This window comes from Mercenaria mercenaria, chromosome 11, assembly GCF_021730395.1.
Source record: "Mercenaria mercenaria strain notata chromosome 11, MADL_Memer_1, whole genome shotgun sequence".
NCBI classification, from domain to species: Eukaryota; Metazoa; Mollusca; class Bivalvia; order Venerida; family Veneridae; genus Mercenaria; species Mercenaria mercenaria.
Window position 1 is genome coordinate 70,866,374 of NC_069371.1, and position 121,896 is coordinate 70,988,269.

The 121,896-nt window shown below is 34.7% G+C and overlaps 2 protein-coding genes across 3 annotated transcripts; both read left to right on the forward strand.

Annotated features, from left to right (window-relative positions):
* The first annotated feature begins 62,861 nt into the window (after positions 1 to 62,861).
* Positions 62,862 to 106,116, forward strand: LOC123531458 (coiled-coil domain-containing protein 177-like). 2 transcript variants are annotated; one of them, XM_045312447.2, is made up of 16 exons: positions 62,862 to 62,928; positions 67,896 to 68,101; positions 68,745 to 68,859; positions 70,043 to 70,222; positions 72,629 to 72,725; positions 73,179 to 73,253; positions 74,990 to 75,200; positions 75,707 to 75,892; positions 78,418 to 78,591; positions 87,897 to 88,022; positions 88,720 to 88,793; positions 95,253 to 95,360; positions 95,990 to 96,092; positions 97,058 to 97,167; positions 97,723 to 97,831; positions 102,905 to 106,116. In XM_045312447.2, the coding sequence occupies exons 2-16, from the start codon at positions 67,961 to 67,963 to the stop codon at positions 103,073 to 103,075; spliced, it is 1,980 nt and encodes a 659-aa protein (XP_045168382.2). In that variant the 5' UTR covers positions 62,862 to 62,928; positions 67,896 to 67,960; the 3' UTR covers positions 103,076 to 106,116. The 2 variants fall into 2 exon arrangements, with proteins under 2 accessions (XP_045168382.2, XP_045168381.2); XM_045312446.2 differs by having other exon boundaries at positions 62,870 to 62,991.
* A 2,572-nt stretch (positions 106,117 to 108,688) lies between these two features.
* On the forward strand, positions 108,689 to 121,621 carry LOC123532746 (golgin subfamily A member 6-like protein 6). Its single transcript, XM_053517682.1, has 12 exons — positions 108,689 to 108,785; positions 109,680 to 109,867; positions 111,680 to 111,877; positions 112,277 to 112,384; positions 112,742 to 112,795; positions 113,918 to 114,043; positions 114,839 to 114,912; positions 115,595 to 115,702; positions 116,258 to 116,360; positions 116,744 to 116,853; positions 118,890 to 118,998; positions 119,417 to 121,621. The coding sequence occupies exons 2-12, from the start codon at positions 109,721 to 109,723 to the stop codon at positions 119,579 to 119,581; spliced, it is 1,302 nt and encodes a 433-aa protein (XP_053373657.1). The 5' UTR covers positions 108,689 to 108,785; positions 109,680 to 109,720; the 3' UTR covers positions 119,582 to 121,621.
* Positions 121,622 to 121,896: the final 275 nt, after the last annotated feature.

The window sequence follows — 121,896 nt, forward strand, 5'->3', positions numbered from 1 at the left end:
TATGTATCTTTTTATTGAAAAGGGACTGAGAGGAGGAATAAGTTATATTTCAAACAGATTCAGTAAAGCAAACAATAAATATATGAAAGATTATGATTCTAAACTTGACAGCAAATACATTATGTACCTCGACGCCAATAACCTTTACGGTTGGGCCATGTGTCAACCTTTACGCTCTGGAAACTTTAAATTTATATCTGAAAAACAATTCAAGAAATTAATTGCAAAAGGTAAAACTAACTTTATAGTTGAATGTGATCTTGAATATCCAAAAGAATTACATAAAACCCACAACGATTATCCTTTAGCTCCTGAAAAAATTAAAATACCAGACGAATGGCTTTCTGACTATAGTAAAAATATTAAAACAAAATTTGAAATAGGAAAAAGTAATGTAAAAAAATTAGTTCCAACTTTAATGAAAAAACAAAATTATGTAGTTCATTATAAAAATCTTGAACTATATACACAATTAGGGTTAAAAGTAACAAAAATACACAAAATATTAACTTTTGATTCATCTCCTTGGTTAAAAAAGTATATTGATTTTAATACTCAAAAAAGATCTAAAGCAAAAAATTCATTTGAAAAGGACTTTTTTAAGTTAATGAACAACTCTGTATTCGGTAAGACGATGGAGAATTTACGCAAGAGGATTAATATTAAATTAACTCATGATGAAAACCTTTTATTAAAATATATAGCAAAACCTTCATTTGTTAGTTCAACGATGTTTAACAAGAATTTGTTTGGAATTCATAGAATAAAAGAAAGTTTGTTATTAAACAGACCTTGTTATGTTGGAATGTGCATTTTAGATTTATCAAAATATTTAATGTATGATTTTCATTATAATTACATTAAGGAAAAGTACGAGGGTAATTGTAAATTACTATTCACTGACACTGATTCATTATGTTATGAAATAAAAACCAAAGATGCATATGAGGATTTTTATAAGGACAAAGATTTATTTGATAATAGTGATTATGATAGTAATTCAAAATTTTATTTTGATAATAATAAAAAAGTAATTGGAAAATTTAAAGATGAAGCTGCCGGCATTCCCATTGTTGAATTTGTCGGATTAAGAAGTAAAATGTATTCATATTTATTAGAAAATGAAGTAAATGTTAAAAAATGTAAAGGAATTAAAAAACTTGTTGTTAAGAAAACAATAGTTCATAAAAATTATAAAGATACTTTGTTTAATTCAACCCAAACTAATCACACCTTTAAAGTTATTCGTTCTAATAAACACAATCTTTCCAGTTATGTTATAAATAAAACATCTTTCTCATGTTATGACGATAAAAGATATATTCTTGATAATGGTATTGATACATTAGCTTATTCTTAAATTAATTCTTAAATTAGCTCTTAAATTAACTCTTAAATTACAGAACCATAAATTGTTAACTGAATATTCTTAACATTTAAAGAATTAATAGAAATAACATCATTTATTTTAAATTTATTAGCATAATTAATAGAAATAGATTCATTTTTTCTGTTATTTTTTACATTGTAACTTTGAAGAATTACATTTTCTTTATTTTTTAGTTGTAATTTAGCTTCTCCTTTATCTATTTTAATTGCATCAACAAGAATAATTAAAATGCAATTAAAACTAATTCTTACATTATTACCATTTTGAACTAAACCAGGACTAGCATTTACAGTTTTCCATTGAAATAATCCACTATCGGTATCTTGGGTATAACATGTTAAAAACAATGGAGGTTTTCTTATTAATTGTCTTTCTATTTTATTTACTTTTTCATTTATATTATTGAATATTCCCATTATATTAATTATTCCAGTTAAATAAAAACACAGTTTTAATAAGTTTTAATTAAAACTATTGTTTTAACCTTTTTTATTAAAATAATTTATAATAGTTTGTTCATTTACTCTTTGATTGTTAACTTTTAGTATTTTTAACATAAATCATACAACGGTACTTTATCTTGTAACATTTTAATGAAAAATAAACAATAATAACCACAAAGTGTACTTGGTTTGTCTTGATATTGAACATTGTTGTATTTTACATTTGGTATATACTTAATTACTTCTTTTGGCGGAGGAAGTCCAAATGGATCGAAATACATATTATTTAAGTAACAGACCCAATGTGTTCCAGGACCAATAGAGTCGTCCAAATTTATAATTCCACACTCGTCCTTTACTTTTAATTTTAATAAATTATTTCTACTAAACACTCACCTAAAGTTTTTAATTTTTAATTGGTTTACCCATTGTTCAATTTCAAAGTTAGATATTGGTTTGTTTATAAATTTTATTTTTTTTTACTATAGGAATTCGTCTGTAAGGTCTCCGTTGAGAATCAATCTGTAGACCAAAACCTTTGGTTCCTGGGGAATTTATAATTCCACCCTGGCCATGTCCCTTACCACTTAACAAAGATGTAATCAAAGGTATCCCTAGACTAGCAGCCAACATACCTAAAAAGTCGCCATTTTGTTTTTGTTTTTGTGTTAATTTAATCACTACAGATCCTACTAGTTGCTTTCTTTGATTAGGTGTAAGATATGGTGATATCATATTTCTCTTATCATTAGCTACTGAAATTCTTCCCCCTGGGAGAAGAGAGGACCCATTGGGTCCGATCATACCATTCCCAAGTAACTTACTGACACCAGTACTGGCCAGTCCAGAAAGGGCTCCAATGCCTAGAGGGGCTAATATTTTTGGATCTATTTTTGCTGCCATTGGAAGAATTGTTTTTCCTAACAAACCAGCCAAAGCTCCTAAAAATCCACCATTTTGACCTTGACTGGACATTTGTTTTTTTGAAATTTTAATTTCTAATCCCTTCTTATTTGCAACAGCTTTTTTAATTTGATTAATTTGTGTTTTTGTTAATAGTAAAGGGAAGTTTCCATGTAATTGTTCATGTTTTAATCTAAAAGTATGTGGAATTTTATTATTATAAGCTTGTGCTAAATTTTTCTTTTGTCCATCTGTTAGGTTAACTTTATATTCAATATAATTTGATGTCATTATATATAATTTATATTTATTTTATTTAAACAATAACAAGTTCATTTCCAATAGTATTTATTTCAACTGTTTCCTCATATAATACAATTGCGTAAACACGAATATTAGCTGCTGGTGGAATATTTAATTTAGCTGTTAATGTAATATGCTTAGGATCTTCTGCTATTACTTCCTTTTTATATTTCAAGTTAAAATGAATAAATCCAAATAATCTAGAAAAATTTGATCTATTTAGCAGGCTTCCAGTAGTCTTATTATTTTGTTTATAATAATAATTAATTACATCATCATATATTCTTGATATACTTGTGTATTCTGTTTCTGGATAAAAAACACCATTACCAACTTCAAGACGACAAGATTCCAATGTACAATTATAATTATTAGCATTTACCTTAAATGTATCCAACAGGTGTGGGTTATGTTGTTGTGAATTACTTTTGTCAGGTCGTTGTAAATAAACAAATACATGTTGTGGTTTTGTTACACCAGCAGTTATTCTAAAGGTTATATTATTTTGTTGTGTATCAGTTGATTGCGTCACCATTTCCCTAAGGTATGACCATCTTGTTTTTGTAAATCTTTCAGAAATTAAATTAAGTCCAAATTCATTAAAAACCAAACGTGGAACCCATAGAATTAATTTTGTTACAATTACCCTACCTGGATCAGCAGCATTAGCTCTAAAAATTAATTCATCATCATCTGTCAGCTAAAGTGTTATCTGAATTTGACTTGGAGGTAAAATATTAGTTTCTAAACCCTGAAAAAATGAATAATTATTTAATGGAATTTTAGCATTTACCTCATTACCACCTTGGATTAATAACTTCCTAGTAGCAAAACCTTTATTATATTCAGCTTGGTCATCCCTACTTTCAGCAACAGCAGTAGTATCTAAAGAGATAAATTCATTTGTTCCAGTTGATTCTGCATAATCATTAGATAATTCAACAAAATTTTTTACATTTATTACTTTGTATAAATTATTACAATCATATACAATTTTTCCATTTTGTTTAACCACTAACTGATCAATTAATGAAGCTGCATTATTAATTAGAGCAATTTGGTCTCCATCAGCATAATTATTACCGTTAGCAAGCTTATTTACTTTAAAACTTACTTCAAAATAACCATTAAACCAATCAAAATATGAACTTCTATCATTAATTATAAAGTGATATCCGTTTTTTTGTTGCTTAACATTATTTCCCAAGACAGATATTAAAGATGTATCTAATTGAATAGGAGTTAATTCATATCTTTCACAATATTGTTTTGTTCTAAACATGTATATATTATATATTATTTTATTTTTCATTTTATTTTTTATTAAAGTTAAAACTTTAGTTTTTATTATAGTTAAAACTTTAGTTTTTATAAATTAATCTGTTAATACATTTACGTTGAGTTGAAGTTCCAGATCCTGACAATATTCTATTTATTCTCATATGAATATCCTTCTCCTCCTTATTATTTTTATTATTATTTTTACTGTTATTCTTTTCTTGTAATTCCTTAGCAATTAAATTACCAACTGCTGGAACAGGTTTCTTTTTAAATTTTTCAACAATTTTATTAGTATCTCCAGTGAAGCTTCCAATAAGCTTCGCTGCAGCTAAATTTCCAACTTCTGTTCCAACCTTTTTTGTTCCACCTTCTAGTGCTGCTTTTCCTGCTGTTTCCAAAGCTTTTTTTCCAGCTGTGCTAATTGAAGATGCAACTCTTGAAAACAATTTCGTTAAAGTGTCAAAGATACCTGTTCCGTGTATGATTTCTTCTTCAGTCTGAGCATCAACATAAATAAATATTCCTTTATTTTTGTCATAAACCTTTTTGTACATTATATAAAACTAAAATTTATAATTTCATATTTCTTTTAAAATTAGTGTAAAACTTGTTTCAACCCCATTAAAATTAATTATTCAACCAAATACATCTGTAATATATATTCTAATTGAATTTATAATATATTTATTAATTTGCAGAATATCCAACTCTTTGTGGTTCTTTTGTAAATGGATAAGCTCTTGTTAAATCTGCAGTACTTAAAGCATAAATAATATCACTGAAATTACCATCAACAAGTGAATTATCAATAAGATCACAATGAATGTAAATTGTATCCACAGAGTTAGTTATATTTGGTGTTGTAGTTCCCCATTCAGTATTGTTTAATTTTTTTTTCTCAAATCCAAGCAATGTATGAAAATTTGATATTTCCAAATCCAACTTAAAATTATCTGTAATTGAAATCAAAATCTTAAAACTACTTAAATCAAATTCCAAACTTATTGGAGCAATGTCTGATTTATCAAATTCATAATCACCATTACTTATTAATGTTTCCCTAATATAATTATTAATATCTGTGTAACTGTAAGAACCATTCGTAAATATGATATCTTTCCAGTCCCTACCATTATTATAACGAATTCTTTTATTATCATATTCATCACTAATATTATGCCAAGAGTAGGTCATAGTGTTAATACTATCCAAACCAACAACATAAGATTTATTTTTATCTAAAATTAAAGAACGACTAAATCTGATTGTAAAATCACTCGGAGTATTTTTATTATATTTAACTGTTTCAGAACTTAATACTATTTTTTGTTTCATTTATATATTCAAGAAAAATATTTTTTATATAACATTTCATGTTGTTCTGGTAAAAGTGAATTCATTTTTAATAATTGATCTACTACCCTAATACCTTCATTTTTTAGTTCTTCATTATTATTTCCTGCATCAATCGAACCACAAATTAACTCCAACTCATTAACCAATTCTTTTGGATTACATGGACAAACGTCATAACCTTGTCCTCTAATTACTTTTTTAAATTTCATAGATCTTTTATTGATAGGTAATCCTGACTTTTCTGTTAATTCTTTGAATATTTTTCTAGAATGAATTGAATGTTTTATATTATTATTATATCTTTTATTAATCAAATCAATCAAATCATTATCTACTTTAGTGTTAATTACTTCTTTTCCAGTTCTTTGATCCTTAGCAATTAATTTGTTGTGACCATAAAGTTTATTTAAGTTAATAATTAAATTACCATAATGTCCATTTGGTGAAACTTTATACGGATTATGATATCTTATTCCTTTTCCCATATATTTTCCTTGTTTTAGAATATCATTGATTACTTCTCTATATTTTTTATAATTATCCGACTTAGCTATAATTGCTTCCTGTTGCTTTAAATCAAGATCTGTGGGATTTTTCATTCTGGTTATTGCACCAGATTCATTACCCAATTTTTTTATTTTCTTTGTTACCTTTTCTATGATATCCTCTACTTCTTCCCTAGTCATTTTTTCATCAGGATTTTCAGATTCAGTGTGAAAAAATTCAAACACTTCTTGCGGCGTCCAATATTGTTTTACATCTAAAAGATCTAAATCAATTTCTTTATTTAATACCTCCGGATCAAATTCTTTTGGTCTTGCTCCCAACTCTTCTTCTTCTGATTCTTCAGTTGTATCATCAGTTGTTTCAGTTATTCCCATCTTTTTTCTTCCATAATCTTCTAATCTCTTAAGTTCATCTTGAGGAACCCATCCAGCAGATTCATCTCCCCAATCTATCGATGTGGAAGTTGGTTTTAAAGCTTGTTGTTTTCTTATTTCTCTTTCATAATCTTCCAGTGTTTTTTCAACTTCTTCTCCAGTAGGTTCTTTGTTTATTTCCCTGTATTTTTATATTCCCTTGCCAGTTCTTCAGGAGACCATGTAATTGATGGTTCTTGGAATAGCTGTGGTAAACCCTGGTATGTTTGTATATCTTTTATTTCATCACCTAATAACGCTAACTGTTGTTTTATTCCAGGTAATGCTTTTAACTGACTTGATAATTTTTCTTTTTGACTTTCTATTCCTTCAGTAATTGGCTTATAAATTTCAGTGTACATATCCCGATTTGTAGCTTTTTTGATTTTTTCTCTCATTATTTCTTCTCTAAGAGCTCTCATCTTTTGCCCGACCAAGTTTTTTCTTATTCTTATTTCATTAAGTTTTGATTGCATTTATATAATAATGTAAGATAATGTAAGATAATGTAAAATAATGTAAGATAATGTAAGATAATGTATTATTATATATAAATGGAAATTCCAAATTATGATACAAAAAGTGATAAATCCAATAACTTTAAACAACGTTATCCTTTTATGCCGGATTCATGTTTTAGAATGTTAATATGTGGATCTTCGGATCTGGAAAAACAAATACATTAATGCATATACTCCGAAAACCTCTTATATATTATGATAAATTATACTTATATGCTAAAAACCTAGAACAATCTAAATATCAAGATTTAATTAGCCAATTTAGTCAAATTGCAAAAAAAATTAAAGTAGATCCAAATGAAATACTTGAATATTCGGCTGATCCTAACCAAATTGAACCTTGTGAGAATCTTGAATCAGAAAAACAAAAAGTAGTAATATTTGATGATTTTGTATGTGAAGATAAAAAAGTTCAAAATGAAATAACAAAATACTTTATTCAAGGACGTCACAAAAACTGTTGTGTTATTTATTTAAGTCAGTCTTACTATAAAACACCAAAAGATATCCGTATTAACTGTTCACATTATATTTTATTTGAAAGTCCAGGTAAACGAGAAAATAATATGATTTGTAATGAACAAAATATTAACCCTAAATCTTTTGCTAATGCAACAAATCAAAAATATGATTTCTTATATATTGACAAACCAAGGAAGTTTTTAAGAAAAAACTTTACTGGTAATATGTAATAATTATATAATGGGAGTTTTTAATAATATAGAACAAATAAGTGAACCTGACAGTATAAGTAAAGTTAAATTTGATATTGATTTAAGTGATTATGCTACTAAAAAACAATTCAAAAAATTTAAGAAGGAAACGGAATCGTATCTTCACAAAAATAAGGAACTTGATAACACAATGAACAGAGCATTAGATATGGGAGGTAATGAAATAATCAACCTAGGAGATCCAGATAAACCAAACGATGCAGTTTCAAGACGATTTATGTTTAAAAAAGTTCAAAGTGTAATAGATAACTATAATCTTGAAGACATCAATTCTATAAAACAGACATTAGAAGAAGAAGTAAAAAAAGATTTTAAAAAGAATTCATTACTAATAGTTCAATTACAAGGTAAAATTGAAGAAGAAATGAAAGCTATGGTTGATTCTATTAAAGAACTTGAAGAGAAATCTGATTTGACAGACGAAAACATAAAAGAAGTATTTCGAGTTAATTTAAACATTTTATTCACTCAAATTCAAGAATTAAAAGATAGTATGATTAAACATGAAGAACTAAAAGACAAGATTATTGAAGCTGAGAAAAAGTTACAAAATATGTATCAGTTAGAAATCAGAACAGAAATAAATAAACTAAATACTGAAACTGAAAATAAGCATAAAGATTTATTAGAATTAATTTCAAATAAACTTGCAGAATATAAATCTGAACTGGAAAAGGCAGCTTCACAAAGAGGTGATGATCATGACACAGCATTAGATAACCTTAAAAAAGAGCTCAATTCTAAAATAGATGACTTTAAAAACCAAATTCGAGTTTGGATTAGTACTGTTAACAACCGTCATAATTTAAAGTATGCAGACTTAAGTAATATTACGAAAAAATTACAAGAAGATATTAATGAATTTAATGCTAAAGTTGAAAAACATAAAAATGAACTGGACTTTGTAGTTGAAAAATCAGTTAAACAAGGAGAATCAATCACTGCTAATGCTAAAGCAATTAACACAATTAATGATCAGCTAGAAAATTTTAAGAAACAACTTCGGAACTTGATTAGTACTGTTGACACACGCCACAATTTAAAGTACGCGGAATTAAGTACACTTACAGGTTTATTACAAAAAGATATTAATGAATTTAAAGATAAATTTAATGATAAAATTAAAAAAATAATAAATGATCTGGACTCTGTAGTTGAAATATCAACTAAACAAGGAGAATCAATTACTGCTAATACTCAAGAAATTTCTACTAATACCAAAGAAATTACAAAAGTAAAAAATGTTTTTCTAAAACAAGAAACACAATTAGCTAGAACAAAAGGTGTTGTTGACAATTTATCTGCTTCTGAAGTTGCTGCAACAAAACGACTTGATGATTTAGCTGAAATAATTTATATTTAGGTGGTGGAATAATGATGATGATCTAATTTTTAGTACAATTATCAATACTGTAAATATAGCAGCTGAGGACTATGACACTGATCAGTTAATATCTATGTATAAGAAAAAAATTAAAATTTATTTAACACAAGGGACAATGTTTGACATTCATCCTTATAACGATTCAACATCTACAGAAGTAACATTTACGCTTATGAAGGACAGTTACATTAGATTCTACATATCGGATGAACATATATTTAATGAACCTGAATTTGTAAACAAACTTTTAAGTTAAAAACTTTAATTAAAACTTTAATTACTACGTGTACCCTAATAATATACTTACTAATTGAAAATAAGATCAAATACCTTACATTTTATTAATAAAAATAATCTGCCAAATTTCTGCCAAAGTTTTGCCAAAGATTCGGCCAAAGTAAAAGCAAATGATAGTTTGCTGCCAACTTGGCAGAAAAATGGCAGGCTTTTGATTGGTTGAATTTGTGGTTTCCCACATAACCATTTTCAGAAAATATGTCAGTTATTTATAACCGGGTTTTTCGAAAGTACAAAAAAACAAAAGTAAGGTTACAAATCTGTGTTTTTAATTGTGTGAGTGGATATTTAATAAAACACTTATATTAAATCAGCTGTAAAACGTAAATCGATCACAAGGAAGTTTAAACGAATTATACTACAAATGTAAACATATCGGTTTTATGAATGAAAATAAATCCAATAAAATGTGACACCTGTAAATTTTTTCTTCCGGGTTTTAAACTTTGTGCACTTACAAAATAAAAACAAGAGGTTAAGTGAGGTTAAACTGACTATGTTTTCGTGGTAGGATTTTGACAAATATTTGGTGGAAGTATTTAATTATATTTTACTACAGGTTTTCATATAGTACTATGAAAACTTGTTTATTTTTTTGTTTTTAATTGCTTGACTTTGGGTTTTTTTAGAAGTGGTCAAAAGGTCAAGTGGGGTCAAAATGCCAAAAACGCTATATTTAATACTACTGCTTTCGGTATAATAAAATAAATATTGCATTCCTGAGGGGGTGATATGAAAAATGTTCACCCCTCGAAATATGAATACAGACCTCGGCTGGCGCCTCGGTCAATATTCATATATCTCGCGGTGAACATTTTTCATATCACCCTCGCAGGAATGCAATATTTATATAATGTCAGTCAAAAAAACAAAACAAAAGAAAACGACGTGTCTGTGACAGATGTTTCCGCTTTATTGGATTTGTAATTATTTGGATAAACATATTTTTACAGTAGTTGGAAAGAGACCATTGATCATTTAATATATCCACCCTATGACGGCTTTTCAATTAAATCGCAGACACTGAGAATGAAAGAATTAATCAATTTTGTAGACGTCCGATTATAGTTAATTGTTTCAGACGTATCTTTTCTTTTTCGAAAAAATAAGAAGTTATTTTCATATCAAACATAAATTGTACAAATTGTATAATTGGGATTATTGAGGCCCAACACACGTGAGCAGCACAAACCTTAAAGTACAATAATATACAATTTGATATCCGTCTTCAAATTGTCGCTACAAAATGCATATTTCCAAGGATTAAGGATATGCGATCCACAATTGACAGTATTTAGAATAATTACAATCTAAATATATACGGATAGCACATGTACGACTCATATATATTATCACAATACAAGTGATTTTTTACCATCAATCATCCACTCCCCTCTAAGTTCGAAAATCAGAAATCACAAAACACGTGACTGATGTATTACAACGATTTCTTTTTCTATATTAAAGTAAATATCTATAGATGCTTTAGCTCGTGATCTATTAAAAAAACAATCATGCTGTCCTTATCAGAATAGTCAGAAAACAAACAATCTCTTCATTGAGCCAATTTATACAACCGAAATCTTTCGTCAGAATGAAATTACTATATATAGGAAAACTAGCGTAAAGACCATTACATGCATGCTTTAAATATAACGTGTGATAGGTTATTCGCTACATTTTTTAATAAAAACAATGAGCGTGTTAAGACGTTGTTTCGTTTTCTTCATTTACAAAAAGCACCGAACTCCTTAATATCACGTTGATACTTACAGGAAAGTTGCGTACAAGCCTGTTGTTTCTGCTCATTTGCACAGTCTCCAGGAAATGTTCTGCTGAACATAATTCGTCCATTTTATCACGGTTACCAGATATGCTACAGCGTTTGTGTCCAGGTGCAAAAGTGTGCCGTGAGAAGCAAACAATGCAAGCCAAGAAAGGGAATTTTGGCCGCCCGGATATACGAGCTGTTGTACGGTGAGTACTGGGAAGAAAGGTTTGTAAACTCATCGGGGTTATCGTTTTAGTATCAGACTATGTTAAGTTTGTTCATATGGTTTTGCAAAACCCTTTTTATGGGCCGCTAGAGCTAAACCTATCTTATTAACCGCTTGATGGGTTATCATTTAACTTGATCTGTAGCATATTGCTAAAGATCTCTTTCGACATTGTTCAAAAAGTGTCACATGAACCCTTTCTGAAATGACATGAGCTACCTACAAGATCATATTATCTGGAAATCCACTTACAGATCAGACAACTGTTACTGTCTCTTCATTGAGCAATGATGCCACGACCGTGGTAACACATTTCATTTTAGCCTATAAGAAAATGCGTGTATGAGATAATTTTGCAAGAAAAGTAACATAAATAAATTATCGATAGCTTCGACGAGAGTACTACAGTTATATTAATTAATTGCTGTGACATAATAATGCCCGCCCATCAGTAACAATTAATAAAACATAAAAGACATGCATTACACCAAAACGTAAGAGCAGAATTCTGTTAAGTGAGTTGGCAAGAGCTGCAACCTCATTGGCCAATCAGCATTTTTGAATTTGCAAACTTGTAACTACAGAAGAACGCCTAAAGACCGACCTCCTCCAAATGGATCCCTCTTCAAAACCGTATACGTATTATCCGGTCCCGGATATTCTCTTATTTATTTGCCCCTTGCTTAATTCCGGATACCGGAAGACTCTTCCAAATACCAGACGATGCTATAAGTCTCAATTCAAATACCCGTGCACACCGGTCATTAAAACTAGGACAGGAAAATTTTGCTCAACTGCAGGCTTCCGATTTCACGCCCGGTAAACTACAGAGCTACCTTTATAAGACGTATACGGTAAACTGCTCTGTCGCAACTTCCGAGGAAGTGCACGTCGCGATAAAAGAACATCAACAAAGGTGTGTCATCATATTTTATGCATTTTTACAAGCAGTGTATCGAATATCAAAATCGGGGAATAATAGACGATGTAGAAATGATTTAACTTTACAGAGAATTTTAACTTTGCTGATTCATTCTTAATTTTTGGCCGTGGTGATGTTTACTAACAGGCTGATTTAGCAGTAAATTTGACCATTTCGTCAATATTTACATTTTAACTAATATTAAGAAGCAAACCAAGCAGGCGTGAATAAGCTGTAAAATATACAATGCATTTGGAAGTAAAATATTTACTGAAAATGGTTGGAGAGTAAAATGATTCAGTTTTTATTTTGAGAGATAGCTCTGTCGTGAAGGAGATAGTCATGTCGCTAAGGAGATAGCTCTGTGTTGCATGAACAGAACTATATATATATTTATATGTATAAATTTTCCAAGTATTGTTTTGATAAAGGTTTTACATGGGGTTATAATTGTAAATTTTGAATAGTTGTACATTCTATTAACCTTTTTGCTCAGGTGAGTTATTGTGATCGCTCGATGTCCGGCGTCAGTCGTCTGTCTGCCTTTCCGTCAACATTTAGCTTGTGTATGCAATAGAGGCTGTATTTTTCAATTGGTCATGAAATTAAGTCAAAACGATTGTCTTGTTTAATCTATGTCAACTAAGAAAATAAATTATCTGGGGTCAAAAACTAGGTCACTAGGTCAAATTAAAGAAATACCATATCTATGCAATAGGAACAGCATTTTACACTCTATCTTTATTATATTTGATGAGAATGTTTGTCTGGATAAAATCTATAATAAATTTGAATAGGTTAACTGGAACAAAAAATCATAATCAAAAGGAAGCAAAGGCTGAAGTTTTTCAATTGATTTTTATGAAATATGGTCAGAATGATTGCCTTGATGAAATCTAGCTAGGTCAACTTTTAATATGGGTTATCTTGGATCAAAAACTATGCCACTCGGAAGTAAAAGAAACGAATTGTTTTTGCAATTGGAACTGTATTTTATACCGGATCTTCATGAATTTTGATCAGAATGTTTGTCTGGATGAAATCTAGGTAAAATTAAAATATGGTTTATTTTGGATAAAAAACTACGTCACTTGGTCATTTGAAAGAAAAACCTTGTGTACGCAGTAGGGGCTGCATGTTACACTGGATATTCATAAAATTTAGATTGATGGCCTCTAGACAGTTACAAGCTTATCCTTTGATCTGGCCTTCTGACTAGTTTTTGATTTTGACCCCATATAATCCAGTTTCAAAACTGATCTTGAGATCATCAAGACTAACATTCTGACCAAGTTTCATAAAGATTGGGTCACAAATGTTAAAACGGCACTAAGTAAAAAAAGCAGAATAAATATAAGAAAAAATATTCAATATAAATTATATAAACATGACGTACAAATATAAAAATGAGATAATTGAATTGTATCTCGTAAGTGGACATAGCTACTATCCTACTATCCGGATACATTTAACACTGCTCAAAACTGTTAATGCAACACAGAACTATCTCCTTAGCGACATGACTATCTCCTTCACGACAGAGCTATTCCTAAAAAAATAAAAAGCGAATAATTTTACTCCCAAACCCTTTTCGGTACATATTTTATTTCCGAATGCATTGTATACTTTACAGCTATCTCACACCTGCTTGGTTTTGTTTTAATATTAGTTAAAATGTAAATATTTGACAATGAAAGTGCTTTCATTATGAAATGGCCAAATTTACTGCTTAATCAGCCTGTTAGTAAACATCACCACAAATTAAGAATGAATTAGCAAACTTAAAGTTCTCTGTAAAGTTAAATCATTTCTACATCGCTTACCATTCCCCGATTTTCGATATTCGAAAGACTGCTTGTAAAAATGCAAAACATATGATGACACTCACCTTTGTTGATGTTCTTTTATCGCGACGTGCACTGCTTCGGAAGTTGCGACAGAGCAGTTTACCGTATACGTCTTAAAGAGGTAGTTCTGTAGTTTACCAGGCGTGGATTTTAGGAGAGAGTGGCAAGTAATGACACTTACCTGTTTAAACGAAGCCGCTTTGAATAACCAGTGTCAATATAACAGCTGAAATTTGCTAAATAAATGTACATGTAATTGCCATTATTTATCTATCAGCAGAAAATATACATTTACAGTTTTACAGGTTTGTTTATTGTTTTTCTAGTTCACTTTGTTCATCGTAAAGTTATCGAAAGCCGAAATATCTTTTTATATACAAAAAATGTACCCCTAGTCACAAAAGAACTGAGCTGGTAACTGAACTGTATACACGTCTCCCTGGGTCATGTCACTGGGCTATAAAAAGCTACGGACATTTATTGCTTGAACTGTTTATTTGTAATTGTCCGTATTTAAAAGAAATAAAACGATTGTAAATGATAGTTTATGAATTCGCTTTGGTCACAGATGCATCAAATTAGAAATAACGTGATATTTAAAGAAATACCATAAAGAAAGGCAACGATGAAATGTTACAGCTTATAGTAGTGATAGAATATTTTGCACTTTAGACAAAATGACGAACCCCTCTATACCGGAAACATCTCTAAATCAGACATAATCTCGACCCTAAGTCCGTCCGGTTCAGAGTGAAGTTTTTGTCCTGTTTATAAGGATACTTCTATACATTCGTACGGTAAAAAGGTAAATATGTAACAATAAAATAATATAAAAATAAAATCATTTGACACTTGATAAAATCTTAAGTATGAAGTACACGTACAATGTACAGGTCTATCCTGACTAAACTGTCGAAATATTCCATTAAAAAGATCATATCTAATCATCACCAGACGACAATAGATATTCTGTTCGTCTGATTTGGAAATGTATGTCAAGCGTCGTTTCGGTCACACGTTTACGCTGAAATTTGTGTATGCAACATGAATGTTCCGAATTAATTTAAATAAATATATCAAATGTGTACCACTGTATGATTACTCATTCAGAATTATTCTTTCATTCTTCATTTCGACTCCGATTTTGACCGTTAAACAGTCAGTACTTTTGCATCCGTGTGAACACGGTCGTGTCGTCTTCGAAGGAAAGGTAATAGGGCAGGTTATTATTTTTCTATAAACGTTAACGAAAACCTTAAAGACGCGGAGAGTCCCAGCGATAAAAAAATCTTGAGAAAATGTTCCCGCGTTTTAGGTAAGAATTTTTTTACCCAGATTGACTAGAATATTTTCTAATTGGGTACCAATATTCTCATTGTATCAGTAACGAGTAGGGTAAAACATCTAAAATGGCATTTCCATGTTCATGTGCTAGTGATATCACGACGTAGAAATGTAGAGACCGTACCAAAGCTCTTCGCATTCTTCGATTTTTCAAAAAAAAGTGTTTTTTACAAGAGCACCGGTTACGATTAAAAATGTAAACAACGGACTTATTTGAATGAATGAATGATCGCCGATCTTAGTCATAATACTGATTGACAGTGAACGCTAATGTCTCCATGTGTTGCAGAAAGGGAATTTAGTTTATAACTGTACTTTCCTTTCAGCTGATGTCCTCTCGAAACTGGTAAAGTAACTGCTTATATTTTGACAAAACTCACCGTCTTTGCCATTCGCCAACTGCTATAAAGGCAAATATATAACATTCAGTGTAAGTTATATTTCACTGGTACTACCAGTTAGTAAGTTCATACGCTAAAAAACACGTCAGAGAAAGCAGTTTTCATCGATTAAAACGTTTGCAGCATTAGATTATATTTTTTCTTTTCACGAAAATTGCCGTTAGGTAACAAAGTGAATACGCCGATAATCCGGAGTAGGCCGGTTATGTGTTATTATCACAAAACTGTTTCAGTTCACGTAATGTAATCGGTGCACTTAAACTGCCTAGCTATAGCTACTGCTGTTATAGGGAAGTGGTAGAGTGTCTGCCTTAGGTGTGAGAGGTCCTGGGTTCCAGTCCCAGTTAGAGCTTAACAATTTTCATTTTGCTACAGCATCTTTTTGATGTCAAAGGACTGTTCCAGTTGTTCTATATTTTTAGCACACAGTATCATGGATCAGTATTTAGAAATCCAAATTACAGTTGAATGTTGAATCAAATGCACCCAAGTAGAAAATATTCGCTATATTATGTCCCTTTGATGTTTATGCTCTTCAGGCCCAAGAAGAGTTACATTTCCTTGATCACAAAATTTTCTTTTACATGAAAATATCAAATGCTCATAACTATGCTTCTGCTTAAACTATTGTTAATTGATCTATTTTTGAGAAATATATGTACATTTGTCTTCATTTCAAAGCTTTTTAACTTCATACCTATGATTTGAAAAACTTAGGTACTATCTCTAAGAAATGTGTATTATTCAACTTAACACTGCAATTTATATTTCTAACTGACAAGCAAAACTTTCGTGTACTATATAAAATATAGATATTCTAAACATAGTTCCTTCAAGAACAGCATAAGTAACAAATATAAATAGAAGAAGAAAGGAAAATAGTTTATCTCCATTATTGATATTACATTTATTTGCGTGTTCCAGTGGTATAGTTCGACCGCGTGTTTTGAGTCGTGACGGAATGAAACACTTTTTCAATTGGGTTATATCGATACACATGCATGCGGTCCATACCTGGCTGACAAATCGTTCTGGACTAAGTCAATACGTGTGTTTTGTTTACCATGAACTTAATTATATCGCTGGCGCAATTGGTAGAATGTAATGATTATAAACCGTACTTGTTTAATCCAAGGTTACGACCATATTTTTTCTCTGCTATACATTGTTAGCAATTTTATTTTTGTCAGATTTTTTTGAAGACTCTTTTTAAAAACACTTTACATAAATTATAAAGTTTGATTTATTGACTTTTATTGTTTCTATATATATATATATACATTTTATTTTTTTTGGGGGTATATTTTGCTACTTTTATTTCAATTTCATGTCATATTATTTTAACTTCACTTGCTGTGTTTGTTGACGACCCTTCAGCCGTGTCAAGTGTCTCAGTCAGAAGATGTATCGAAATCAGGGTTAAGCTTGATGATCACCGGTGCTGAAAGATCATTAAGATCATCGATTCAATGAACTGCACAGTTTTCTCGAGCAATGGCTATTGAAACAAATGCTTAAAATATGTAAAAAAGGAGAATGTGAAATTATCAAAGTTTGAACATTGAAAAGCAAAATTGTTAAGCCAATGCCGTATCCTTTGGACCATGCATTCGTTTACATTCGTCCCTGTAACTTATAGCGTACTAGTACTTATTACATATACGTTCCCGCCCATTTTGGGGAAATCAACTATCCTGCATAAATGAGTCACGGCTCAAAACACGTGGCCGACTTATACTGATTGTTAGAGCAAAGGTATATGTACATACTTCTTACAAACGTTCATATACTTTTGTACAAAGAACGTACTTCTTTCATTCATTATTGTATCAAAACATATGTTATGTAAACGTTTAGATTTAATCTTATTACAAGATTTAATTGCTTTATTCTCCGTGAAATATTGAAGCATCGAATAAATGATTATTTCTGGAGCTTGACGTATTCTGCTAAAGGGCTCACAGTAATACAGCTATACATAAGAAGTGAAGATTCTTCTATTGGTTAAGGTGGTGTCACTTTTTGAATTTCCGGGGAATAACAAAAAACACCAAAGAATATTCAGTTCTTTCCAAAAGCCGTTAAATTATGATTCAACCAAATAGTTTCCTTTGTCTACCAGAAAGGAACAATTCTTATATCTTAATATTGAGATTTGGTACCTTTATAACAGACAATAAACTAAAACAATAGACATTCATATGTGACGTCGGTGAGCTCAACAAAGCAATTTCAAGCACAAATATAAATGTGAAATGTAATGTAAGACACACTTAAATATCCGTCCAAGATACTTTCAAAAACAATGCATTTGCAGAATAGATAGATAAAAATAATTTTGACAGCTTGTGAAAACTAATGACAAATTTTGACAGGTATATGATGACTCATGACCCAATTAACTTTGTTTTCTGTAACTTACAACTCATACATTAAAACAATAAAGAATATATTGTTACCTCTCTGTCGTTTTGTCTATCCATCTCTCGTACGAATTCCTATTGTTTCAGTCATTTATCAGTAATTAGAGCAACTCACAGTATTGCAATCATATAAAACACATCCCTTATTTTCACATAGATGGACAAGGAAAGCCTGACAATAAATTAATTTCATATAAATGCCATATAAATGCCATTCTTAAAGGTCCAATACTAAGGAAAGTGAACATTTTAATTTCTTTTAAAAAGTACAGAAACTATTTCATTTTATTGGAAAATGAAAGTTGGTATGTAGAAATTCGAAATAAATCGCAGTATATGTACAATTATTTTTCTATGAAGTATGAAGAAAGTTAAAAAGACCTGGGGGTCATTCTGTTGATTCATTGAAATTTCAACATAATACACATACATTTCTTTGAGTTCCAAAGACCTTCTGTAAATTTTGACCTGCCAATCTTCATTATTTAGTGTCTTGAAGAAGTCTATGCACTGGCTATGAAAAAAATTGCCAACTCACTTTCCCTTAGTAATGGACCTTTAAGCCTTTCATAATGCTGAAAGAATTTGGCAGAAATTGTTGGTCATGGAGGCATGCATTTTGTGTGTTTATGACGTCATTTACACACTGCTGAATTCTTTATTTATCAAATAACCCATTAAAATAGATTATTTTATATGTCTCTTGCATGTAAGATGTAAAACATGGTAATTTCTTTAATTATATGTGGAAGAAATAGAGACATTATTTTTCAGACGTAAGTAAATACAGTTCAAATATGTGTGCAAAAGTTTAATAAATCCGCCATTTTGATTTTTGTTGCCATGGAAACAAAATGGCCGCCGCTTATAATCAAATATCTAAATGCTCATAACTTTCCCATTTTTAAGTAGATTTTGAAATTTCTTTCACCTCTTTAAATGATTAAAAATATTGTAGCAGATGGAATTAACATAAAAACAACATGGCTGGTTGGGTTTAACGTCGCACCGACACAGTTTAAGGTCATATTACGACTTTCCAGCTTTGATTGTGGAGGAAGACCCCGGATGCGCCTCTGTCCATTACTTGATCACGAGCTGGCACCTGGGTAGAACCACCTACCTTCCGTAATGGCCTTTCCCTTTAATTAATGCATGTTTTAGTTACAGTTGTAGTCGTACTTATCAACACAACAGTTATCCCGTCAGAAACACAATTCTCATGAAAGTATTGAATTAATTACCGGGTTTTTCTAAATTATCAGCAGAAAGATTTTCAAATTTTTGCCTAAAATCAATCATCTCTTTTTCGCATATCCTTAAATGTCACTCAATCTTACACGTTACAAGAAATAATTCTGCAAGAAGTGAATTTAAGGTTTGTATTTCCTAAAATAAGATTATCTGAGTAGAGCTTTTATTCTACTATAAATTTTAAATAACCCCTAGTATTTATTGAGTTGATGCAAAAATACATATATACATATAAGCATAGTTGAAACTACTATTAATAATAATCAGTAGTACTCATTTTAAGTATTGTTTTCAAAACGTCCAGATAGAAAGTCAAAACCAGTTCAATATTCGGTTGATGTAAATTGCCAAATAATGCACCTATTTGATCTTGGAAATCAATTTGCTCTTGAGAGAGCATTGTCACCTGTTGATATCATATTTGGTCATACTGACGGAACTTTACAGGCATTCTCCATCCTCTTATTGATATATTTGGTCATACGAACTGTCTAGGATTTTAACGGTTTGCTATCAAATGTGACAATATATCAGGATATCTTCACAACAATGTACTACTGTTATAATTGTCGTTCCTGGATTTACTGTGGTATCTCGACTTGCTGCACTTATAATACTTGCTGCACTCACTAAAGTCTCTGCCCAACCTAGACTTGCTACACTCCCTTGATATGCTATGCAACTTCGACTTGCTTTGCTACTTGGACTTGCTGCGCAACTTAGTCTTGCTGCGGTTACTGGACTTGCTGCTCTTACTGGACTTGCTGCACAACTTGGTTTGGCTGCGCAACTTGGACATGCTGCGCTACTTGGACTCGAAGCGATTACTGGACTTGCTCCTCAGCTTTGAATTGCTGCACAACCTAGAATTACTGCGACTTATTCCCCTTACATGACTTACAGCGCAACCTGGACTTGCTGCGCTTACTGGACTTACTTCTCTTACTGGACTTGATGTGCAACCTAGACTTGCTGCGCTCACTGGACTGCTTGTCTTATTGGACTTGCTGCACAACACGGGCTAGCTTACTGCACTCTTCTTATTGGACTTGCCGCGCAACCTGGACTTGCTGCGCTTGCTGGATTTACTCCTCTTACTGGACTTGCCGCACAACCTGGACTTGCTGCACTTACTGGATTTACTCCTCGTACTGAATTTGCTGTGAAACCTTGAATTTGCTGTGCTAACTGAACTTACTCTTCTAAATGGAATCGCTGCGCAACCTGGACTAGCTGCACCTATTGGATCTGATTTCTTACTAGACTTGCTCTTCTAATTTGACTCGCTACACAACCTGGACTTGCTGCGCCTATTTAATCTTCCCTCTTACTGGACTTGCCTTCTAACCGGACTTGCTGCGCAACATTGACTTGCTGCTCAATCTGGATTTGTTGGATTTGCTGCATTTACTGCTTCTCCTGAAGTATTGCGCAGTTTAGACTTTCTGTGCCTGCTGGAATTACTGAAACTCTTACGTTTCGTAAATAAATACTGCAGGTTTCCTTATTTTTGCACACCAGACAGGCGTTTCCGGTGATTTTACCCGTGCCGGCAAAAAACCTATCTGGCACCCCCATGCCAGATGACTCTCGTGCTGTTAATGACAACTAGTGGTTCATGCACTGATAATATATTGTTTATGTAAAATACGAAAAAAGCAGGTACCTTGATATTTCTCTCCGTTCCTTATAGTATATTTCTCGATTCAAAATACGTTAGTTAACCATAAGAACTTAACGTTACGCTACAAACGATAAAACTTAAGTGGAACTTTGTTATTGTGCGAAACGCAAAACATCATGACGTCACTTCTGCTTACGGACTTTAATTTCCCTCCCTCTACTATACTTTTTCTTGCATATCGTCTATATGTTAGCATTTTTGATTGACGGATATTATTATTCTGGACCTAAATTTATTAAAGAAAAAATATATCTCATTTAGTGATTTGTCGCTGAATAAATCAATGTTTGGAGTTCAGATGCGAAGGAATTATATCACGAGGGCGCAGAATGACAAACAATGATTCTATTCAAGAGCAAATCACTAAATGAGATATATTGTTTCGATTTTAACACATTACCGAGGACTTTAAGTACATCCTTGACGGCATTTATTGAATATTTGCCCGTTTTACAATCTGTTTCTTTTTCAACGCGCCATTTTGCCGATTGACATTATGACGTAATAATTGCGACGTCAGAATGGTGGTAAAATAATTCACTATTTTCAGCCTCCTTTGTTTAATAGGAAAATGAATCGGATCGTGTTAGAACTTTTTTTTTTCATTTCTTATCCATTTCAGGTATAAATACAGAACACACGAACCGAATAGAGACGCCATTGTGACGTCACGCAAGTAGAAATAACAATCACAAAATGGCGGCAAATTGTATTTGTTTTAACAATTTAATTGATTATTTTTATCTTCCAAGCAATGTACTACTGTTATAATAGTCGTTCCTGGATTTACTGTGGTATCTCGACTTGCTGCGCTTATAATACTTGCTGTACTCACTAACGTCACTGTCCAACCTTGACTTGCTACACTCCCTAGGTATGCTATGCAACTTGGCCTTGCTGCGCAACTTGGACTTGCAGCGCAACTTGGTCTTGCTACGCTTACTGGACTTGCTGCACAACTTGGTTTTGCTGCACAACTTAGACAAGCTGCGCTACTTGGACTTGTTGCGCAACTAGGACTTGCTGCGCTTACTGTGACGTCAGAACAGTGAATTGTTGTATAATAATTCACAGTTTCCAGCCTTCTTTGTTTATTAGGAAAATGAATCGGATAGTGTTAGAATTACTTTATTTATTACTAATCCATTTCAGGTATAAATACAAAACGCGCGAACCGGATAGAGAGACATCATTGTGACGTCACGCGAATAGAAATAGCAATCACAAAATGGCGGCAAATTCTGTTTGTTTTAACAATTTTAAAATTGATTATTTTTGACACTAACAGAGCTCTACAGAGCATTCTCCTCTCTTGGTGTCATTTTTGGTCAAACTACAATGCACTCTACAGAGCATTCTCTCTTCCTAATACCATATTTGGTCATACTAACAGAACTAGAAGGAAATTACTATCAAAAGTTAATAACATTTGACTGCCATGAAGGTATAACCAATTTGTCTCTACTGCGTATCTTTCATATCATAAAGATGTATTTATTACTCAAAAAGGTTGGATAGTTGTAATAAAAAGCTACAAAACAATTTGGTGCCGTAATCACAACAACGTTTGAAATGAACTCTCCAGAGACTTCCAGCTATCAAGTTTCTATCTTCAAAAACTCAACGCATGATTAAAAGTACAGGCAATGTTAAAAGATAAACACAAAAGAAAAACAATTCGACTTTTGGCCCATTAATGCAAAAAAATTGTTTCTATTTTTAGAATGTTCTTGTGGATCTGACTGTGAAGAAAACGGAAATTGTTGTTTCCCAACAATGCAACCCTACACCAGTGAAAATGAGGATTACGATCATGTGTTACAAAACAAGCGTGCTTGTCTTTACCCTACTACCCTTGATCTGCAAGGAAGGAAAGAGTTGTCGTATCAACCTTACTATATGATTACGTCTGTTTCAAGTGACAGAAAAAGCAATTCGTCTTGTGGGGATACACGTGTAGCATTATGGGGTAGCCTTTTCCCTGTTTACTCTGCAGAACGAAATCAAATATACAAGAACAGTGCTTGTGCAACTGCAGATGGTGTCACAGACGGTCAGTCATGGGAGGTTCGTCTTACATGCGGGGCTGACTTTGATAATTTGTACTCTGATAACAGACAAATGCTTTTAGAGCCAAATGATTATGTTAATCGTGTAGTAAATTCTGATTTCAAGTACAAGAATTGTCACATAGATTTTATTTTCCAAGGAAGTATGGAAGAGATAAGACACCTACAATGTTACAGAGACGTTATTGATGATTGTCCCGACTTTGAATTGCTTCAAACAACTGACGATATTGGGTTTTATGGGGATGAAATAATTGAGGCCTGCACAAGCGGGCTGGTTTCGCCATACAGAAGGAATAAAATGTATGCGAATGTTTTTTGCCATATATGTAATTATGAGCAATTTAAAAACGATAGTATATGTCCAGCGATGTCGACGTCGACGCTCCTCGGACCATTTAGCAGAAGTTTCTCTGGAATAATTGATGCTCAGGTTTTCCTTAAGGAAGGCCGTACTAACTCAGGTGTGACTAAACCGAATACTCCAGTAGCGTGCAGAAAACAGAAAGTAAGTCGAGAGTTTGTTTATGTCACAATAAAAATAATTATATGTAAGGATAAAAAAGGAAGAGTTAGTCTGTAAGCAAAACAGTATAAAATTGGCACGATTTCTGCTTGTCACCTCTGTTGCTACTAAGCTTGTTTTACCTCCGATAAAATTCTAGCATTTTCATTGGGTAAAATGTGGTCACGATGTGGCTCCCGTATATTTCAGTGAAAGTTCTGTAGACTTTCATATCAATCTATTTTATGAATAAGTGGTCGATAAAAAAATAATTATAGGAATTGTTATTGACTCTAAACGGAGACATGTGAGGTCAGTATGATAAATATGGGGACCGATAACGCCTCGAACACTCCCGCAATTCCCCCATTTATGATATTGATCTAACATAAATGTATTTTTGTGCAGGTTCACTAACAAACCCAAAATTTAGTATGGCGGAGTAAGTTCCTAGGTGTTTGTGGGTATTGTTTCAAGTACAATCGCCATCCTTACTAAAGTCAGCTGGAAGGGGATCCGCGGCCGAGTTGTTAAAATTGCTAACTTCCGATCACTTGAATCTCAGCGATTTGGGCTCTTGCCTCTGGTTTGTGGGTGGTTCTGCCCAGGTTCCCACGCATGATCAAATAGTGCCTAGAGGGGTGCTTGGGGTCTTTCTCAAACACCAAAGCTGGAAAGTTCCTATATGACCTGTTATTGTGTCCGTGCGATGATAAAACCAACAAAACGAAACAAATAAACAATTTAAATTCAAACTGTATTATAATTTCAGATTGAAACTCATTGGTAACGGTACTCTTTCTTCCTTCCGTTTTCGAAACATTCTTAAAGTTACAACAAGAAGGGAAGGGGCTTCCGTGGCCGAGTGGTTAAGGTCGCTGACTTCAAATCACTTGCCCCTCATCGATGTGGGTTCAAGCCTCACTCGGGGCGTTGAATTCTTCATGTGAGGAAGCCATCCAGCTGGCTTACGGAAGGTCGGTGGTTCTACCCAGGTGCCCGCTTCCTCCACCATTAGAAAGCTGGAAATCGCCATATGACTTATCATGTGTCGGTGCGACGTTAAATCCAACAAAATAAAAATAAAATAAAACAACAAGAAGGGAATGTTTGTTTATATCAGTGAATAATATCATTCCTGACGGGGGAACTAGGAATTACAGAATGTGCTTTCGCCCTAAGACATTTATAACATTCATGTTTGTTCTTTTTAGGAAGGAAGTTGTCGGCCAGTTTACTGTCCATCCGGACAATACGACAGATCCGGAAAATGCAAATTTTCGATCCAGCTGTTGTATGACCAGACATGTTTTGTATATCTGAACCTGACATTGGATACATATGTCAATATTACAGAAGTGCTACTGAGGAATACCATAAGTGCTTTTAAGTCGCCATGGCCAAGTAACTGGAGGATACGTTCGATATTTTTTGACATAACAAATGAGAAAAAGACACGTCTGATGGTCATTATGTTCATGAACATACATGCGGTACGTGTGCCTCTTCTCATAAAATTTGTCCAACAAATGGCGAAGCGGGACTGGACTTTGGAAGACAACGCAGCAACGTTTGTTCTGAAGTCCGACTTGAATATCTTCATACACCCAGTTGATTCGCCGGTTTTTTTTTAGCTTCGAAAACCGTATTGAAGGACTATCATTTCCTGAATATATAAATGTTTTCCGTACTGTAAATTTTATCACGGCCGTGACCTACATTCCACAAACAATCACTCGTCTGTATTTTTGTAACCAAGTGGAGTTAAGTCATACTGAATTCATACTGAGTGACAACAAAGCGGTGGTTTTCAATATTCTTACTCAAAGACACTTATTTGATGGCGAGTTTATATTGATAAACGGCAATAAGTTCGGGAATTTTCTCGTCAGAATATGTATTGAAGATTCGGGTTTGAATAAGGTCAATGAAGCACCCGTTTCTAGTACAAACACATTTCTAACGATTTTCTGTGTTCTAGTTAGCGTTGAGTGTGTTATTACGCTTTAAGCCTAGATTATAAGAATCTTTCACTGGTTGCGGGCAAAGATGGGAATATCCGGCACGAGGGTAGGCTGTAACGAAGCTCCTGCCGGGTTACTGCCAAAACAGTTACCAGAGTGCCGGATATTCCCATCTTTACCTGCTTGCCAGTGGTTGAAGCCTTATTTTTCAATTTGTAGAAGGTAAAAAGAAAAACGAAGTTATTTTTTCTTTAACTAAAAGGCGCTATTTTGTTATAGTAGCGTATGAATTTACGCATTCATTCATAAATCATAGCACGTGAGTCACCTTACACCCCTTTTCTAGCACCGGAAAAGCACGGGAAAATCCTGTCCGGCATGCAAGAAAAGTTGTAATGTCTTTTAAGAGCTTTGGCGTTTTGACCTCATTTTGACCTTAACCTTTGACCTAAAGTGACCAATGCTGACCCAGTACCCTTTGTACTGTTATAACATCCGGCTTGATGGATGTAAATCCCTAGGAGTTGGAAGCTGAGGCGTCAGGGGATCAAGGTCTACTCACACAATTAAAGAAGCCCACAGGTTTTAAATACATATAATATAAATGAGTTTACATAACAATATATGGTGTTTAAATGAAAGAAATTTACTGATAATATAAATCCTCATTATGTTACAGCAAAAAAATAAAGAACGGGAAAAATAATGACTACCATTTCACTTTGTGGAAGAATGAAATCAAAGTTTGTTAAAAGTACAGGGTGTAATTTAGAAATTCATAAAGCAATGTTACCTTTATTACCTAAGAAAGGTTTAACACTTCCAGAATATAACTATTGTGGACCAGGAAATCCGTTAGATAATGGGCCTCCTGTTAATGAACGGGCCATGTATGTATGGACCATGACTTTTGCTACGACAGTGGTGTAAAAAAAGGTGTATGTGCAAAAGCAAATGCTTTCCAACTTAAATAACACTCAATCAAAAACATTTAGTTGTAAAACTAACAATTAAAACAAAATGCAAACTTTGACTCGGCCAAAAACAGAAGTCAGAAAACAGAAAAATGGGGTAGAGTATTTACTTGGACGTAAGTAGCTGAAAGCTCACTCAAAAAGAGTGAAATATCATAGAGTGATGGATTAGCCGAAAAATTACATAAACCAATTAAACGACATTTTATGAAACAAAGAGTGGTTGTTAGTGATATTGATGATACTTGGTCTGCTGATTTAGTTGATGTGCAAGCTTTTTCAAAATATAATAAAGGTGTGAAGTACTTGTTAATTGTTATAGACGTGTATAGCAAATATGCTTGGGTTATTTTATTAAAAAATAAAACTGGAGAATCTGTTACTAAAACATTGGAAAAAATAATTTCAAAAGGTAGAACACCTACAAATTGATGGGTAGATGAAGGAAAAGAATTTTATAATAAAAAGTTTGTATCATTTTTGAATAAAAATAAGATTAACATGTATCATACATTTAATGAATGAAAGGCTGTAGTAACTGAAAGAATTAATAGAACACTTAAGGATGTACGAGCGTTTTTTTTTTCAGGATATCCGCCATTTTGAAAAATGTTTCTCCGAATAGTGCTTTCTAACAAAAGTTCTGCCAAAAATTAATGATAGATAATTAAAACATGGCTAATAATGTACCATTTAAGCAAATAAATTCTACTTTTTGCGAAAAAAAAAAATTTTCACCCTTATTTTTGGCTGGTATTTGCCTAAAATTGACGTAAGATTTACAATGGGGTAGGGGTAGGTAATGTCAAATATCTATTAAAGTAGATTAGGTTTGGTTTTGAAATTTTCCTGACTGATACATATAATAATGAGCTATAACTGAAATAAAAGTTTTCAAGATAGCACATTATATTATCTAGAAAACATATATTAAAACAAAAAGAACAAAAAATATCAAAATTCACCAATTTTTAACAGTTTTTTCTTAATAGATCTCTTAGATGCACGGTGACCCCAACTTTTTTTCTTTCCATTTTGAAGCATTTTTGTGGGTCATTAAAGCTGCAAAATATTTTGAAAATCTTAACGTCAGAAATTTTTTTGTAGATCTAAATACGTTTTTTCCATTGACAATAAAGTGGGTGGGGTAATTATGTCAATATGTGAAAATGAAAGAGAATTGTTAGTGACATTTATGCTTATATAATACTGGCATCACCTTGTATTCATATTAACCTGTAACACCTGAAATCCCTATAACATTAAGTGGGATATTATATGTTTCATAAAGTATCACCATTTTTCTAATTTTACAAAATTTCAGAAATGCTTAAGCAGTGGGTGAAGAAAATGCCCAATAAAATGAAAACGAGTTCGGTGGCCTATGTTTTCTCTTCTCTTGTTTGTCTTGGAAACAAATGTTCTTCAAGCTCACAGAGTATGAAAAAATTCTTTACGTTAGAAAAAATTCGCTCCTACATCCTTAAACGAATAATGTGGAAATATTTTACAGCAAATAATACTTAGACTTATTTAGACAATTTACAGGAAATGGTTGATAAATATAACGAAACAAAACATTTTAGTATAAAAATGACACCAACTGAAGCCAGTAAAAACTTAAATAAAGGTACATTTTTTTGTATTTACTTTAATTCATATGGCAATTTAAAGATACCAAAGAGTAAACCAGAATTTTAAATTGGTGATCGGGTTCGCTTAAGCAAACTTAAACGACATTTTGAAAAAGGATATACACCAAACTGGACAGAGGAAATACTTATAATTGATAAAATTCATAACAGAATGCCCAGAACATACATGTACACTATAAAAGATTTGAATGATGAAATAATTCAGGGTTCATTTTATGAGCAAGAACTTTTACTTACTAAACAAGATGTTTAAAGAATAGAAAAAGTTATTAGACGAGACTATAAGAAAAAAAGCTTTAGTACAGTGGAATGGTTATAGTGGAAAATTTAATAGTTGGATTCCGTTCAGTGAACTGGAAGAAATTTAAATTTAAAAAATAAATTATATAAATGAGTAATAAAAATCTAATTTCTAATGGAATAGAAACAATAGATCAAGTAATTATTCACTTGATTAAACTTGCTGCTGCTTACAGAAAAAGTTATAAGTTTTGTGGAAGAGTAAAAACAGGATTACCTCTTACTAATTCCATACAGTAAACTGAATTCATCAAGGTAAATCCAGCAGGTCACCGCCTAAGACTACATAAATTTTACACCAAGGACTACACCAACGTGTGACAGTATCTATACCATAACCTATGCATCCCAAAAAGTTCTTTTGATTAAACACGTTATTGGTTCTATTAATATAATTTCTCATTTTATTGTAGAGTTATTGTGGAGTTTTCTCTTTATAAGTAACAAGGCCTTACTTTTCACTTGAACTCTGTAGCATGGTTTCAAAAAAAAAACAACCCCTTTCGCCCTGTTCAGAAGCTTTTTCGTAATGGTATGTCTACTGTCTAGCTGGTTAAATGTAATTGGACTGTATCTTGTCTTAAATTGCTTTTCCTTATACCGAGATAAACGTCCTTGACCTCCAGTACTTATTGATGAACCGTTAAAGTCTAAAACATCACACATATGTAACCTAAGTTTAAACAACCTAGGGAAAATCTTATTGAAAAACTTTGTACATCAAAAACGCCAAATAAATTCCTGTATGAGAAGCAGACTAAAGATAAATCAAACCGAGACTAATGTCTAAAGAAAAGTGGGAAAATGTTTTGAACAGAAGCAATATTGAGTGGAAAAAAGTATTTACTCAACCTTTTCAAAGCCGCAATAGATGCAAAAATAAGAAACTTATCAAAATAAATACATCAAGAGAATCTTGACACCAAATACAAGACTATATAAGAATGGATATATCCCCTACAAATCTTTGTGATTTTTGTAATATGCAACCTGAAAATTTAGAGCATTTATTCTGGGAATGTTGCCAGGTACAGGTCTCGTGGAACAACTGAACTCAATTTCTTAAACAAAAGAAAGTTGAAGTGAAGTTTGATATAGAAAGTGTAAGTTTCGGCTTTTTTGCAAAATAATGAGGTGTGTGAAGTTATCACTAGCACATGAGCATGGAAATGCATGTTATACCCCACCACTTAGTGATTCAATGAGAATATTGGTACCCCATTGGAAAATATTCTAGTCAATTTGAGTCGCAAATTTCTTATCTAAAACGTGGTGAGAAAGGATGGGAAATGGATGTTATGTGTATATGCTTCCATGATGCACCACTAACATTTTCTCAAGATTTTTTTATTGCTGGGACTCTTCGCATCTTTAAGGTTTTTGTTTACGTTTATAGAAAAAATAACCTGCCCTATTAACTTTCCTACAAAGACGACGTGACCGTGTTCACACGGATGCAAAAGTACCGATTGTATAACGGTCAAAATCGAAGTCGAAATGAAGAATGAAAGTATAATTCTGAATGAGTAATCATACATTGGTACACATTTAATATATTTATCTAAATTAATTCAAAACATTCATGTTGCATGCACAAATTTCAGCGGATACGTGTGGCCGAAATGACGCTTGATATACATTTCCAAATCAGACGAACAGAATATCTATTGTCGTCTGGTGATGATTTGATATGATATTTTTAATGGAATATTTCGACAGTTTAGTCAACATAGACCTGTACGTTGTACGTGTACTTAATACTTAAGATTTTATCCAGTGTCGAATGATTCCTTTTTATATTATTTTATTGTTACATATTTACTTTTTTACCCTAAAAATCTATATAAGTACCCTTATAAACCGGACAAAAACTTAACTCTGAACCAGACTGACTTGGGTCGAGATTTTGTCTAGTTTAGAGGGGTTTTCGGTATATATGGGTTCGTCAATTTGGCTAAAATGCAAACTATTCTGTCGATCCTATAAGCTGTAATATTTCATCGTGGTCTTTCTTTATGGTATTTCTTTAAATATCACGTTATTTCTAATTTGATGTATCTCTGACAAAAGCGAACTCATAAACTATCATTTACAATCGTTTTATTTGTTTACATACATTACGGACAAAAACAAACTAACAGATCAAGCAATAAATGTCCATGTTTTTAAACCAAGACAAGATCCATGGAGATGAAATGTACAGCTCAGTTACCAGCTCAGTTCTTTTGTGAGTGGGGGCATATAATTAAAAAAAAATATTTTGGCTTTCTATAACTTACCGATGAACAATGCGAGAAAGAAAACACAATAAACAAACCTGTAAAACACGTGCTTATTTTCTGCTGATTTATAACTAATGGCAATTACATGTACATTTATTTAGCAAATTTAATAGTTTTTACAAGTTTCAGCTGTCATATTGACAATGGTTATTCAAAGCGGCATCGTTTAAAGCAGCTAAGTGTCATTACTTGCCACTCTCTCCTACAGTTGAGCAGTTGTCCTGTCCTATTTTAATGACCGGTTTGCATGGGTATTTGAATTCAGACTTATAGCATCGTCCGGTATCCGGGAGAGTCGTCCGGTATCCGGTATTAAGCAAGGGACAAATAAATAAGAGAATATCCGAGACCGGACAAAACGTCCGGTTTGAAGAGGAATCCAGTTAGGAGGAGGTTGATTTTAGGCGTTCTTCTGTAATTACAATTTTGCAATTCAAAAATGCTGATTGGCCAATGACGTTGCAACTCTTGTCAATTTACTTAACAAATTCTGCTTTTACGTTTTGATGTAATTCATGTCTCTTATGTTTTATTAATTGTTACTGATGGGCAGTAATTATTCTGTCACGGGAATTAATTAATATAACTTTAGTACTCCCGTCAAAGCTATCGATGAATTATTTATGTTACTTTTTATGCAAAATTATCTCATACTCGCATTTTCTTATACGCTCAAATGAAAAGTGTTACCACGGTCGTGGCATTATTGCTCAAAGAAGAGACAGTAACCATTGTCTGATCTGTAAGTGAATGTCCAGATAACTTGATCTGGTAGGTAGCTCACAACAATTCAGAAAGGGTTCATGTGACACTTTTTGAATAATGTCGAAAGAGATCTTTAGCAAGATGCTACAGGTCAAGTTAAATGATAACCCATCAAGCGGTTTAGCTCTATCGGTCCATAAAAAGGGTTTTGCAAAACCATATGAACAACCTTGACATAGTCTGATACTAATACGATACAATCCAATGAGTTTACAAACCTTTCTTCCCAGTACTCACCGGTACAACAGCTGGTATATCCGGGCGGCCAAAATTCCCTTTCTTGGGCTTGCATTGTTTTGCTTCTCACGGCACACTTTTGCACCTGGACACAAACGCTGTAGCATATCTGTTAACCGTGATAAAATGGAAGAATTATGTTCAGCAGAACATTTCCTGGAGACCGTGCAAATGAGCAGAAACAACAGGCTTGTATACAACTTTCCTGTAAGAATCAACATATCGATATTAAGGAGTTGTGTGCTTTTTTGTAAATGGAGAAAACAAAACAGCATCTGTACATTACAAAAATAAATCCTTGAATAAACTCTTATTATTTTCTTTATTAAAAACCTCGCGAATAACTTACAAAAGCTTTCCGATACACATTATATTTGATGCAGGCATGTGATAGTCTTTGCGCTAGTATTTCTATACATACTAATTTCATTCTGACGAAAGATTTCGGTTGTATATATTGGCTCAATGAAGAGATTGTTATGCTTTTTTTTACTACAGTCGAGACTGCCTTAACGACCCCTTGAATTTAGCGACTCCCTGTCATATAAGACCCTATTTTATGCTCCGGACGCAATTTACTATTAAAAGAGTCTGAATTAAGCAACTCCCTGCCTTACGCGACAAGCGACTGTGAAATCAGACTCCCGAATCGATATTTAGACCGTTTTCAGCGACTTTGAGACGCTCCCTCGCAAGATTTTACACGATAGAGTTACCGTTCTTCATCTCGCGTGAAGTTGTATAAGACGAGAACTTATTTGTTTACAAAAAATGGCTGAAGAAAAACATAAAAATAGAACTGTTTTGACATTAGAACAGCGTGTTAAGGCACTTATATTGCTCGATTAGGGAAAACCAGCGTATAAAGTCGCTGAAGAATTCGGAGTAGTTGCATAAATTAACTTTATTCCTGGTGAAACAAAAATATGGCGATATTTAACAGGAAAAGCCGAAATAAACACAGATTAAAGATGCAGTCAATAATCGAGTTAATGTCAATGAACAATTAGTACACAAAAATATAAATATCATAAACGCCAGTGTGTAAATAGTTCAAATGGAACATTCATATTTTACTACTCCCTTTTATTTTCTTGCCAGATCATGAGCTTAAATTTGTTTTATCAACATCATACGAATGATGCAAATTATTTGAAATTTATATTTTATCAATATGCAATTAAAGAAATAGTATTTAATCATTTTCCACTCCTACCTTAAAAGAGGCCAATATATAAGTTTTCGATATTCATGTACTTTAATTGGAAAAATATATGAAACCAGCGTCATCCTGTTAAGTGAGACTGTTTTAAGAGACTCCCTGTCATATGTGACCTTTTTCGCTGCTTCCCAAAGTCGGTCTCTTAAAACAGTTTTGACTGTATTCTGAAAAGAACAACATCATTGTTTTTAATAGGTCACGTGCTAAAGCATCTATAGACATTTACTTTAATATAAAAAAGGAAATCGTTGTAATATATCAGTCACGTGTTTTGTGATTGCTGATTTCCGAACTTGAGTGGGGAGTGAATGATTGATGTACTAAATATTTAATTTCACGCGGTAAAAGATCACTTAAATTGTGATAATGCATATGAGTCTACATATTCTTTACGTATATAATTAGACATAGATTATTCTAAATACTGTCAATTATGGATGTCATATCCCTAATCCCTAGAAATATGCTTTTTAGTGACAATTTGACGACGGATATCAAATTGTATATAATTGTACTTTAAGGTGTGTGCCGCTCACGTGTTGTGCCTCTATAATCTTAATAACACATTTTGAACAATTTATGTTTGATATGAAAATAACTTCTTATTTTTCGGAATAGAAAAGATGATACGTGTGAAAAAATTACCTGCAGTTGGACGTCAACAAAATTGATTTATTCTTTTATTTTCAGTGTCTACGACATATTTGAAATGCCGTCATAGGGTGAATATATTAAACGATCAATATTTCTTTCCAACTACTGTTTGGTACATTTGTATTATTTCCTCTGTATTTGTACAAAATGTGTACATATAGACTCCCTGACAACATGTTATGTAGTATTCGCCCCGTGTGATGGGGGTAAATACAGAAGTTAATGGACGAAAGCCGTTCGTATTAAGTTTACATTAACAGACTATTCCTATTAGATTATAATATTCAATGTTGAGACAAACAGTTTCACACAATATGTGGGGTACATTTCCATGGAGACTAAACAACGTAGATATACAATATTATATACGTTGGATGGTGATTTTCGGGTTAGTATCCCACAATCTAACAGACATAATTTTATTCATTTCGCATATTTTTTATGAGTTTTATATGAAAGACGATACCAGTGTGAGGCAAATATAACTATAAACTTACGCTAACTAAAAGGAAACAATAAAACGATGATACATGCAACTATTCAATAAAATCTGTTAAAAGATCCTTTGGAAGCAAAGAATGGAACCAAGAAGACTAATAGTAGACAACTTACTATTTGTCTGTATTACCGCATCAAATAATTTTTGAAAAACAGTTTCAAGACTATAACCCCAAAAAACTTGGGTCTAGGATCTCTAAATTTGATACGACGGTTGGCCATCACCAATTAATGATGACCCTCAATAGGGCACAGTGATCTGCATCGGGGAAACTGTTTTAGTATATAGCACATCCAATCATATAACCAGTGAATATGTCCCTAATATAACTTTAAAAGGAGCAACACTTGACCTCTCCTAGGTTTCTTTTTTATAAGAAGTCTACTTGAATGTTATTTATTTGTGCTACTTCAAGTGGGATTACGTACAAGTAAAATACATAAAAGGGTTCATTTTGATCTGAATTTATTGCATCAAGGGCCTTCTGTAACAATTATTGGATAATGATCAATTTCGGACATTGCACATGAATGAGTAAATTGAACTTAATATTTCGTATACTAACGGAAAATACCCCGACGATTTTCGAAAAGGATTTAAGTGTGGTTGTGCACCAAGAAGCAACAGCGTTTGATACACAACAAAGGCCAGGAACCCTTTAAACCACTTGGATTTCTCAAATGTAACAGTTATTAAATAAAACGTTATTTTCAGTCTTAAACATTTTACCTTGATTTGGTGATGAGTATATTAAACTCTCAGAGTTAGCATAAAATTGTATGCTACGTTTCAATTGTAATTAAATTTTAATAGGGGCATCCGTGGCCGAATGGTTACGTTAACTGACTTTGAATTTCTAGCCCTTCATGGATATGGGCTCGACCCTCACTCGGGACAAAGCTGAAAAGTCGCCATATGGCCTATAACTGTCTCGGTGCGACGTTAAATCTAACAAAACAAAACGAATAAAATTTCAATTAATTCTGAAGAAACTCAAAGTATTAAAAATATTTTCAATATTGCTTAAAAATGTTTGAATTGGTAGAAATTAAATACATGAATATCACATTTAGATTAAATTTTTGCTTTTAATATTCAAACGTGTTTTAAAATGTCACTAATAATTTTAACAATATTGAAACTTTAATACATTTTTATCATAACTTTAGCATCAGCTTTCCGTAATAACAGAAGAAAATAACTCTTAATTACGTTCTAATAAATACCAAAATCACGAATAAATATTTTTTAACGTTTTTATTCTTCTGTAAGCAAACTTTATTAATGTTATTTTTTCCGAATTTGAAGATTCACCATTGACATTAATTAATCTTTATTTGATTAATTAAATGAAACGAAAGGATCATGCCTAATAACCTATACAAATTTAAGATTTTTATTAATTCCTTTTTAGATACTAATAAAGTCACATTTACAGATGATTTTATAAAATCTGAAAACTAGATCCCTTGGAATCACCGAGAATAAGAAAAACAGTAATGAAAAATGCAACACTGCCCACTTCCCTAGCACTGGCTTAAGCTGTATTCAATTTTCAAATCCAAACGAGTTGAATTCAACGATCCCGAAGGAACAGAAAATATAACAATATAAGTCATACTTAGTTATAGTTTAATATATTAACACATGCAATGAAATCGAAGATCCTTCTGAAGCATGAGATACAACCAAGTAAAATAATAGCAGACCCGGCTCGATTGACTGTTCGTCAAAAGTATTGAAATGTGCGCGATAATCAGCTGATATTGCATTAAGGTCATAGTCTAAGAGAAGACGGCGAAAAACTCAATATTAGATAATGTTACTTAACAATGGGAGAAATGCTTTACAGCGGAAACACCATTCCCGCCATATTCACATAAATAAATGGGTACTGTGTTTTTTTTTCTGACAGCCAGTTAGTTAAAAACAGAATATATTATAACTAGTTATGTATATTTTTGTAAAATATTTTACCTGTAATCTAGCCGTCAGCTAAATCATATAGTTCCAAATGTAAAGTACAATCATAGATATTTTGATTGATGCTGAATAGATTTAAACCTACTTTTCGTCAAAACAAAAATAACTGATATCGCGGCGTTTTGGCCGGGTTTTCCGAATTAGGTGATAGTGAGTTAATGTTCTAATAATGGCATACAATAAATAACCCATGACTTATAATAAGCAATATTGAAGAAAAAGGGAAAAAAGAAATGGACAGGTAGAAAATGAAATTAAAGAAATAAATTGATGTAAAAATGTAAAAAAGTAAAAGTAAAAAAAAATATTTTCAATGTTTAGGTCCCTGTGACCTTGAACTTTGGTCTTGAAATCTATGGGTCAGGTACACAACATACCTATAAGAAGTTTCAAGGTCTATGTGAAAAACATGTCCAGATATTGAGCTAATTCACTTTTAAATGTTCAAATTCCTATGACCTTGACCTTTGACCCAGTAACCCCAAAATATATAGGGTCATATATACATGAAAACCAACATATCTATGCAGCTTCAAAGTCCTAGATGAAAAAAAAATGTTCAGATATCATGCACAAACCATTTTTTAATGTTTAGGTCACTGTGACCTTGACCATTGACCCAGTAAACCCGAAATCAGTTGAGGTCATGTACGCAACAAGACTAATATGTCTATGAAGTTTCAAGGTACCGGGAGAAATACTTGTCCAGATATTGAGCAGAAACCATTTTCAGTTTTCAGGTCCCTGTGACTTTGATCTTTGACCAAGTGATCCTGAAATCAAGAGGTATCATGTACACATCAAGGCCAACATACATATGAATATTCAAGTTTCTAGGTGAAATACTTGTCCAGATATTGAATAAACAAAAGGGTAAAATGTTCATGTCCCTGTGACCTTGACCTTCGACCCTCTGACCTTAAAATCTACAGGGATTAAGGTATGTATCAAGACAACATACTTATGAGACCAAAGTTTCAGGTCTTAAATGAAGTACTTGTCCAGATATCAGGCAAATAAAATCTTCAAATGTTTAGATTCCTGTTACCTTGACCTTTGACCCAGTGACCTCGAAATCTACAGGGCCATGTACACATTAATTTTAATATACCTGTGAAGTTTCAAGGTCCCAAATGAGATACTTGTCCAGATATTGAGCGGAAACCATTTTCAATTTTCAGGTCCCTGGGACTTTGACCTTTGACCTAGTGGCCCTGAAATCAACTGGGGTTATGTACACATCAAGACCAACATACATATGTAGATTCTAGGTCCTAGGTGAAATACTTATCCAGATAAGTTAACATGGTCAGGTCCCTATGACCTTGACCTTTGAGTCATTGACCCTGAATTTTATACATACCCTGAATTCTATACATTGGTTAAGGTACTTATCAAGACCAACACACATATGAAGTTTTAAAATCTAAGGTAAATACTTGTCCAGACATCATGCAGAAACCATTTTCAGGCCACTGTGACCTTTACCTTTGACAATGTGACCCTGAAATCTATAGGGGTCATATACACATCAAGACCAATATATTTGTAAAGTTTCAAGGTCCTAGGTGAAAAACTTGTGCAGATATTGAATGAACAAAAAAGTTAATGTAGTTCTGAACGTTTGGATCGAATTTTTATCTACAAAAATGTAGAATTTGATTAAACTCTGCTTTTTTTCAAAACTTCTAGAAATTTCAGCAAATAAAAAGGATATGGTCGTGTGCTTGAAACTTCTCAAAGTCGTAAATAAACATATGACATATAATATAGTGAAATAAAATGTATATGTCCGTGTGCTTATTTCTGAGATATTTGGCCATGATTAAAGTGAACCGCCTATTTGAAGCTAATTTAAACATATTATGTTGAATTATTTAACGTGTGAGATGTTTTAATATCATATTTTAACTTTAGAAAGATAGAAACTGTTACAATTTTATCAATTTATTCACGGGTTGCCTTTAATTCATAAACTGATTTTCATTTCCGTACGCCGAATCCAGGCTTTATTCTACGTAATACTTTTAACATTACAGGTATGGGAAATCTCTAGCTCTTGGCCAGGTCTGAAATTTTCAATACGAGCGCAGTTGACGACGTTAAAATATTTTTTCGCTCCTTCACTGTGCTCACTACTAAAAACACTACTATTTTACCTAAATATAGCATAAAATGTTGTTGTTGTTTTTTTCAAAAATCTGTTATTTCAGCAGTATTCAGTGACATGTTTTGAACAAGTAAAAATAAACACCTGTTACAAAAAAGTTACATTCACTATTGAAGTTAAAACATTCTAGAATCGAATAATGTATATTTTCCAGTTATTATCAATTAGAAAATTGTCCAACTTGTACAGGCTATATAAGGCTTATTTTTAAGAGTCTTGTCCTTTGCTACAATAAAAGCCTTTGAAATCCCAGTGACCAGGTACTACATCCTTAAAATAAAGACGATCTAAAGCAACTACATCAATGCATTTCTAAAGTCTGAAGGTGTTCCTGGCCAAAAATTAGAAATTAGATACAAAGGAAAAATCAGAAATTGTAGTAGTACTAGCATAATATTCGAAGTAAATAGCACTCTTATTAGAACTTGCGAACTGTCGTTTTTTAAGGAACATCATAAGTACAAATAAATGATAAACAGGGAACCAAAGTGTTTCTAAAGAAAGGAGAAAAATCTAACAACTATAATTATTTTATTTTCCTCGCATCAGCAGACTGAATCAAACCTAGTCTGCTATTATTTGAATTGGCTACATTTCATTCTTCCAAAGAAACTACATTTCATTATCTACACGGCCAGTGATCAGTGCCGAGTTTCTTTCCTTTTATAGTCTCGGGGCTTCCGTGACTGAGTAGTTAATGTCGCTGACTTCAAATCACTTGCCTCTCATCGATGTGGGTTCGAGCTTTACTCGAAGCATTGGATATTTCATGATAGGAAGCAATCCAGCTGGTGCACGGAAGGCCTGTGGTTCTATCCAGGTGCCCGTTCATGATAAAATAATGCGCGGAGTTCTTTCTCCATCATCAAAGCTGAAAAGTTGCCAAATGACCAATTGTTTTTATTTCTTTATTGTTTTCAGCACATTCTTTTCTACTATATATGTGAAATTGAAGAAAAAAGTCAATGAAAGGAAAAAATGAAAAAAAAAACTATAGGAATTCTCTTTCAAACAGCTGATTTTGTTTGTTTGTTTTGCGTTTAATGCAGTTTTCTGTTTTTCAACAGTATTCCAGTCATGTAACGGCGGGCAGTTAACCTAACCAGTGTTCCTGGATTCTGTACCAGTACAAACCGTTCTCCGCAAGTAACTGCCAACTTCTCGACATGAATTATCAGAGGAGGAGGACAAATGATTTCAGACACAATGTCGTTTATCAAATCGTAACGGAGAATAAACGCCACGCCCAGGGATCGAACTCGCGACCCCGAGATCCGTAGACCAACGCTCTCCCTACTGAGGTAAGCAGGCGTGATACTAAAACTGCTGAGATAACAGTATACTGTCGTCCTATACATCAGAGGTATAAAAGACAAAAACTCAATCTGTCGTTTATACGCAATTACAAAAATACTTTAACACTATCTATCTCCTATACGTAGTTACAAAGTGACCTAAACGCTATCCATCGCTCATTTGTACTTACAAGGTGACTTTAACTCTATCAATCACTCCGACTAGAGTGAATTTGGTAGAGACGCGCAGGAGCCTAGTGTGATCCAACCTTGCAAAATCCGTAAGAGCCAGATACAAAATTCTAGATCTATTTACTGTTAAAACGACCCTTTTATTATATACCTAAGCCTTTTTAGAGCCGTATCAGATCATCCATATTAAACGAATGTAGTCTGGCAACATACAATACAGGAGATACATATGTATCTCTCTGCCTGTTAATTTTCATTTGTAAAATACATGCCGTATGTTTGACAGAATTGATATACGTATATTATAAATAATTATTATTTACAGAATCAGTGTGTACAATTTCAGTGCAAGGTTGACATATTAATTGAAACAAAATACTTGTATCAAATTTCCATTTCTCTAAACAATAATGAAAAACTGTTGGAGATTCCCTATTTCTTAGAATCACTTTAAATAATATTATATCATTACCAGCCAGCACATCCATACAGTCTGATCAATATCTGTACTGTTCGTCATTAAATCAATATCCTTTTGGTAAGAACCCCTTTTATCAGTTAATGGTACTGTCCAAATTGAAAAATGGACAAGTTCATTGTAAAATTTCAGCAGGGTAAGAGTTAAAGCTGACTGGTCCCAGCTTTTTCAATGTTTCCGGCACTCATAACAATTCAAATTACAATTACTGAATGTCTCATTTAGATTTCTGTAGCTCACATTTGAGTTGCTTACGTGCTGGAATAAACCCATTTTAAGCCATACTCTAGTTTCCAGTCAATACATTCGAACCAATTTATTTATTGTTGAAAGATTCTTTAACCTCTTCGGTTTACAATATCTTTTTTTTTATTTGAGGTACAGAGTTGAACAGTTTGAGAAGGTGCTCAGCTGTATATATTACCCTCATACATTGTGTCATGTTCATCCGTCCATCCATCGTTCGTACATCCACACATTTTCTTCTAACAACAATTCTTATGAATCCATGCGGCAGCAGCTGATTAAATTTGGTCTGAATGTTACTTGGATGGTCCATGTCACTTAAAAAAGCTTCTCCAAAACTGCATAATCAAGAGATGAGATACTTGTAGTGCAGCATTGTCCGATACCAAATTTGATCAAATCATGCCCTTCGGTCAATATTGGTACTACTCCAGGGTATACATGTTTTGCATAGACATACAAAGGAATAATTTTATAAAAATCATTCTAGCACTAAACTGTAATGCCCTCAGCTTAGGTACAGCTGTACTCGACATACAGCACAGTGTACTAGTGATCCTCAACTTAGTAACAACAATGAGTAAAGTAATGGTTAAATTTCATAGCCGCAAGACACATAAAGACCGCTGTTTGTTATAAAATGTGTGACAATGTTCTGATCGAGGAATCATAAAAAACGCAACAAAGCAACAATATCAGACTCGGTTTCATTTAGCCATTTCATGGCAATAAGCAGCATTTGAGTGATGTAAGGCCATTATTGTCCCCTTCTTGTAATACTTTTCAGTCTATGTGATCGAATGCATTCAATTGACTCCAAGAGCATGGTTTTTAAACATCGGCATGAAATGCATGTTCTTTGTCTGTTTGAGTGACATTTGATTTTATATCAGCCATTCTTGGGCTTATTACTAAAAACATAAAATATGACGAGAATATGTATATATAACGCGACATGGATCTTTAAATTTGCATGTTCGTTACAGAATGAGCTACGTGTTTGTTTATACAAAATTCAGCAAATAAAGTCAAAAATTCTTATCTTAAATCAATACAAATTAATACATTATATAAATCTCCTTTTTATCATTTTAGACATTCTCATACATGAAAGATGCTTAAACTGGTCCTAGCCATTTGTGGGACTGTTAAAAGACGTACTCCAGGGCTGCCTTAATTAGTAATAAAATGTGGGTGAATTGGGACGTAACTCCCAGGAGATCAGGAACAATATACCACGGGGATACCTACAACGTTACATAATATGAAAACGAAGGAAATATTCCGACCTGTAATAGAAAATAACAATTGATTACAGGCCATTAGATTCCTTCAACGATGATATTTTTAAGATTACATGTACATATTTTGTAACTTTTGATTTTAATTGCTTTGATTTAGTAACATTTTTTACTTGAAATTTAGTTTTAAATTAATGCCCTATGAGATGCCAAATATATTGGTTCCCGGTTTTGAAAGAGTTTTGAAAATATGTGAAAAATCTAACAGACCGATCTTATCTTTAGTGTACATTTCAAACTTTATTGAAAAGTCTTCATTACTTTTATTTTTATCCGTCAAAGGCAGAAGAAAAATAAACAAGCATAAACGTGCAAATATGAAATTGTGAAAGTGCAAGTCATTCATGGAACTGAGATCCTTTGAGTTATAACATGACTGCAATTTAACAGTTCTGTAACAAAAAGTATATCAGTATGTAATCTATTAGATAGTACAAAAATATGTATTGTTTCCTTATTGTCCAGTGTTCCCTAAAACTAATGCAGTGCCTAAACAATTAAATAGTGAGACGGAGACGTCATTTTCGGTACTTTAGACCATTTCTAAACATCATACACAAAGAGACAACATTCTTACTAAAACTGTAACAAGAAATTGAGATGTTATATTACATATAAAAAGTAATAATAAATAAAAATAAGCTGTTTTAAACAAGAGGGCTATAAAGGCCATGTTTCGCTCACCATTCCTAATTCTTACTCCAGATAATTTAGTATTTAATATTGCCTATATTTCATAGACAAAAATAATCTAATCATGTTGTATGCAAATAGGGTAAATCATTATCTAAGTTTTTCAATGATTTAACATAGAGACATAGTTTTTTGCCTTACGTACCCCACTTTTGAAATTGACCATAATTTCATAGTGACAACATTCTGAAAACTATTTATGATGATAAAGTTGATAAAGTTGCCTCTAAAGTGTTAACAAACATTTTCAATCTATGAATTTTCCATGTGACCCTGTTACAAATTAATTTTACATTTCATTTCAAACAGACAAACATCCCGAAATACTTTAACGAAGATCAAGTAGAAATTGTGGCTATTTTAGTGTTAAAATGTATTTCCATGATTGACCAAGTGACATAGTAGTTCACCCAGCTTCGAACCTAATCAATATTTCATAGAGACAAAAATTCTGACAAAGTTTATGAAGATCATGTAGAAAATGTAGCCTGTAGAGTGTTAATAAAGTTTTCCATAATTTGACCTAATTACCTACTTTAAGATCTGAAGCACCGAGTTTTGATAAACATTCTGACAATTTTTATCAAGATCCAATGAAAATGTAGTCCCTAGAGTGTCAATAAAGTTTTTCTTTGATGTGAAGTAGTAACCGAGTTTTTGGTCTCAGATGACCCAATTTCAAATACAACAATTTTAAGTTTAGTCCAGAATTATTACAGTCAAAGATTCTGACAAAGTTTCAGGTCAAATATCTTATCTCTAATCTAAACAAGCTTTTTCATTGATTTTAGCTAGCGACCTAGTTTAAGATATCAGCAAATCTATTTTAATTTTAACTTTGTTTTCATGAATAATAAAATCTGTAAAAAGACCCTTTGGAAGCAAAGAATGCAACCATAAAGAAAAAGACAAACATTTTGACAAAGTTTTATAAAGCTCAAGATGATTTTGACACCAGATGACCCAATAAGGAACTCCTCCGGGTTTTTATTGAAGGTAATATTCTTAACAAGCTTCATTAAGATTTGGCCAAAATTGTGACACCAGATGTGTAAACAGTCAAATTGTTGACGACGCAAGACAAACGCCGTACGACGGACGACCACGGACACAAGCTGATTACAATAGCTCACATTGAGCGCTTTGTGTTCAGATGAGCTAAAAGCACCATTCAATGAAAATCCTCGCTGTTGAGCAATTACACATATGAAGACATTTTCTAAAACTGAAACCAATAAAAATACGCAATAATGTTTTTGTAATTCAAATGTCTTCATTTCGAACTCTGATTCATTCCTTCTTCTTTCTTGTTCCAGTTCCAACTCCTCTTTTTTTTCTTTTCTGGTCAAGTTCATGTGCTGCAAAATATTAATAAAGTGCGTTTATCTTAGATAATTGTGTATGTACAAATGAAAATGAAATAGTATACAATATATAATCAGTTTATATAATATGTACTTTCCCTACAAAATCTGGCAAAAATTTAATCGAACTGAAACAACTTTTTTTTTAATATATGTCACCAGCATGTTAAGATTGGGTATCATCTTAATCTAAGAACATTAACTATTCAGAACGTCTCAAATGATTATATTAATGTACCCAAAAAGAAAACAAAATAATTACAGCGCCATTTTTCTGGTGGAGTTGATAATTTGTAAGCACACACAGTTAAACATAACTAGAATAATTTCGAAAATGTTTGTCAAAGGATCGTCAGACCTTCGAATTCTGTCGGTTGCGTCAAAGTAAAGCATGCTCTCTTCTTACAGTACTCTCGGGCACACCATTTTGGACAAAATCGGCAGTCATCGGGTCCAGCAGATTCCAAGATATTTTCTAGATACAGTCTGGGCTCCACCACTTTACCATTGACTTTAACTCTGGCAACATCTCGTAGAAGTAAAATGAACTCTGAAAATGATTCTTGTGCTTCTCTTTGTTGTAGTTTCTTTGAAATCATTGCGATAAAAAAACATATGAAGGAAATCATATTTGCAGGCAAAATGTTGATAACCAAGTAAGATACAAAATTACTGAGATATAAATATTTTATTATGGATAAAGGTAATATCGCATAATACAGCCGTTAAGGTTGGGTTCAATTCCAGCAGAGAGGTGACTTGCCCTTTATCGTTCACCAGAGTTCCACAAGGTTCAGTGTAGCAATATCCAAAGTTTCCCATACAGCCATATAGGGAGAAACAGAGCAATCATGTCAAATGACAAATCAAGGCTTTTAGTACTGTATAAGGCGGTCACCTAGAGAACATTTGCTGCGGAATCATTTAAAAATATAACAAGTGATTTTTTGAAGATTTTTCCATTTTAACTCTGGCTGTCATATTTTTGACAAACTGGTATAACATGGTCACTCTTGGTAGATGGCATTCAAGGAATATTTCTTTGAAATTATTCAAAAATAACGCCAACTATTTAGCTAAGGTTTATATGAGATTATTCTTAGCACTGGTGGCAATATTCCGAAAAGAAAATTTTGATGTTACCACTACAAACATGTACAGGAAAGTAACCTCGCCCTGAAATCATATCTTAGAGTAATTTGAACAAATTTGTAAGGTGCCATCTAACTACCACTAATTAAAAATAATTAGAAAATTTGGCAAACATTTTTTGGAAAGAATATTTTGAAAATTTCCACTATATAAATGACAATGTTCCTTGGAGGCCAAATATTTTGCGAATCAGAATAATAAAAAAAAAAAATAGACTGTCATCCACGGAACATTTGTGGGGAATTATCTTAAAATCAAACCAGCGTTTTAGGAAGAGATGCGTTTGAAGACATTTTGAATAATTTTAAACTTTAGCAGTCTTATTTTTTGACAAAAAATAAATGAAACAGTCTTTGTGAAGGGTTATTCAAGGAACATTGGTGTAAAGTAATTTTAAAGTCAGACTAGCTTTTTCTGAAAAGAAGATTGTTAAAAATTTTAACTATATCATGCACAATGGACAAAATGACCTAGCCCCCTGTTGATCATGGTTTTTTACCAATCTGTATAATTTGGATGATTGATTCAAAATTATTTTAAGATTTGGACGACCATTTATTCACAAGAATATATATTTTTATGTTTCCATTATAAACATATGCGAGGAAGCTTCTATAAACCATGACGGTCATGTCTGGTATTTGGCAAATGGAATTAACGGAACAACATTTGTAGAGTGCCGTACAAGAGACATTTGAGTGAACTCATTTGAAATAGGACAAGCAATTTTGGAGTAGATGTCGTTTGAAACTTTCTAGCTCTGGACGCCCCTATATGCAAACAAGCAAAATTGTTTGAATAAATTTGGTAAAGGACCATCCAAGAACCAATCGGGCCTAGTTTCCTTAGCATCCACGGAACAGATTCACAGAAGACGTCGTTTGAAGAAACGTGTGGACGGAAGAACGACAGACGGACCACATACGCCGGAAGGTGAGTGATCACAATGTTTCATAAAACGAGGGATCTATACTTTCAGTCTATATAAAAGGATACCATATTTGTCCTAAATCGTTGTTGTCAAACTATTCTTTGGCGTTAAAGATGAACTTATCTGACAGTAAGAAAGACAAAGTAGCGATTGTCTTCTTGCTCTGTATTGGCCTGAAATGCATATAAAAACACAACAACTGCTTATATATTCATGGAGGAATGAAGTTTATATAAATATTTATTAAGAAGCTTTGTCGGTGTATTATGACAATAATATTTCATTACAAACATGAAACAGTCCTATATTTTATTTTAAACGGTCAAAATTGTCATGACACGAAACCGTTCCCTTTTTTAATCGTTTGGGCAGATGTTGTTTTTAAATTTCTGACCACTTCCATTACCACAAAATTTGAATTGGTCTCTAGACGAAATACGACGCCACACATGTGGGGTGGGTAAATTGTTTAATTATGATAATTGATGGTGTATTTATATAACACCTGTTTGTTAAGATTGCCAGGATAGATTTTAGTCATACCCTTCCTAGTTTTTCATGGCACATTGTGACAATCGCTTGATCAGATGAACTTTCTTCTGCCAAGATGGTCAAGGTGAATCCGGCCTAATCATGATTTCAACATTATACTTCCATTTCGAAATCAAATTATGAAATCCCCCTCCTAAACCCAACATCCCCCCCCCCCCCCCCCCCCCCTCCCCCACGCAAAAAAGGTATACTCAAGAATTTTAAATTTTTACCTTTAATTTAAAAAGTCTTGATCTCATGTGGCATAGTAAACCAATTAATATTCTGTTTACCTTACATCCCCGTCGGTGACTAAGCAGACAATAGTCACAAATATTTGTACGAGATCCATTAAAGAGGGCCAGTAATTTTAACTAATATTGACTGGCAAGCCATGAGATGAGGCACCTAGGGTACTTCAAATCACTTGCTCCTTATCTATGTGGGTGGGTTCGAGCCTCACTCGGGGCGTTGAATTCTTCATGTGAGGAAGACATCCAGCTGGCTTACGGAAGGTCAAAGGTTCTACCCAAGTGCCCGCTCGTGATGAGATAATGCACGAAGAGGCACCTAGGGTACTCCTCCACCATCAAAGCTGGAAAGTCGCTATATGACCTATAATTGTATCGGTGCGACGTTAAATAACAAAATGAATTACATGACATTAGAATTTCTTTCTCATTTTATACTTTTGATCAACAAACCTGTGTTGGCCTTTGAACTCGTCAACTATAGTCCGGAGATTTTTATAAGGAGTCATAATAATGATATACCTTAAACGGATCATTCAAGCCTTCTGTATCTAAGAACACCACCACACAGTTCAAGTTGGGATGCTCCCTGCACAATATCCAAATACCACTTGTAATCGCTGTCTGTCCATCTTCCACGAAACCTACATTGGATTGGAAAACAAAATGATTGTCTTTTGAACTTTTGGTACGCTAATGGCAAGATTGTAAATGGTACCGGAGGTAAACTGCCTTAATTATGAAGCTTTATATTTAGCCATCGGTAAGCACGTGTTCATCTGTGTTTATTGGTCAGGAAGGTAGTAAAATATTTAGCGCCGCGGCGGACCGGGTTCGATTTCCGACTCGGGCGTGATTTTTTTTTTTTTTTTGAATTCATATTATTTTGAAGATAGTTTAGGAACAAAAATCTCATATTCTTATGTTTATCATATAATGAAACTTATTCTAAAGAAAAAATTATTTTATAAAAAATCTGAACCAGGTCCTTTAAGCCAATATTAAACGCTTGTTGAAACGAGTCGTCTGACTGGTTCAAATAAAAATAGATTTGTTTTGAAGACCATCTGCCATTTCTTTTGCCTACTCACATGCATTAAAAGTGTTATCTTACAGCACGTTCTCATCTTCAATATCATCATTAACTGAGTATAGTTTTGTATCATCAGCAAACAGCTTCACCGTACAAGTCATTGCCTCAGGAAGATCATTGATGTGGATTAGAAAAAGGACAGGACCAAGCACAGTACCTTGTGGTACCCCACTATGTACTGGTTTCCACGGCGAAATTTCCAATCCATTTGTATATTTTACCTCTTATACCACAGTTCAAAACTTTTAAAAGAAGTCTTTTGTGAGGCACTTTATCAAATGCAGCTCTACAATCTAAGTATATTATATTTACATTCCTTTTTTCATCGATGGCTCTATTCAGTCTTCAATGCATTCCAAGAGTTGTGTGGTACATGAACGATTTTTTTTCTAAAACCATACTGCCGTTTGGTAAGGATCCCATTGTTTTCCAAATGCTCCACAACAGCGTTTCGGATTATCCTTTCAATAGCTCAACAGCAGATAGAAGTGACGCCAACAGGACGATAATTTTCTGGTTTGTTCCTTGACCCAGATTTGAATATGACAGAGACATTGGCTGTCAACCACGAAGTTGGTAATTTACCTTCCTGTAGCGATAAATTAAATATCATTTTTAGTGGTTTAATTACAGTCATCATACATTCATTTATTATTGTGGGGTGAATTCCATCAGGCCCCTGGGCTTTTGTTGGATTTATTTCCTTTAAGGACTTGAGCACCATATCTTCTGTTTAAAATATATCAGAAAGTGTATTTTCAATATTTTTTGTTCCATAACTGGCATATCATTTGTATTTTCAGCGGTAAAGACACTAATAAAGTGGTCATTTAATGTATTTGCTATTTCCTGGTCGTCTGTTGATAAGTTATTATCTTCCTTTATGATACTATTTACTTGGGCACTGGTTTTAGTATTGGATCTTACATATTTCCAGAACATCTAAGTATTATTGCCTACGTTTTGTGCTATGTTTTTCTCATATTCGTACTTAGACCTCATTAACTCATACACCACTTTATTTCTTGCTAATTTATATTCATTATATCTATTCTGGTTTTTACAGTTCATATATTTTGTCCATTTCTTTCTTTTTACTTTTATTGCTTCAGCTGCACCTCTGTCTACATATGGGTTGCGATGATCTGAGTTTGAAATGCGTCTTGGTATATGTTTTTCAATTAATTAGGATATGTTTTCAGCAATTTTCCTCTTCACAACATCTCAACCCCCGTGTCTGCAGTTGCAGTCCAGTCAATATTTTTTAGATCTTCATTCATAGCGATATAATCCCCGTTGTAATATAAATATCTTGGTAAATTATTTACTTTGGTTTGGTAGTAACATACAAAGTTGAAGGACAGTTGCACGTGATCGCTTTTGCCTAGACTAGGCAAATAATCTACATTTCCAGCCATATTTTCTTCGTTTGTGAATATGAGATCTAATAATGATGGTTCATTACCGTCTCTGTATCTTGTTGGCTTTATATAGCGTGATGGAATAAAAACAAGTCCTTGATACCTTCAAGGAAAATACTGTCAATATGGTTTTCACTCCTTGAAGACGTTTCCTCCTCCCATTCAATACTGTTAAAATTAAAGTACCAATGGGAGTGGTATCTTTGTACAGTTTCATTGAGTAATGATAAGAGTTCAAATGTATTTCTGCACCGCTGTTAGGACTTCTATATACACAACCGAATAGCAATCTGTTATTAGTCAATAATTACATTTCACACCACAGCGATTCGTTAAAGCTACATATAATATTTATATTGGTAATTTTTAATTCCTTTTTATAATATATTATTATTCCACGACCATTTAACTCATGGTAACTATCATATCCTTCTATTTGATATAATTCTTGTAGATTTTTGCCGTAGCTTGTAGATTTCGGCAACACTTCTGTTATAGCAACTATATGTGGCTTTGATGCTAAGATATGAGATTTCAGTTCCATTATTTTACTTTACTAAGACAGTCAGCATTAATACTAGTATACATTTAAATACTAATAATTTGTTGTATTTGCAGTTATGCAGCTACCATCCCCATTTACTGAGTTTTTGCTCCTACCATTAAAATTTGCTGTACATTTAAAATATTTTCCCTTACATGCAGGGTTAAAACACTTATTGGTCACGCTCCATCACCGTAGAAGTTGGTTGATCATTCAGTCCAACTGGTAGGCCTCATGATATCATGAAGATGTAGCTTATATATTGTTGTTGTTGTTGTTGCTGTTGTTGTTGTGTACCTTCTGTATTGAGATAATGTGGTGTTTAGAAAGATCTATACCTCCCAGTATAGTGTTGTTACCAGCAGGTAGATTTTGAGTATTAGGCAATAGATGCTGTAGGCCTACCGATGCCGCAACGCGACGTTGTTGTTGTTGTTGTGTACTTCCCGTATTGTGATTTTTGTGTCGAGTAGGATTTATACCTCTCAGGATAGTTCCATTGCCAGCAGGATGATTTTTAACACTAGGTACAAGCTGTACCGATGCCTCAACGAGACGTTGTTGCTTTTTGGAGTCTAACTAATACCCTCCATGTAGCTGATGTGTTGAGATGGATGTATTCCACCTGGTTTCATCACCATCAGACATAAAAAAAAGTAACCTCCATTCGTAACCGAAGTTATTCCCTATATATCTTTGAAAACCTTAAGTATGAAAACCATTTAAGGATATTTTCAGCAGACAGCCATTAAAGATTTCTTTTAAACAATTTGCACATTTCTGGCCGTATCTAGAACACTTGACTTCATCAAAATCATTTAACATCCAAACTACAAATAGGTCTGAATGTAGAATATTTCCCCCAGTTTTGACTCATTTTGTAACGCTCAACTAAATATTGATCAGTTTATTCAATTATAATTTTGCAAGGCGTTTGTTTCATTATTTATAATGTTTAACTGACAAAAGTTCTGTTTAAATAAATGTATTTCTTGCACTGACTGTCCGTCTAGCGTCTGTTCTAAGTTCGAAAAAAAAAACAAAGACAAATATCAACGACGACAGTCTGCGTTATGGCCTAATTATAGTAATGGGGGCAAGGAAAATTCCACAAATCTGCACTGATACAATGTACCAGTGCGAACAAAATCAAGTATTGTAGTGTGACCTATAATGTGAAATAGTAATACTAATTAGAACGAATCTTATCTCAAATTATATCATTTTTTGTATGGGGGCATGTATTGTTATAGTCTTTAAGAAAGTTAAAGAAAAATATCTAAAAAATAAACTGATATAAAAGAAATAGCTTATTTTCGCATTTATTTCGGTTACTATCGTAAGTAAAATCAGCGCTGTTGGCATATAAATGATGATTATTTCTTTATTATTGTATAAAAATCACTCATTTTTCGTATGGAGGAATGTGCTAATATAGTCTTTAAGAAACTAAAAAAAGAATTTAGAAAAAAGAACTGATATAAAATATATGCCTTATTTTCGCATTTATTACGGTTATTTTCGTAAGTAAAATCAGCGCGGTTTGCATACAAATGATGATTATTTCTTTATTATTATAAAAAAATCGCTCATTTTTCGTATGGAAGCATATACTAATATAGCCTTTAAGAAACCAAAGAAAGAATTTAAAAAAAAAATAAAGAAATAAAAAATATATGGCTTATTTTCGTAAAAAAATCTTATTTTCGCGAAAATAACCTTATTTTCGTACTTTAGGCCTACCGAAATAAAGTACGATAATTCTCGCGAGACTTTGGTGATTGTTGTGTTATGGCGTAGACATACGAAGACGCACTCTACAGTCAGGAAATCGGACGCATCATACAGTTATAGGCGGTCCGTAGTAAGTAGGTGGAGCGATGATATTATGATAAAGCTGTCAGCGTTTGCGCGGTGGCAAGCAACAGCTAGAAACGAAAAAGATGTTTAAATCATTAAGTAGCCTACATTGAAAGCACTAATCATTGATATTTAAAATGTTACAAATGTTTATTGTGTAAATTAATATGAACCCGGGCGATAAATTAATTAATTACCGTAATAAATCTACCAAAAGTTAGAAATATAGATCTAACTAAACTGAAATATATAAACTAGATACTACAATGTATATAAATCTATAAAGCTTTAATATAATTTTTTTGGGTGGGGGGGGGGGGGGATAATTTTTAAATGGAGCCAAAAACGATACCTTGGCGGTCCATATTATTACAGTAAAATGTATCATACAGCTATTGGACATAGGCATTTATGAGAGCATGGAGCAGAATGCGAGAAGGTTTGCCTTCTCATTTTATGATAGTGTGGGGGACAGCCCGTGTTACACCCACACTTTAATTTAGCGCAAAAAGAAAAAGAAAAGAAAAGAAAACAAAAACGCTCCTGATTTTCTCAGTAGATAAAGGGGAAAACCAACTTTATAGATCATTTAAATATAAGTTGTAGTACAGCTAAGGATTTAATGAAAATTAGCGGAAGAAGATTGTTTTTGTGTTTCTGTTGTTTCTTTTTATTTTATTTTTTTTTTCCTTTCATTATTACTCTTTATTTGAGGTGGGTGTCAACAAAAGTAATGGTCGTATTTAACTGATTAAGCCTGCTCTAAAGACGAGTCTTGTAACATGATTCTGGAAAGCGTCTTTATTTCCATTTAAATAGTGGTGTTGTTTATAATCTGGCCCTGAGGTGCGTCCTCAACTTTCATAAGATATGCTTAATGTGTCATAGTATAGAAATTAAGGAAACAACACAGAGTCTGCCTGTATTCGACCCTACTACTGGAAAAGCTGTGGATCCGACGCTCTTCAGAGTCAGGTAATACATTAAGCTTCTATTGACAGGCTTGGAAATGAATTTATAACTAACTTGTTCTCTAATCCAAGTATTTATTAATTAGTATTTAGGATGCTCTTCAGAGTCAGGTTTTATACGAAGCATCTATTAATGAGAACTTATACTGTAACAGCTGTGTACGCACCTCAGTGTAAAGTTATACATTACACCTGTATAAAAATGGAATATACGCTATACACCTTAAAATATGATTATTCATTATGTCAAAATTAACGACGGTATATTAGAACAGTTGAGGATTTTCCTCAGAGTAATGTTGAAAATTAACCATGTATTAGAAATTGAGGATGCGCTTCAGAGTAAGGTTATACATTTTATGTCTTTATAAATGAGGGCTAACACGTTGAGAGTTGAAGACATCGTAGTGTGATTATACATAACGCCCCAATATAATACAACGTTAAACGTATACTATGCACACTGAGGATGCATGTCCGAGTAAATTATACATCAATTCATTTTTCAAGAGGACTTTATACGTTAAAGCTTTGGGCGACCGTCAGATTGTTTTTAGTATTACTTTTGATATGAGATTCTGGTAGAATTTTGCAGACAGTTTCTACATTTCCTTAGCTGAGTGATGTTTTGATGAGCATGTACATGTACTCTTCAATATTTAAGGGTGTTTGCTTAGCAGATGTTTGTAAATCGTTTATATCAGTCATTATAGCTATTAAATGAACTGAAAACACCACACTGGTGGTGTTATATTTCTTATAAGATACAGAAAAAATAAATCAAATTACACCCGTATACCCCACAGTCATACTTTTTGACAGACTTTGATAAAGGATTTTTTTCAGCTCAATTTTTATTTATTGTATTCCTCTTTAATAATGACTTAAAATGTATTACCTTACTCTGAGGTGATTCCTCGATTTATATAATGTACATTTCTCATTAATATCGTTTTTTAAACTATTTAACCTGACTCTGAAAGGCACCCACAACTGTTATATAAGTAATGCCTCAGTTTAGCTTTTGTGATATGTAGTCTTTCTAAATACAGGCTATAAATATGTAAACTGACTCTGAGGTTCGTCCTCAACTTTAACAGTATGAACCTCTCTCAAATAAATCTAGTGAATCTGAGATACGTCCACGATTTCTATTCTGTATAAGCTGACTACAAGATCGGTATATGCAACTTATATAATATGTATAGTATTCTTAAATAGAGGCGAAATGCATAAACCGACTCTGAGACATGTATTCTGTTTCTTTCTATATTTAATATTCCTTCCTCTTAATTAATACAAGCTTAATGTATAATCTGACTCTAAGGTGCGTCCGCAGCTTTTTTAGTAGAAAGTCTTTTTTAACAAGAAGCAAAAGGTATATAAATAAATATATATACTGACTCTGATCTGCACTCATAGATTTTATAGAATGTAGTCAGTTTATACATAAGGCATCCTTTAAGAAGACTGCTTACTGTAACAGCTGAGGACGCACCACACAGTCAGTTTATACATAAGGCATCCTTTAACGAGACTACTTACTGTAACAGCTGCGGACGCACCCCACAGTCAGTTAATACATAAGGCATCCTTTAAAGACACTGTTTACTGTAACAGCTGCGGACGCATCCCACAGTCAGTTAATACATAAGGCATCCTTTAAAGAAACTGTTTACTGTAACAGCTGCGGACGCATCCCACAGTCAGTAAATACATAAGGCATCCTTTAAAGAAACTGTTTACTGTAACAGCTGCGGACGCACCCCACAGTCAGTTAATACATAAGGCATTCTTTAAGAAGACTAAATACTATTATAGCAGCAGCGGACGTACCCCATAGTAAGTTTACACATAAGGCATCCTGTAAGAAGACTAAATACTATTATAGCAGGAGATGACGCACCCCACAGTCAGTTTATACATAAGGCATCCTTTAAGAAGACTAAATACTATTATAGCAGCTGCGGACGCACCCCACAGTCAGTTTATACATAAGGCATCCTGTAAGAAGACTAAATACTATTATAGCAGCAGATGACGCACTCCACAGTCAGTTTATACATAAGGCATCCTTTAAAAAGACTGAATACTATTATAGCAGCTGCGGACGCACCCCACAGTAAGTTTATACATAAGGCATCCTTTAACAATACTAAGTACTATTATTGTAGCTGCGGACGCACCTTACAGTCAGTTTATACATAAGAATCCTTTAAGAAGACTAAATACTATTATAGCAGCAGCGGACGCACCCCACAGTCAGTTTATACATAAGGCATCTTTTAAGAAGACTAAATACTATTATAGCAGCAGCGGACGCACCCCACAGTCAGTTTATACATAAGGCATCCTTTAAGAAGACTAAATACTATTATAGCAGCAGCGGACGTACCCCATAGTAAGTTTACACATAAGGCATCCTGTAAGAAGACTAAATACTATTATAGCAGATGCGGACGCACCCCACAGTCAGTTTATACATAAGGCATCCTTTAAGAAGACTAAATACTATTATAGCAGCTGCGGACGCACCCCACAGTCAGTTTATACATAAGGCATCCTTTAACAAGACTAAATACTATTATAGAAGCTGCGGACGCACCCCACAGTCAGTTTATACATAAGGCATTCTTTAAGAAGACTAAATATTATTATAGCAGCAGCGGACGCACCCCACAGTCAGTTTATACACAAGGCATCCTTTAAGAAGACTGAATACTATTATAGCAGCTGCGAACGCACCCCACAGTCAGTTTGTACATAAGGCATCCTTTAACAAGACTAAATACTATTATAGAAGCTGCGAACGCACCCCACAGTCAGTTTATACATAAGGCATCCTTTAACAAGACTAAATACTATTATAGAAGCTGCGAACGCACCCCACAGTCAGTTTATACACAAGGCATCCTTTAAGAAGACTAAATACTATTATAGCAGCTGCGGACGCACTCCACAGTCAGTTTATAAATAAGGCATCCTTTAACAAGACTAAGTACTATTATTGTAGCTGCGGACGCACCCCACAGTCAGGTTATACATAAGAATCATTTAAGAAGACTTAATACAATTATAGCAACTGCGGACGCCCCCCACAGTCAGTTTATACATAAGGCATCCTTTAAGAAGACTAAATACTATTATAGCAGCCGCGGACGCACCCCACAGTCAGTTTATACATAAAGCATCTTTTAAGAAGACTAAATACTATAATAGAAGCTGCGGATGCACCCAACAGTCAGTTTATACATAAGGCATCCTTTAACTAGACTAAGTACTATTATTGTAGCTGCGGACGCACCTTACAGTCAGTTTATACATAAGGCATCCTTTAAGAAGACTAAATACTATTATTGTAGCTGCGGACGCACCCCACAGTCAGTTTATACATAAGGCATCCTTTAAGAAGACTTAATACTATTATAGCAGCTGCGGACGCACCCCACAGTCAGTTTATACATAACGTATCCTTTAACAATACTAAGTACTATTATTGTAGCTGCGGACGCACCCCACAGTCAGTTTATACATAAGGCATCCTTTAAGAAGACTAAATACTATTTTAGAAGCTGCGGGCGCACCTTGCAGTCAGTTTATAGATAGGGCATCCTTTAAGAAGACTTAATACTATTATAGCAGCAGCGGACGCACCCCACAGTCAGTTTATACATAAGGCATCCTTTAAGAAGACTAAATACTATTATAGCAGCTGCGGATGCACCCAACAGTCAGTTTATACATAAGGCATCCTTTAACTAGACTAAGTACTATTATTGTAGCTGCGGACGCACCTTACAGTCAGTTTATACATAAGGCATCCTTTAAGAAGACTAAATACTATTATAGCAGCTGCGGACGCACCCCACAGTCAGTTTATACATAAGGCATCCTTTAAGAAGACTAAATACTATTATAGCAGCTGCGGACGCACCCCACAGTCAGTTTATACATAAGGCATCCTTTAACTAGACTAAGTACTATTATTGTAGCTGCGGACGCACCTTACAGTCAGTTTATACATAAGGCATCCTTTATGAAGACTAAATACTGTAATAGCTGCGGACGCACCCCACAGTCAGTTTATACATTAATTAATCCTAATTTGAACAGGAATATACAGTATAAAGGTCGCGGACGAATTTCACTGAGTTGATATATTAGTCCTTCATTGAAGAGCAGTGTATACCTAGTCACAATAATAGTTGTGGGCGTACCCTAGAGTAGGCTTATATATTAAGAATGTGTTACAGATGAAAGTTCGTCGTAGTAGCCGAGGACACATTCTTGAGTCAGTTAATACATGATCCCAACATATTGCAATACAGCATACTATAAAAGCTGCAGACACACTTCCTAATCAGTTGATACATTAAGCCTCTCCTTAAAGAATGTCTTATGTATAAACTGACTGTGGGCAGTTAACAGCCTATACAGCCGTTATCGTAAGCAGTCTCCTGAAAGCATGCCTTATGTATAAATTGACTGTGGGGTGCGCCCGCTGCTGCTATAATAGTATTTAGTCTTCTTAAAGGATGCCTTATGTATAAACTGGCTGTGGGGTGCGTCCGCTGCCGCTATAATAGTATTTAGTCTTCTTAACGGATGCCTTATGTATAAGCTGACTGTAAGGTGCGTCCGCAGCTACAATAATAGTACTTAGTCTTGTTAAAGGATGCCTTATGTATAAACTGACTGTGGGGTGCGTCCGCAGCTGTTATAATAGTATTTAGTCTTCTTAAAGGGTGCCTTATGTATAAACTGACTGTGGGTTGCGTCCGCAGCTACAATAATAGTACTTAGTCTTGTTAAATGATGCCTTATTTATAAACTGACTGTGGGGTGCGTCCGCAGCTGCTATAATAGTATTTAGCCTTCTTAAAGGATGCCCTATCTATAAACTGACTGCAAGGTGCATCCGCAGCTGCTATAATAGTATTTAGTCTTCTTAAAGGATGCCTTATGTATAAACTGACTGTGGGGTGCGTCCGCAGCTGCTATAATAGTATTTAGTCTTCTTAAAGGATGCCTTATGTATAAACTGACTGTGGGGTGCGTCCGCAGCTGCTATAATAGTATTTAGTCTTCTTAAAGGATGCCTTATGTATAAACTGACTGTGGGGTGCGTCCGCAGCTGCTATAATAGTATTTAGTCTTCTTAAAGGATGCCTTATGTATAAACTGACTGTGGGGTGCGTCCGCAGCTGCTATAATAGTATTTAGTCTTCTTAAAGGATGCCTTATGTATAAACTGACTGTGGGGTGCGTCCGCTGCTGCTATAATAGTATTAAGTCTTCTTAAAGGATGCCCTATCTATAAACTGACTGCAAGGTGCGCCCGCAGCTTCTAAAATAGTATTTAGTCTTGTTAAAGGATGCCTTATGTATAAACTGACTGTGGGGTGCGTCCGCTGCTGCTATAATAGTATTAAGTCTTCTTAAAGGATGCCTTATGTATAAACTGACTGTGGGGTGCGTCCGCAGCTGCTATAATAGTATTAAGTCTTCTTAAAGGATGCCTTATGTATAAACTGACTGTGGGGTGCGTCCGCAGCTACAATAATAGTACTTAGTATTGTTAAAGGATGCCTTATGTATAAACTGACTGTGGGGTGCGTCCGCAGCTGCTATAATAGTATTAAGTCTTCTTAAAGGATGCCTTATGTATAAACTGACTGTGGGGTGCGTCCGCAGCTACAATAATAGTACTTAGTATTGTTAAAGGATGCCTTATGTATAAACTGACTGTGGGGTGCGTCCGCAGCTGCTATAATAGTATTAAGTCTTCTTAAAGGATGCCTTATGTATAAACTGACTGTGGGGTGCGTTCGCAGCTTCTATAATAGTATTAAGTCTTCTTAAAGGATGCCTTATGTATAAACTGACTGTGGGGTGCGTCCGCAGCTGCTATAATAGTATTAAGTCTTCTTAAAGGATGCCTTATGTATAAACTGACTGTGGGGTGCGTTCGCAGCTTCTATAATAGTATTAAGTCTTCTTAAAGGATGCCTTATGTATAAACTGATTGTGGGGTGCGTCCGCAGCTGCTATAATAGTATTTAGTCTTCTTAAAGGATGCCCTATGTATAAACTGACTGTGGGGTACGTCCGCAGCTACAATAATAGTACTTAGTATTGTTAAAGGATGCCTTATGTATAAACTGATTGTGGGGTGCGTCCGCAGCTGCTATAATAGTATTAAGTCTTCTTAAAGGATGCCTTATGTATAAACTGACTGTGGGGTACGTCCGCAGCTACAATAATAGTACTTAGTATTGTTAAAGGATGCCTTATGTATAAACTGACTGTGGGGTGCGTCCGCAGCTGCTATAATAGTATTAAGTCTTCTTAAAGGATGCCTTATGTATAAACTGACTGTGGGGTGCGTCCGCAGCTGCTATAATAGTATTAAGTCTTCTTAAAGGATGCCTTATGTATAAACTGACTGTGGGGTACGTCCGCAGCTACAATAATAGTACTTAGTATTGTTAAAGGATGCCTTATGTATAAACTGACTGTGGGGTGCGTCCGCAGCTGCTATAATAGTATTAAGTCTTCTTAAAGGATGCCTTATGTATAAACTGACTGTGGGGTACGTCCGCAGCTACAATAATAGTATTAAGTCTTCTTAAAGGATGCCTTATGTATAAACTGACTGTGGGGTACGTCCGCAGCTACAATAATAGTACTAAGTATTGTTAAAGGATGCCTTATGTATAAACTGACTGTGGGGTGCGTCCGCAGCTGCTATAATAGTATTAAGTCTTCTTAAAGGATGCCTTATGTATAAACTGACTGTGGGGTGCGTCCGCAGCTGCTATAATAGTATTAAGTCTTCTTAAAGGATGCCTTATGTATAAACTGACTGTGGGGTACGTCCGCAGCTACAATAATAGTACTTTAGTATTGTTAAAGGATGCCTTATGTATAAACTGACTGTGGGGTGCGTCCGCAGCTGCTATAATAGTATTAAGTCTTCTTAAAGGATGCCTTATGTATAAACTGACTGTGGGGTGCGTCCGCAGCTGCTATAATAGTACATTTTTGTATTTAGTCTTCTTAAAGGATGCCTTATGTATAAACTGACTGTGGGGTGCGTCATCTGCTGCTATAATAGTATTTAGTCTTCTTACAGGATGCCTTATGTGTAAACTTACTATGGGGTACGTCCGCTGCTACTATAATAGTATTTAGTCTTCTTAAAGGATGCCTTATGTATAAACTGACTATGGGGTGCGTCCGCAGCTGCTATAATAGTATTAAGTCTTCTTAAAGGATGCCTTATGTATAAACTGACTGTGGGGTGCGTCCGCAGCTGCTATAATAGTACTTAGTATTGTTAAAGGATACCTTATTTATAAACTGACTGTGGGGTGCGTCCGCAGCTGCTATAATAGTATTTAGTCTTCTTAAAGTATGCCTTATGTATAAACTGACTGTGGGGGGGCGTCCGCAGCTACAATAATAGTACTTAGTATTGTTAAAGGATACCTTATTTATAAACTGACTGTGGGGTGCGTCCGCAGCTGCTATAATAGTATTCAGTCTTCTTAAAGGATGCCTTATGTATAAACTGACTGCAAGGTGCGTCCGCAGCTTCTATAATAGTATTTAGTCTTCTTAAAGGATGCCTTATGTATAAACTGATTGTGGGGTGCGTCCGCAGCTTCTATAATAGTATTTAGTCTTCTTAAAGGATGCCTTATGTATAAACTGACTGTGGGGTGCGTTCGCAGCTTCTATAATAGTATTAAGTCTTCTTAAAGGATGCCTTATGTATAAACTGACTGTGGGGTGCGTTCGCAGCTTCTATAATAGTATTAAGTCTTCTTAAAGGATGCCTTATGTATAAACTGACTGTGGGGTGCGTTCGCAGCTTCTATAATAGTATTTAGTCTTCTTAAAGGATGCCTTATGTATAAACTGACTGTGGGGTGCGTCCGCAGCTGCTATAATAGTATTAAGTCTTCTTAAAGGATGCCTTATGTATAAACTGATTGTGGGGTGCGTTCGCAGCTTCTATAATAGTATTAAGTCTTCTTTAAGGATGCCTTATGTATAAACTGATTGTGGGGTGCGTCCGCAGCTGCTATAATAGTATTTAGTCTTCTTAAAGGATGCCCTATGTATAAACTGACTGTGGGGTACGTCCGCAGCTACAATAATAGTACTTAGTATTGTTAAAGGATGCCTTATGTATAAACTGATTGTGGGGTGCGTCCGCAGCTGCTATAATAGTATTTAGTCTTCTTAAAGGATGCCTTATGTGTATATTTACTCAGGGATCCGTCCTCCATTTCTACAATGTATATTTCTTTTTAATATATGCTTAATGTATAAGCAGACTCTGAGGTGCGTCCGCAGCTGTTATAGTATGCAGTCTTCTTGACTGACTCTGATCCGTCATGAATATTCCTCTTTGATATATGCTTAATATATAAGCTGAATCTAGGGTGCGTCCGCAGTTGTTATGTTATGCTTTTTTTTTTTAAAAGGAGGCCTAATATATCAAGTGGCTCTGAGACGCGTCCTCAGTTTCTAGACTGTATATTATTCTCCAATATAGGCTTAATGTATCAACTGACAAGGAGGTGCGTCTGCAGCTGTTATAGTATGCAGTATTGCAATATGTTGGGATCACGATTGTATTAACTGACTCAAGAATGCGTCCTCGGCTTCTACGACGAACTTTCATCTGTTATACATACTAGGTATACAGTGCTCTTCGAGACCTAATATATCAACTGACTGAAATTCGTCCTCGATTTTTATACTGTATATTCCTGTTCAAAATAGGATTAATTAATATATTAACTGACTGTGAGGTGCGTCCGCAACTGTTATGGTATGCAGTTTCTTATTTAATAGATGTCTTATGTATAAACTGACTCAGGGATGCGTCCTCCATTTCTACAATGAATATTCCTCTTTGAAAATTTAAGGAATTATCTGACTCTGGTCTGCGTCCGCAGCTTTTATATTGAGTGAGTTGCGAATCGACACAAAATGCATGCGCGGATCCAGAGGGGAGGGGTGCGGGGGTCCGGACACCCTCTGACAAATCCTTAAAGAGAAAATAGGACCGCATTCAAAGTATATGTGGCTGCTGCTTCGTACGACCAGACATAATTCATATTTATATTAATTTTCTAAAAGAAACTAAGAATTCTACCTTGAAGAAAACTTTATTCATTTTCCCCAAATTTTCCCCAAAACAAGGGGTAAATTCATTTATGTATATAAAATTGCAGTGGAAAGGTGTTCTTAAATGCCCTAGAATGCAGAAAATGAAGCGCAAAATTTTTTAATTTTTGGGGGGTGGCGGGGAGAGGAGTCGGACCCCTTCTGAGAAAATAATCTGTATCCGCACATGAAATTGTCATATATCGCCGAGAATTTTTATGGAACTATGCAGTCCTCATCAATGGAGGCTTAATGTGTAACCTTACTCCGGCCAGATGCGTCCACATGTAACTATTAAAGTACAACGTAATCTGAAGTATAATGACTTAATAAATATGCTGAATTGCGCCCGTAGCTGAATTTTATGGTATATATTCCTCTTTAGTTTTGACCAATTATAATAGGCCCTACTGGATTACGAGGTCCGTAACTCTTCATAAGCCCTCTTTATAGTGTGTAGTCCGCTTCTATTGTGTAACGTATAGTGTACATTCCTTTCTCTAAAAGCTAAAATGTATTTCCTGACTCTAAAGTGCGCCCATAATTTCTCTTTTTAACTTAATCGAGTACCTGTCAATCATTCATCCAACTCCGCCCTATAAATTCACCGCCCCTTACTGTAAGGTGCGTCCGCAGAATCCTAACTGCAAGGTGCGTCTTCGTATGCCTACCTGTGTTATGGCGGACGATTTGCAAAACTTGCAGATATTATGCTAGAAAATCGTGATTTATTTACTAAGTATGTCAAGCATTTACGATGAGCAAAGGCTAAAGGATGCCCAAAGCTTTTTTAATGTAACTGGTATGAAAAAAATCGCGCATGGTTCTTCAGTTTCAAACAGTTGATCAATTTGTTCGAAAAATCATGTTGCAGCATGATTATCATATCTGCTTTTAACAGTCCAGGGCTCTCGTTTGCTTTTTGGGACTGAGGCCAGGATCCATGCAAGGGGGGAATTTCGGAGCACTTTTAGAATCTGTCCGTAGGTAAAATCTGCATAATTTGCAATATCAAGTACCTGTATGGTTTAAATAAAGGTAAGGCTTTTTTAGTTTGTATATTTCATAATTGGGGGGCTGCTGCCCCCCACACCCCCCGCATTTTCTAAACCTGGCGAGGAAAATATATCCATGCTACCATATCGATAAATAAAAGAATGCCCAAATAATGAGAATAGCTACGGACAGATTCTTAAGTCTAGCCCAAACATTCTTTCAAACAGTTGATCAATTTGTTAAAAAGCTCATCAGAGCTTATGTTTCATATGTTTGTGTCTTGCCGACTTGAAATAAAACTTATTGTATTGTATTGTATTCTTTTCAACTTTACTGACCCAAGAGGCCAAATTTATCTAAAAAATTTCTGTTAATACTGCAGTACATGATACAAGATACAAATTTTATTTAAAGTCGGTGTTAAATATACAGACAACATTAGCTATGTATAGCTATTGACCGACATAAATAACAAATAGTATATTTAATAACATAATAAAAATGTACCTATTAAAAGAGTCACAACATTAATTCTGCCAATTATAAACAACATTATTTTTACGGATCCGGAAACAGAAACTGTGCTTGCACTAGAATCTGTAAAGGATTGGACCGCAGTCAGTAAAAAAAGGAGAGTTTATGGTACATAGTCTAAATATTGAGACCTCGGAGTCGGGTAAACTGATTTTACTGATATTTCACATCGTGTACCTAGAGGGGGATATCGACCAGTCAAAAAAATAGAACAATACATATTCAACTCTTTATTTGGACTAGGCGCCGGTGTCGTCCCGCTATCAGCTCTCCATTTGTTGTTTTTTTCAAGGGGGATTTTTTTGGAAGGCTGCAGTGGCTAGGATTACGGAAGTTCCGTATTTCTAGACAACCCTACGAGGATAGGCTAGGATTACGGAAGTATTTAAGAGGCATCAAATATATGTTAGGACATGCATTGATGATGTTGTAAACTTACTTTTTTTCGCTATTTTATACGATTTTTCACTTAAAATAGCGATTTTTCATGCCTGTCGTATCGTGTTAACTGTTTAAAATCTGTAGCCAAATGTTAAAAAAAGAAGAGAGACCCCCCAAAAAGAAGGAAAAAATCAATAAAAAGAAGAAAAGAAAGAAAAAATTAATAAAAAAGAGAAAAGAAAAAATAGAAAAGAAACAATGAAAGAAAAAAAATTCAAAATCATTAATATGAAATAATAACATACTCTAAACAAAATTACACCATTTTTTAAAATAAAAAAAAAGAAGAAAAAAACGATATCGTTTTTATGGATATTGTAAAACATAAAAAAATGGGCCTGAAGTCAACATCATTAATATATCGTAACCCAAAATAAAGGATCGATAACACAGAATAGTATGACAGGCATGGAAAATCGCTATTTTAAGTGAAAAAGTATGTTTACAACATTATTCATACATGTCCTAAAATATATTTGATGCCTCTTAAATACTTCCGTAAACCTAGACTCGGAGGCTAGGATTACGGTACCGTAATCCTAGCCACTGCCTTTTTGGAAATAGTGGGGAAAAACATACTATTTTGAGAGGGAATGGGGTTGATATTTGGCCCCCAAATTTTGCCAAAGGAGAGCCCTGAAGTTAAGGCTTTAGTTCACAATGCACTTTACTGGTATGCACTTTCTGCTAATTGTTTAAAAGGTAGGATGTAATGTTGAATAATTACAAATATATGAAATGATAGAAAACAAATTAGAAAGCGGCTATCGGGGTCCAGAAACCAGACTGCTAGACAAGGTAGTCAAAATAATTTGACGTTCAGATTGTTCTATATTTGTGACGGGCAATCTAAATGTCAAAACTTCGAAGGACCAAAATAATGGAGGATAAATCACAGTCACACAGTAATGTAAAGTTATTGGTTTTATCGCTTGCACATATTGCGTATAGATGCAGTAAACGTTAATCGTGTACCGTACATACTTAGGTTTAAATCACCAAAAAATTCATAATTTTGGATATTATTTAATGACTTTTCCATAAATCAGTGAGGAATTAAATTCACTTTTGATACATAGAAGTATTATTTGAATTTATGGCCAATTCATAACATAATCAGCATTTAAACCTATAGCATGCAAAATATAGGCAGCAATGAAAATTTCATCGGAAATTTCCTCCACTATTTTGGTATTTCGAATGTTTGACGCGAGTGGAGATGTTGTCCATAAGAAAAATAACTCAATATTTCCTAGGATCGCGTCAAATTTGTTGTACAACTAGACCTGAAGGCTAGATATCAGGTAATCATTTCCACATCGAGGAATGAAATCATCTACCAACAGATATATTATCATTTGTGAATCTGTAAACATTTTTAGACATGATAGACAAACCGTAGACAAATTAATGTTACAAGCACAGGCATGAGTATCGAACCTGGGATACAAAAAATATGTCAGACAGCCCTTGCTTTCATCCTAAATCAATCCAAAATGAAAAATATGTGGTGAAATATGAGCCCATAACAAATGATATATATCTAGACTGGAGTCTAGAGATTCAAGCCAGCAAGCAATGGGGAACACTTACCACGTCGTTGTGAAACCAACCGCAAGTCTCTAGCCCAGCTACCTGTTCCTGAAATATCACTCAGGAAACCAGTGTCTTCCTGCTGTAAGTTCCTTGAATGTATATAAAAAATTAGGCACAATGAAATGGTACGGAAACATTGTCTAAAGTATGGTCGTCAGCAAAGCACTGGTCAAATCCACTAGCCATTACTTACAAGTATAAGTAAATATGTAAATAAGGCCACTCACAACCGTCACTAGCATCTGCTACACACGATATTTACTTTTTTATTTTCCTCTTGGTCTTACGATTGCATTCTCCTCCAGTTAACAGAATTCCTTCGGTATTTTAGAACGTGATTTCTGATTAGCCAACAGCGATACACCTCCCATAGAACCACAAGCCAATTTTTATGCCCCCGAAGGGAGGCATATAGTTTTTGAACCGTCTGTCGGTCTGTCTGTCAGTCTGTCCGCAATTTTCGTGTCCGGTCCATATCTTTGTCATCGATGGATGGATTTTCAAATAACTTGGCATGAATGTGTACCACAGTAAGACGACGTGTCACGCGCAAGACCCAGGCCCGTAGCTCAAAGGTCAAGGTCACACTTAGACATTAAAGGATAATGCATTGATGGGCGTGTCCGGTCCATATCTTTGTCATCGATGGATGGATTTTCAAATAACTTGGCATGAATGTGTACCACAGTAAGACGACGTGTCGCGCGCAAGACCCAGGTCCGTAGCTCAAAGGTCAAGGTCACACTTAGACGTTAAAGGCTAGTGCATTGATGGGCGTGTCCGGTCCATATCTTTGTCATGGATGGATGGATTTTCAAATAACTTGGCATGAATGTATACCACAGTAAGACGACGTGTCGCGCGCAAGACCCAGGTCCGTAGCTCAAAGGTCAAGGTCACACTTAGACATTAAAGGTCATTTTTCATGATAGTGCATTGATGGGCGTGTCCGGTCCATATCATTGTCATTCATGCATGGATTTTAAAATAACTACGCATGAATATGTGAAACAGTAAGACGACGTGTCGCACGCAAGACCCAGCTCCGTAGGTCAAAGGTCCTAAACTCTAACATCGGCCATAACTATTCATTCAAAGTGCCATCGGGGGCATGTGTCATCCTATGGAGACAGCTCTTGTTTGCACAGGATTTCTTGGATATCATCATATCACCATTAAGAAATTAGAATAAAGATTGAGTGTTGATTGAAGTGCATTCTGGTAAAGTGCAGATAACCTGAATGTTACCTGATATTGTCAGTCATAAGGTAGTTATGAAGTTTGTTAAATAAATGTTTATATGTTTTGTTTAGTTGATTCATCTTGTTGGCATGTTCTTTTTTAGCTCACCTGAATAGAAGGTAACTCTGAAAGTTCAGGGTGATCTCTTAGTATAGGTGGATGGTTCAGCATCGATTGTCCATGATTTACATATACATATAAATCATCTTCTCTGAAACTATTTGTTAGAATTTCACCAAACTTTGTCTGTAGCATCCTGGCAAGTCCTCTCTTATATATGTTTAAACAGTTTACTGGAGTACTTTTAGGGGCTGCCAGAGCTAAAAATAGAAGAAAAAATGTTTCAAATTCCTCATTGATCAACCACTTAAACTCTTGATGGATCTTGCCGTACAGTGTACTTGGTGTATAACATATTTTAAAGTCCTCTCCCAAGTTTTTCTAAATGGAGGCACATGTTTCCTTTTGTGGGCTGCTTGAACTAAAATTAAAAAAGAAATAAACATGAACTGCTTGATTGATCTTCATCAAAACTTTGTAGCATTACTATAAGTTCCTCTCCCATATTTGTTTTAATGGGGGTGTTTGGCCCCTTTTTAGGGGTCGTTAGATCTTAATGATATATTGTATTTTTTCATTTGTATTACAACTGCATTTAAATCATTTCTTCTCATAAACAACTTCTTGGATCATCATCAATCTTGGTTAGTTGCGTTATGAGATGTGCACATGCACCTTAGATATAGAAATACCTTTAAACAACTTCTTTTCATGAACCTTTGACAAATTTTTCATTAAATTTTGTCTTTAGCAAAATGTACAAGGTCCTGTCACCTAAACACAGTGTCCTAAGAATATGATTAACATATTCTAATTTTGCATTTATTTGAACTTCAGGTTGTAGCTTAAACAGCTCGAGAAGGGCAACATCATTATCATCAGTGAGAAAGGTTAAAGCAACCATGGAAAGTGCTAAAGGCGACACTGGTAGCGACATGCCAAAAATAGATCTCATGAATTTTGAGGATCCACAGTTTGAGGAAGGGAAGTATGTATTGACCAGTCCAAGATCACTGGAAGCTTGCTCAAGACTTAGTGTGAAGGTAAACCTTACTATAAATGAGTCGCACCATAAGAAAACCAACATAGTGCATTTGCGACCAGCATGGATCCAGACCAGCCTGCGCATCCACGCAGTTTGGTCAGGATTCATGCTGTTTGCTTTCAAAGCCTATAAATGCAATTAGAGAAACTATTTGCGAACAGCATGGATCCTGACCAGACTGCGCGGATGCGCAGGCTGGTTTTGGATCCATGCTGGTTGCAGATGCAGTATGTTGGTTTTCTCATGGTGCAGCTAAAATTATGTTTTTCGATATTTAGAAAAGACTTTCCTTAGTAATTGCCAAAAATAAGAAAGTTTAAAATGATTCAGTGTTTTTAGCTTGACTATTAGTCAATAGAATTGTAAAAAACTATCAGAAGAGTTTGTCATGCTTTCTTAATTTCATATGAATTGGAATGAATTTAGCTGCACTAACTATTATATGTTTTGCATGTAAGGATATGTAAACAATACTGGTTTATCACTTGCTATCTGTTTAAAAAAAATTGTTGTTCTGGACACATGTCCCCTTAAAATCACTATTTTTTTTTTCCTTACAAATATAATATGATATAATGATACTTAGTTGACAAACAATACAAATAATCAACTATGCATCTGCCGTTTGTTCTGTTTTTCAGCCTGTGGATATATTGTACAAACCTTTAGCTGAGTTCCAAGAAGAGTTATTACCACAAGATGTTCCACTTAGAACCATCTATAACATTTATGACGAACATGAACAAAACAGAGAAAGTATGTACATAATATTATGAGTATCGTTGTGTTAAAACCAAAGTTAGGGCTCCAGCAAGGTTCCAGATCAGTGCACGTCCATACTGTTTGTTTATCAATATTTCAGCACTTGCATGAAACTGATAAGCAAACAATATTGATTCACATGAGACTGCACTGATGCTTAATGCTTGTTGTCTATAAAATGATTAAAATAAAAGGTATTGGTCTCTTTATAGGTCTTTTTAAACACCCGTCTCTGAAAGAGCAGGGTGTATTATGTGAACAGCTGTGGCGGACAGTCGGCATCAAAGCATGTCTGCATTCTAAGGCAAACAGTTTTCATGCGATCTTCACCAAATTTGCTGATAATTTTTGTGGGCATAATATCTCAGTCAGTTTCTGTAATCACCCAAAATGCCCCAGGCAGTCTTGGATTATGATCTGTGAATTGTTCGAAAAACTGCGAATTTAGCCTTGTCCGATCTGGAACATGAACAGTTTTAATCCGATCTTCACCAAACTTGCTGACAATGTTTGTGGGCATAATATCTTAGCCAAGTTCTATAACCACCCAAATCGCCTCGGGCGCTCTTGGATTATGGCCCTTGAATTAGGCAAAGTTCTATGACGGGCGTATTTTGTGACAGTCCGGCACTTGTGTTTGGAGATATTATCCCATTATTAGATATATCTGCACATTTCAAGCTGGTGTAAAGACAAAGGTTGGAATTATTTAATGTGTCATTAACATTTTATTGTTGCATTTTATCTTTATAAAGGTAGTAATGTTGCTGTTTTAATAATTTCACTTCATGTTGCCAATATTTCATAAAATGATTTTTAATTCTGTATGCTGAGTCTGGCTTTATTCTACTTTACCTGGATAAATGATGTTACGTTATTACTTTCTGTTATTCAGATGCGCATAACTACAGTTATAGAGAAACTGCCTGAAAATAATTTACTGTAACGCTAGACATCGGTCAATGAACAGCTACAGTATGAACATGTTTTCTTGTTGCAAGCATGTGAGGCGATTTTTGTTCTGTTTTAGTAGTAAATGCTGGTAAGACTCAGGAGAACAGAGTTCTCAGTACAGTATTTGATAAATCGTAAATACAAGTACTGTAAAAAAAAAAAACATAAGCCAGTATTAACTAAAAAGAACATTTATCTCAGGTATAAAGGTTTCTTATTGCAGGAAAGTTAGCACTATGTCGTGAAGAGAGACTCAGGATAATGGATGAAGAGAAGGGCATGCCATCAGGCAGTAGAAAGCCAACAGTCCAGAAATCTAAGAAGACCGGACCTACAATGCCAAAATCTCAGACTAGGAAAGCTAAATCAACACTAGCCAGGAAGAAGCTTCTGTCAAAATCAGGTTTGATGGAGTTTCATATTTTATAGTTTAGCATATATTTTTTTGGCTTGACTATTCAAAAAGTATGTACAGCTATTAAACTCACCCATTCTTCGGCATCAACATACTGGTTTGGTTATGTTTTGTATGAAAGCTGATTCCAGTAAACCACTTAAAATAATGCATTGAAGCTTCACACACTTGTTCACAATTATGATCTGACATTCAGAGCATAGATTCCATAACTCTATGTTGCACTTTTACTAGGCTAATGCCCCTTTTTCTACTTTAATAGCAATTTTTAGTTAAGTTTTTTCTGTAAGCTGGTATCCCAGAAACCTTGCATTTGGAATGGATTACAACTTAAGATACTTGTTTGCTGTGATTATCTGACATGTAGTATGCAGGCTGAAACTCTACTTCACATTTTTACAAGGTTATATCCCTTATATTTTTGGTATATTTAGCTGTCTCATGAAGAATTATAACAGAGGAGAGTTCTATGACTCGCTCACATGATATCTTACTTTTTCTTTGTATGAGAACACTAAAATCTCACTTTATTTTCTGGTGAGAACAATGATACATTGGCACATCACTCAGTTTTCAAATGAGAACAACGATACATTGATATCAGACTTTAGTTCTAAATGAGAACATTGGTACATTTATATCTCACTTCATTTTCAAATGATACATTGGTACATTTCTGTTTCATTTTATTTTCAGATGAGAACAGTTGTATATTGATACATTGATATTTCACTCTATTTTCAGATGAGAACATTGATACATTTGATATCTCACTTTATTTTCAGACGATAACAATGATACATTGATATCTCTATTTCAGATGAGAACATTGATATATTGAAATCTCACTTAATATTAGGGATGGCAACGAATGTTCGAATATTCGTTCATGACACAAATATTCGAATATTGTTTCACTATTCGAATATTTGGAAAAAAATATAAGATCATAAGAAATAAACAAAAACCAAATGAAAGAACCAGTATTTCTGTTTATCTAATTTACCAAAATTCGCTTTCATAGTAAATATGCACGAAAATGGCTTCTGTTGCTGTCAGACGTGTCACTTTGTATATTAGCGTGCTGATATTGTACATCGCTATGGTGATGACATCGTACCCTGTAGTAAGTACCGCTAATTGCTTACCTTTAGGAATTTTATTAGTCCCCAATCGATGTAAATCTGTCACAAATCGCCTTGTTTTCGGTAAGTGCGGACCGCATATAACTAAAAATCATCAGAAAGCACTTGAACTAATAACTCGGATTTCAAAGCCGATTCACAATATATTTGAGTAAAGAAAAATGCCGAAAAGTGTTGAAAACAAGTCAAATGTGATAAATATTATTTTTGTGTAAAACGGATCATCCTCTTGATAATAAATGCATTTTGTATGGAAAAAATAGTAGAATCTACTCAGTATTCAGACAAAGGGTAAAGTTAAGCATTTATGTAAACAGATCATCCTCTTCATAATTTAAATGTATTTTGTATGGAAAAAATAATAGAATCTACTCAATATTCAGACAAACGGTAAAGTTAAGCATTTATGTAAACAGATCATCCTCTTCATAATAAATGTATTTTGTTTGGAAAAAATAGTAGAATCTACTCGATATTCAGACAAAGGGTAAAGTTAAGCATTTATGTAAACAGATCATCCTCTTCATAATAAATGTATTTTGTATGGAAAAAATAGTAGAATCTACTCAATATAATATTAATTTATTATATTCAGACAAAGGGTAAAGTTAAGCAAAACATATCTTTTATTAAACTCCCCACCCCCCACAGTCTTAATTTTACACCTCGTTTAATCAAAAATATTGTTCATGCTATTACATGAATCTACTGTCAAAATGCAAGCAATGCTGCCTGCCTTTTTAAAGTATTTCACGCAATCATCCGATAAGAAGGCGGCTATGTGTAATATGTGTGGAGAGAACTTTACTTATGGGAGGGCTACATCCATGTAAAAATAAGTTAAACCTATACAGATTATAAGTAAATGGAGGCAAATAACAAATATTTTATTATCAAAAAGATGAACAAGCAATGAGAATGATAAGTCAGTCTTAATTCGTCAATGTCTGAATTACTTCCGGTGTAAACTAAAGTAGAATTAATGCAGATCGCTGCTTAGGGTATGATAAATTCGTAAGATTTTGAGTTGATTTGTTGATCATGTGATGACCCAATATTCGTTCGGAAGGTTGACCAAATATTCGAATACCAAAATTGCTATTCGTTGCCATTCCTACTTAATATTTAGATGAGAACATTGATACTTAGATATCTCACTCTGTTTTCAAAGGAGAACATTGTTACATTGATATCTCACTCTGTTTTCAGATGAGAACATTGTTACATTGATATCTCACTCTATTTTCAGATGAGAACATTGATACAGGAAGTCTGCAGAGACAGAGAACAGCCTGGGCCACTTCTGTTGGTCATGAAAGAATTACAAATGATGAAATTAACCAAAGGTGAGGTGTATGGTTAGCAGACATTATGGAAGGATCTACACCATTTTGTATTTAAAAGAAGTGTTCAGTTTGTTCATGGCATAGAGTCTTTCATATACAGTGCTGCAATGTCTTTGTTGAAACTTGCAACAAAGATATATCATCCTGTTCTTAAATGCATTCTTCCACAGTTTTTTCACCAAAGTGATGTTGATATTCTTGGTACCTAACATACTATATTAGACATTGCAGTCCTTTCACCTTTAACTCTTTGGTTTCCTCTGGTATTGTAGTCCACTTAATTGGATTTCTGTCAAATTTTAGAAGTTCTCCATATTTTCTTGTTGAATAATACGTTCTGAAACAGTTTAAATTTGGTAAATACACATGAAAGTGTGTTTTAGCCAAATTAAATAAAAAGCATTTTATAGAAGTTTTTCATTTTTCCTTAACTGTTCCTGTTCTGTGTTTCAGAGTAAAAGATTTACATACAGAAAGCCAAAAACTTCGGCAAGAACTTTTATCCAGAAAGGAGGCTAGAGCTCAAAGGTAACTAAACTTGGATGATATGATTTCATGATATATTCTATCTGACAGTCCATGCATCTGTCCATTAGTTAAAAATTGTGAAGGATTTTCTCAGAATTCTGTCTAGTGATCCACTGTTCTGCAGATTTCCATTTTGTATGAAATATGTGGGTGTTCTAGCCCCCATATAGACTCTATATGCAGCTATTGTATTTTATACCCACACCAGAATTACACCAACCATGAGTTATATCTTACATAATTTTTTATCAGATTTTGATTTCATTTTCTTCCTTGTTACATGCCTAAGAAGTTAAAAGGGCCTTCCAGGCCAAGTAATTAAGGTAGCTGACTAAGAATCACTTGCCCCTCACCAATGTTGGTGTGTGCCTTACTTGGGGCATTGAATTCTTTGTGTGAGGAAACCATCCAGCTGACTTACAGAAAGGTCAGTGGTTCTACACAGGTGCCTGCCTGTGATGAAATAATGCCTGGAGGGGCACCTAGGATCATCCTCCTTCATCAAAGCTGGAATGTCGCCATGTGACCTAAATTATGGTCTATTGTTGCATCTCAGTGCAGACTTTCTATGGCAAATTCTGATGAAATGTACACATCAAATATAAAGACTTCAAGATTATAAATAAGCATCAGCATTGCAAAGCCACATTTAAAAAGTATTTGTTTGCTGTATCTCCACCTTACTTTTTAAAGTGGGGTAGGTAGGTAGGCAATTCTTTTTCTTTCTTTTTTTTTTTTGTGGGGGTATTACACTTTTACCAGTAGATATATGATCATTTCTTACAGAATATTTATTCTGTAAAAATTAGAGAAATCTTTATAATATTATATCGTATAAAAGGTTGAAATTAAATAAATTAAATACAGTTTAAACTTTCTTACTTATTATTTTGCTTACTTGAAATATATGTGGCACTTTTCATATTACAACTTAAAAATAATTTGATCAGCATTGTTCAGTAAAAACTTTTGAGGCACAGCATTTTTAGTGGGTAGGTAGGGAGACAGCTAACAATTTTTTTTTTGTTTATTTTGGCCCGAATTATCTGTCGGTATAATACAAAGGAATTGAAATTGATTTGTATATGTTGTAAAATCATTTGATTCTGTCGACATACTATTTTTTTTTTGCTTTCGACACAAACTGCTGTTTCATCAGAACATAAATTTGTGGATTTAAGATTCAAAGGATTAACTGGATAGGAACATCAGTTGGTCATTGGGATTTATCCAGCCAGGAAATTCATGAAAATTTGTCCCCCACAGTCATAAATATTTTCACAGAATAATTTCATCTGTCCAAGTTTCAAACATTTTGTGTGAAGAAATTTTCACTGAAATCACATAATATAAAAAAAAACAATCTTTTTGGAAAAATTTTTGCTTTCTACAATTTTTATGTTGGTGTATCCATTTCCTGTGTTTTGTAAAGTATTATAAATATGAGCCGCGCCATGAGAAAACCAACATAGTGGGTTTGCGACCAGCATGGATCCAGACTAGCCTGCGCATCCGTGCAGTCTGGTCGGGATCCATGCTGTTCGCTTTCAAAGCCTATTGCAATTAGAGAAACTGATAGCAAACAGCATGGATCCTGACCAGACTGCACGGATGCCCAGGCTGGTCTGGATCTATGCTGGTTGCAAACCCACTATGTTGGTTTTCTCATGGCACGGCTCATATATAGATTTGTTGTGTTATATTTACAAGGTATACAATATATCAATTTTATGTAGGAAGAAGACCAAGAAAGAACGACCAGCCAGTGCCAGGGCAACTTCAGCAAAGGCTTCCATAACCCGTAGTTTCAGTGCCTCCGACCTCAGCCTGGCTGGTACTTCCATGTTGAACAGATCAGGGACAGCAGACGCAAGACCTGTTGCTAGCAGCAGGCTGAGGAAGGCTCTGAAGAAAACTGATGTTAAATCTGCAGCTATAACTCCAAGAGTATGTCTGCAAAATCAGTATCATTCATTCTTCAGCTAGTTAATTATTTCTTGATGATAGAACTTGTGACCTAATAACTTTTAGGGGCCTCCATGGCCTGCTCAAAGTTGTGGGGGATCAAAACCTCGCTTTTAGTGTTGAATTCTCTCATGCGAGGAGCCATCCAGTTAGCTTAAGGAAGTTTATATGTTGCCATTGCCTGAAAATACCCTGTGGTGTTCTTCCATCCTGAAAAGCTGGAAGGTCACCATATGACCTATATATTCTGTACTTCAGATGATAAACCCAACAAACAAAAAAATATCAAAATTTTTTAGGGATAAAAAGCTGGAAGATTATTCTTAGTAAGCTTGTAATACATAATTATGTAAATTATGTTGGATATTGAGGAATTTAAATATTTTAGGAATGTGTGGCAATGATATAGAATTTGCATATCTTTTTCATGGAAAAAGCTTCGAGTCAGATAATGTGTTCAATCAATATGTTTTATCATACTGTAACAGGATGAGAAGATTCTTGAGTTGATGGTTAGCAAGCATGAGGACGAGGAGGTAGAGAATAGAGAGAAGTTACTGCAGGAGATACAGTGGGAACGACAGAAGAAGGAAGAAGAGGCAGCTAAGCTGGCTAGCGAGATGAGACGGAGAAAATTTCTGGCAGAAGAGAATAGAATTAAACAGATGAAAAAGGTATGATGTTTAAGGAAGGTAACACTCAGTCTTGAAGTGATATAGGGTGTTAAGCTAGAATAAATTTTGTATGTTTTGGACAATGGCTTTCAAAAACTAATTCTTTTTCCTGAGATTTTTATCTTCTGATTACATTCATAATTATGAAAGGTGTCTGTTACTAAAAGCATGGCATATTGTAAACAGCTTGGTTGTCCTTGTGTCAATTACAGGGAAAATGTTTTAGATTTCGTTTTAGCTCATCTGATTTTTAGCTCACCTGAGCACAAAGTCCGGCATCCGTACGTCAGCTTGGTTGTCCTTGTGTCAATTACAGGGAAAATGTTTTAGATTTCGTTTTAGCTCATCTGACTTTTAGCTCACCTTAGCACAAAGTCCGGCATCCGTATGTCGTCCGTCTGTCTGTCCACACTTTCCTTTAAACAACATCTCCTCCTAAACCACCAGGCCAATTTTGATGAAACTTCACAGGGATGTTCCATGGATGGTCCTCTTGAAAATTGTTCAAAGAATTGAATTCCATACTGAACTCTGGTTGCCATGGCAACCGAAAGGAAAAACTTTAAAAATCTCAAAAACCAGAAGCCTAGAGCTTAGATATTTGGTGTGAAGCATTGCCTAGTGGACCTCTACCAAGTTTGTTCAAATCATGACCCCGCCCCAGGGGTCACTTGATTTTACATAGGAAAATCTTAAAAAAAAATCTAAAAATAAACCAGAAGGCCTAGAGCTTAGATATTTGACATGTAGCATTGCCTAGTGGACCTCTACAAAATTTATTCAAATCATGACCCCCAGGGTCAAATTGATCCCGCCCCATTGGGTTTCTTGATTGTACATAAAAGTCTTCAAAATTTTATAAAAATAAACCAGAAGGCCTAGTTCTTAGATATTTGACATGTAGCATTGCCTAGTAGACCTCTACAAAATTTGTTTAAATTATGACCCCAGGGTCAAATTGATCCCGCCCCATTGGGTTTCTTGATTGTACATAAAAGTCTTCAAAATTTTATAAAAATAAACCAGAAGGCCTAGTTCTTAGATATTTGACATGTGGCATTGCCTAGTAGACTTCTAAAAAATTTATTCAAATCATGACCCCCAGGGTCAAATTGACCCCGCCTCATGGGGTTACTTGATTGTACATAGAAAAATCTTCAAAATTTTCTAAAAAAAAAAACCCAGAAGGCCTAGAGCTTAGATATTTGACCTGTAGCATTGCCTAGTGGACCTCTACAAAAGTTGTTCAAATCTTGGCCCCCCAGGGTCAAATTGACACAGCCCCAGGGGTTACTTGATTGTACATAGGGAAATCTTCATAAATTTGCTAAAAATAAACCAGAGGCCTAGATCTTAGATGTTTGATATGTAACATTGCCTAGTAGACTTCTACAAACTTTGTTCAAATCATGACCCTCGGGGTAAAATTGGCCCTGCCCCAGGGGTTACTTGATTGTACATCGGAAAATCTTCCAAAAAATTTCTAAAAATCATCAGTTTGGCATTTGAAACATGTAGCTCATATTACTCTGGTGAGCGATCCAGGGTCATCATGACCCTCTTGTTTGAGTTATTGTCATCACTTCATTGGCGTCGGCATTGCCTGGTTAAGTTTTATGTTTAGGTCAGCTTTTCTCCTAAACTATCAAAGCTATTGCTTTAAAACTTGCAACACTTGTTCACCATCAATAGCTGACTCTGTACAGCAAGAAACATAACTCCATCCTGCTTTTTGCAAGAATTATGGCCCCTTTTGGACTTAGAAAATACCAGATTTCTTGGTTAGGTTTTGCATTTAGGTCAACTTTTCTCCTTAACGCTCAAAGCTTTTGCTTTAAAACTTGGAGCAGTTATTTGCCATTAAAAGCAGACTCTGCACATCAAGTACCGTATCTCTACATTGCTTTTTGCAAGAATTATGGCCACTTTTTGACTTAGAAAATCATGGGTAGGACAATATTTCTATTATACAGAGACAAAAAAATCAGATGAGCGTCTGCACCGCAAGGCGGTGCTTTTGTTAAAGTAATAACACCTAGAATAGATATTCTATATAGTTGTATACATTTCGTTAAAAGGTATACTAGACCCTTACTACTTTATAGTTTATGTAAACATAAAGTCAACAAGTTAATATACATGTATGTTGATACTACATGTATACATAAAGTTTAAAGAAGTACAAACACACTAAAAGTATAGCTAAACACAGTATAAATGTATATACATTGTAACACTTAACAATTGGAAGATTTTTTAACAGAACTTTGACAACTACTGCATTACATTTAGTTATGATTGTAGTTCCATGCACAGTTCATTTATATATTTACTGTAATTTAGTAAAGTTTTAAATGTATTTGATGAGGAATTTTTATATATTACAGAAAATGTTTAAAAATATTAAAAATAAAAGCATTTTAGTGAAAGATGGACAATGAATATCATTAAGATGTATTAGGTAGTTAAATTAATTTTGTATTTGAAACCATTAAAGGATTGAATTATATATTTTCTGTTTACAGTCTGATCAAGATAGTAGAAGAAAGAGAGAAGAACAAAAATTGATTGCTCAACAAGAAAGACTTTTGAATGAGAGTAGAAGGAAATGGGCAATGAGATATAACTCTATACAGAAACACAAGAATCTGAAGATCTCAGAGTCTGCTGAGAAAGAACAGTTAAAGAAAAGAATTCAGGTATGTTGTGAAACATGTAGCTTGTCATTATCAGTTTAAAACACATGTAGTTTGTAGACATTTATAGGACTTTGGAGAATTTATTCAGTTTGCAGAAATCCTGGACTTGTTTCCTATAGCAAGGACTGTCTTTGGTAGAAAAGATATTGATCTATCATGTTTCTTACCTATAAACATGATTGAGTACAGATATGCAATCCTGACCCAGCAGCTTTGCTGAATTTGAAAAACACAAATCTACAGTTGACAGGGTTGTGAGTTTGATCCTCTAACTAGGTGTAAGTTCTCAGTTAGGATTTGATAAAAGACATGGTGTCTGAAATCGTTTGTCCCTCACCTCTGATTCATGGGGTGAAGTTTGCAGTAACTATGCTTTACGTAACTTGAATGCTGTTGAAAAATGGCGCTAAACACAAAACACAAAGAAAGATGTACAATTCTAGATATCAGTTCAGTACATTCCCTAGTTTCATGTGTCACTGCATGAATTGAAAGTTGTAGAAGTGAATGGAAAAGTCTGTTTATTCTAGCCAAAATCTGGGGTTAAAAACTAGGTCACCAGGTCAAATCAAAGGAAATCTTGTTAACACTCTAGAGGTCACAATTTTAGCCCAATCTTAATGAAACTTCTTCAGAATGTAACTCTCAATTAAATCTTGGACAAGTTTGATATTGGGTCATCTTGGATCAAAAACTAGGTCACCAGGTCAAATCAAAGGAAAAGCTTGTTAACACTCTAGAGGTCACAATTTTGGCCCAATCTTAATGAAACTTGGTCAGAATGTTACCTTAAAAAAAATCTTGGACGAGTTAGATATTTGATCATCTGGGGTCAAAAACTAGGTCACTAGGTCAAATCAAAGGAAAAGCTTGTTAACACTGTAGAGGCCACTTTTATGACTGTGTCTTCATGAATCTTGGTCAGAATGTTGATCTTGATGATCTTACGGTCTAGTTTGAATCTGGGTCATGTAGGATCAAAAACTAGGTCACCAGGTCAGATCAAAGGAAAAGCTAGTTAACACTGTAGAGGCCACATTTATGATCATATCTTAATGAAACTTGGACAGAATGTTGATCTTGGTGATCTATAGGTCAAGTTCAAATCTGGGTCAGATGGGTTCAAAAACTAGGTCACTAGGTCAAATCAAAGGAAAAGCTTGTTAACACTCTAGAGGCCACATTTATGACTGTATCATAATGAAACTTGGTCAGAATGTTGATCTTGATGATCTATAGGTCAAGTTCAAATCTGGGTCATGTGGGGTAAAAAACTAGGTCACTAGGTCAAATCAAAGGAAAAGCTTGTTAACACTACAGGCCACATTTATGACTGTATCTTCATGAAACTTAGTCAGAATGTTAATCTTGATGATCTTTAGGTCAAGTTCGAATCTGGGTCATGTGGGGTCAAAAACTAGGTCACCGGGTCAGATCAAAGGAAAAGCTAGTTAACACTTTAGAGGCCACATTTATGACCATATCTTAATGAAGGGGCCTCCGTGGCCGAGTGGTTAAGGTCGCTGACTTCAAATCACTTGCCCCTCATTGATGTGGATTAGAGCCTCACTCGAGACGTTGAATTCTTTATGTAAGGAAGCCATCCAGCTAGCTTACGGAAGGTCTGTGGTTCTACCCAGGTGCCCGCTTGTGATGAAATAATGCATGGAGGGGCACCTGGGGTCTTCTTCCTCCATTAAAAGCTGGAAAGTTGCCATATGACCTATCATGTGTCAGTGCGACGTTAAATCCAACCAAAAAAAAAAATAAAATAAATGAAACTTGGTCAGACTGTTAATCTTGATAATCATTAGGTCAATAGGTCAGGTGAGCGGTACAGGGCTTTCATGGCCCTCTTTTTAGCTCACCTGTCACAAAGTGACAAGGTGAGCTTTTGTGATCGCGCGGTGTCCGTCGTCCGTCGTCCGTCCGTGCGTCCGTGCGTCCGTGCGTCCGTAAACTTTTGCTTGTGACCACTCTAGAGGTCACATTTTTCATGGGATCTTTATGAAAATTGGTCAGAATGTTCATCTTGATGATATCTAGGTCAAGTTCGAAACTGGGTCACGTGCCATCAAAAACTAGGTCAGTAGGTCTAAAAATAGAAAAACCTTGTGACCTCTCTAGAGGCCATATATTTCACAAGATCTTCATGAAAATTGGTCAGAATGTTCACCTTGATGATATCTAGGTCAAGTTCGAAACTGGGTCACGTGGGGTCAAAAACTAGGTCAGTAGGTCTAAAAATAGAAAAACCTTGTGACCTCTCTAGAGGCCATATTTTTCATGAGATCTTCATGAGTATTGGTCAGAATGTTTATCTTGATGATATCTAGGTCAAGTTCGAAACTGGGTCACGTAGGGTCAAAAACTAGGTCATTAGGTCTAAAAATAGAAAAACCTTGTGACCTCTCTAGAGGCCATATTTCTCAATGCATCTTCATGAAAATTGGTCAGAATGTTCATCTTGATGATATCTAGGTCAGGTTCGAAACTGGGTCACGTGGGGTTAAAAACTAGGTCAGTAGGTCTAAAAATAGGAAAACCTTGTGACCTCTCTAGAGGCCATATTTTTCATGAGATCTTCATGAATATTGGTCAGAATGTTTATCTTGATGATATCTAGGTCAAGTTCGAAACTGGGTCACGTAGGGTCAAAAACTAGGTCATTAGGTCTAAAAATAGAAAAACCTTGTGACCTCTCTAGAGGCCATATTTCTCAATGCATCTTCATGAAAATTGGTCAGAATGTTCATCTTGATGATATCTAGGTCAAGTTCGAAACTGGGTCACGTGGGGTTAAAAACTAGGTCAGTAGATCTAAAAATAGAAAAACCTTGTGACCTCTCTAGAGGCCATATTTTTCATGAGATCTTCATGAATATTGGTCAGAATGTTCACCTTGATGATATCTAGGTCAAGTTCGAAACTGGGTCATGTGGGATCAAAAACTAGGTCAGTAGATCTAAAATAGAAAAACCTTGTGACCTCTCTAGTGGCCATATTTCTCAATGGATCTTCATGAAAATTGGTCAGAATGTTCACCTTGATGATATCTAGGTCAAGTTCGAAACTGGGTCATGTGCTGTCAAAAACTAGGTCAGTAGGTCTAAAAATAGGAAAACCTTGTGACCTCTCTAGAGGCGATATTTTTCAATGGATCTTCATGAAAATTGGTCAGAATGTTTACCTTGAATATATCTAGGTCAAGTTCGAAACTGGGTCACGTGGGGTTAAAAACTAGGTCAGTAGATCTAAAAATAGAAAAACCTTGTGACCTCTCTAGAGGCCATATTTTTCATGAGATCTTCATGAATATTGGTCAGAATGTTCATCTTGATGATATCTAGGTCAGATTCGAAACTGGGTCACGTGGGGTCAAAAACTAGGTCAGTAGGTCTAAAAATAGAAAAAACCTTGTGACCTCTCTAGAGGCCATATTTATCAATGGATCTTCATGAAAATTGGTGAGAATGTTCAGCTTGATGATATCTAGGTCAGGTTCATAACTGGGTCATGTGCGGTCAAAAACTAGGTCAGTAGGTCGAAAAATAGAAAAACCTTGTGACCCCTCTAGAGGCCATATTTTTCACGAGATCTTCATGAAAATTGGTGAGAATGTTCACCTTGATGATATCTAGGTCAAGTTTAAAAGTGGGTCACGTGCCTTCAAAAACTAGGTCATTAGGTCAAATAATAGAAGAACCTTGTGACCTCTCTAGAGGCCATATTTTTCAATGGATCTTCATGAAAATTGGTCAGAATTTTTTATCTTGATGATATCTAGGTCACATGTGCTCAAAAACTAGGTCACTATGTCAAATAATAGAAATAACGATGTCATACTCAGTTGAACACTGGGTCATGTGGAGATAGGTGAGCGATTCAGGACCATCATGGTCCTCTTGTTTACAGTAGTTGCAGGCTCTCCAGCCATTCCTAGTTTTTCCTAGTTTTCCTATTTTTTCCTGGTTTTTTAAAGTGCTCCTAGTTTTTCCTAGTTTTTAGCTCACCTGTCACAAAGTGACAAGGTGAGCTTTTGTGATCGCGCGGTGTCCGTCGTCCGTCCGTGCGTCAGTGCGTCCGTGCGTCCGTAAACTTTTGCTTGTGACCACTCTAGAGGTCACATTTTTCATGGGATCTTTATGAAAGTTGGTCAGAATGTTCATCTTGATGATATCTAGGTCAAGTTCGAAACTGGGTCACGTGCCATCAAAAACTAGGTCAGTAGGTCTAAAAATAGAAAAACCTTGTGACCTCTCTAGAGGCCATATATTTCACAAGATCTTCATGAAAATTGGTCAGAATGTTCACCTTGATGATATCTAAGTCAAGTTCGAACCTGGGTCACGTGGGGTCAAAAACTAGGTCAGTAGGTCTAAAAATAGAAAAACCTTGTGACCTCTCTAGAGGCCATATTTTTCATGAGATCTTCATGAATATTGGTCAGAATGTTTATCTTGATGATATCTAGGTCAAGTTCGAAACTGGGTCACATAGGGTCAAAAACTAGGTCATTAGGTCTAAAAATAGAAAAACCTTGTGACCTCTCTAGAGGCCATATTTCTCAATGCATCTTCATGAAAATCGGTCAGAATGTTTATCTTGATGATATCTAGGTCAAGTTCGAAACTGGGTCACATTGGGTTAAAAACTAGGTCAGTAGATCTAAAAATAGAAAAACCTTGTGACCTCTCTAGAGGCCATATTTTTCATGAGATCTTCATGAATATTGGTCAGAATGTTCAGCTTGATGATATCTAGGTCAAGTTCGAAACTGGGTCATGTGCGGTCAAAAACTAGGTCAGTAGGGTTAAAAATAGGAAAACCTTGTGACCTCTCTAGAGGCCATATTTTTCAATGGATCTTCATGAAAATTGGTCAGAATGTTTACCTTGAAGATATCTAGGTCAAGTTCGAACCTGGGTCACGTGGGGTCAAAAACTAGGTCAGTAGGTAGAAAAATAGAAAAACCTTGTGACCTCTCTAGAGGCCATATTTTTCATGAGATCTTCATGAATATTGGTCAGAATGTTTATCTTGATGATATCTAGGTCAAGTTCGAAACTGGGTCACGTAGGGTCAAAAACTAGGTCATTAGGTCTAAAAATAGAAAAACCTTGTGACCTCTCTAGAGGCCATATTTCTCAATGCATCTTCATGAAAATTGGTCAGAATGTTCATCTTGATGATATCTAGGTCAAGTTTGAAACTGGGTCACGTTGGGTTAAAAACTAGGTCAGTAGATCTAAAAATAGAAAAACCTTGTGACCTCTCTAGAGGCCATATTTTTCATGAGATCTTCATGAATATTGGTCAGAATGTTCAGCTTGATGATATCTAGGTCAAGTTCGAAACTGGGTCATGTGCGGTCAAAAACTAGGTCAGTAGGTTTAAAAATAGGAAAACCTTGTGACCTCTCTAGAGGCCATATTTTTCAATGGATCTTCATGAAAATTGGTCAGAATGTTTACCTTGAAGATATCTAGGTCAAGTTCGAAACTGGGTCACGTGGGGTTAAAAACTAGGTCAGTAGATCTAAAAATAGAAAAACCTTGTGACCTCTCTAAAGGCCATATTTTTCATGAGATCTTCATGAATATTGGTCAGAATGTTCATCTTGATGATATCTAAATCAGATTCAAAACTGGGTCACGTGGGGTCAAAAACTAGGTCAGTAAGTCTAAAAATAGAAAAAACCTTGTGACCTCTGTAGAGGCCATATTTCTCAATGGATCTTCATGAAAATTGGTGAGAATGTTCAGCTTGATGATATCTAGGTCAGGTTCGTAACTGGGTCATGTGCGGTCAAAAACTAGGTCAGTAGGTCAAAAAATAGAAAAACCTTGTGACCTCTCTAGAGGCCATATTTTTCACGAGATCTTCATGAAAATTGGTGAGAATGTTCACCTTGATGATATCTAGGTCAAGTTTAAAAGTGGGTCACGTGCCTTCAAAAACTAGGTCTTTGGTCAAATAATAGAAAAACCTTGTGACCTCAGGGCTTAAGCTAGGCTAAGATTTTAGGGAGAAGTCACTTCTCCCTCAGGTAAGATTAGGGAGAAGTGGAGAGATTTTAGGGAGAAGTGGCGGGATTTTAGGGAAAACGTGGAAAGATTTTAACACCATGACATGCAAGCTTAAAAAGGAACTAAATATGCTTAATATAACGTTACTATTTTTATTATTCCCTGTCTTTTTTACAAAGTCTATTAATTTAAAGGAAATAACAAATTCACTGAAAATGTCAGTGATTGTGTTTTCTTATCATTTTTAACCTTGTGAATCTAATGTGATTATATAAACTGCAAATTCAAGTTTTTTTTCACTCTTGCAATGATTGTCCAAACCAAGAAAACCCTTTAAATATGAATACAATTAAAATTTTTTTTAATCCATATCCGCAAAAAAAAAATAAATCAAGCTCCCAGTGCTAATGCACTCAAAGTAACAAGTATGTGAATTAAATACATGTCAATAGCGGTGACATCACTATGACATCACACTGAATACACGTCTTCTTTGATCTGCTGGTGTCTCTTTGATAGGCTAGCTGGTGTCGGCACACATTAAAAGAAACAGTTGTCAAACAGGTTTAACCCAGTTTCTGATGGCAGGTGTCAAAAATTTGTGTAAATTTCAGTTAGGTTAATATTTTAGTCACAGAAAGTGTCAGTGATAATATTATGTTTCTAAAGTTTGGGTTTTGAAAAATACGAGTAAAATTAAGTGGATTTAAGGAAATTATTCGAGCCAGACACGGTAAGATACAATCATACTTTCTAAAGGTCAAAAAGAATGTGTAAGCTTATGTAATATAAATCCCTACTGCTTTGTTTATCAACAGTCAGTTTACAAAACAAGTGGCACCTTCGCACTTCTCCGTAATCTGAAGTAGGCGGAGCTTAAATTATGCCATCGTGTATTCCAGTCAAGTGTCAACAGGCCGATAGCGGATAACTGGAGGAGTGTGGATAATAAAATCGGGCGACTTGAATATCGCTTTGATGTTGGATTAGAGCGAAGTGGGGAGCTACAAAGCGACTATTTCGCTCAAGTCGCTCCCTAGCTCAAGCCCTGGACCTCTCTAGAGGCCATGTTTTTCAATGGATCTTCATGAAAATTGGTCAGAATTTTTTATCTTGATGATATCTAGGTCACATGTGCTCAAAAACTAGGTCACTATGTCAAATAATAGAAATAACGATGTCATATTCAGTTGAACACTGGGTCATGTTGAGATAGGTGAGCGATTCAGGACCATCATGGTCCTCTTGTTTAATCCCCCGCCGTGGCTGAGGGATTATAGGAATGGTCTGCGTCCGTCCTTCCGTCCGTAACAAATTCGTGTCCGGTCCATATCTCCTAAACCCCTTGAAGGATTTTCATGAAACTTGGGTCAAATAATCACCTCATCAAGACGATGTGCAGAACCCATGAGTCAGCCTTGTCGGTTCAAGGTCAAGGTCACAACTCAAGGTCAAAGGTTTGAGCCTGCCATTTTGTGTCCGCTCTATATCTCCTAAACCCCTTCAAGGAATTTTATAAAACTTGGGTCAAATGATCACCTTATCAAGACGATGTGCAGAACCCATGAGTCAGCCATGCCGGCTCAAGGTCAAGGTCACAACTCGAGGTCAAAGGTTTGAACCTTCCATTTTGTGTCCGCTCTATATCTCTTAAACCCCTTGAAGGAATTTTATAAAACTTGGGTCAAATGATCACCTCATCAAGACGATGTGCAGAACCCATGAGTCAGTCATGCCGGCTCAAGGTCAAGGTCACAACTGAGGGTCAAAGGTTTGAACCTTCCATTTTGTGTCCGCTCTATATCTCCTAAACCCCTTGAAGGATATTCATCAAACTTGGGTCAAACGATCACCTCATCAAGGTGATGTGCAGAACTTCTGAGTCAGCCATGTCAGCTCAAGGTCAAGGTCACAACTGAAGGTCAAAGGTTTGAGCCTTCCATTTCGTGTCCACTCTATATCTCCTAAACCCCTTGAAGGAATTTTATAAAACCTGGGTCAAATGATTACCTCATCAAGACAATGTGCAGAAATTATGAGTCAACCATGCCAGCTCAAGGTCAAGGTCACAACTAAGGGTCGAAGGTTTGAGCCTTCCATTTGGTGTCCACTCTGTATCTCCTTAACCCCTTGAAGGATTTTCATCAAACTTTGGTCAAATGATCACCTTATCAAGAACTCATGAGACAGCCATGTCAACTCAAGGTCAAGGTCACAACTGAAGGTCAAAGGTTTCAGCTCTGTATATCTCCTAAACCCCTTGAAGGATTTTCATGAAACTTTGGTCAAATGATCACCTCATCAAGACGTTGTGCAGAATTCATGAGTCAGCCGTGTCAGTTCAAGGTCAAGGTCACAGCTAAAATCAAAGGTTTTACCCTTTCACTATCCATAGCAGTGGCAGGGGATTTAGCTGTCTTTCAGACTGCCTTGTCTAATTAAAAATGCTCCTAGTATTCCTAGTTTTTCATTTGCAGCATTATATCTGAAAGTTTCAATTTTGTGTTTTAAATGTGTTTTGAAGATTTTCTTGCAGAAAACAATGTAGAGATGTTCAGCTGACTTGCCTGTGCTTCTGGCAGTAATGGTTTGGTTTTAACATACAATCCTTAAGTGATGCCAAACAGGAACTGCAGAAGCAAATTTACAGTCAGCTGAACACTTATATGTATGGTAATTGGATAGAAAAACAGCAGCAAGGTAACACTTAATCTGATAATACCTTCTAGTTTTTTTCCTCAGTATTCCTAGATTTTCCTAGTTTTTTCCTAGTTTCCTGCATGAAAAATTCCTAGTTTTCTCCTAGTTTTTTCAGATGTATTGCTGGAGAGCCTGTAATAAGTTGTGCCTGTCTGGGTATGCAACTACTATGTGCATATAAAATACATAGAGCTGTATTAAGTATGTGGAGGCTGGAGGCCATCATGCATACTTCTAACAGCCCAGTGTATTTTATGTCTAGAGGGTAACTATGTAACTACAAAGTGTTCCTTACATTTACTGTTACGTTTTCTCTGTCTTACTCCCCTCACCTGTGTGAGTTTGAAACCTTGTTCACATGTAGAATTCATGTGAAGAAGTCATCAAGCTGGTTTTCGGAAGGTCAGTGATTCTACCCGATCATTTTCATGTGACAGCTTGATACATGTGAATAATTGCAGCCATTCAAGTGTTGCAACCTCTGAAATGCTCAGCCTATGGGGTTAAAGATTCGGGGGGAATTAGACTAATCTAAGTAAATGCATCTGGACTGTAAATATTTGTGTGTATTTGCAGGAGAGTAATGTAAAGACGTTGGAGAAGGAGGAAGAGGAGATGAAGGAACTAGTTCTACAGAAACAAGGTTATCAGTTAATGACAGCTGCACAGAAAAAGGAGGCAAGATTGTTACAGGAGTCTCTGGTGAGCATTGTCAGCAGTATTTGTTAACATTTTTGTACTGGGGCCGTAATGGCTGAGTGCTTAAGGTTCTTTACCCCAATCAGTGTCGGTTTTAAATCTTTCTTGGAGTGTAGAAACATTCATGTGAAGAAACCATCCAGTAGGCTTACAAAATGTTGGTAGTTCTACCCAGGTGCCGACCCATGCCTGGCACCTGGGGTCCTCCACCATCAAAAGCTAGCAAATCGCCATCTAACCTAAGTTTTGTTGGTGTGACCTGACCTAACAAAAACCAATATAAACTGCATGTACTTACTAAGTAAACATACCTTGAGGCGTTTTCTCATTGTAGGTCTGTTTATACTACTCTGCATGTATTTCTGTATTGCAGAATAATGATTGAAATATTGAGCATGCATAGTTGTTTATAAAGTACTTAAAGATTATGGCAACAGTTATTGTCAATAAATACATGTAGTGCTCAGGGATTTTAAGATTTAGGCAGGTAAAACATAAATAATTATCTTTCTGTTAATCTAATTTTTTTTGTACTTAATTTTTAGAGAAGAGTTACTCTTGTTTCCCAGTGGTTTACTTGCTTCTCAGTCAGATAAAACGTATTTACAAGCTTCTCAGTCAGATAAAACGTATTTACAAGCTTCTCAGTCAAATACATGATTACCTGCTTCTTGGCCAAATATTTATCTGTACATTACAGAGAGTAATGATGAGTAACAGATCTGAGAGACACCAGTTTGAAGACAGATGGAATGCTACTATTAAGGATGCACAGTATGTATTCACTTTAGAATGTACCTTTCCAAGTCTAAGTTAGAAAAAAACCAATTTTTGTAGACTAAGTACTAGAAAGTAGTATATTTTTGTTCATATACATTGTACCACTATGGAGATTTATCAAGAAGAGCAGTTGCCTCAAAATGAAACCGATCCCATTTCTACGAGATTTTTAACATTCACATGCTTTGTCAGTGTTAGATTTTCTTGAAGTCAGAAATTAGGAATGCGGTTCTAATGTCCTTACTGAAACTAAGTCTTCAGATATGAAGGTTCTTTTCAAAAGGAAATTGAACTGAAATTTAGATATGGCGTTATTGTAGTATTTTTTTAGCTCACCTGAGCAATGCTCAGGTGAGTTTTTCTGATCGCTCGATGTCCGGCGTCCGTCGTCCGTCGTCTGTCGTCCGTCGTCTGTCAACATTTAGCTTGTGTATGCGATAGAGGCTGTATTTTTCAATTAATCTTCATGAATATTGGTCAGAATGATAACCTTGATGAAATCTAGGCCGAGTTCGAAAATGGGTCATCTCGGGTCAAAAACTAGGTCACTAGGTCAAATCAAAGAAAAACCTTGTGTATGCGATGGAGGCTGTATTTTTCATTTAATCTTCATGAATATTGGTCAGAATGATAACTTTGATGAAATCTAGGCCGAGTTCGAAAATGGGTCATCTCGGGTCAAAAACTAGGTCACTAGGTCAAATCAAAGAAAAACCTTGTGTATGCGATAGAGGCGGTATTTTTCAATTAATCTTCATGAATATTGGTCAGAATGATAACCTTGATGAAATCTAAGCCGAGTTCGAAAATGGGTCATCTCGGGTCAAAAACTAGGTCACTAGGTCAAATCAAAGAAAAACCTTGTGTATGCGATAGAGGCTGTATTTTTCAATTCTTCTTCATGAATATTGGTAAGAATGATAACCTTGATGAAATCTAGGCTGAGTTCGAAAATGGGTCATCTCGGGTCAAAAACTAGGTCACTAGGTCAAATCAAAGAAAAACTTTGTGTATGCCATAGAGGCTGTATTTTTCAATTGATCTTCATGAATTTTGGTCAGAATGATATCCTTGATGAAATCTAGGCCGAGTTCGAAAATGGGTCATCTCAGGTCAAAAACTAGGTCACTAGGTCAAATCAAAGAAAAACCTTGTGTATGCGATAGAGGCGGTATTTTTCAATTGATCTTCATGAATTTTGGTCAGAATGATTACCTTGATGAAATCTAGGCCGAGTTCGAAAATGGGTCATCTGGGGTCAAAAACTAGGTCACTAGGTCATATCACGTAAAAACCTTGTGTATGCGATAGAGGCTGTATTTTTCAATTGATCTTCATGAATTTTGGTCAGAATGATTACCTTGATGAAATTTAGACCAAGTTCGAAAATAGGTCATCTGGGGTCAAAAACTAGGTCACTAGGTCAAATCAAAGAAAAACCTTTTGTATGCAGTAGAGGCTGTATTTTTCAACTGATCTTCATGAAATTTAGCCAGAATGATTACCTTGATAAAATCTAGGCCGTGTTCGAAAATGGGTCATCTCGGGTCAAAAACTAGGTCACTAGGTCAAATCGAAGAAAAACATTGTGTATGCAATAGAGGATGTATTTTTCAATTGATCTGTATGAAATTTGGTCAGAATGATTGTCTTGATGAAATCTAGGTAGATTTTGAATATGGGTTATCTGAGGTCAAAAACTAGGTCACTAGGTCAAATTAAAGAAAAAGGTCATATCTAAGAAAATGCTTGTTTTATCGCAAGAGACCAATTTTTTGGTCCAATCTTAATGAAAATTGTTCAGAATATTTGTTTCCTTGAAATCACTAGGTCAAACATGTTTTACACTGTTATGGAGTGTTTCTTAGGTGAGCGACCTAGGGCCATCTTGGCCCTCTTGTTTGAATATTGGCTTTTAGCTTGACAATGCAGGGAATAGCTATTCTACTCACATGGGCATCAGTGTCATACTTTGATTAAAGTTTTGCTACCAAGTTCATATCTCGGAAACCACTGCAGGTATTGGATTGAGACTTTAAAAAAGCCCTTCCTGGTCATCAAACCTACTGAATAAATAAAGGGAGATATTTATGTCTCCCCCAGGAGACATATTGTTTTTGCCCTGTCCGTCCGTCCGTTTGTCCTTCCGTCCGTCCGTACGTCACACTTCATTTCCGAGCAATAACTGGAGAACCATTTGACATAGAACCTTCAAACTTCATAGGGTTGTAGGGCTGCTGGAGTAGACGACCCCTATTGATTTTGGGGTCACTCCGTCAAAGGTCAAGGTCACAGGGGCCTGAACATTGAAAACCATTTCCAATCAATAACTAGAGAACCACTTGACCCAGAATGTTGAAACTTCATAGGATGATTGGTCATGAAGAGTAGATGACCCCTATTGATTTTGGGGTCACTCCGTCAAAGGTCAAGGTCACAGGGGCCTGAACATTGAAAACCATTTCCAGTCAGTTACTTGAGAACCACTTGACCCAGAATGTTCAAACTTAATAGGATGATTGGTCATGCAGAGTAGATGACCCCTAACGATTTTGGGTTCACTCTGTGAAAGGTCAAGGTCACAGGGGCCTGAACATTGAAAACCATTTCCAATCAATAACTTGAGAACCACTTGACCCAGAATGTTCAAACTTCATAGGATGATTGGTCATGAAGAGTAGATGACCCCTATTGATTTTGGGGTCACTCCGTCAAAGGTCAAGGTCACAGGGGCCTGAACATTGAAAACCATTTCCGATCAATAACTAGAGAACCACTTGACCCAGAATGTTGAAACTTCATAGGATGATTGGTCATGAAGAATAGATGACCCCTATTGATTTTGGGGTCACTCCGTCAAAGGTCAAGGTCACAGGGGCCTGAACATTGAAAACCATTTCCAGTCAGTAACTTGAGAGCCACTTGACCCAGAATGTTGAAACTTAATAGGATGATTAGCCATGCAGAGTAGATGAACCATAACGATTTTGGGTTCACTCTGTGAAAGGTCAAGGTCACAGGGGCCTGAACATTGAAAACCATTTCCGGTCAGTAACTTGAGAACCACTTGACCCAGAATGATGAAACTTCATAGGATGATTGGTCATGCAGAGTAGATGACCCCTAACGATTTTAGGGTCACTCTGTTAAAGGTCAAGGCCACAGGGGCCTGAACATTGAAAACCATTTCCAATCAATAACTTGAGAACCTCTCAACCCAGAATGTTGAAACTTCATAGGATGATTGTTCATGCAGAGTAAATGACCCCTATTGTTTTTGGGGTCACTCCGTTAAAGGTCAAGGTCACAGGGGCCTGAACATTGATAACCAGTTCCGATGAATAACTTGAGAACCACTTGACCCAGAATGTTGAAACTTCATAGGATGATTGAACATGCAGAGTAGATGACCCCTATTGATTTTCGGGTCACTTGATCAAAGGTCAAGGTCACAGGAGCCTGAACAGTGACTTGAGAACCACTAGGCCAGGAGTGTTGAAATTTAGCGGGATGACTGGACATGCCAAGTAGATGATCCTTATTGCAGCCAACCATCAGTGTCTCTTTGACTTTCGCTCCTGACCCCTATTGACTTCTTGCCTATAGGACTTTGCATTGGGGGAGACATGCGCTTTTTTACAAAAGCATTTCCTAGTTCATGGTTGAATTTAAAGGCAGTTCTGTACATTCTGACCGAAATTTATTCTACAATGTAGAATTTGATTCAACACAGTGCCATTGTGATAAATTTTTTACCAGGTTGCAAATAATTCATAATTTTTTTAGCTCACCTGTCACAAAGTGACAAGGTGAGCTTTTGTGATCGCGCAGTGTCCGTCGTCTGTGCATCCGTAAACTTTTGCTTGCGACCACTCTAGAGGTCACATTTTTCATGGGATCTTTATGAAAGTTGGTCAGAATGTTCATCTTGATGATATCTAGGTCAAGTTCGAAACTGGGTCATGTGCCATCAAAAACTAGGTCAGTAGGTCTAAAAATAGAAAAAAAACTTGTGACCTCTCTAGAGGCCATATATTTCACAAGATCTTCATGAAAATTGGTCAGAATGTTCACCTTGATGATATCCAGGTCAAGTTCGAAACTGGGTCACGTGCCATCAAAAACTAGGTCAGTAGGTCTAAAAATAGAAAAACCTTGTGACCTCTCTAGAGGCCATATATTTCAAAAGATCTTCAAGAAAATTGGTCAGAACATTCACCTTGATGATATCTAGGTCAAGTTCGAAACTGGGTCACGTGCCTTCAAAAACTAGGTCAGTAGGTCAAATAATAGAAAAACTTTGTGACCTCTCTAAAGGCCATATTTTTCATGGGATCTGTATGAAAATTGGTCTGAATGTTCATCTTGATGATATCTAGGTCAAGTTGGAAACTGGGTCACGTGCGGTCAAAAACTAGGTCAGTAGGTCTAAAAATAGAAAAACCTTGTGACCTCTCTAGAGGCCATATATTTCATGAGATCTTCATGAAAATTGGACAGAATGTTCATCTTGATGATATCTAGGTCAAGTTCGAAACTGGGTCACGTGCCTTCAAAAACTAGGTCAGTAGGTCAAATAATAGGAAAACCTTGTGACCTCTCTAGAGGCCATATTTTTCATGGGATCTGTATGAAAGTTGGTCTGAATGTTCATCTTGATGATATCTAGGTCAAGTTCGAAAGTGGGTCACATGCCGTCAAAAATTAGGTCAGTAGGTCAAATAATAGAAAAACCTTGTGACCTCTCTAAAGGCCATATTTTTTATGGGATCTGTCTGAAAATTGGTCTGAATGTTCATCTTGATGATATCTAGGTCAAGTTCGAAACAGTGTCATGTGTGGTCAAAAACTAGGTCAGTAGGTCTAAAAATAGAAAAACCTTGTGACCTCTCTAGAGGCCATACTTATGAATGGATCTCCATAAAAATTGGTCAGAATGTTCACCTTTATGATATCTAGTTAAAATTTGAAACTTGGTCACGTGCCGTAAAAAACTAGGTCAGTAGGTCAAATAATAAAAAAACCTTGTGACCTCTCTAGAGGCCACACTTTTCATGGGATCTGTATGAAAGTTGGTCTGAATGTTCATCTTGATGATATCTAGGTCAAGTTTGAAACTGGGTCAACTGCGGTCAAAAACTAGGTCAGTAGGTCTAAAATTATTAAAATCTTTTGACCTCTCTAGAGGCCATATTTTTCAATGGATGTTCATGAAAATTGATCTGAATGTTCACCTTGATGATATCTAGGTCAGTTTCGAAACTGGATCACATGCGGTCAAAAACTAGGCCAGTAGGTATAGAAATAGAAAAACCTTGTGACCTCTCTAGAGGCCATATTTTTCATGAGATCTTCATGAAAATTAGTGAGAATGTTCACCTTGATGATATCTAGGTAAAGTTCAAAACAGGGTCACGTACCTTCGAAAACTAGGTCAATAGGTCAAATAATAGAAAAACCTTGTGACCTCTCTAGAGACCATATTTTTCAATGGATCTTCATGAAAATTGGTCAGAATTTTTATCTTGATAATATCTAGGTCAAGTTCAAAACTGGGTCACATGAGCTCAAAAACTAGGTCACTGTGTCAAATAATAGAAAAAACGACTTCATACTCAAAACTGGGTCATTAGAGAAGAGATGAGCGATTCAGGACAATCATGGTCCTCTTGTTTTTTTATTTCTGTACGCCAAATCCAGGCTTTTTCTACGTTTTCAAAATAAATGATGTTACTTCATCACTTCCAGTTCACCAAACATGCAGAACTACCTTAACCTGCTAAATTTCTATAATGAACTTGCCCATCTTTCAATTTGGACAGTACCATTAACTGTTAAAAGGGGTGCATACCAAAAAAGATACTGACTGAATGGCGACTAGTGCAGATCATGATCAGACTGCATGGATGTGCAGGCTGATCCTGATCTACACTGGTCGCAAAGGCAGACTCAGTTGTGCCCAGCATGATAAGGGTTAATGAAAGTTGTGACCTTTTCTTGACTTTTGCATGCAACGATCAAGCAGTAACTGCCACATAATTATATTGCATTGAAACTTCACAAAAGACATCCTTCTCATCAAATGTACTTAATACCCAAGTCAAAGAACTCTTGTTTGAAATAAGTTTGAATTACTTCCCTTTTTTACATAGAAAATTTGATTAAAGTTTTGCATACATGTACTAACAGTATCGTTAATAAAATTTTAAATTGTAAGAAATTGTAAACTCAGTTATGTAAGACATGCCAAGTTATAGCCCTTGTTCTACTGAGAAGTGGTCAAATGAGTGTACTGCCTTATGGACAGTTCTTAATAACATTTTATTCAAGAAAAATCTCTGTGTTGGGAGTATTAACGTAGTCAGTGTGTGGTTATTCTTGACAATAGCAATTTTGTTTTTCAGAACTGTGGCTCAAGTACTTACATTACATGTAAAATACATTTTTTTACAGGGAAAGCATTGATTTGTTAGCTGAGTCCATGAATGTTAAAGATATGAAACACAAGTCCAAGTATGACCAGATATTACATAGACGAGAAAATGAACTCACTTTGAATAGGTACGTATAAATGTTACACAGTCAAACTTTACTTTGAAATTACTGACCGTTGTCAAATTATTAATGACTATTGGAAAAACAGCTCGAAGTTCAAATTTGTTGTGTCAGTCAAAGACTATTATACTGTTTCTTTATTTGCTGTCATATTGAAACTAGTAAGTCATTATTGCAATGCTAAAAGTTTGTATATTTAAGATTGTCCTTGGTTTGCAAATATAGAGTAATATAATATGGCCATTGACCATCTTGAGGAACTGTTAGTGCTGTTTCAAGGATAGCACTTTCACAAGAATTTATTTTTCAAATACAGTTAGTGGGTACAGTTGAAATTAAATCCTTCATAAAAATTTCTGATTTTGTACATGGAGGAATAAGATCACAATGATGCTACTGGAAGCACATATCTGAACAAGTAGTACCATCATGAACAGATTTTTGCAGAAAAGTATGATTTTTGGCAGCTTGAAGGTTAATGAATTATAATGTATTCATCTTGTAATGCGGTTTGAATCTGAAGAGCTTTGAAATAACAATTCTGAGATTTGTGTTCATCTCTAAGTCTTATGAATGTTGTATATGGTATATAACAAACCAGAGACTGTCACATTGATGTATTTTTCCAATTTTAGATTGGATAGAGAGAAGAGAGCACTGCAGGCAAAACTTGCTCAACAACAACATGAGAATGAAATGGAGGAATGGAGAGATAGTATCATGACAGCCAGAGAAATAGTATGTATCTCTACACCACTGTGACATCATTAATATTTGTGGGGGACTAATTTTCGTGGATTTCGTGGTTGTGTCAATCCACGAAATTTAATCTCAATGAACAAGTTAAATTCCCATTCATTTTGTGTTCAAAAGTTGAAATCCACAAATTCATATCCCCACGAAATTGCCGTTTTGACCAAAACCACAAAATTAAATGATTTTACAGTATCTGATATTCACCTTAAAAGAAACTGGGATATGATTTTTTGCTTGTCATTACTTACATTCATCCATTTATCCAGAACCACATGAGAGGGCCTATTTTTAGCTCAACTATTCGAAGAATAGGGGAGCTATCCTACTCTCCCCGGTGTCGGCATTAGCGTGAGCATCACACAAATGTTAAAGTTTGCGTACCACCCCAAATATTTTGAAAGTCCATTGAGATATTGCTTTCATATTTTGCATACTTGTTTACCATCATGACCTCAGTCTGTAAACAGGAGCAGACAACTCTATCAAGCATTTTGACTGAATTATGGCCCCTTTTCGACTTAGAATATGCTTATTGTAATGTTAAAGTTTTACTCATAGCTTATATTATACTATCAAGCACTGAGAATAGCCGAGCTTGCTGTCAACTGACAGCTCTTGTTTGTTGTTGTTGTTTATATTATTCACTGTTTAAAACAAGATCTTTGACAATATAGTTTATTTCATTGTGACAGTATCTTTGTTGTCATAAGAGCAAGCAAAAAATTGGTCTTTCTATATTTACAAAAATATTCTAAAAAAACGTTCTGTGAAAAGACCACTCCTTTCCAGTCTTTTGTGTTGTTTCTGAATATAGTGTTGACTTGAAAGTATTGTAAGGTCTTTGGATAGATTTGATGAATGTGCTTTGAAAAACCTAACAACTTATGCCATCTGTTACTTGAAGTAACTTCTATAATTTGCTAAATGCTTCAGTTATACTTTTACAGGCAGATAGACATGCTATGGAGACTTTAGCTCAAACAATAGAGAGGAAAGCCAGGAAGGCTCATGAAGACAGGATTAGAAAAGAAAAAGAACAGAAGAAAAATATTAAAAAGTAAACTTTCAAAATTTCTTGTGCAATATTTATGTGGATGTTTCATTAAAATGTCACTTTGATGCTATTTCCAAACTCTTGGTTATGCAGATAAGGTGTATAGAAATGTACAAGGGATCAGTATCAATGTTCTGATAAAGATACAGTTGTGTCCGGGAGATAGATGTGCACCCAGACAATTATGGGTACTCTATTCTTCAAAATACAATTCAGGAACACTATTAAACAACAAGCATGCCTCTTGTATCATGGAAAATTTTGTTAATTTTGTATGCAAGTCTCCATCAAGCTATACCTCAGTAACAACAAAATTACTTGACAAGGCTTCCAACCCATCAAGCCTATTTACTTAACCAAACTAGATATCTTTTGATTGATCTTTAGCTCGACTATTCAAAAAATAGATAGATCTGATTGATTCACCCATTCATCAGTGTTGGCATCGGTGTCCCGATGTGATAAAGCTTTTGTATATAAGCTGGTATCTCAGTAATCGCTTGTGGGATTGATATTTTAATACACACCTGCTTTCATGTGTTAACAAATGTGTTTTAGAATACATGATGAGATAGAAGAATGGAAGAGAGAGATGGAGAACACTATAGAATACAAGGATAAGAAATCTGATCTGATACAGAAAGAGAAAGACCTGGCTGTACAGCAGGTAATATTGTATTTCAGTTATAACTATTATCTTGCCTTATGAAAAAAAAAAACAGTTTGAAAATTTGACAGCAAATAAGCCATGATTTTCAGTTCAGAGGCAAAATAACTGAAAGTTGTAAAGAACTGTAACTGTAAAAGTGTCTTTTTATGCCCCCGGCATCTATTGATGTGGGAGGCATATAGTGATTGTCCTGTTCGTTTGTTCTGTCCGTCCATCCATCCATACGAGGTTAACCAAATGGGACCATTTCGTCTAGCATCAATACCCCTTACTAGAATGACTTGATACTAATGCAGATGTAACCTGTGACCATTCCTCATCTTCAGACATCACCTGACCTCAGTTTGACCTTGACCTCATTTTCGACTTAGGTTGCTTTATATGGGCCATCTCTTGGTTAACCAAATTGGACCATTTCGTCTAGCATCAATACCGCTTACAAGAATGAATTGATACTAATACAGATGTAACCTGTGACCATTCCTCATCTTCAAACATCACCTGACCTCAGTTTGACCTTGACCTCATTTTGGACTTAGGTTGTTTTGTATCGACAAGGATGCCAATGGCGGCATCAAGCGTTTATTGAACGCAGCTCCTTGTTTTCAATGAGCTTATTGCAATTTGATATTTATCTCCCTTTAAAGATACCTTTTTAGCTCACCTGTCACATAGTGACAAGGTGAGCTTTTGTGATCACCCTTCGTCCGTCGTCCGTCGTGTGTCCGTGTGTCCGTCCGTGCGTCCGTCAACAATTTCTTGTCTGCACGATAGTGGTTTCATTTATGATTTTATTTTAACCAAACTTGCACACAACTTGTATCACCATAAGATCTCGGTTCCTTTCTTGAACTGGACAGATCCCATTATGGGTTCCAGAGTTATGGCCCCTGAAAGGGCCAAAATCAGCTATTTTGACCTTATCTGCACAATAGCAGCTTTATTTTGATTTGATTTTTACCAAACTGGCACACAACTTGAAATCACCATAAGATCTTGGTTCCTTTCTTGAACTGGCCAGATTCCGTTATGGGTTCCAGAGTTATGGCCCTGAAAGGGCCAGAATTAGCTATTTTGCCCTTGTCTGCACAATAGCAGCTTCATTTATGATTTGAATTTAATCAAACTTGCACAAAACTTGTGTCGCCATAAGATCTCAGTTCCTTTGTTGAACCGGCCAGATCCCCTAATGGGTTCCAGAGTTATGGCCCCTGAAAGGGCCAAAATTAGCTATTTTGACCTTGTCTGCACAATAGCAACTTCATTTATGATTTGATTTTAACCAAACTTGCACACAACTTGTATCACCATAAGATCTTGGTTCCTTTCTTAAACTGGCCAGATTCCATCATGGGTTCCAGAGTTATGGCCCCTTAAATGTCCAAAATTGGATATTTTGGCTTTTGCAGCCATATAGAGACTTCATTTATGGTTTTATTTGATACAAACTTCCAAAATATCTTCAACAACAATAAATCTTGGATTCCATGACAAATCAGATCCAATCGTAGTTTCCAGAGTTATTTTATATCTGATTACCTCCCCTGATTGTAGTCAAAATGGATTTATATCGTAAGTACTTACAGGACTTATTTGAAATTTCATTATTGTCATTAGTTGGACCGAGCCAATCAGGGTAGATAACTATGGACTGATTTTATGTCAAATTACCTCCCTTTATTTCAGATTAATATGGGTATATCTCCGTAACTAATGAAGATACTGATCTGAAATTTCATTAATTTTTTATGTCAACAGATTTATTTGGCAGATCCTTCTTTTGTTCACTTACAATAATTTTTTTTTTAATTACTTTCCTTTTACGTTACTATAAATAGCTTATATTTAGTAACTTTTTTATTATTGGCCGTAGGGAAAAACCGATACCACTTTTCTGTGGTACAACATGGATGGTACCTCCAATTTGTAGGTGTGTTTTGACATATCTGTACCTTGTAAGAATTTTTTTTTCTTTTTGGTTAAATTTCTTCCCTTTTCTGTTACTGTCCTTTTGACTTAGATATTTTTTCTGAGGACCTTCTTGTCCTCAAGTGCAATGATAACAGCTAATTTGGCAGATCCTTCCTTTGCTAACTTACAATAATTTTCTTTTGAATTACTTCCCTTTTACGTTACTATAAATAGCCTATTTTTGGTAACTTTTTTATTATTGGCCGTAGGGAAAAACCGAGACCACTTTTCAGTGGTACAACATGGATGGTACATCCAATTTTTAGGTGTATTTTGACATATCTGTACCTTGTAAGAATTTTGTTTTTCGTTTTGGTTAAATTTCTTTCCTTTGTTGTTCCTGTCCTTTGGACTTAGATATTTTTTCTGAGGACTTTCTTGTCCTCAAGTGCAATGATAACAGGTGAGCGATATAGGGCCATCATGGCCCTCTTGTTGATTGTCCCTCCATCCAATTTTTTATCTAGGTCATACCTGTTGATGGAACTGATTGAACGTTTTACTCCTCAAGACAACCTGCAATTCCATGTCCAAATTACATCAGCTCCCTGTAAACATGGTAAAAGTCCCAACTGGTGGTCAGACATTCATGTCTGTTCCAATATCTTCTAAACCACTTTAGAATATTAAATTTTGGTAAAATGTTGATCTCAATAAGAGAACTTGCAGAACTTGTGTTCCCAAAGTGCTGCCATAGGCTAAAGTCACAAATGAGAGCATTTGTTTCAGCTTAGTATTTTTTGTCCTGTGATATGTCTTTTAATAATAATTGAGGGTTGAGTGCAAAAGTGCCGTTACTCCTTCCTTTTTTAATAGGAGTTACGGCAGTTTTGTACTCAAGCCTTAATACTTACGGGTATTTCTGAAATTTAATGTTCCACTCACAGAACCACTATTTGATACTTAAGTTATTCTGATTCTGAAACAAGTTTGCCATTGCTTGTGAAAGTCTTACACTTAACTGCCCCTTACCCATGAGGCTAGTTATAACCAGTTGATAAACCTTCCAAATATCTCAGTCAGTAAACCCTTCTCTTAAGCTTGATGACACTTGACAGACAAATATTGTGAAATTGTTTAATTTTGTTGGCCTGGAATTTCGTGGTTTCAGACAAAGGAGTTATTTTGTGTGGACATGGATTATAGAATTTAGACCTTTTTTTAGATAAAATGAATTGGAATTTTATTTATTTATTGGGACTTAATTTTATGGACTGGTGCAAGTACGAAATGATGAAAATTGTCACCTACAAATAGATGATTTCAAAGTATTCAATAGAGAATACCAGTTCGATGGATATACTTGTTTGCTCTCAGAAGTGCTGTTACACTGTAGGTTTTTTTCAAATTCAATAATATAGAAATGAGATAGCATTTTGAATGTGCAAAATGAGAAGATTTTTATATTATCAGACTATGAAAAGGAGATACAAATGTACAACAGTAAAACCATGATAGTATTGTATATAAAATCACTATAGATACTTAGGGAGCTAAAAGTCTATTTTTGTAGTAGTATAATTTATATTATTGATTTCAAATTGTAAGGTCTATACTATTTTCATTTTTCATATTTGAATAAATTTATGGTCCAAGGTAAGACAGGTGAGTTTGTAGTAAAAAAATTCTAACTCAAGTAGTTACATACTATGCATGTATGTATATAGTTCTATGTGTTATTATTAAACCTCCATGGCAGAGCGGTTAAGGTTGCTGTTTTACCTTTCACCGCTGTTTATTGGAAACCTTGCAGCTGGATTACGGTAAGTCGGTGGTTCTACCCAGGTGCTCTCCAGTGATGAAGCAGCGCACACATAGTGGTACCTAGAGTCTGGCTCCATCAAAAGCTGGAAAGTTGCATGTACCATATGACCTATAACTGTGTTGGTTTGACATTAAACTCAGCTAAAACATAAAGATGACAAGTCATTCATTCTTTACTTGATAGTCTTAGGCCACGCCTTTCAAGAAAATGACAAATTTTCAACAATATTAAAGTGACATTCAACAATTTGCTGGAACCATATCCTGTTTGGTCAAATTTTCAAGACTCGCATGGGTTTGAACTCTAGATTTAATAGATGAAGAATTATATTGTATGCCTGCAATACAAGTAGTCAATCTAACTGAATGACATTAACCTGATGCAAAACATTTCAGCCTGAGACAGTAATTAACTGCATGATGAATTGTTCTCATACACAGACAATTGAAACTAAACCCAATATGGTTAAGTAGCCTGTTGGAATTCATTGAAACAGATGAATATTAATATTTGAGCCATGCCATGAGAAAACCAACATAGTGGCTTTGTGACAAGCATGGATCCAGACCAGCCTGCACATCCGCACAGTCTTGTCAGGATCCATGCTGTTCGCTTTCAAAGCCTATTGCAATTAGAGAAACCCTTAGGATGCGGATGCACAGGCTGGTCTGGATCCATGCTGGTTGCAAAGTCACAATGTTGGTCTTCTCATGGCTAGGCTCATTTATAGTTGCAAAGAGTTCCTTTTAAGAACTATATATTTACAAGTTTTTATATTTTCTGACAGGTACTTAGAACGCAGATTACGTAAGGTGTATTATTATGTAGTTAAACAAACAAATTACAGCCAAGTCAACTTTATTGTGAGATTTTTCATTTAATCCTTAGACTGCTAAATTTCTAAAATGGACTGGTCCATCATTCAATTTGGACAGTACCATTTCCTATTTGAATGGGTGTTCACTGAAAATTTACTGACTGAATAGCAAACAGTGCAGACCATGATAAGCCTGTACAGATGTGCAAACTGATATTTGTCTGCACTTGTCGCAAAGGCAGAATCGCTTGCCACCAGCAGGATAAAAGTTAATCTATTTCAGCTCTCTGAATTCTAGAGTCCAAAGTGCCCTGTTAGTAATACCCTGAAATGCAAGAAGTTATGAGCAGTCAATATTTGATTCTTTAGATACTGTTTCAAGCTTATTTATAAGTTTTTAACATTACCTCTAATATGATGACAACAGTTGTATGTTTTGCATTGAATAAGTTCATGTTTTCTCAGTGTTATGTATAATTTGGTTCAGTCGTAAATTTTGTTACATATTGTGTTTCAGTCGAGACATGTGGCAGCCTCCTCACAGAAACTTCGAGATACGTTGAAGAACAAGTATGGTACACAAACCTTCGATAAGATGGCATTTAAAGCAGAGCTCTACAACAAGTTTGAATCAGGAACAACATTTCTATCTGCAGAGAAAAATAGCTCACATGTCAAGTTCCGCTAACATTATTTACTTACTTAAAGCCAACAAGAATTGAAAAAAATACTAGTGTGTAAAATAATGTCTAACAATTTGGAGAGAAGCTGAAGGATTCTCTTTAATGAAGAATACTTCTGTATAACAAGTTCCTTTTATGTCCGAAAACCAAAAGTGCAAATTCTGTTTCTGCAACATTCAGTTGCATTGAAACTTCCCCCCCCCCCCAACCAAGAACAAAAATTAAGTAGCTTAAGTTGATAGAAACATTAGTAATCCAACATTCTTAATGCACCTTAATAAATCATGAAAATATGTAACAAAAAGAGTACCATTAGCATTGAATGTGCTATGAGAAATGCATTCTCAAATAAATCTGGCTAAATACTGCACATCAATAATCATTTTTTCTCAAATTTTAGAAAACCAAATCTGTTGAAAATATATTTTATGCATCAAGCTTTATGCAAAGACATTTGGTTTCAGCTTTGTATCTTACATACTTATATTAAAGCTATTTAGAAAGCAGTGCATTTAGATAATTGATCTGGAATCCAGTGTCTTGTTAGGTATACACTCTCAGTAGAAAAATGTGCACTGAGAGTAAAATATGTAGTCTAGAGGAAAAAGTACACAGTCTGAATCTTTTACAGAAAAAGATAAACAGCCTGGATACTTTAGCGGAAAACATACACAGTCTGGATATTTTTTTCTCTGATATTTTACAGAAAAACATAACACAGTCTAAATATTTTAGGGAAAACGATATACAGTCTGGATGTTTTGAGAGAAAAATATACATAGTCTTGATATTTAAGAGAAAAAGATCAACAATCTGAATATTTTAGAGACAAACACACACAGCCTGGATATTAATTTAAAGACAGAGGAGTAGTAAGTTGACTGTGCTATGCAGGGATTTGCACTGTTTTGATGCAGATAATTTTCAGGGAAATCTTTTTTCAAGGTAAGGGACATGAATAAAAGGCTTGCTAGGTTTCATATGAGGCATTATTCAATTTTGTCACATTACATTATATTTGATTTTTGATTTTCCAGGAATAGTAAAAAAATAACTAAACAAAAATTAGGTACAGTGAAAACAAGTTATGTTCTTGTTTCAGGAGGTTTTAATGCATTTTTAATTACAAAAATTCTAATATTCTATGCAACATACAAAAACTGAATTATTCTGCTATAAAAGGAATGATATAGAATTTGAGTGTCAGATGAAATTGGTTATTAATAAAGATAAATCATTGTTTGTCGTCCTTACAGATGTACATTGTATTTTTTTTTTAAGTCAAAATCTAGCCAGGTTCTACGCTGCCTTGTTTGTCTGTGATATCCTGTATTGTAAAACTGGTACTATGTATATGTGCTATATCATTGTGAATTCATGTTGTCTGTGAAATTTGTATTATTGTATTATTCATTTCTTTTAGAATTGAATTTGCTGCATAACTTTCTTGCATCTTAAATATTTTGTGTTTAATTTTTATGTTTGGACATAGGAAATTAGTTAGTCTCCTGTAAGTTAGTAATTTCGTTTTGTTTGATTAAATTACAGGGTGCCTGCATGGCCAGATGGTTTAGGTCACTGCCTTCAAATAACTTACCCTCATTGATATAGGTTTGACCCTTCTTCTGAGCATTGAATTCTTCATGTGAGGATGCCATCCAATTGGCTTATGGAAAGTTGATGGTTCTACCCAGGGGCCCTCCTGTAATGAAATAATGAAAAAAGGGACGTGGGTCTCCACTGTCAAAATCTGGGAAGTCGCAGTATGACCTGTAACTGAGTTGGTGTGATGTTAAGCATAACAAAAAAATGATTAGATTACAGTGGATAACGTATAACGTATAAAGGAATATGTTACAATAAGCATTATGGAGTGTAATGTACCGATTTTTAAACTGTCAGTATATATCAGTTTTTGTGAACTTTGATTTAAATTCTGCATGATTTTTGCTGACAAACTTGTAGAAATGTTACAAATATTACAAGTTAAATTTTTACCAGGTTTCACAATTGATGCATTACTAATTACATTCCACAATGCAGAAATGCATTCTGTATTTCTAAATTTTGATAAAGAAACACAAAAAGTATTATTATCACCTATGCTAAGGTTGTATTCAGACTGTTTTTCCATCAGGATATTTGAGCCACGCCATAAGAAAACCAACATAGTGCGTTTGTGACCAGCATAGATCCAGACCAGCCTGCACATCCGCGCAGTCTTGTCAGGATCCATGCTGTTTGCTTTCAAAGCCTGTTGCAATTAAGAGAAGCTGTTAGCGAACAGCATGAATTCTGACCAGACTGCACGGATATGCAGGCTGGTCTGGGTCCACGCTGGTCGCAAATGCACTATGTTGGTTTTCTCATGGCACGGCTCATTTGTTTTCTTTGTGTAACATTCCATGTTATGTATGTATAATGTTTATACATGCTCCATGTACCTGTGTACATGTACTTCTGGTTCTTTAAGTTTTATTGAATATTTTCATGTTTTTATGTTGCTATTTTACCCTGGGAAACTCAGGCTTGAACACAGAAACTGCCTTGTTTGTGTCATTGAAGTTTTCTTTATATAATTTATTGCCATTACATAAGTGTTGATTTTTTTCCGTGGTTTAATTATAAGATATCAAATAGAATTGAATAAAACATTCCAGATTTGTGTCGAAAACAATAATTATTGTGAAAGTGTTTTGGATGTTCATATAGTTTTCAAATTTTCTGTTTTTCTTTTTTAATTTCATGATGATGCTAGGTTATATACTGAGTTGTAGTGACTGATAATTAACTTGTAGTGATTATTTATATGTTTTGTGATATTGTTCTTAAGTTATTTTATGTTCATGTTTCTTTTTACCTTTACAACTAAGTTGTCTGTGATGATGATAGGATTATGTTTTAGTTGATAATGTTTTATTTGATGTATTTAGTGTAAAGTAGATCAATAGAATCTATTAAGCATTTTTATTTATCATTATATATTTATATTAAAGTACACATTAAAATGCAAAAATGCAAATTAAATAGATCTACATGTACCCTGTTTGATGTTGTGTTTTATTTCAAACTTCAATCAAAAATGGTAACAACCTTTCATATTCTTTAGTTTGATTCAAATATGAATGATCTAGCCTTAGTATCGCCCGTAGCTATTACAACATAAGCAGAAGGGTTCAGAGATTATATTTCAGTAGCAACTAGAACATAAGCGGAGGTAAAGAGATTATTGTCCCTAATAAAACAGAGCAGAGGGGTTCAGAGGTTATTGTTCTATATCTACTACATTCAATGATTGTTGGCCCGTAGCTACTAGGAAGCAGATGCATTCAGAGAGCATTGTCCTTCACTGAAGGCTTCAGCTACTAGAACAGAAGCAGAGAAGTTCTGAGATTATTGGCCCATAGTAACCAGAACATTAAGCAGAGGGGTCCAGGGATTATTGTCCCATAGTTACTACAACAGGGAGTTTCAGAGGTTATTGTCCCATAGCTTCTAGAACATAAGCAAAGGATCCTGGGATTATTGTCCCATAGCTTCTAGAACATAAGCGGATGGGTCGAGGGATTACTGTCCTATAGTTACTACAACATAGGGTTTCAGAGGTTATTGTCCCATAGCTTCTAGAACATAAGCGGATGGGTCGAGGGGTTACTGTCCCATAGTTACTACAACATAGGGTTTCAGAGGTTATTGTCCCATAGCTTCTAGAACATAAGCGGATGGGTCGAGGGGTTACTGTCCCATAGTTACTACAACATAGGGTTTCAGAGGTTATTGTCCCATAGCTTCTAGAACATAAGCGGATGGGTCGAGGGATTACTGTCCCATAGTTACTACAACAGGGTGTTTCAGAGGTTATTGTCCCATAGTTTCTAGAACATAAGCAGAGGGGTCCAGGGATTATTGTCCCATAGCTTCTAGAACATAAGCGGATGGGTCGAGGGATTACTGTCCCATAGTTACTACAACAGGGAGTTTGTCCTATAGCTAATAGAACAGAAGCAATGAGGTTATGAGATTATTGTCCCTACTAGAACAGAGAGATTATTTTCCCATAGCTACTTGAATAGATCAGATTGGTTCAGAGATTACTGTCCCATAGCTACTTGATTTCAACAGAGGGATCAGATAGCTACTTGTATAGAAACCGAGGGGTTCAGACATTATTGTTCCATAGCTACTTGAATAGAAGCAGATTAGTTCAGATATTATTGTCCCAAAGCTACTTGAACGATTCAGAGATTATTGTCCCATAGTTACTTGAACAAAAGCAGAGGGGTTCAGAGAGAATTGTCCCATAGCTACTAGAACATAAGCAGAGAAATTCAGAAATTACTGTCATACTGGATCGTTTTATTTTCGTTAATCTAGTAGCTGCTAGTTAGCTGAAAATTTTTGACGAAGGCTATCTTTAGCTGTAGAAAAGTGATGTCTGCATTAGTTGCTCTCCAAAATTATTATATACCTTCCTACAGACAGTAGCAAATGAGCTAGTTTACAGTTTAGCCTTGCCTTCACAGCAGAGAGTGCTTATCAGGGTACCGTTTGTTTGAATTCCGCTGGCTGCGTACTAAATCTGTTTTTTTTTTTTGAGTTTGATCTATACTATTCAGAAATTAGCAGAAGTTACGTTGCATACGGCAGCATACGTACAGTCCAAAACCTCGATCCGATCGGCCTCGTTAGCGTAATGAAACGTAAAAGGTGAGTGACATGCGCTTCTCGATAATGGAGAAACTGAAATGCTAAAAGGACGGAACTGAACGTGAAACCAAATACTTGGGGCACTTGGAGTACTTTGACAAAACACACAAGGCCATCGGAATTTGATTCTCGATAATGGAGAATCTGCAATTATGCCTTAACCACAAAACGAATCATACGGATGCTCCCGATCGAGGCTCCTACCTGTACGTAAACGGCAGTCTGTGTCATTCACAATGACGGGAAACGGAACATATATGTGCTACGCTTGTTTACACCAACTTCTGACGAACTTGAGTGATTTAAACAAATACTTCCAAATTTAAATTTAGAGCTACATTGCCGTGATAGGGTACTATTGACAGAAACGTGTATTTAAAAGGAATACAAGTAGGTTTTAAAGGTGTGTAGGACGACAAACATATTCATGCAACTTGAGAATAGGTAAACAACAACTATTCGATATTCATTACCTTTTCATTCATAGGGTAATATTGGTGAAAAAGTGTCTCTTGATAGGTTACAAGGCGTAATGACTGTCAAAATATTTCCGCTAAACGGAATAATTATTTATAGCTAACTTGACGCTCCTTATATGCGCTTATAACATGGATAAAGTAACATTATTATTCCTTATTTACTATAAATAACTCCAAATGTATACGCAAGTCTAATATTACAACAGGATACATATCAATTAGACCCTGCCATTTCATCATTACATTTCTTTGATACGAATTTGTAGTTCCCAGACCATGTTTCAGAAGTATTAGCTTAATTCCCTGAGACATGTACATGAACATTCATTAATTAATGAGATTAAAATCGGCGAAACAATGTTCGATTTTCGGATCTGTTCAATGAAAGCGTTTGGGTTCAATTACTTTTGTTTGTTCCAACGAAATTTGATGCGCTCGTGTGTCAGATTATACTGGCATAATATTTCTATTCTTTAACTGATATACCATGGAGTTTAAAAACAATAAACGAAGGCTATTTAAATAACTGGTAAGAGTTTTATTAACTTTTTTATTAGTTATTTTTCGAAATCAGCAAAAATGTCGAAGAATTATTAATGCAATGAATGATAAGCATTAAGAAATATTGCTTACTGAAACTACTTGTATATTCAGTGCTTTTCTATTTTGTTTATTCGGTAAAGCTTGAAATATCAAATAAAAAGATAAAAAAAAATAATGTTTTATTATAGCATTCATAACTATGTGGACACAATTTTATTCTCAAGTTTTCGTAATATGTTGTTTATGTAGTGAAAACTCGTTAAACTTAGTTTTATTGACAAAAATATCTGTCAATATCGGATTTTCATTAAAGAAAAGGTAATGCCAGTGAAAAGTGTTCTTACCTATACATGTATACATTTATCATAAACGTGCAATAAATGTTATTAGAATAGAACGTACAGAATAAATTCAAATTATTGGGTTTCATTTATCAAGCTACAAACTACAACTTCAATAAAAAAGAAATCCTGCAATTTTCAGTTTTGATGGACTTTAATCTTGAAGTTTGAGTAAAATTTGCTGTCAAAAACTCAAAACTTCAATCTCAAACCGTGCAGCTGATATCGAAAAATATTTTTAACACCCTCAATCAAACCGAGTCTGCTATGCTTTTGCTTGTTTGCGTTTAATGCTTCCAAAAGATCTTTCCACAGACTTTATTGAGAACAGGGGTCTGGGTCTAAATTTATTAAAGTTATATTTAGACCTAGACTTTGATATTCTATTATGTTATTTACGGAGCTGCACAACAGATTAATTGTGTTCATAAAACGTGATTTTTTTTTATTTCACGTAGTGACCGTTTTGCACTTAATCTATTAAAATCACTTTGGAAAAAATCAAATATGAAATTTTTTGTCTCTTATTTCATGTACAGTCTATGAAAAACAAACAGAAGCTACAACAACAACAACAACAATGTATCACGACACAAGATCTGTGTATTCAGACATCCACCTACCAGAGAAAAACAACCTGAATACTCCAAGACCCATTACAGACTTGGGTATCAGAAGGGCGCTCAAGAAAGATGATGACCTGAAAAGGATGATGGTCACTCCCCAGGTAAAATAAGTCTAGCAATAGATAAAAAATAAATCTCGATCAGGTATCATATATTTTGAGCGTTGACCGATCTATATAAGAACGTTGGGATCAACGACATACGTATATCAAGTTCAGATTTTATTAAGTTTTTGAAGTATTAGTTAAAAGATGTCCTGTTTTTGAATAGAAGAAATTCCGTTGTTGACATTAAATTTGACTATATTACATTTCAACATGTTTTATTTTTTGAAAATATCGTCACAATCGCAGTTCTTTTTTTTTTAATCAGAAAAGCAACATTGTTTAAATTTGACCTTACATAACGTACACAATTTGGAAAACCGTTCATATGGATGATAATCGAAAATAAATTGTTTGCTGATAGAATGTGAGTTTTGCTACTGAAGCGATTTTTTTCGAGCAAAATTATCATTTTGTTTAAAACATGTGATTTTATATTGCTGAAATTACAGATTCTTTATCTAAATAAAACATGCCTTTTATTCGGGATGTTTAGTAGTAAGCACAGTCAAAAACCATAGAATACTTTGACCGTTCGCCCAGGTTCTTTCACGAAATTTATGGTCATTTTTAGCTATGGTCAACAGCTTTGTCTATATTGAAGATTTCAGATTTGTTAATAATTGGATATTGATAATAAACACTGAATGTTTCATATGCTCATAATGTTAAGGGTTATAAGTATAATTCTGAAAATCACAAACACTTAATTTCATTCCCAAGTACATATTCAGCCCCATTTAGACGTTATTGGTTGTAGGAAAAGTGATCCTTGGTAATCACAAAAAAAAAAAAAAAAAAAAAAATCGCGGTGCTAATCACGTGCATCACTGGTACTATGGGAATTGTATTGTCTGTTATTGTGACCACAAGTCGGTAGCCTAAAGATGTTTTAGACTACAGGTTGTATTTAGAGACATTAACAGACCAATCTAAAAGCTCCAGCATAAAACGGGAGACTGGTCTACGAATTCAGTTTTGTAGGTATACAGACACTAAATAAGAAAATGGCGCGAAAATATAGTAGTCGCATAATGACGGATTCAAATAGTTATCAGTTTTTATTATTATTATTATTATACCAGATTTATATAGCGCCCTTTTCATGATCAATTTCACGTTCAAAGGCGCTTTACATAGTTCAAATGCAGCCACACAGGGCGCATAATTCACCCTCTACTATACAGACACAGACCGATCTGACTAGAGTGAGACAAAGCCCCCACGACAGAGAGATCAGAAATCAGAAACAGGCGTGTCCGGCTAACTTAGCCTAGCTCGTTGCGAATAGACAGCCTGGTTCTTTAACGTGCCCAGTGCTGCCGGGGATCGAACCCCCGACCTCAGGATTGGAAGGCCAGTGTGCAAACCACTGAGCTATCCGTCCACCCAAGTTTTCTTTGCTCTTTTGAGCTATTTTCCTTATTTTACTGAAATATGGCAGATCTGTGTTTGACATTTAGGTAGAATTTTCATGATAAAATAATACCACGACAGAATTTGTCACGCAAACTAAGTCACACACCACCAATACAATTTCGGGTCTCATATTTTAGTTGATTTTGCAATTTGTGTATTTGACTGAAAGTATATTTATTCTTAAATTAAACATGACCCCCACTTTTCCTTTGATTTTTATTCAGCACTGACAATATTCTTCCTGAAATGGAAGTTACATACATTCAAAATAGGTCCTGATGTGTGCTGCAGCCATTTGAAATTTGTCATTTTTATATAAAATAAAGAAGACCAGCTATTTAGTGTATTCATACCTTATAACCTTGAAGTACTGAGTGTATTTATTGACAGGATGAGAAGATCCTGTCACTGATAACTAAGAAGGGAGAATGGGAGAAGAAGTACTGGAAGCAGAGGTTGAAGAACTCCCTAGCCTGGGATACAGAGAAAGAAGAAAGTGATCATCTAAAGCTGGAGAAAGATAAAAGTCACAGAATGAAAGTAGAGATAATGAGAGAGGAAGATAGACAAATGGTGCACATGAAGAGGGTAAGTTACTCGCCCACAGATAGTACAGTTGTGCTATTTCTATCGTATTAAGATAAAAATGAAAGAATTAAACCTTTTTAGATTTTGCTGTATTCAAATGATTCGTTCAAATAAAAATGAGTATTAAAAATAATATTTGATAATTAACTATTGAGATATAAACTTTGCACAACAAAAGTCAGAATGAAGAACTAAAAGTCGGCTGAAACTCACACCAATCTGTACATGGTGGCAGTGTCTAATATAGTGGCACTGTCGGAGTTTGGTAAAAACCCATTTCGTGAAGTGTGAGTAATTTTAATTATCTTCAAGATACCGCTTGTCTGAAAATTTTGAAATTACATATTGCATCTGTTATGATCTGAGATGTTAAAACTCACTTCAGCTTTTATGTTGCAGCTCCAAAGACAAAAGAAGAGATTAAAAAAGAAAACGCAGTTGTTATCTGAACTTGAGGAGGCCAGTAAAGCGACGGAAAAGGCACTGAAAAGGCAAAAGAAACTACAGGTAATTCATCAGCGAAAATATTCACAAGGCTGATGTTCTTTTACCTTGATAGAAGTAACCTTTTTTCTAAGTTAAAGCGACACATATCTTTTTTTTCGATTGTGGAACAAGTTCTACAACTTACGTGGCAATTACTTCCATCGAGAGTGATTAATATAAGTTGTAGAAATAGTTTCACAATCGACCTATAATGAATTATTATATACTCTGTAATTTCGAACTGAGGATAATTATTTTTCCTTTGTTTGTAAAATAGATATTTAATGTTCAAAATTGATTATAATGATGATGATCTAAGCACAACATTATTTGATAAACCTTTCAGAAATGCTTTTATACAACAGTCAAATATTTCAGGCAAAGCAAATTAAAGAAATGGCAGAAAAAGAGAAAGAACATAAAGAAAATCAGGTATAATTCGAGATTATTTCTCTGGCTTATTTGTTTGTTTTTGTTGTTGTTGGGTTTAACGTCACACCGCCACAATCAGAGGTTCCAGCTTTTGATGGTGGAGGAAGACCCAAGGTGCCCTTCCATGCATTATTTCATCGGGGGCCTGCACCTGGGTAGAACCTCCGGCCTTCCGTAAGCCAGCTAGATGGCTTGCTCACATGAATAATTCAAAGCCCCGATTGTAGTTCGAACCCACATTGTTGAGGGGCAAGTGATTCGAAGTCAACGATCTTAACCAGTCGGCCACGGAGGCCCCTTTCCCTAATTTGACGGGACTTACTGTTAATCAGTAAAAGTAATCCATTTATATAATATGTGAAAAATGTAACTTCGTCTTCGAAATAAAATCAAAGCTTAAAAATTAACTAAGAACAATGATTGCTCACACATTGAAAAGTCTGGATTAAGCTACTAGTCTCAGACTAAACCTTATCACTTGTCAGTATCCAGAAGCTTCTGCACTCCCTTTTATAAGATTTATTTATTTTTTATTGTCTTGGAATATAAATTGCCGATGAACTTTACAATATCAACAATATGCAGTTTATTGGTGACGTTTAAAACAGGTTCATACTTCATTTATTCGGTGTGCTTATTATTGATATAAGGACCCTATTCCTTTAACTATCCAGAACAGTTTTCTAAAAATTCATGAGTAATGTTCTAACTGTTGTCAAAGGAATAAAATGGTACCCAGCACTACTGAGACTATCTATAGTTGGTAGGAACCAAGACTTGATTTCTGTTGTCGAAAAATAAATATCGCGTGACTGTTTCTTCTGCACAAGGTTTTACTATTATTACCAAGCTCTTTACAAGAACGTGAATGCACGGGACTCGCAAGACAAAATAGATGGCCAGCAATGTACATGCACGACCTGCAGCGTCCAGTACACGAAAACACTGCTGTTCAGCCGATCCACCAGAATTTAGAAATGCGGACATATACCATAGTCGATATGCAATTATGACACTCGGCCGGTGAATGAAATATTACTTTTACTGTACATTTTATGTGAATATTTAAGTGAACATGATATATATATATATAGACATATATAGAATGTATTTACATTTCAGGAAAAGAACTGGTGGGATTTGAATTCTAGAGAATATGAAAAGAAAATGCAAGAGAAAATTGATCATGATAAGAAACGACTCAAAGCAGAAGAAAAACGAGAAGAAATGATTAAGGAAGAAAAAGAGGTACATGGTTTAGTCTTTACGAGTTGTTTGAATTATCTTATTGCAGTATATGCCGTAACGTGCAAAACAGTTTTGTTTTCGTTTGTAACGAACATATTTATTATCGGTGCCAGCTACGTGGACATGTGGACTCGCGTTTGTTGAAGGTATTGGGGAGATCGCGGTCAAGTCTTGTTCTGATCATGTGATGATCAGGTTTCAGTCTGTTTCAACTTCAGTGCATCCAATAAGCATAATTTTGACAACCCTGCATGATCACTTTATTTTGTTCGTCAATTCAGACGAAAACGTATATTGTTTACATTTCGCAATAAATCTCAAGAAAAAAGATACAAGAAGTCCACCGTACCTTGAGGTAAGGTTTTGTACTTCATCTTCTATATTGTACTTCAAAGATCTTGTTTTCTATCTTTTTGTATGTTTGTTAAGCTAAATTGAATCCATAGCTCTAAGAAAACTAGGCCTGTATTCATCAACGTTTTCTAAAAAAATAGACATATACATGTACTTAAAAAATTGCCATGACTTCATTTTCAGCATATTTTAAGTAAATTTATTTCGCTGAACTTCTTTTAATACAGACTACACAGTATTAGTCAGACAGGATTTCAATCTGTTCTAATACAACAACGATAGAGCAAAAAGAAATTTTAGCATTCTAAATTCTAAGCCTAAGTTACAGACACAAAAATGTTGTCGATTATAGGCCCTGATCTGTTCGCTATACACCTTGCTTTCAAGTATGTTTCTGCTCAGATGTATCCTTTTTATCGCTTTGTATAAATTTATTTGTAGAAAGTTGCGCACGAAAACGAGGAGGAAAGAATGTACTTCACAGAGAGATATGTCGTATATGAAAAGAAAGCAAAGTGAGAATTGTTCTGTATCCGTACATAAATTTTACATTAGTACTTAAAATGTCAATGGTTTTATAGTGAATGTTTGTGTTTTGGAAGTTAATCGCCAATTTGGTAGACAATTAGTCTGGCTACCGACTAGATAATTTTTTTTTTTTAGAAAAAATAACTGTGTAAAAATGCTGATTTCATCAGTCCTGGTTCTGATTATCTCGTATGTTTTGAGAAGACAAGGGACATAATTATACAAAATTTGAATAGCCTCAGGAGTTATCTCCTTTGAACAAAACATACGGTCTGAACACAGACTAGTAGACAATGTTAACCATCAACTTGATAGACCATGCTAATCAATAAAGGTTGTTAACATATATAAGGTGTATGGAATGTGTTTTTGTCTATACCATGACATCAGTTCCACCTTGATTTCCCTGATCTTTTCTTTTCTAGATTGAAGAATGTTTTCATGTAGTAGTTGTGGCAAATAACAGGTTGCGGTAACCGTTCAGTTTGAAAGACAACATTTTCACATTGCTTGCGATGAGTATTCAAACTGGTTCCTGTATATACGTTAAAAGATCGTTATAAACTATGTTTGACAAAAATAAGTCATGTGACTAACTTTAGTGATAAATGTGTGTTACAACGATTGTTCTGATAAATAAACTGACAATAGTAAACTTTCCTTTTACAGAGAAAGCCAGAAAGCGTTAACAGCACGAATAGAAAGGCGATTGACAACAACTGAAAAGAACCACAACAAGAAACTTAAGGAACGATACAAAGAAATCAAAGATGATGCGTAAGTAAAAATAGTAAAAACATTTCTTGGACAGACCTCTCATATCACATCAGTATGGTATTACACTGGTGTAATACCAAACTTACGTTTTATTTTTCACCCCGTCACGTCAAACATGTGATAAACGCATAGATGAAAAAGAAGATACAAACGTTTGAAAAGTTAAATGAATTAAATTTCGTAAAGCGTTATATGCCATCTCAATCCATTCCATTATCCATCAACACCTTATTTAAAGTGCTTCTCGAAAAATCGGTCAGGTTCCTGACTTCTAATCTCATTGACAGCTTCCATATCACAATCGAAAAAAAATGCCCGAGGGAATAACTTGAACATAGGGACAAGAAACGTCATTTGTATTCTGTACGATTTTAAACATAATTAATAAAACAGAAAAGAAAACAACAATGTTCATTTTCATGTATCTAAATCTTTAGAAAATGGATATTGCACTTGAAAATGGTGTTAAATATATAGGCAAAAAACAACAACAAAAATCATAACAAGAAATTACGAACATTTTTATTTGAGCCAGATTTCATGTATGTTTTACAGAATGAAGGAGGAGGAGCGCTTACATCACGCAATGAAGGAACAGAAGAAATTAGAAAAACAACAACATAAACGAATGTTGAAAATGTTCCAGAAGACACAGGAGGTAAATTGTGTGTTGAGGAGATGTAACATGTAAACATGTATAATTTCATTGTATTTGTTTTTGCGTCCAATAAAAAACGCAAACAAAACATTTTGCAGTTCCTAAAGGCGAAACGGATTCGTCCTTTTGAAAAGCTTTTATGATAAAAAGGTATTCACTTTAGAAGAAAATCACAGAATTAGACTTATAAAGTACATGCTAAATAATTAACTTAAAAGCTTTGTTCGGAGTATGCCTCTATTATAAAACGGCCATTTGGTGATATTACGTTTCATTCCAAGTGTTGAAAAACTGTCTAGAAACAAAACACTATCATTCTAAAGCTTCTGTAGGCCTAATGAGTTCCAAACATATTTATTAATAATAATCATATTTTACTTCAGAGTATTGAAAAGGCGAATACGAACCTTTCGAAAGCCTTTGAAACAATTACAACTCACATCAAGAAGGAAAGAGAGGAAAAGGAACATGAACAACGAAAACATATGAAAAAGTATATACTTTATTTTACAGAAGAATCTGACGTTTTTATGTAAAGAAACTATTCAAGCGAGAGAAAAACCAAACAAAATCTGCATATATATATGTAGCATAAAAGTTGACGGAACATAAAGATCGTTTTTTAAGAAAAACAAAAAAAGGGCGCTAAATCCAAAACAAATCTAAAAGCCACGCAATAAAAACAGAATAAGAGAATAACAATATAATTTGTTCCTAAGTGTTTGATTCAATAAAGCGTGCACGGGACTTTCAGACGAATGTGTTTTTTTTATGGAATTATTCATTGTGCAAATGCAGTTTACACAGCTGTTATAAACTTCGCGTATTGAAAGCTGTCTTTTAAAGTATTTCAATAATAACATGAGGAGGTCTGTTTACTTGTTGATGTTGACATGTTCTCCGAAATTCACTGACAGCATTCTCATTTGAAAAAGAGATAGAAAAAGAACTATACATTTTGATTAAATGTCTTTGACACAAATCAACTCTTAAGAATAGTATATGATCTTAAACCACAATCTCCAATTCAATAAGCAGTAACATTTTCTGTCGTTTCAGTTAAAATGCACCATATGAACTTTTTGTTACGTGTTTACATTAAAAATGTAAACTTTTTCAAAATAGGCTCTGGAATACTATAGTATTCCCATAACATTGCCTATATCAACATATTTGGGACAAATAAATAGATGGTACTCTGATTCAACAGCATTAGATGTACATAATTTACATATGCGTTCACTTCATTCATTACTAAAATAGCTGCCAGATTCTATTTTTAAATTATTGGTGCCTAGTTTTAAACAAGAAGGAAGATTTTTTTCAAAAGGAACAATATCTAAAAATACAACATCTAAATAGTTTTCAGAATAAAAGTTTGTTAATAGTAAGACAATGTTGTATAATAAGAGCTGTATGGAGAGTCGACCTTCAAATAGAGCAGATATGGTGCAATATCAAATTGAAATTACCTTTAAAACAATAAATTTTTATCTGTAACAGAGCATTTTTCATTAATTTCATAACAGTGGACTTTAATCTGTTACAGGGGAGTTTTGTATAGATTGAAAATTCACTAAACAAGGGAAAATTTACATTATGGTCGTGCATAATGCATACGACAGTGATTTGTAATAGGATAGCCTAAGTCAGAATCAGCACAGTATTGACATGTCAAGTAAAAAAGGAACCGTGCATTTTATTTATAATTCTAACACGATCCGATTCATTTTCCTATTAAACAAAGAAGGCTGGAAACAGTGAATTATTAAACAACAATTCACTGTTCTGACGTCACAACTATTACGTCATAGCATCAAGCGGCGTAGCGGCGCGCTGGAAAAGAACCCGACTGAAAACGGGCAAATATCAATGCATGCCGACAAGGGTGTACTTTAAAGTTCTTGATAACGTGTTAGAATCGAAATAATATATCTCATTCAGTGATTTGCTCTTGAATAAATCACTGTTTGTCGTTCAGATGCGTAGCATTATATCACTCGGGCTACGCCCTCGTGATATAATTCCTTCGCATCTGAACTCCAAACAGTGATTTATTCAGCGACAAATCACCGATGAGATATATTATTTCTTAATTGACGTTTTTGACGGAACCATGAAATAAATGTTTAATAGATATATGAAGGAAACATGCAGTGTTTTAAATCGACATTTGAAGTAAATAAATGCATACTTTGAATGTCGTATTGCACATTTATAACAGGTTAACTGACAAATTTATAAGTTTGAGCTGTATTTTAGAACAAAATCATACGTTTAGATATGAACCCAACAATTTTCGTTTTTCAAAAACGTAAGTGATTACCATACATGCAGTGGCATATTTTGTGATATGTATTTGACTTTGCCTATTAGTAAATACAAAATTAAAATGAACGTCTTCAGTTGTAAGGACTATGCTTTAAAACCTTAAATGTCAGTTTCTTACAGTTTTTGGAGCATTCTATTCTTGAAAGCAATACTGAAATTAAAAAGATGAAAGTTGATTTCATATTGTATAAATTTTAGACTTCGTAAAGAGACAACTAAGTGGAACAAGAAAATTTCGAAGGAGATACAAAAAGAAGAAGAAATTATGAAAGAAAAACAAGAAGACCGTGCACGAATGATGGAACAAGTACTTAAACATTATATTATCTTTATAAATCCTCGATATTGCAAACATTTTATGATCAATATGTTGTAAAATAGTATACTGAATTTTAATTCCGTCATGTACCATACCTTTCATGTGAAAATGCCTTTATTTATATGTGTTATGTAAAACGTTGTAGACAAATAAACATAAAGAAACCGATGCACAATTAACCGTTTCCTTCCTGTTCACTGGTAGGTAGCTTAAGCAAGGACATAAACTGTGTTTGTTTGTCTTTTTGATAACGTTCACACAAGACAAAATCAATATATTTCCTCACAAAAGGGAGACATAATTACTGTAAAGCATTATGATGTTGTCGATTAAAGTAGACATTTTGTCGGTCACAAAAGGATGTAAGTATTGAACTTCTTAAATATACAGTTCATTTTTTTTTCAGACCAGAAACATTGCACATGGATCACGTGTACTCCGCAACAAACTACGAGATACATATGGCGCTGAAAATTTCGATAAAAAAGTTTTCCGGGTGGAAAGGTTCCACAGCCTTGGCACGCGGCCTTCCACACAGGACTGGAATACTTCATCTATTAGTTTATTATAAAATGAAGCTTAAATCAACATAGTGACACTTTCTGACAATTATTTGAAGATTTCTCAAAGTGACCACAACACTGCAGTTGTCTTCATCCAAACTGATGGCAAACTGTTTTCGTTTGAGATTTTTATATATATTTTTTACCCGCCATTAAAGCTATAGTGGATGGTGCGTATAATTACCACTGTTTGAGAGTGTTTACGTTCGTGTGTTCATGTATGTGCATATGTTTATTCATTTTGCCGGCTTTATTGTGCATTGTCCGATTTTAAGATAAATTCGTACTAATAACCAGCATATGACAACATTTCTTGTGCAACATCGGATCCAGACCCCTAGCTAAAAGTTCAAGGTAACACTTAGAGGTCATACTTCTTGTATTCTTTATTTCTTTATCATGCATGGATATTCAAATAAGTTGGCATAAACATTGCCCACAACAAGACGTACAAGACCAGATACGTGGTATTAAAGTTCAAGGTCACATTTACAGGTAAAAGAGTTATGGTCGTTTTTCTTTTTCAATGTATATTTGTTTCCATGCTACATGTAATAACTAAGCTATCTTAAAGGTCAAGATTACACGTAGACGTCAACTATTTTACGTTATTCTTCGTGTTCAGTGTAAAACACTGTAGTAAAAGGATGGATATTCAAATAATGTGTTACATACAAGATCCAGATTCGTATTTGTAAGGTCAATGTCACATTTAAAGGTAAGATATGTAAAGTCATTTTTATTTTCCGGTCTATAACCTCTATATACATTTTCCATTGACTGTCTGAGTAGCCTAACATCACATGACACCCGTGTTGTATGGACATATTTCATTCTTTACAGTTATCAATAAATTATCAATAAAGCATTACAAAGAAACTGATCTGTACACTCCATAAAGACAATAATATCTTGAAAATAGCAATTGCAGTTGCAGTATTAAGCGTTTAACTTCAAAATAACTGGATTTCGACTTAAGATGATATTTTGTGCACGTGTTTTTCGGGACGGGACGTAAAAATGTATTCGAATAGCCGAAATTTTTAGTTAAACGAGTTCAAGATATCGAGATTCAACTGTAATTTATGTTCTTATATTCGTGATGATGGGTAATGCGTAAACGATTTATTGTAGTGAGTCAAGAAAATTTGTTTTCAGATGAACTGGATATAATTATCACTGAATGATGATACAAAATACGCGAAAATTTTCATTATATATAACAGACAATGACAATTATTAAACGTTCGCCGAAGAACAGTTTGAACTTTTTTGCAAAACTATTTTAGACACACTATTATACAATGGAGTTTGATCAGAAATGAATGTACTGTTATAAATTCATCTCACACATTCTTATATAATCAAAAGGTAAAAATGATACAAACGTCCTTTGAAGTACAATAATAACTGTAATTATACTAGGTTTTGAGTGAGTACCGTGTTACAATACTTAAGCAAACACTTTCCAGCGTGATATATATCATAAAGTTGCTGATAAGCTGCACTCTGCTTAAAAATCAAACAACACGTAGCTGCATATATTTAACTATACACTATTCATTTAATATAAATACTTCCCGGCATAATTTCCGGCGACAACGACAGAAATCTCTCCATGTTCAAAGTTACAGCTTGTAGATTTGATTTCAGCTTATGAATTTTAAAGCCGGAAAGTTTCTTTCAGAAATTGTGAATTTGGTATGTGAATATAAAATATGCATAATACATTCAAGGTATATTACGGTTGTTGGAATTAGTTTACTGTTTATTTGTCGATAATATCAAAGCGTTCAGTAGATTTTTGAATTGGCAATAAACTTAATATATAGTTTTACTGTTAAGCATTGTTTAATTTAGTGGAGGAATATATTTACAGCTGAGTGCTGTCTGAATAATAAGAAAACAATTAAAAATATTCCGTACAGTGGAATCCTATAGTGTGTAATCCTATATAATCTGGGATAGTTTGCATACAGGTACGTAGAAGAAATGTAAACTTTTAGTAATTTACAAACATTTGTACTTACACGCTGTAATTAATTTGTTATTAGTGCGATGCGCTGGTTGTTTTGCATATTTCTATGTCCGGGTTACACACGATTGCCCCGGGTTTTTTTATTTACTGTGGGTGTTTTTTTTTAAACTTTATTTGTCAGGGACCCAGCTTCATGTGTTTATATCAAACAATTAAGTATCTAACCTTTAATCCCCATGTAAATCGTGTTGTTATCGTTTATTTGTATCTGTGCAGACCAGGAAGTGTTTTGCATCCGCCATATTTGTTTATAGCACGTGTTATGACGTCACGTAATTCATGACG

Excerpts from the sequence above, each read along its gene's own strand:
- LOC123532746 (XM_053517682.1), top strand. The coding sequence starts at position 109,721 with ATGTATCACGACACAAGATCTGTGTATTCAGACATCCACCTACCAGAG. Across the intron at positions 111,878-112,276 it reads AAATGGTGCACATGAAGAGG|CTCCAAAGACAAAAGAAGAG; the intron begins GTAAGTTACTCG and ends TTTATGTTGCAG. Across the intron at positions 112,796-113,917 it reads AAGAACATAAAGAAAATCAG|GAAAAGAACTGGTGGGATTT; the intron begins GTATAATTCGAG and ends TTTACATTTCAG.
- LOC123531458 (XM_045312446.2), top strand. The coding sequence starts at position 62,931 with ATGTCAAGCATTTACGATGAGCAAAGGCTAAAGGATGCCCAAAGCTTT. Across the intron at positions 62,992-67,895 it reads AAGCTTTTTTAATGTAACTG|GTTGTAGCTTAAACAGCTCG; the intron begins GTATGAAAAAAA and ends TTTGAACTTCAG. Across the intron at positions 68,102-68,744 it reads GCTCAAGACTTAGTGTGAAG|CCTGTGGATATATTGTACAA; the intron begins GTAAACCTTACT and ends TCTGTTTTTCAG.